The following is a 144179-nucleotide window of genomic DNA, read 5'->3' as shown; positions in this document are numbered from 1 at the left end:
CAATTTGGTAGGATGCTGGCAGTGACAGCCTCCCAGAAGAGCTCTATGTAGCGGGGGGACCTCACATGCCATGAGCTAAAGGATCTGTGCAAGGAAGGCTTTAACATGATCTTGTACAAATGGAAGGGAAAGGAATGCGGCCTGAAGAATTGACGTTCTATCCCTCTTCTGAAATTGGACTATAAGATCCTCGCAAAGGTGCTGGAAAACATGCTGAAAGTTATCATCAACAGAATCCTCCATCTGGACCAGATATGCAACATTCCTGGCAGCAGGGTGGATCACATCCACTGTATACACTTGGTCCTGGTCAGTCTTGAGCAGAAGAAGGCCTTCAACTGTGTCTTCCACAACTTCAAGGCTAAAGGGCTGCCAAACTAGGTTTGGTTAAGATGTTCCGCTCATATGTTAACCTGATGTACTCTGACATTTTCAGCATTATTTTGGTGAACAGCTGGGAGACTTAACCCTTTCTGGGACTCTCTGGTATCAGGCAAAGCTGTTGTCAGGATTCGGGGACGCCATGGCTTTCCTGCTTTGCGGCGCATGCCCTGGAGGCGTGTCAGTGACTCCTCTGGCTGTGTTTAGTACACTAAGGGGTTAAGTTGCCTCCTTGGTGTCGGTTTGACTGGCAGGCTGTCTGGCCAGCCATTCCCATCTGTGATGGGTGGGGTTGTATCTCTATTCCTATTTAACTCCACTCACCCATCTTCATTCGCCTGCTATAGGTTCTATAAAGTTTGTTACTTCCAGGTTCTGTATACTTGTTCACTTGCTACAGAACTTAATCTTTGTTTTCCCTTCATTTTCCCTGCCTGTTTAGTCTCATTGTTTATTTCAGTATTCTACTGCTTTCCTATATCTACCACCGGTCTAGCTTGAACTCTGTACAGCTATTGTTTTCTGTTACCTGCCGCTACTAGTAATTCTCTTTTTTTTTTTTTTTTTTTTTAAATGTAGATTGTGAGCCCCACATAGGGCTCACAATGCACATTTTTCCCTATCAGTATGTCTTTGGAATATGGGATGAAAATCCATGCAAACACGGGGAGTACATACAAACTCCTTGCAGATGGTTTTATGCCCTTGGCGGGATTTGAACACCAGGACTCCAGCGCTACAAGGCTGCAGTGCTAACCACTGAGCCACCGTGTGGCCCCACTACTAGTAATTCTCTGTTTCGTTTTACATCTCAGCCCACTGGTAGGGTAATTATAGGGAATCTATTTAGGTTACTGTGAGGGGTGTCCTTGTAAGGACGTTACTCTGACATTAGGCAGGTTCAGTCAGGGGTTCTTATAGGGAAAGTTTCCCAACCTGTTTCCGCCCACGTTCCAGGACTTGCACCCAGCTGTCACCAATCCAGGTCAGTGTCTTACAGCTGTCCTCTTTCAACTCTCCTTTTAGTTTGTGTTACAGAGCTCTTCACGGGGTCTATCAAGCAGGATCGAGAAATAAGAGTAATCGCCATACCAGGACCGGGACAGAGCTGCGTAAAAAGGGAATAACTTTTCCCGAAACGCGTCGCCTTTGTGTTAACGAAGTACCCTTTATAGTTACTATGTAACTTTTTTAAGAGAAGATGCAATAAAAGTTAAATTTTATACCTACCGTGGAAATCTATCCATTTACTGTACCTCTCGGATGCAGCTGGTATTATTTAACCATCGGATGTCTTCAGGACTGGGACACTTTGAGGTTAAGTGCTCACTGTATATGGCCGATGTTACCATCTTCTACATTGATCAGCATTCAGGAACTGCACTCATCCATAGCTCCAAGGAGTTTGGACAAGTTTCAGTGGCTAGTTCAGGGGCCAGTTCAAGTCAGAAGCCATGCTCTTCAGGAAATGGCAACTTCCTTTTCCTGTCCCTTTCCCATTTTCCCTCAAATTGGACTTGATCAAGATTTTGGTAGTCTGGTTTGGGAACCAAGGCACAGCTCTCAAGTCTTGGCAAGTATGCTTGCCCAAAGTGAACCAACAGATCGGACTATGGAGCTTTAGACAGCTCACCATTGAGAGTAAAACACCCTGAGGAACGAAGTTCTGCCTGTTCAGTACACTACACAGGCCTAGCTCCCTCTTGCCACTTTTTCTAGGGCTATCGTCAAAAGAGTGTTTCACTTAGTTTGGGTTTCACAAATGGAAAGAGCGGTGCAGACCATCATGTACAAGGGATATCACAATATCACAACGTTTCTTCAGCTCATCTTTGTATGAAACTGAGTTTGCAAGACTCTGAGAACTGCCAATGGCTTTGTGGGCAAGGCCATATCCTGTTTTTTCCCCTTTGATGGTGACTTGGCTGGGACAAATGGGACAGTTAATTCCCTTACAATTGGCATGCTCCCTGGTTCTATGGAGGTGTGGCATGGTTTGTGAGAGAGCACCTAGTAATGGTTCTCAAGCCCAACTTGTGTAAGCCCAAGACTAACCACAAGCTAATCAGAGCAAAGGACTTGGCGGAAGTTGTTGCATGGCTTTATGCAGACACTTTGGAGACTATCTGTGCCAATGTGTCTTCAAGTAGCTGATGGGCATAAGGACATTTCATGGATGGCTATTGAAGGAGGACTGTAATGCAGTAATTCATGTATGCCCACCACTTGTGCAAATACCCAGTGCTGCCCCAGGTGCTCCTTTGTGGAGGAAACATCTCCGCACCTCTTCTGGGAGTGCCCCTTTGCGCAGGGCCTGTGGGATGCCCTAGAACATGAACTCAAGTGGATTTCCACTTTCCTATCCCCTTCCCTATCCCCTCCTTCCCTCTCCCCTTCCCCTACCACTTGTCTGCATGCTTTATTGACTCTATGTATTGTGACAGGAAAAGGGGAAAAGTGGTAAAATGAGTATATATTTCTCGGAGTTTCCAGTCATATACATTCAAAAAGCACCTGAGTAAACTTGTAACAAGAAAGCTGTGTTCCCTGTGGATGGTTTTACCAACACCCTGGTAAAAGGTCTGTCTCCTGGAACAGGGAGAATTGGAAGTGTCTCTACTCCATTCAACCACTTCAGGTTTTGGGATAATTGGGGTTTATTCCTTGTTTTCTGGGGTGTGTGTGTGTATAAGGGTAAACAGTACACAGGTATATGGCTCTCTCTGCTCCTGCTATTGACTTCTGCAATAGCTAGACTAACAACACTTAGCTACAGCATTGCTAGGGAACTTTATAACCTGTTTCTGTTAAAATAAGGTACAATAATAGGTTAATAAAGTGTATTACAAAATTGTATAACGCCAGCTACACTTTCACCATTTAATGTCTCATAAAGGTAAAAGAAAATTATTTGTCGGATGGCATAGGCAAACCACAATTCTACCATTGTTACGTTGTTTTAGGGTTTTCGTTGTTACATTATTAGAGTATTAATTATTATTTGTGCAATAGAAATGGCTGGAACCTAGATATTCGAAACTTATTTTGAGCAGTGAGCTATATAGTTTAGCATGTTCCAGCAACTACTACAGGACATTTCAGGACATAAAAGCCATGACACATAATGTTCCCCACGTCTGTTCTGAGACCACCAGGAGAACAGTGTGTTGACCAATTTTAAGATGTAATAGTTTGCATTGTAAACTTCACTAGTTGCCTCTTCTGGTCAATCTGTATATAAACTAAATAAAATAAAAATAAATTGTACAAATATTTGTATATTCTGTTATAAAGTATGTAGATTTATTTTATGGCAGATTAGATTATATTTTATAAGTATTCTTTTTGACATCTTATAATATTTCAGAACCTCAGTAAAAGTGGTTGAACTATATGTGATGTAATGTGACATGTAGCAAATGATTAGATTTTTCTGCACCTACTGGTTTGTGAAGGGAACATTTTATCTTCATGTCATTCCAATTCACTGCTCTACCTCTAGGTATACTTCTAAAGTATCTTCTGAATAATTATGTTTCTGCATTGATGACCTTTATTGATTCTGTCTGCCTCTGTTAATCCCCTTAAGCATCAATGGAGACCTTACAACAAGGTTCTTGATAAGTTGTCTTAAATGCCACCGCCGTACACAGCTGCATGTTTTAAAAAGAACTGAGATCATTCATTGTGTATTTTCTGCCCTTTGCAACCATTGAAAATCTACTCCAGATGTGAATAACATTGTCAGGGTGTTCTGTGGCCATATATGGTTTTTTGTAGGCATGGATACATTTGTTAATGAGTTTGGATCTGTCAGGAAGAATGCATGTCTTTCAGATTTAAATACAGCCTGGCTGACAATGTTCTGACGGGGAATAAGAATGCAAAATAAATACAATAAAACTGTAAGCTGGAAACATACAATTATTTAGTTCTTTATTTTGTTTTCCTTTTTTAGGAAGCAATAAAAGGCCAAACAGCAGGCAATTACAGGGTGGTGTCTCCGACCTAGTGTGCAGATCTGGCAGCCGATTATTGCATTGTTTGCCAAGTAGTGTTTCTTGTCATCATGAAGTCTAATACATTGATGGTGTTAAAGCAATTTACACATGTAACATGTTTACTTGTTTTGTTTCCTATTCTCTTTCTGTCTTCCTCGAAATGCCTCCCGTTTCTGGCATACAATAATCTTTCTATTTGATAACTTAGGAAAAGCAGCTAATGGATGACCAATACCTATGTACTAAAAGAGATGTAAATATTAAAATAATGCATGCAAGTAGCAGCAATAGCTTGATATTAAACACAGAGTACTCTTATGACCTTATCAATTCTACTGCAAAGAAAAATATATCTAATATTAAAGGAGTTTTCCCATGAATATAACCATATTTAACTTTGTAGTCAATTAAAAGTTAAACATTTTTGCAAATTTAAATGGTCAAAAATTTTGCAGAGTTTTAAAGATTTTCTCTAACCATCTTATTGGTGATAGTCTATTGCTTTGGGCAATACTTCCCGTAAACGCATTGCGCGCCGTGTTTACTCCATGTGAATGCACCCTTAAGGTCACTTTAATATGAACATATTTAAAAGGATTCTATCATGAAAAAAAGTTTTTAAAATAAAAGCACATAGGAATAGCCTTTAGAAAGGCTATTCATCTCTTACCTTTATTTTGCAGGTCTGTGCCAATGTTTTTGAATTTTTCTTATTTACTTCTTTATGCTAATTGTGCTCAGAAAGCACAGGGAGCATTCCCCTTGTGCTCAGAGCACAGCGTTGTCATCCATTCCAGCGCCACCTCTGCTGCTGACATGTCTCTTCCTCTTCATTCCACTTCTTACACAAGGCCACCAAAAAAATATTTGACGGAACCGCCAACTATGCATGTTCCATCAGCCATTTTGCAGTGATATTGTGTAGAAAGAGGAGGGAAGTTGAGAAGATGCATCAGAGGCAGTACTGGAATGGATGACAATCCAGGGCTCTGAGCACAAGGGGAATGGCTCCCAGTTTCAGCAGCTGCACGATATTGTGCAGCTGCTTTGTTCTGCTTGGACGTACCGGTACATCCTGTCAGAATAAGGCAACCACCTTCCGGACGTTTATAGTATATGGGCGTTCTGGAAGTGGTTAAAGGGTGTAATTTCCAAAATGGGTGACTTTGAGGGTTTAACATTGTACTGGCATTTTAGGGGCTCTGCAATTAAGACATGCACCCAAAAAATACTACAGTAAAATCTTCCTCCAAAAGCCAAATATGTTATAATACATAATAAATATTACATAATATAGTATTTTATCACAAAAGTCATCATGTTTATGTTAAATAGTATTCAATGGCAGTTTACTCAATTGCAGTACAACATACACCTATGCAGGCAGCACGGTGACCTTTCAGTGCTGGAGTCCTGGGTTCAAATCCTGCAAAGGACAACATCTGCAAGGAGTTTGTATGTTCTCCTTGTGTTTGTGTGGATTTCCTCCCACACTCCAAAGACATACCAATAGGGAAAAATGTACATTGTGAGCCCTATATGAATTTGCAATCTACATTAAAATATATACACACACCTACGCAAGTTGTCTTTTTCACACAATTCAAGGAATTAAAAGATAATGAGAAAGGTAAGATATTTTCTTTGTTACATTGAAGAAATAGGAATATGCAATTCTTTATTCACGAGTTCATGACAAATAATAATTTTCAGATATTTTCTGGTGCCACGTTCTTTTTTTCCTACCACAAGCTGGGAAACAACTGTACTATCACACGTTCAATATATTAAGTCTTTCGGAAAGAATTTATTTGAAGAAAGAATAAGTAAATGACTTAAGAATGTAAGCTAACCACCACCAATGGTGAGACAGACAACCTGAATTCATATGGCCATGAAAAGAAAATAACGGCAAGAGATGATAAATCAGGGGGAAATGGTGTGCATCACAGAGGGAGCTCATCATGATATCAGTGATTCAATTCTTCTGCCAGCATTGCACGATGTAAAAGCTCTGTTTGGAAACGCTGCTTGATAAATCCCAATGTGAGTGTTTAACAGATGTAGCACATGTTGATGTAGCACATAGATGATGCCAGCAGGGATTAAAATGCTTTTCAGTCACCTCGGAAGACTGTTCTGAAATTGATGGCTTACATGAAGCTAGTACTCTGACGCCTGGGAGAAACACACAATCTAAAAAATGCAGAAAAATAGTCAAATGATCCAAAATGCTGACATGCTGATAAGATTCTAAGTATGCATGCATTCAGATCAAGTTTTAATCATCTATAATTTACAAAGAATAATTGAAATGGACTTGCCAGATTGCAAAAAAAATTACTATAAATAGCCAACGCTTTTTATTTTTTTTTTAGTTATTTTTAAACATGATTTAAAGCAAATAATGCCAAGCCATGTTCAAATTTCATTTGCAATTACTTTGACATACAGAAAGTAAAGAAAAAAAGAATATTAAAGCGATCCAATCATTAGAATCCTTTTTTCTACAAAGACCACGTTGGAATAGTCTTTAGAAAGGCTTTTCTTCTCCTATCTTTATTATTCTGATCCTTGCGGCCGTTTCTGTGAATTTTCTTTTTATTTCCGCCTATGCAAATGAGTCCTCAGAAAGCACAAGGGGCATCCCCTATGCTCTCCGAAAACTCTCCAGTAACACCTCTGTCTTCTTCTCCCAACACCTCTTGGCCATGTCATCAGCCGGCAGAGCCAACTGCGCTCGTCAATTTGGCCATTTTCCTGTGGCCAAATGGTCATTCGTGTAAGAGGCCACAGGAAAATAGCCGAACGGACATGCACAGTTGGCTCTGCTGGCTGATGACACAGTCAATGTCATAAGGAAGAATAAGACAGAGGCATTGCTGGAGAATCTTCGGAAAGCACAGGGGACACTCCATGTGCTTTCTATGCTAAGGGGGAATACCACCGTGCTTTCTGAACACTCATTTTCATACGGAAGAAAAAAGAAAATTCACAGAAACGGCGGTGCAGATCATAATAATAAAGGTAAGAGAAGACATGGTCTTGTAGAAATGGGAAATCTAATGATAGAATCTCCTTAAATGCAAGAGAAATGTAAAAATGATCATGAAAAGTCAGTAAGTTGAAGCTCTGGGTGGATTACTGAGGACATTGTACCACATATTAGTAATGCTAACAGAACAATAAATTATTTTTATGTACAATATATAATCATAATATGAATAAATCTAGTCATATATGGTCATGAACTTCATGAAAACAAATGTGAAACTTGACTCACTTCCCGTCATGCTCCCAACTCTTTATCTATTGTATAAATGTAGTTTCAAAGGTCTAGTTTTTTTTCTTCTAAGGTTGTATAGAATCTTAAAGGGATTTGGTCAACATGTGAGGCTTTTCTCGAGATTTTTTTTTTTTTATAGTGATAACAGAATAAGCGAAGGGAGGCGGAAGGAAAGTAGCATGATAAATGGAGAAAGAAGCATTTTTCTTTATGAAGATATATTAGAATGTTTCTTATGTTGGCTGGTATTATTTATCTATTAATTTGGGCAAAGCTGTTTTAATAGGAGCTACTCTTAAAGGCAAAGGATTTTTAAAGGGATTGTTCAGTTTCTAATATTGATGGTAATCTATATTAGGGTAAATTCAGGCGGAGATTTTTGGTCAGGATTTTGAGACCATATTCGCCTCAAAATCCTGACCAAAAAGAGAGATCCCATTAAAATCAATGGGAGCCACACTCAGGAGTTTTTTTTTACTGGGAGCCGTGGCTACCTGTTTTTTGGTCCGGAACCTGAGACGGCCTCCACCTCAGGTTCCGGTCCAAAAAAAACCATATGTGAACTTACCCTTAGAGCTGAAGATCCTGCAGATCTGGGATAGTGTGGCTCTTGCCAATTTTTAGAATTAAGTCTCTTTCATGTTTTTCTTTGATTCACTTAAGGTTTTTGCTCATATAACTGCTTTCACAACTGAAGCATAAATGTGCGATTCAAGCCTAAAAGTATTTTCAAGAATGCAAATAGGAACTGAAGTTTCAGGTATAGAAAATGAGTTTTGGAAATGAATGTGTATGCCATGGAATGCTGGAGTAAGACAAAGTAACTATGCATATGTAGTGAATTACATGATTAAGGATGATACTATGTCCCTGTACAGTAAAGTACATGACTCTATATGACTCTTGTATATCTTTGTGGAATTGTCATGAAAGTGTCATATAGTTTCTCATATTGATGAATTATTCTTACGGTAGCTCTTTAATATTAGTTCTGCAAAGGTCCGACAGGGAAAACTCTCCCAGATGTGCTGTTCAAAGACATTGTGGCTTCTGGTAATGTTAACATGCTGACACAGTGAATCCTTTCCTGGCTCCAACATGGTATAATGCGCTAATTACACAAAGTATAATGTTCCATAGTGTCTCCTTTAAGCAGTATAATGCCCAATAATGGCCCCTTCACACAATATGATTTCCCAAAACGGTTTCCACACACAATATAATGTTTCATATTGGCCCCTCCATACAGTATAATGTCCCACAGCAGCCTTTCCATACAATATAATATTTCATAGTGGCCCCTCTATACAGTACAATGTCCCATAGTGCCCTCTCCACACAATATAATGTTCCATAGTGACCCCTCCACAAAGTATAATGTCCCATAGCAGCCTCTCGACACAATGTAATGTTCCATAGGGGCACCTCCACGCATTATAATAAAGCCCCTATGGTGTTTGTTGCAAATATTGCAAAAAATTTGGGTTTGGTAGAACCTGAAATTTTGGGGGTTCACCACTCTCAAACTATTGTTATACTTTAGGGTCTCTTCAGACCAAGGAGTATAATGATTAGATGCCCAAGAGAGGCAAGCAAACAAAAAAACTGTGGTATGAACCTCTCCTAGGCTCAAAAGTGACTCTAGCTCTGCTTCTTCAATGACATCGCAAATGGGAGTTATGCCAGCATCATTATGCATCGACACCAGTCTGACCAACATGACCTGCAGACCTGCTCTGCACAGGTGAGTAACACTTTTTAAAAAAATTTTGATCACCTTCCCTGGTCTTCCAATCATTATGCTCCATTAGACTTCTGTCTGGCGAGACCCCAGAGTATAACAATAGCAGTTTTGAACGGAATCGCCAAGTAAACATGAGATGAATTGCCCAGCAATTACTGTTGCTGTTGTCCTATTTACTTATCAATTTCCACTCCTGTCCTTGGCAGCCTCTGCTTTCCCTTCAGCCCTCCAAGGGAACCATGCGCCCATATCACCTTAATGTCAGTGACGTAATATGGGAAGCCCCTTAGAGGGCTGAAGGGAAAGTGTAGACAGCCATAGTCAGGAGCAGAGATCAGTAAGTAAATAGAGTCCATTACCTTTTGGAGTAACTCTAGCAGGTAATGGCCTATTTAAATAAAAAAGCATCAGTGGCCCACTGGACCCTCCAAGGTCACTGGCCCATTGCAGTAGTTCCACGAATGCATCCTGTAAGCCATGCTTCTCACTCATCATACGATTTATATCAGTGGGTTATAGTACTGCAAAACTGTCCCATTGAAGTGTAGGGGACAGTACTACAGAGGCAGGGATGAACCTAGCTTTTATGCCGCCTGAGGCGGACGACAGAAAGCCCCCCCCCCCCCAGGAGGAGGGGGTGGAGCGGAGGGATGGGGCGGAGCAAGGGGTGGGTCAGAGAGAAGGGGGCGGGGTGGAGCGGACGGGGCGGCGTTAGCAGGCAGGGAGCAGGAAGGGAAAGGACCTGCTCTCTGCCTGAGCGTGAGGGGAGGCCGGTGGAGCAGTACTGCGTCCACAGGGCCTCCCCAATCCACCGCTCGCTTCCTGTGCCGGGCTGCCGAGACGGTGACGCTAAGCCAGTCCAGGACAGCTTGTCCTGGACTGGCTTAGGTCAGCAAAAATGCCCCCCCCCCGGTGGCCCAACATAGCACCGCCTGAAGCGGTCGCTTCAGGTCGGCTCATGGGAGGTGTGGCGCTGTACAGAGGGGAACCTCAGATAGGGTAGCAGATCCCATAATCAAGTACAGAAAATACAAAAAATATGTCGAACTTGCATTTTTTGTGTATACTATAGAGTCTTGTATTATTTAATATAAATACAATGATGTTTAGGTTTTTAGAATGGAAGCCAATTTCCATGCATATATTTTTTAATGCCTCTTACTGTTAATGCAGGAGTAGTATGTGCTTGTAGTCATCCGGATGCCAGGGACATCATGTCCGGCACAGACACAATAGAAGCAGCAAATTGAAGTAGTCTCAGCATGCCGGATGATACGTTTTTTTAAAAAAAAAAATCCAAATTTTATTGTGGAGGCATGCTCCAAGTTAAATATATATATATATATATATATATATATATATATATATATATATATATATATATATTGTTCTTGGAAAAGCAACCGATGGATATGTCCTTGTGCAGACGGGACAGAAGGGCGAGTAAGCCTACGCGTTTCGGGGATATGACCCCTTAGTCATGGCTTAGTCTGTTTAAGTTTGGAAAGGAAAAAATATAGAGTGATGCTATCCTAAGAAGAGCAGCAGACTACACTACATTACTTAAGCTCCAGCATCTGTTAAAGAGTGTCATTTCAAAGATCTTATAGTTCAGGTGAATATAACAAACATTTTAAGGATAAGTTCACATGGTGGAAAGTGAAGAGAAAATTCCTCTTCATTTTCACCGCCGGCTTTTTTTCATGCGATGCAATGCAATTAGGGTTGAGCCGATCTTGAGATTTCAGGATCATTTTTAAAATCTGATTTCCGATCATTTTCTATTCGAACCCGATCCTGATCCCAATTCCGATCCCAATGCAAGTCAATGTGATTTTTTTTTTTAATAATCGAAGATCGGATTGTAAAAACGATCCTGTTCACTACACAGCGTGGAGTCCAGAAATTGAAGCCTCCACGCTGTGTAGTGATTAAAAAAAATCCTCTGGCTACTTAGTCCCCCCTGGTGTCCACTTACCTGCGCAGAAGCGCTGCCACTGGACCGGTCCCCACTATTCTAGCTCCTGTTCTCGCTCCTGTTCTTGCCCCACTGCCCCCGCCTCCCAGGTTAGTGTTACAGACGTAGGAAGAAGGCGGGGCTTGTGGTTTAGGAGAGTGTGGGCAGGTACAGGGCGGGGAGACGTGAGTGCTCCCCTTGCACTACCCGCCCACACTCTCCTAAGCCACAAGCCCCGCCTTCTTCCTAGGTCTGTAACACTAACCTGAGAGGTGGGAGCAGTGAGGCGAGAAGAGGAGCGAGAAAAGGGGGACCGGACCAGCGGCAGTGCTTTTGTGCAGGTGTTATGTCTGATTCACATATGCTGATGGGAGGCGTTTTTCTCAGGCGGATTTTGAGGCGGATTCTGCGTAAAAATCCGGCTGCAAAAAACTCTGTGTGAACTTACTCTAAAAGTGCTTCCTTTCATCAGCTCCTCCCCTGCCTGCTACACTGCTTACTTCACAGAGCTCTAGTGAGAGAAATATCTTAATGTAATTGGTGCCCAGATAGCTGTTTCTCTCTACTTCTTATTCACTCCTCTTTCTTCTCCCCCTCCCCTTTCCAAAGCTTCATATAAATTATACCCTGTCCTTAAGAGAAAATGATTCTCCCACAGTGAATTGAGCATTTTAGCAGACAGGGGAGGATTTGTTGACATTAGGTAGAAACACTTTTCTTTGATATATTGCAATTTTATTAGTTTTTTTCTAATCACCTTTAATCACTTTTAATTTGCACAATTCAAGGTAATGCAAACCACAGGTTAATGGGAATGTTGTATTGGTTCTCCTTTGGACTTCATAGTGGATCTATAGACTGTGTGCTTATGATATGTACAGTACTATATACCTTTGGTAATAACTATAATAGGACTTAATAATTAAATCATATGAAACTCACAGGTGCATAGGAAAAACATTTATCTTTAACATATGGTCATTCCAGTAGTCACAAGTCATGTACAGTATAATTTTATTTCCCTATGGGGAGTAACAGAAATTGCAGTTTTAGGGTTCATTCACACTGAGTAAACGCTAGCTTATTCTGAACGTAAAACACGTTCAGAATAAGCGGCGTCTAAAGCAGCTCCATTCATTTCTATGGGAGCGGGGATACGAGCGCTCCCCATAGAAATGAACGGGCTGCTTCTTTCACTCCGTGCAGTCCCATTGAAGTGAATGGGGAGTGCCGGCGTGTACGCTCCGGCATGAGCAGAGCTTGCCGTATACGCCGGCACTCCCCATTCACTTCAATGGGACTGCACGGAGTGAAAGAAGCAGCCCATTCATTTCTATGGGGAGCGCTCGTATCCCCGCTCCCATAGAAATGAATGGAGCTGCTTTAGACGCCGCTTATTCTGAACGTGTTTTACGTTCAGAATAAGCTAGCGTTTACTCAGTGTGAATTCACCCTTACACAATCATGCTTCATGTTCAAGTCACTATGGAGACCTAGCACCGGAGCACGATACAATGTCTTTAGAGATAATATTGTATTCTATAGCAGTAGATATAGCTCAATGTTGAGAGATTCCTATTAACTTCCCAAATTTCATTCTGCAATCCTCATGATTTACATTTACACTTTATTGTGGTGGTTGTTGGAGGTGAAAACATTCCATAATAATCTGTGCGAAAAGGACGACGATTATGGTCAGAAAACAAAGCAGCAGCCATTAACCCCATAAAAAGCTTTACTGTCAGTGTCAATAAAAAGTTTTTGTGTCATGAAACCACAACATCATGAACACCAACATTCATCATAAGCTTGGCTGGACTGAAAATCTTAAGAGCAGCAGGGTCCATTTTCAGATGTGACCTTGTCAATAAAATAAACTAAAGACAAAGCTGTAATTTCAATAGTAAGTATCTTTACATTGATAGCTAATAGACAGTGACATTATGTTAAGTGATCGCGCTAGCTCTGAACCGCTCATGAATATGGACTGAATTCTGTTTTAGAATATGAAAATCCATATTTTATACTGGTAAAATATAACGCCTGCCTTATGTATAACATTAAAATATATATTTTTATGCGGCTGAACTTTAATCATAAGCATTCATGTTTACTTTTTGTCTTTTATATTTCTAGGAATAACAGTATGTTGTCCGTCATCCAAGTACGGTATAGTAATCCAGGACCATGCTGCCAATATAACACGTCCAGCATTGCCAATAAGGTAACTGCATGCATTGTAACATGTACAGGTTAGCTTAGCAGATAAGAAAAATATCACTCAGATGGATACACTTAACAGTTGGAACAATTGCACTATTTTTAGACCTCCTATACATCTATATGCTATTGGCTGCATTTCCCTTGATGCTTTATCCACTGTAAGATCCAAAAATGTTCTCATGGTAATAAAGTTAGGTTGCTTTTTGTAGAATATTTTTTGGTTAACAGCCAACTGTACATTGCAAGTGAGCTGTTCTTACTAGTCTGTTATTGTGAGCGTCTCATTTACTATTTGACATTGGGCACCTGACCCCTGCTACCATAATAGCTGTTAATGGAAACTTCACCTCATGCAAAGATAAGATGGATTTTTGGCAGATGTGAAAGATTAGAAAGAGTAGGAACAAAATGGGCTCAAATGGTGGAAAAAAAAAGACGGCATCACTACCTAGAAAGACTCTCAGCTGGTTTCTATTAAGGACCAAGCCTTCATTTATTACTAAAAGGGTAGCCAAGAGACAGAAAATAAGAGCTCTCTAGACTGCACACAACATGGCCAAATTCAGCTGGTAAATCCAAGTCTTTACCTAAGTTTTGAGAAATGAAGAAGAATTGAATTCAGATATTGAGTAATAGTGATGGGATCTCAGCAATATATATTGACTCTTGTCCTTCCCGAGCTTCAGTCAGTGCTACTCTCTTTATTCAAATTATGCAAACAACTACTGTATTTCATCTCAGCACCTTAAAACCAAGTGTGTTTTCTTTTCCTTACAAGATAAATAAAGTTTGATATGATCTTTCTGAATAAACAGATTTTTATTAAAGTGACCTTTCTTCCAGAGAATAAGTCGCATAAAAATAGGGCCAGACTTATTTGCTTCTTAGGGAGTAAATGTTTCAAGTAAATCTATGGATTAAAAGGATAACTTTTATAGGGTGACTTTGTACTACCACCTGCAATCTGGAGATCAGAGACACCAAAATGTCTCCTCAGATTTCACTGACAAATTTAGATGGATAGAAAAAAAGAGAAGAAATGGAGAGTAAAGACATTTGACCATATAAAGATTGTATCAAGAATGATATCTTTTATACACGTGTTAGATATATTGTATATCATTTGTCATATAATTATAAATTCACTACAGAAAGCAATATATTACAATGGGTGCAATAAAACAACATTCTATGGCTACTATAGCTAACACCTAAACAACGACAAGATAAAAAATGAACAAAAACTTTCTTTTTTATCGGAAATGTTTTTCTAATATGCAAATACATTTTCATTCTGATGTCAAACAGTCTTTTTGGCAGCTTTTCTTGCATATTTTGCACAATGCCAGATATAAATCCCAAAAGAAGATGTAGAATTCTTTCCCACTTTTTTCATTCCGCTCTAGGCTTTGTCTGAAAATACCAAATTGCTATAATAAGACTAGGTGTGCCATCAGGCTAAACATATAAAGGAGTATGTATTTTTTGCTCTTGGTAAAGGGCAATGCTATACAGTGGGCCAATCAACGCTGGTTCTTCTCCTACCTTTAGAAATCTTCTCAGTGCAGCTTCCTCGCGGCATATATCGGCTCTGAATTCACTCTGCCAGGCATCGGGCCTGGGCAGAGCCGACTGCGCATGCCCACGCTACAAGAAAATGGCCGCTTTGACTGTAAGCAGCCATTTTCTTGTAGTGCGGGCATGTGCAGTCGGCTCTGCCCAGCCCCGATGCCTGGCAGAGTGAATGAAGAGCCGGAAGCCGCCGCCGGGACACTGAATGGAGAAGACTTCTCGGAGAAACCAGCCCGACCCTCACTCGTGGACTTGGTAAGTTCAATTTGATCAAATGTTGCCTACCCCTGAAACGAGCATTTTCCCCCCATAGACTATAAAAGGATTCGATATTCGATTCGAGTAGTCGAATATTGAGGGGCTACTCGAAATGAATATCGAACCTCGAATATTTCACTGTTCACTCATCTCTAGTAATTATATATGTAATAATTAGAGATGAGCGAACAGTGTTCTATCGAACACATGTTCGATCGGATATCAGGGTGTTCGCCATGTTCGAATCGAATCGAACACCGCGTGGTAAAGTGCGCCAAAATTTGATTCCCCTCCCACCTTCCCTGGCGCCTTTTTTGCACCAATAACAGCGCAGGGGAGGTGGGACAGGAACTACGACACCGGGGGCATTGAAAAAAATTGGAAAAAGTCATTGGCTGCCAAAATCAGGTGACCTCCATTTTAGACGAATAGTGGATTTCAAATCCGGGTCATATGAGAATGTGAACTTTGTGACTATGAGACAGGGATAGCTGTACAGGCAGGGATAGCTAGGGATAACCTTTATTTAGGGGGGAATGTTATTAAAAATAACTTTTTGGGCGTCTATCGGGTGTGTAATTGTGATTTTTGTGAGATAAACTTTTTCCCATAGGGATGCATTGGCCAGCGCTGATTGGCCGAATTCCGTACTCTGGCCAATCAGTGCTGGCCAATGCATTCTATTAGCTTGATGAAGCAGAGTGTGCACAAGGGTTCAAGCGCACCCTCGGCTCTGATGTAGCAGAGCCGAGGCTGCACAAGGGTTCAAGCGCACCCTCGGCTCTGATGTAGGAGAGCCGAGGGTGCACTTGAACCCTTGTGCACACTCTGCTTCATCAAGCTAATAGAATGCATTGGCCAGCGCTGATTGGCCAATGCATTCTATTAGCCCGATGAAGTAGAGCTGAATGTGTGTGCTAAGCACACACATTCAGCTCTACTTCATCGGGCTAATAGAATGCATTGGCCAGCGCTGATTGGCCAGAGTACGGAATTCGGCCAATCAGCGCTGGCTCTGCTGGAGGAGGCGGAGTCTAAGATCGCTCCACACCAGTCTCCATTCAGGTCCGACCTTAGACTCCGCCTCCTCCAGCAGAGCCAGTGCTGATTGGCCGAATTCCGTACTCTGGCCAATCAGCACTGGCTAATGCATTGTATTGGCGTGATGAAGCAGTGCTGAATGTGTGTGCTTAGCACACACATTCAGCTCTACTTCATCGGGCTAATAGAATGCATTGGCCAGCGCTGATTGGCCAGAGTACGGAATTCGGCCAATCAGCGCTGGCTCTGCTGGAGGAGGCGGAGTCTAAGATCGCTCCACACCAGTCTCCATTCAGGTCCGACCTTAGACTCCGCCTCCTCCAGCAGAGCCAGCGCTGATTGGCCGAATTCCGTACTCTGGCCAATCAGCACTGGCTAATGCATTGTATTGGTGTGATGAAGCAGTGCTGAATGTGTGTGCTTAGCACACACATTCAGCTCTACTTCATCGGGCTAATAGAATGCATTGGCCAATCAGCGCTGGCCAATGCATTCTATTAGCGTGAACTGAGTTTGCACAGGGGTTCTAGTGCACCCTCGGCTCTGCTACATCAGATTGCTACATCTGATGTAGCAGTGCCGAGTGTGCATCAGATGTGTAGTTGAGCAAAACTGACTCAGCCTGCTAAGTCTCTGCATTCGCATAGGAATGCATTGGCCAGCCTTCGGCCAATCAGCTCTGGCTCTGCCGGAGGAGGCGGAGTCTAAGGTCGGACCTGAATGGAGACTGGTGTGGAGCGATCTTAGACTCCGCCTCCTCCAGCAGAGCCTGCGCTGATTGGTCGAGTTCCGTACTCTGGCCAATCAGCACTGGCCAATGCATTTCTATGGGGAAAAGTTAGCTTGCGAAAATCGCAAACTGACAGGGATTTCCATGAAATAAAGTGACTTTTATGCCCCCAGACATGCTTCCCCTGCTGTCCCAGTGTCATTCCAGGGTGTTGGTATCATTTCCTGGGGTGTCATAGTGGACTTGGTGACCCTCCAGACACGAATTTGGGTTTCCCCCTTAATGAGTTTATGTTCCCCATAGACTATAATGGGGTTCGAAACCCATTCGAACACTCGAACAGTGAGCGGCTGTTCGAATCGAATTTCGAACCTCGAACATTTTAGTGTTCGCTCATCTCTAGTAATAATACTTGTAAGTACTGTATTATTTGTATCTATATAGTTGACTGATTTCCATGAAAATGGGATGATTGCCATCCCAATGATTTACATTTTTCACAGTGACCCTTAATCTTTGGGAAAAAAGTACGGCCTGTCCAATTCTTATCTGTTTTCCTGGGTCATTTGACTGTGCAGTCCAAGATTTCCTGACCGCTCACTGAGACCACCCATACCGACAATAGTTTTATCATCAGTAGTTCAGGAGGCACTACACAAGTTACATGATGAATCTCAGTCATTGCTGTATATTTTATTAAAAAAAATTTAAATTCCTGGCCTAAATTGTAAAACATTTGCAAAGAAAATTTGGGATAACTAAATTATTAAAATATTCTAGCTTTATTATGTATACAGTTAGGGGTGGGTACCTGAGTCATTCTGTAAATCAATGGCAAAAGTTATGCAATCCCCATGTGGCAGTTTGCAGATTTTGTGCAAGGCCATTTTTGTGGGATTATTTATAATTTTTTGATGATTTGCACCATTCGGCACTTTTCTGAAAGTTACAACATCTTATTTACAAAAATTTACACTAGAAACTCACGACTGCGGTTTTGGAATATGGACTTACAGAATACAAGGCAAATGTATTAAGAGGTAAATGCCTTTTTAATTTGGCACATCTCACTCCAGTGCTCCTATTTTTAAGACCAATGTATAAACTCCCAGTCTTTACAAGTTCTCCCAAATGACTTTTAATGTTTAAAGAAAAATAGACAGATACCTAAACGCTTGTGCTCATGCTTGAGAAAGACTCACTACAGAGCTGAAGCGTTGCATGAAACCTTGTATAAAACAATGGATTTTGACTTGGAGCGCTGCCTGACTTCTCTTTATTGGACATTGGTTGGAAACTTGAATAGGGTTAGTTTTTGTGATTTCACCGTTTTACTACTCCTGTGCTGCTGGAGGTGTATATTTTTAAATGTTCCTATAGGTTAAGCAAAGAGCATTATATATAATTGTAAAGAGCTATAAAAGTAGAAATATAGTATATTGTAATGAATGTCCAGCACCTTCTTTGGTCTTCTTCTGGCCCCTGGCTGATGTCATGCACACTGGGATCACTGGTGGGGCCTGTGATTGGGTGTCAGTGGTCATGTGAGGTACACTGGACACCCAGAAGAGGCGAGGCAAAGCATAATAGTATTTCATGGGTGACAAACCAAAAGTTTCGGGCTGTAAATTTCCAAATCAGTTTGCTCATCCATAACAACAATTGGGCCTGAGGACTGGGTACCCAGACTGCTCTCAGTGATGTCACATAATGTTTGAGGTTTGTCTGCTGTGATGGTGCTACTATGTGCATGCAGTAATTAGCTAGCTTACCATTAGTCTACATGCTATAGTGTATATGTCTTGTTAGACATCATGCGGGTAAGACTAACAGGTCCTTGTTTCTCATAATAGTAACTACAGTTATCATTCACCATGGATGAAATAGTTTGCTAATTCCAGATTAAAAATTATGTAAATCACATCAAAATGCAAAATGTACATACTACTTAGAACTGATATACATGGCCATATCGTGGCTCCATATAACCTCCACTAGGCCATTTTGTGACATTCCTACAGTCTTCCGTGCAGAGGCATGTGAAGGTCATTTTCAATAGAAAATATGGTGGCATGGTCCATTGGGTGTCTTGCTGGTAGTGAATAGTTCCAATACATGGTGCCAAAAGGAGGCACCATTCATCAGCAAATGGAATACCTACAGCTATCTAATATGAATTCATAGGAACTCCTGATACTCCTGTACTGGAAGGATAACAAGATATTTGCATTTTGTTCTACAAAATGAAGATTTGCATTTCCTCTCTTCTTCTGAATTGCTACCTGTCTAAATGGGGGAAAAAATAATTTCTGCCCATTTCTAGCAACCAGTCACAGTGCAGCTTTAGTTTACAGGTACACCATAAGAATTGGAAGCTGCATTATGATTGTTTGCTATGAGCAACAAACTCAGTTTTTCTATTTGACAGTTTCAATATTCCCCCCAAATCTAAAATCCTTCACTTAGATAGAGCTGTTTGGCAAGTGTTAATTTTTTTTTTTTGGATCATCTCTACGATAGTATCTGCAGCAACAAAAATATCTGTATGATACTCATAAAATATTTCACCCGGCAGATGTGAATATACCTGACCTCATGATTATAGATTTCTTTATAGGTTTGGATCATGTGGTGTGATGTTACCCAAGCTTTTCCATGTTTCTGCGTTGAAATGAGAAAGCAATTTATAACAAAGATTGTATGACATCAGGTGTCAAAGATTTCCATAAACGCTGGACTGTCTGACGACATCATCTTCACACAAAAAATATTGCAGGAAATGAAAACATGATGTTCAGCATCTTTCTATGTAATTTCATTAAATGTCCAAAGCAGTAACTACACACATCGCCCAACTAAGTGCTGTGTACACCCGTAAAGGGGCTGGCAACACCATAAAAATACTTCTTAAATTCCCCCAAATTATTTGCTCATTACTTTCACACCATACTATCACCTCTGTTCATCTTTTATCTACCATACAGTAACTGTGACCTTTCAGAGCCCACTTCACTGTAATATTTCCCCCTCCCTTATTGCCCTTACACATTGAAAGACACCCCATACAGATAATCTATTGCAAGGGGCATCACGACGATGACTCAGTGGTTAGCACTGCAGCCTTGCAGCGTTGGAGTCTTGGGTTTGAATCGCCAGGAACATCTGCAAGGAGTTTGTATGTTCTGCCTGTTTGTGTGGATTTCCTCTCATTCTACAAAGACATACTGATAGGGAAAAAAATGTACATTGTGATCCCTATATGGGGCCCACAATCTACATAAAAAAAAAAAAATATATATATATATATATATATATATATATATATATATATATATGTTCCACAAACATTTAAACTGCCCACACACAGTAAAAGTGCTGAATGAACAATATAAAATGTATACTCATTTAACTCCAATCCAATAATGAACAGAGAAAACTCAGCCTACAGGCCTTGTCCAGCTTGTGACATTGAGACAATGTGAAAAAATGAAAAAAAAAAAAAAAAAAATTAGAAATTAGAGGAGAGGCCCTAGAGATCTATTTGTGTTTTATATTTAGCCATTACATTTATTCACACTGAAGTAACACCACACTTAAAATTGAATAAACATTCATTTTTTGATGACAAATTATACATTAGAACAACATTAAATATTAACTTCAAAGAATGTATATTCCATACTGCTTAGGGTGTCTGTGTGTCTTCTTGCAGTTTTTAGTTTTGTTCAAGATGCCCGAACTCCGATAGGGGATTCCATCCCCCCATTCTGCTTGAATAATGCAAGCATGACTTTTCTCTATGCATTTTTATGGCAGAAACCTGTCGGAAATCCAGCAGACCCCATTATAGTATATAGGGTCCACGGTTTCCCACGGGTAACTGTTTTTTAAGCGGATTAGGTTTCCTTTTTTTCTGTCCCCAAGTGGACACAGAGAATGGAAACCCGTTGCAGGTGTGATTCTAGAGTACACAGTTGTATATTTGTTCTATGATATGACTGTAGTGTGTATATTAAGCACTAGGTTATGGTAATATATACCCAAGTACAGTAAATTCCAGACCCTTGCCATCTCCAAACACAGTTTTTTGTTTAGGCTTTTATTTAGGCCAATCTATTCATTATTGTACTATCCATTTAACATATAACAAATGCATATGTGTAATAAGAGTCTATGTGAGATGTGAAGAGTAGATAATAAAATATTTTTATGACTCCTAACATTTTACTTTCTTTTGACATCTGCCAGCTTGCAGTTAAACAGATGGTGATGATCTCAAGTTTGTCTCCTGCGTTGTCTAGTAAATGCTGGTTGCCTAGGTTCTGGGTATGGAGAGCATTTCCACCTCTCTCTTGCTACATTGTAACATTTATTTGCTTTAATGAGTGTCTGAATATTTAAAAATCAAGTATGTGCAAGGGAAAAAGTAAATGCACAAAGAAACATAGTAACTTCTTATCTTGAACTTTTATGTGAGAACAAGGAAATACTAGCATGGTGGTCGTCTCTCAGCTAAAATCATTGCCAAGTCTACTGTAACATCCAGCTTTCAACAGATAAGTACTCTAAACAAGAAGAAAATACATACAAGGTGTCTTCAGAGATGTCTTCTGTTTCTAGTTTATATTAGACAAGTGTTTTGCATTTCCTTCTAGAACTCTATTGGGGCCTATATTTTTTTCAGACTCACAATCCAGCCTGCAATACAGAGATATAAACAAAACACATATTGCTAATAAACTAACTCCACAGGAAAAAAGTTTTGAGTATAGTTGGTTAAAAACAGGTCAACAGTTACGAAAACATTGCACAAGAAATGACTTTTTATTTCTACATATAGTTAACAGCCAGTGCTTAAACTGGGAAAAAAATTTGGGGAAACTCTGGAATAGTTAACACGCTCCCTCCCCAACTGACCAACCCCTCTCCCGTCCGAAGACCCCGACAGACCAACTTCCCCTGCACACACTATTATGCCCCATAGTAGCCCATGCACATAGTAGTATGCTGCATAGTGGTCCCTGCACACAGTATTATGCCTCATAGTAGCCCCTGCACACAGTATTATGCCTCATAGTGACCCCTGCACACAGTATTATGCCTCATAGTAGCCCCTGCACACAGTATTATGCCTCATAGTGACCCCTGCACACAGTATTATGCCCCATAGTGGCTCCTGCACACAGTATTATGCCTCATAGTAGCCCCTGCACACAGTATTATGCCCATAGTGGCCACTGCACACAGTAGTATGCCCCATAGTGGCCCCTGCACACAGTATTATCCCCCATAGTGGCCCCTGCACACAGTATTATGCCTCATAGTAGCCCCTGCACACAGTATTATGCCCCATAGTGGTCCCTGCACACAGTATTACGCCCCATAGTGGCCTCTGCACACAGTATTATGCCTCATAGTAGCCCCTGCACACAGTATTATGCCCCATAGTGGTCCCTGCACACAGTATTACGCCCCATAGTGGCCTCTGCACACAGTATTATGCCTCATAGTAGCCCCTGCACACAGTATTATGCCCCATAGTGGCCCTTGCACACAGTATTATGCCCCATTGTAGACCAAGCAAGTCCCCAGGAGCCCCAGGCAAATCAATCTATCATATGAGGTGAGGAAGGAATGAGTGCTACATTAACTGGAATATTCTTTTCAATACTCTCAGATTCAGAGGTCTACCAAAACTTTGCTATTTTGTTTGAATATGTTTTCCATAGCTCACTCACTTACTGTTTCTCTTGTTACTAAACTGTTGCTTGTCTTAGATGTAGGTGTTGTGTCCTATAGTAAATTGTAAGAAGAGTTCTATATTGTCTTCCATGCCCTTCCTATTGTGTTTTCCCATACCCTCTTATATAATGTAGATTTAGAGAAAGTCACATAGTTAATGATAATACTACAGGAACTTTTCTTTTCTACAAGGAAAATCTTGTATTTTGAATATAAACACCAACACCTTTGAAATTATCCTTTTGATGTGGAATCCTTTATTTTCTTGAAAAATGGTTCCTCTAATGTACAGCGCCTTCTCAATATTGCCATAACTTCTCAATGTGATTCTACCATTTCATAAGAATATTCTGTTGGAATTATCTATTATAGTTAATACACCGGAGGATGAGGAAGGTTAAACATACAGTACTGTACAGTACATACAGTTAGGGCCAGAAATATTTGGACAGTGACACAATTTTCGCGAGTTGGGCTCTGCATGCCACCACATTGGTTTTGAAATGAAACCTCTACAATAGAATTCAAGTGCAGATTGTAACGTTTAATTTGAAGGGTTGAACAAAAATATCTGATAGAAAATGTAGGAATTATACACATTTCTTTACAAACACTCCACATTTTAGGAGCTCAAAAGTAATTGGACAAATAAACATAACCCAAACAAAATATTTTTATTTTCAATATTTTGTTGCGAATCCTTTGGAGGCAATCACTGCCTTAAGTCTGGAACCCATGGACATCACCAAACGCTGGGTTTCCTCCTTCTTAATGCTTTGCCAGGCCTTTACAGCCGCAGCCTTCAGGTCTTGCTTGTTTGTGGGTCTTTCCGCCTTAAGTCTGGATTTGAGCAAGTGAAATGCATGCTCAATTGGGTTAAGATCTGGTGATTGACTTGACCATTGCAGAATGTTCCACTTTTTTGCACTCATGAACTCCTGGGTAGCTTTGGCTGTATGCTTGGGGTCATTGTCCATCTGTACTATGAAGCACCGTCCGATCAACTTGGTAGCATTTGGCTGAATCTGAAAGTATATCCCGATACACTTCAGAATTCATCCGGCTACTCTTGTCTGCTGTTATGTCATCAATAAACACAAGTGACCCAGTGCCATTGAAAGCCATGCATGCCCATGCCATCACGTTGCCTCCACCATGTTTTACAGAGGATGTGGTGTGCCTTGGATCATGTGCCGTTCCCTTTCTTCTCCAAACTTTTTTCTTCCCATCATTCTGGTACAGGTTGATCTTTGTCTCATCTGTCCGTAGAATACTTTCCCAGAACTGAGCTGGCTTCTTGAGGTGTTTTTCAGCAAATTTAACTCTGGCCTGTCTATTTTTGGAATTGATGAATGGTTTGCATCTAGATGTGAACCCTTTGTATTTACTTTCATGGAGTCTTCTCTTTACTGTTGACTTAGAGACAGATACACCTACTTCACTGAGAGTGTTCTGGACTTCAGTTGATGTTGTGAACGGGATCTTCTTGACCAAAGATCATCCACCACTGTTGTCATCCGTGGACGCCCAGGCCTTTTTGAGTTCCCAAGCTCACCAGTCAATTCCTTTTTTCTTAGAATGTACCCGACTGTTGATTTTGCTACTCCAAGCATGTCTGCTATCTCTCTGATGGATTTTTTCTTTTTTTTCAGCCTCAGGATGTTCTGCTTCGCCTCAATTGAGAGTTCCTTTGACCGCATGTTGTCTGGTCACAGCAACAGCTTCCAAATGCAAAACCACACACCTGGAATCAACCCCAGACCTTTTAACTACTTCATTGATTACAGGTTTACGAGGGAGACGCCTTCAGAGTTAATTGCAGCCCTTAGAGTCCATTGTCCAATTACTTTTGGTCCCTTGAAAAAGAGGAGGCTATGCATTACAGAGCTATGATTCCTAAACCCTTTCTCCGATTTGGATGTGGAAACTCTCATATTGCAGCTGGGAGTGTGCACTTTCAGCCCATATTATATATATAATTGTATTTCTGAACATGTTTTAGTAAACAGCTAAAATAACAAAACTTGTGTCACTGTCCAAATATTTCTGGCCCTAACTGTAGTTGGGCAGATAAACTGATGACAAAGTATTAGAAATCTGGTGTAACTTGCGTTAAAAAAAAAATGGTGTCCATGCTTTATACAACATTTTCTAAACGTTTCAGATTCTTTATAACAGCATTTGATACTTTGGAAAATCTGGAGCATCTCAAAACTGACTAGACTAAGTCTGACCTGAATAAGGGGGCATTCACATGGGGCAAAATGGCGCTGTTTATGGTGCCAAATTTACCGTAAGTGTCTCGCTTTTTTTTAACACACGGTAAATTCAGCGCCATAAATAGCACCATTTTTTCCTGTGTGAATGCCCCCTAAAGCTTAGACAGTATTAGTTAAAGGGGGTTGGCCACTTTCAGACCAATACTGAGAGACAAAGCCTATCTTTTGTATAATAAAAAGTTGTACAACACTGTCACGGCATAGTAATCAGACATCTGCCTGGTAATCACATGACCATGACCATGGACTGATTTTTATCCACAAAGTAAGCAGAATGAATGACAACAAGCAGAGATCTAGAAAGCCATGGGAAATTGATACAGAAAGTATATTGTAAAATTGTACAACTTTTTATCATAGAAACAGTAATATTGGTTTCTCAGTATTGGTCTTAAAATGGACAACCCCTTTAATTTGCTCCATTATATTCCTTTTGAGCATACACAGGAAGAACTTGATGGCGTTTCTTCTGGACATACCATAGAGCCAGTGAGACATTATAGTAACTGTGCTATCAAACTTTAATGACAAATTTTGGTATATGGTGTATAAATCCATTGAACTATAGTGTGTGATATGTAAGATCAGGTCACCTTTATTTTCTCCATGTATTGTTATATGATCAATTGTGCAGCTTATTAAGCTTTGCAATAAACAAGAAACATGAGTCAAAATATCATTTTTATGTATTGAGTTTTGTCTAAAAAAAAATAAATTATTTGCTGCTAACCTCTTACGTTTTCTAATACAGTCATTTACTGTTATATTATCTGTGCATGGTGTTCTATTGATGAAAACCTGACTCATAATCAGACTATCAAATGTATAATCAAATTGCTGTATAAATAAAATATTTTAGAAGAAACTAAATCATAATATTTTGCGCAATTTTACTTCTTAGCAATATATGTGTTATCAAATAGAGATGAGCGAGTAGTACTCGATCAAGTAGGTATTCGATCGAATACTACCGTATTCAAAATACTCGTACTCGATCGAGTACCACTCGCTGTTCAAATGTAAAAGTTCGATGCAGAACCAGCATTGATTGGCCGAATGCTATACAGTCAGCCAGTCAATGCTGGTTCTTCTCCTACCTTTAGAAGTCTTCTCCGTGCAGCTTCCCCGCTTGTCTTCCTTGTAGTGTGGGCATGCGCAGTCGGCTCTGCCCAGGCCTGATGCCTGGCAGAGTGAATGAAGAGCCGGAAGACGCCGCGGGGACGCTGCACAGAGAAGAATTCTTGGAGGATCCAGCCCAACCCTCGCTCGTGGACTTGGTAAGTGTAATTTGATCGAACGTTGCCTACCCTTGAAACGAGCATTTTCCCCCCATAGACTATAATAGGGTTCAATATTCGATTCGAGTAGTCGAATATTGAGGGGCTACTCGAAACGAATATCGAACCTCAGACATTTTACTGTTCGCTCATCTCTATTATCAAAGAACAATGTAACCCAAAATGTTTTTGTAACTCCTTTTAATTTTTGGTCTTCAGGTAACCTCATGTTCTATTACTTTGTGCCCATAATCTTCAGGTTTCCTTGCATGAGCGATGCTATCTTTTGTTAATTTTGAGAACACCTATAAATATGCCAAAATGTAAATTAATTTAATTTTAGTTCCCATCATACATAATTATGATATACTCTCCGATACCATGAACATGTTTTGCTAAATTATATTAACAGCTAACATTTTTTTGTGAGTCATAAATCTGAATAAAAATATCTCAAACAATAAGTCCATAAATATAAAACATGCAGTGTGCAACAAATACTGGATATTATAAATGAAATTGGCTGCCAACATAAATATCACAGGATTGTAAAGGCGCTGACAATAATAAAAGTTGTTGACATATTATTAGGGCTTTTCCAGTACAACGCTAGTACTGTAAACTGAGGTTTAATTCACAGAGGAGATGAGAAAAAAATAATAAAAATTTACTTTTTTTAAATGTTTATATAAAAGCAAAAAATGGGCCTAAGGCTAATAGGTCATCAATCATAAGGGATCATCAGTGAAAAGATTATAAGCACAGATCAGGATTCTCTGATATATTGTGTATTTAGAGAAACCTGTGTTGCTAAATATAGGTATCCCCCACTGATATCTTTATGGGAGAACCACTAAGCAGTGAAAATGGAGGTCCAATGTACTACCCTTCAATATTTACCAATTACCACTTTGTTTGTAGGGCAAAAAGAAAAAGGAAACAGAGAGGGCAAAAAGCGTTGGATGTATGTATTAGTGCGATTCTCTCAGGACAACAACAACTGATTAGTGACTCTGCTCATCAGCAAGGGGATATCGAGCTGACAATGAATCAAAATAGCCTATGTCTATCCACTATCAGATAACCCCTTCAAGATAGTACGGAGGCAATCAATAGTATATAGTAGATGGATAAACCCAAATCCACTGGTAATAAAATTTGTTCAAATAAAAAGACCAATGTATTCTTATCTGTTTCCTACTTTGAAACAAATATAAGATCAATTACTCATCAACATGTTTCCCCCAAATAAATGGGTTCTTCAGGAGAGATAGATAAGCCTAAATAGAGGTCTAATAGAAGGTCTAAATAGCTCCGATATTGCAGTAACAACTTCTGTTCCCGGAGTCTGATTCTGGGCTCCGCAACTTGCAAAGCGCTGACAGCATTTGATGCAGGAATACCTATGACTATTCCCTTTATCTGAATAAATCTTGCAGAATTGCATGAACATACGAGTAAAATATTCTCATTACAGTGTTTCCATGAAAGCACCGACTACACTGTCCCTCATACAACTAAATGTAATGTGAGAAGAGATAGTGATATTACATTTATTAAATCCAATATGGATGATAACAGTACCAAACACTAAATTGAAGGTATCTCAAAAACTGACGGAGCCCTGTTGGTTGAGCTTATTCTCATTTTAGCTAATCATGACTAAGGCAGGAATTGCTGACAGCAAGTCACAAATACCAGGGTGAATCATATGGAAACTTGTGGCAGGCTTTACGTTGTTTCATTAATTTCTATAAAATTAGACACAAACTAAGGAACCATTGTAGCACAGCTTATCTATGTTGTTTACAGAAAGAGCGTAGCCATATTAGCTATGCTCCTTCCATAACTCCCATTCACCTCTAAGGGTATTATGGGAAAAACATAGCACAACGCTACTCTACTGTTTCAGTAAATCCCGTTCTAATAATCAGCTATTCCCCTTATGGACATGACTAGCCCAAAATGGTAATAACTAGAGATGAGCGAACACCAAAATGTTCGAGGTTCGAAATTCGAATCGAACAGCCGCTCACTGTTCGAGTGTTCGAACGGGTTTCGAACCCCATTATAGTCTATGGGGAACAGATACTCGTTAAGGGGGAAACCCAAATCCGTGTCTGGAGGGTCACCAAGTCCACTATGACACCACAGGAAATGATGCCAACACCTCTGGAATGACACTGGGACAGCAGGGGAAGCATGTCTGGGGGCATCTAACACACCAAAGACCCTCTATTACCCCAACATCACAGCCTAACAACTACACACTTTACACACTCAATACCACCTCTCTGACAGTAGGAAAAGACCTTGAAACATGTGTATTTGGCACTTGCAGTGAGGAGAGCTTGTCACCAGCAGTGAATTTGGCCCTTGTAGTAAGTTGAGGTTGGCACCAACATTTGTTTTGAAAATCAGGGTGGATTGAGCCTCTAACCAGCAGAGTTGGGGCAAATTCATGGTGGAGGGAGCCTCTAAAAACCCCAGTTTGGACCAATTCCTGGTGGAGGGAGCCTCTAAAAACCCCAGTTTGGACCAATTCCTGGTGGAGGGAGCCTCTAAAAACCCCAGTTTGGACCAATTCATGGTGGAGGGAACCTCTAACCAGCCCAGTTTGGGCAAATTCATGGTGGAGGGAGCCTCTAAAAACCCCAGTTTGGACCAATTCATGGTGGAGGGAGCCTCTAAAAACCCCAGTTTGGACAAATTCATCGTGGAGGGAGCCTCTAACCAGCCCAGTTTGGGCAAATTCATGGTGGAGGGAGCCTCTAAAAACCCCAGTTTGGACCAATTCATGGTGGCGGGAGCCTCTAAAAACCCCAGTTTGGACCAATTCCTGGTGGAGGGAGCCTCTAAAAACCCCAGTTTGGACCAATTCATGGTGGAGGGAGCCTCTAAAAACCCCAGTTTGGACCAATTCATCGTGGAGGGAGCCTCTAACCAGCCCAGTTTGGGCAAATTCATGGTGGAGGGAGCCTCTAAAAACCCCAGTTTGGACCAATTCATGGTGGAGGGAGCCTCTAAAAACCCCAGTTTGGACCAATTCATGGTGGAGGGAGCCTCTAAAACCCCCAGTTTGGACCAATTCATGGTGGAGGGAGCCTCTAACCAGCAGAGTTGGGGGAAATCAGGGTGGAGGGAGCCTCTAACCAGCAGAGTTGGGGGAAATCAGGGTGGAGGGAGCCTATAACCAGCAGAGTTGGGGGAAATCAGGGTGGAGGGAGACTCTAACCAGCAGAGTTGTGGGAAAGCAGGGTGGAGGGAGCCTCTAACCAGCAGAGTTGGGGGAAATCAGGGTGGAGGGAGCCTCTAACCAGCAGAGTTGGGGGAAATCATGGTGGAGGGAGCCTAGTATTAGCAGAATTGTGCAACGCTTATGGTGGATGAGTATGAGGATGCGGAGGAATTTGAGAGGTTGAGCACAGACATGGAGTTTCATGTTGGGGTGCTTTACACAGGTGGGCACAAAAATGAAGGCTCTATCCAGTGGTGGTTCATTTTTATCAAAGTGAGCCGGTCGGCACTCTCAGCTGACAGACGGGTGCGCTTGTCAGTGATGATGCCACCGGCTGCACTGAACACCCTCTCAGATAGGACGCTGGCGGCAGGACAGGACAGCACCTCCAAGGCATATAGGGCAAGTTCAAGCCACAGGTCCAACTTCAACACCCAATACGTGTAGGGCGCAGAGGGGTCGGAGAGGACAGGGCTGTGGTCGGAAAGGTATTCCCGCAACATGCGCCTATACTTCTCACGCCTGGTGACACTAGGACCCTCCGTGGCGGCACTTTGGCGAGGGGGTGCCATCAAGGTGTCCCAGACCTTAGACAGTGTGCCCCTCGTTTGTGTGGACCGGTGAGCACTTGGTCGCCTACTGGAGGAACTGCCCTCCCTGCCGCCAACGTCACATGCTGGAAACATCTCCATCATATTCTGCACCAATTGCTTGTGGCAAGCATTGATGCGATTGGCCCTCCCCTCTACCGGAATAAAAGACGAGATGTTGTTTTTATACCGGGGGTCAAGGATAGCAAAGATCCAGTACTGGTTGTCCTCCATGATTTTGACAATATGCTTGTCGGTTGTAAAGCACCCCAACATGAACTCAGCCATGTCTGCCACAGTGTTAGTTGGCATGACTCCTCTGGCCCCACCGGAAAGTTCAATCTCCATTTCCTCCTCATCCTCCATGTCTACCCATCCGCGCTGCAACAATGGGACGATTCGAAGTTGCCCGGAAGCCTCCTGTATCACCATCACATCATCAGACAACTCTTCTTCCTCCTCCTCCTCCTCCTCCTCCTCCATTAAACGCGATGAAGCGGACAGATGTGTGGACCTACTCTCCAGCTGTGACGGATCGGATGCTATCCCTGACTCCACTGTGTGATCTGAGTTATCCCTGATGTCAATCAGGGATTCTCTCAGAACACACAAGAGTGGGATTGTAAGGCTCACCATCGCATCCTCAGAGCTCACCCTCCTTGTGGACTCCTCAAACACCCGTAGGATGTCACAAAGGTCTCTCATCCATGGCCACTCATGGATGAGAAACTGAGGCAGCTGACTTTGTGGCACCCTAGGGTTTTGTAGCTGGTATTCCATCAAAGGTCTCTGCTGCTCAACCACTCTATTCAACATCTAAAACGTTCAGTTCCAGCGTGTGGGGACGTCGCACAAAAGCCGGTGTTGTGGCACATGCAGGCGTTGCTGGAAAGATTTTAAGCTAGCAGTGGCTACTGTCGACTTGCGAAAGTGGGCGCACATGCGCCGCACTTTCACCAGTAGCTCTGGAACATTGGGGTAGCTCTTTAGGAAACGTTACACCACTAGGTTGAAGACGTGGGCCAGGCATGGAACATGTTGGAGTCCGGCAAGCTCCAGAGCTGCTACCAGGTTCCGGCCGTTATCACAAACGACCATGCCTGGGCCCAGGTGCAGCGGCTCAAACCATATTGCCGTCTCATCGAGGAGGACATCCCTCACCTCGGAGGCAGTGTGCTGTCTGTCCCCCAAGCTGATCAGCTTCAGCACGGCCTGCTGACGTCTACCAACGCCAGTGCTGCAACTTTTCCAACTCGTAGCTGGGGTCAATCTAACAGCAGAGGAGGAGGCGGTGGCGGAGGAGGAGGCGGTGGAGGAGGAGGAGGCGGTGGAGGAGGAGGAGGAGGGGGGTGTTCTTCTCGTGTCCCTGCCAGGAATGTTAGGCGGGGAGACGAGGTACACCGGGCCAGTTTGGGAAGCAGTCCCAGCCTCAACTACATTCACCCAGTGTGCCGTCAGTGAAATGTAGCGTCCCTGTCCGCATGCACTTGTCCACGCGTCGGTGGTCTAGTGGACCTTTGTGAAAAGCGCAGAACTAAGGGCCCGCCTGATGTTGAGTGACACGTGCTGGTGCAAGGCGGGGACAGCACACCGGGAGAAGTAGTGACGGCTAGGGACGGCATAGCGAGGTGCCGCAGTTGCCAATAGGTCCAGGAAGGCGGGAGTTTCAACAGAATAGACAGAAACAGGGGAGGATGAGGGAGAAGTCAACAAAGTGGCGGAGGCAGATGAAGTGGTGTCCTGGCTCGTCCTCTGGAGTGCATCGCCAGCACAGTCAGCAGTGGCAGAGGCAGAGGCAGTGGCAGTGGCGTGAACGGCAGGCGGCCTTTGTCCTGCCGTTGCTGCCTGCCACTGATTCCAGTGCTTGGATTCCAAATGACGGCGCATTGAAGTGGTGGACAGGTTGCTCTTCTCAGAGCCCCTAATTAATTTCGAGAGGCAAATTGTGCAGACAACACTATATCTGTCCTCGGCGCATTCCTTGAAAAAACTCCACACCTTTGAGAAATGTGCCCTCGAGGTGGGAGTTTTTCGGGGCTGGGTACGAACTGGAACATCTTGGGAGATTCCGGGTGTGGCCTGGCTTCGCCTAAGCTGCTGACCTCTGCCTCTGCCTCTAGCTACCCTTTTTGGTGCTGCACCTGCCTCAACATCCACACTACTTTCCCCGCTTGACATCCCCCCTGTCCAGGTCGGGTCAGTGACCTCATCATCCACCACTTCCTCTTCCAACTCCTGTCTCATCTCCTCCTCCCGCACAATGCGCAGGTCAACTGGATGCCCTGACGGCAACTGCGTCACATCATCGTCGATGAGGGTGGGTTGCTGGTCATCCACCACCAAATCGAACGGAGATGGAGGAGACTCTAGTGTTTGAGCATCTGGACACAGATGCTCCTCTGTTAGGTTTGTGGAATCGCGACGTGGAGGGGCAGGTTGAGGGACAATGAAAGGAGCGGAGAACAGCTCTGGGGAGCAGGGACAGTTGGGGTTATTGTTCTGTGAAGCTTGGGAATTTTGGGAGGAAGGAGGACAAGACTGTTGGGTAATAGGAGGAGAGGAGGCAGAGTCTGACTGGCTGCTGGACAATGTGCTGTAAGCGTTCTCCGACAGCCATTGCAAGACCTGTGCCTGCTTCTCGGGCCTACTAAGGTTTGTACCCTGCAGTTTAGTTAATGTGGCAAGCAACCCTGGCACTGTGGAGTGGCGCAATGCTTGCTGCCCCACAGGAGTAGGCACGGGACGCCCTGTGGCTTCACTGCTACCTTGCTCCCCAGAACCATTCCCCCGACCTCGCCCACGGCCTCGTCCACGTCCCTTTCCGGGAGCCTTGCGCATTTTGAATTCCCAGTCAGAAACTGGCACTATATAGCAGTAGCAAGAAATGAGGGTATTTGTAAACCCAATATATTCTTTGAATTCCCAGTCAGAAACTGGCACTATATAGCAGTAGCAAGAAATGAGGGTATTTGTAACCCCAATATATTCTTTGAATTCCCAGTCAGACAATGGCACTATATAGCAGTAGCAAGAAATGAGGGTATTTGTAACCCCAATATATTCTTTGAATTCCCAGTCAGACAATGGCACTATATGGCAGTAGCAAAAATTGTGGGTGCACGTAACCCCAATATATTCTTTGAATTCCCAGTCAGAAACTGGCACTATATGGCAGTAGCAAGAAATGAGGGTATTTGTAACCCCAATATATTCTTTGAATTCCCAGTCAGACAATGGCACTATATAGCAGTAGCAAGAAATGAGGGTATTTGTAACCCCAATATATTCTCTGAATTCCCAGTCAGACAATGGCACTATATGGCAGTAGCAAAAATTGTGGGTGCACGTAACCCCAATATATTCTTTGAATTCCCAGTCAGAAACTGGCACTATATGGCAGTAGCAAGAAATGAGGGTATTTGTAAACCCAATATATTCTTTGAATTCCCAGTCAGACAATGGCACTATATGGCAGTAGCAAAAATTGTGGGTGCACGTAACCCCAATATATTCTTTGAATTCCCAGTCAGAAACTGGCACTATATGGCAGTAGCAAGAAATGAGGGTATTTGTAACCCCAATATATTCTTTGAATTCCCAGTCAGACAATGGCACTATATGGCAGTAGCAAAAATTGTGGGTGCACGTAACCCCAATATATTCTTTGAATTCCCAGTCAGAAACTGGCACTATATGGCAGTAGCAAGAAATGAGGGTATTTGTAAACCCAATATATTCTTTGAATTCCCAGTCAGACAATTGCACTATATACCAGTAGCAAAAATTGTGGGTGCACGTAACCCCAATATATTCTTTGAATTCCCAGTCAGAAACTGGCACTATATGGCAGTAGCAAGAAATGAGGGTATTTGTAACCCCAATATATTCTTTGAATTCCCAGTCAGACAATGGCACTATATAGCAGTAGCAAGAAATGAGAGTATTTGTAACCCCAATATATTCTTTGAATTCCCAGTCAGACAATGGCACTATATGGCAGTAGCAAAAATTGTGGGTGCACGTAACCCCAATATATTCTTTGAATTCCCAGTCACAAACTGGCACTATATGGCAGTAGCAAGAAATGAGGGTATTTGTAACCCCAATATATTCTTTGAATTCCCAGTCAGACAATGGCACTATATAGCAGTAGCAAGAAATGAGGGTATTTGTAACCCCAATATATTCTTTGAATTCCCAGTCAGACAATGGCACTATATGGCAGTAGCAAGAAATGAGGGTATTTGTAAACCCAATATATTCTTTGAATTCCCAGTCAGACAATGGCACTATATGGCAGTAGCAAAAATTGTGGGTGCACGTAACCCCAATATATTCTTTGAATTCCCAGTCAGAAACTGGCACTATATGGCAGTAGCAAGAAATGAGGGTATTTGTAACCCCAATATATTCTTTGAATTCCCAGTCAGACAATGGCACTATATGGCAGTAGCAAAAATTGTGGGTGCACGTAACCCCAATATATTCTTTGAATTCCCAGTCAGAAACTGGCACTATGTGGCAGTAGCAAGAAATGAGGGTATTTGTAAACCCAATATATTCTTTGAATTCCCAGTCAGACAATGGCACTATATGGCAGTAGCAAAAATTGTGGGTGCACGTAACCCCAATATATTCTTTGAATTCCCAGTCAGAAACTGGCACTATATGGCAGTAGCAAGAAATGAGGGTATTTGTAACCCCAATATATTCTTTGAATTCCCAGTCAGACAATGGCACTATATGGCAGTAGCAAAAATTGTGGGTGCACGTAACCCCAATATATTCTTTGAATTCCCAGTCAGAAACTGGCACTATATGGCAGTAGCAAGAAATGAGGGTATTTGTAAACCCAATATATTCTTTGAATTCCCAGTCAGACAATGGCACTATATACCAGTAGCAAAAATTGTGGGTGCACGTAACCCCAATATATTCTTTGAATTCCCAGTTTGAAACTGGCACTATATGGCAGTAGCAAGAAGTGAGGGTATTTGCAACCCCAGTATATTCTTTGAATTCCCAGTCAGACAATGGCACTATATAGCAGTAGCAAGAAATGAAGGTATTTGTAACCCCAATATATTCTTTGAATTCCCAGTCAGACAATGGCACTATATAGCAGTAGCAAGAAATGAGGGTATTTGTAAACCCAATATATTCTTTGAATTCCCAGTCAGACAATGGCACTATATAGCAGTAGCAAAAATTGTGGGTGCACGTAACCCCAATATATTCTTTGAATTCCCAGTCAGACAATGGCACTATATACCAGTAGCAAAAATTGTGGGTGCACGTAACCCCAATATATTCTTTGAATTCCCAGTCAGACAATGGCACTATATAGCAGTAGCAAAAATTGTGGGTGCACGTAACCCCAATATATTCTTTGAATTCCCAGTCAGACAATGGCACTATATAGCAGTAGCAAAAATTGTGGGTGCACGTAACCCCAATATATTCTTTGAATTCCCAGTCAGACAATGGCACTATATAGCAGTAGCAAAAATTGTGGGTGCACGTAACCCCAATATATTCTTTGAATTCCCAGTCAGACAATGGCACTATATAGCAGTAGCAAGAAATGAGGGTATTTGTAACCCCAATATATTCTTTGAATTCCCAGTCAGACAATGGCACTATATAGCAGTAGCAAAAATTGTGGGTGCACGTAACCCCAATATATTCTTTGAATCCCCAGTCAGAAACTGGCACTATATGGCAGTAGCAAGAAATGAGGGTATTTGTAAACCCAATATATTCTTTGAATTCCCAGTCAGACAATGGCACTATATAGCAGTAGCAAAAATTGTGGGTGCACGTAACCCCAATATATTCTTTGAATTCCCAGTCAGAAACTGGAACTATATGGCAGTAGCAAGAAATGAGGGTATTTGTAACCCCAATATATTCTTTGAATTCCCAGTCAGACAATGGCACTATATAGCAGTAGCAAAAATTGTGGGTGCACGTAACCCCAATATATTCTTTGAATTCCCAGTCAGACAATGGCACTATATAGCAGTAGCAAAAATTGTGGGTGCACGTAACCCCAATATATTCTTTGAATTCCCAGTCAGACAATGGCACTATATAGCAGTAGCAAAAATTGTGGGTGCACGTAACCCCAATATATTCTTTGAATTCCCAGTCAGACAATGGCACTATATAGCAGTAGCAAGAAATGAGGGTATTTGTAACCCCAATATATTCTTTGAATTCCCAGTCAGACAATGGCACTATATAGCAGTAGCAAAAATTGTGGGTGCACGTAACCCCAATATATTCTTTGAATCCCCAGTCAGAAACTGGCACTATATGGCAGTAGCAAGAAATGAGGGTATTTGTAAACCCAATATATTCTTTGAATTCCCAGTCAGACAATGGCACTATATAGCAGTAGCAAAAATTGTGGGTGCACGTAACCCCAATATATTCTTTGAATTCCCAGTCAGAAACTGGAACTATATGGCAGTAGCAAGAAATGAGGGTATTTGTAAACCCAATATATTCTTTGAATTCCCAGTCAGACAATGGCACTATATGGCAGTAGCAAAAATAGTGGGTGTATATAGCCCCAATTCTATTGCTAGGGGACTTGCAGGGTATTTCTGGGGTGAAGGTGGGGGGGCACACCGTTGGAACGGGGATTTGGGTGTATATATGGGGTATACGGGAATACACTGTCAGTGTATTCCATTCAGGATCCGGGGAAAGCTGGGTTGCGGCGATTGAGCCCGTCAGTGCCACGTTACACTGACAAGCTTCTCCCTGGAATTTAGCTCTTACAAGAGCTGTTGGTTGTCTTCTCCTTCCTATCCTAGCCTGTCCCTGCCTACCCAGAATCTAAGCCCTAGCTAACTGGAAGGAAACCTCCATCCCCGGTGAATTGCAAGCTCAGAATGACGCGAACTTGGGCGTCGCTGTTCTTTTAAATTAGTGGTCACATGTTTTCGGCAGCCAATGGGTTTTGCCTACTTTTTTCAACGTCACCGGTGTCGTAGTTCCTGTCCCACCTACCCTGCGCTGTTATTGGAGCAAAAAAGGCGCCAGGGAAGGTGGGAGGGGAATCGAGTAATGGCGCACTTTACCACGCGGTGTTCGATTCGATTCGAACATGCCGAACAGCCTAATATCCGATCAAACATGAGTTCGATAGAACACTGTTCGCTCATCTCTAGTAATAACCCTTTGAGGCCAGTTTCAGTCTTGTGCAGTACTGGCGCATTTTTATCCAAAAGTTGGTTCACTGACTGGATGGAAAGCATCATACATCCCTATGATGCTGTGACTGTGGAACAATAGAGCCACAATTGGGCTGAGACACTTTTTCTTAACACAGGTGCAATAATCTGCCCATAATACGTATCTGTAACTGGCCTAAGAGAGGACTGCACACAGTTCCGGCATATCGAGCTTGGAGCATAACATGTTTTTGGTATGATAAGTGTATCTTATTATAAAATGAAACTTAAAATATTGTTATGTTTGCTATAATATAATAAGAAGTCTTTCAAAAAAATATTGCCTGAGGGTGCATTCAGACTACGTAACGCCGGGCGTGTATGAGAGCCGTACACGCCGGCATTACGGCAGACTGCCGAACACTTCCCATTCACTTCAATGGGAGCGCTCGTAACAGCGGCGTTTACGAGCGCTCCCATTGAAGTGAATGGGAAGTGTTCGGCAGTCTGCCGTAATGCCGGCGTGTACGGCTCTCATACACGCCCGGCGTTACGTAGTCTGAATGCACCCTAAAAGTAGAAGAAAGTACATAAAATGTGTTTCAGAGAACAATTCACAGTGGAACAAAAAAAGAACATGTGAACTGTGGGATACGATGGAATTTTCCTAAGCACGCTTATCACTGGTATTTGAAATGACCTGCGATAAACAAATCCAGTTCTTTTATGTGGTTGATGTCATTAAAACAAGGTCTCAAGTTGGCAGACTGTCCTCCGAGTTTCAAAGGACTGAAGGGAGGAGACTTCATCCAACAATCACTCTGTTATTTGTACACTGTCAGCCATGGTGACTGGCATTTTCTAAATTAAACTCTGATATATGATTCAGTGATACACTTTCCAATGGCAGACAGAACACATTGCAATCTTTGAACTTAAATATAAAGCATACAACAGCATCCCATTGACTGATTATAGAGCTAATGCATCTGTCTTGGAGAATGTACTGGGGAGAAGTTTTCACTTGGAACATTTCCATCACATGTGGCAAAAAGGAAAAACAGCATCTCGAAACAGAATGATACCAGCAAATAAATGTGGTATTGTTCTGGCTTAATGTTGTACAGGACGTTTTCAACATTAGTTTGCTTTCATGAGGTGATCTAACCTTGGTAATGAGCTTCTGTGTGACTATAATATCACAACCATGCAAGTTTATAAAGTTCAACCTATATCCGTATGGTGTTGCTCTAGAGCAGGGATAGGCAACCTTCCAGCTGTGGTAAAACTACAACTCCCAGCATGCATATTTACTCTGCTGTTCTTGGAATTCCCATGGAAGTGAATGGAGCACATTGGGAGTTGTAGTTTCACAGCAGCTGGAGAGCCAAAGGTTGCTGACCCCTGAACTAGAAGAAGGCTAAACCCTTCATATAGATGCCAATTACATATTTGGGAAAATGTTCCTTCTCAACTCTAAATTTGTATATTTGTATTTTTTTCAGGAGTCTTCAGTAGTTGATACCTTTTTTAATGACTAACTAAAAATGATGACATATTGCAAGCTTTCGGGACTACTAAAAAGGTCCCTTCATCACGCTGGTATAACTAAATATCTGAAGGCAAACTCGCAACATGTCATCATTTTTAGTTAGCCATTAAAAAGGTATCAACTACTGAAAACTCCTAAAAAAAAAAAAAAAAATTATATTTCAACTCTAAATTTGGCAATCTATTTCCTATAACATGTTGTCAGATATTCTGATTTAAAGGGGACAGAAAGGTCTCTAGATATAAAACAGATCCCTGCCAGATAAAGAATATATCGCCGATATACCTTGACCATGAGAGAACAGGTCCAAATCCAGGAGTATTGTATACAACCTCCCCCTCCCACAGCCCAAAAAAAACATTGGCATGTGAAAGCGCACAAGTCGGCCCCATTGCCACGCCCCACAGATGTAGGAAGAGGCGGTCCTTGAAGATGAAGGCATTGTGGATAAAAGGTATGGTCATGTGCCTCATATTAATAGCAGTTAACACCATCATGTCCCTCACATTAACCCGTGTGCTTTACATAAAGGTTACTGATATGTGATAGAGTTGGAGGTAATAATTAAGCATCTTCAACACTGAGGCCCTCAATTATTACATCCATATATCTCACATATTAGTAACCTCACAGGGGTTAATGTGAGAGACATGATGGGGTTAATTTCTATTAATGTGAGACACGTGGAGTTACTAAAAATAAATTAATAACCCTAAATACCTGGAGTATTATTGGAGTACTGTCTTCTTTTTTTTTCGTATAACTATACTCTTGCCTCTCACAATAGATATGGGGCTATGAATGAGTAAGTCAGGGGGATTCCTGTCTACCTAAAGGGTTTGCAGTGTTCAGGCTGTGAGGCAACAGCAAACATCAACTTTGCCTCCAAACTGGCACTTTCTCGCTTTTCTCTGTAGGCTGACAGTGGGTTCAGGGTTGCAGCAATGGTGTCTCTGGGCTAAAGCTCTACCAAGAACTACAATGCCACTGCCCTCATCTGAGGTTGCAATGGATTCTCCCTCTTTATGCTCTGCCCTGCTCGGCTGCTCACAGAAGACTCACCTTGACTCAACCGAAGACTTAGAGTCTCCTCACCTTACCCAGCCAACCACTGGGCTATTGCTCAAGAAAAAGAGGAGTGTACCTACTCCCCATTGGAGCACTCCTTCACAGGTTGGAGAATATTCCAGGAAGCTGCATAAATATATTCAGAGGATACACAGTGGCACAATACACAATAAAAATAATGCAAAACAGTACAGAATACATAGTAGTGTCCACTGGGATGCTGCATGACGCTCCATTAGCCCAATAAATCTGAATAGAGTGATAGCCATGAATGTGTAGTAACACTTCATTCACACGTATGTTAATAGGGAGCATGTAATCATGATCTTGGGGATCCCAGGAGACAGATCTATAGATAAGGGTTAATTGCTAGTAGAAAAACTGCTTTAACAATTTATTGCTGTCAAATTTGAAACTGTTCATCACATATTTGGTTGAGATTAATTTTGATCTATTTTATGTAATAAATCTGCAATTTATTGCTGTCAAATTTGAAACTATTCATCAAATATCTGGTTGAGATTAATTTTGATCTATTTTATGTAATAAATCTGCAATAGAGATAATTATCTGTATGTTAATTAAGACACATTGACTAATCATATGCTGTTTTATAGCACTCAGTTTGATTTACATTTTTGTCACTTAGTACTTGCTATTGTTTTATCATTGTAGATTTAGTATAAAATTTGTTTAGAAGTTTTGTACATGTGTATATACAGAGCTAAATTTAGGATTGAATGGGGTACACCACCGCACTAGGTCCATCACCACACCCCAATAAAGGGGTGCTTTTGCTGGCAGTGAAAAGGTTGCCTAGCACATACACATAAAATCATTGTTCCCTGCTTAAAGGCAACTGTCTCACCTGGTTGCTGACACCATCTCCTCTCTACGCACTTGCAGTATAGTATAGCTGCTCTTACCGATAGCTCTCGGAGCTCTTGTGCTTTGCACCACATGAGATTGTCACTTAAGTGTGAATTACTATATCCTGGGATGGGAGATAATTGGGACCTATGAGTATATAAGACCTGGAGGAAAGAAACTACTGGAGATGATACCTGAGGAAAGGAGGGAGAGATCTGAGATGGAGGGGAACAGATGATCCTGGGTGATAGATAGAGAAAGAGACAGGGAGGGAAACCATTATTAGATAATGCTGGGGGGTATTCTAGTAAGATGTATGGAACAGAGGGAAGAAAGAATAAATGACGGACTAGACTACTGGGTTTCAAATTTGTTAGTGTAGAGAGGTATAGAGGTTTGTATAAGAGTTGTACGAAAGAACTCAGTAAGAAGATTATTTGCAAAGTTGCTTATTTTTATGTTAAATGCATGGGGGAACATTTGGTTGCAAATGTTAATGTGCTGTGGATTTTGTCTACTGTATCTAACTATTTCAATCTAGTTCATAGAGCTATCATCTAGTTTTTGAATAAGATCAGTATGGCAATATAAGGAAAGCTATTATCCATATTACTTACCTTAAATGACTTGGTGAAGTCTATGCTGATGACTTATTGTATACATAGGTTTAAAGGATTTTATTCTAACTCAGTGGATAAAGTAATACTTTACAAAATACCCATGCTCTAAATAATATAGAATTATGGTAAGGTGTATTTGTAGCAAACTATAAACCGCTTGGATTTAATGTATTTGTATTGCCTTGCGTTTATTTTCCAATAATTGACTAGTTAATACATTTTGGCAATATTGCACATTCTTTGGAATGTTACACAGCTGCAACATTAGTCAGACTTTCCCTTTTCAGGATGCTCTAATCCTTTCAGCATTTCATTAAATATGTTTTCAATATTAATCTGGAGAGCAATGTGCTGAATGTTGCAAGCATGTTAATGTCTGCCATACAAATAATCTGTGGAAGGCAGATTGCACGAGTGTCTTCAAAAACCTGCAGAGTCTGATATTTTATGTCTATGTGATATTTATGGCATTGAGAAATGTCTTGGGCTCATTTAAAACTCTAGTCATCATAAAAGAAAAAAGCCAAATGTGAGACCTCAATTTTTGGCTGAACTTTAAGCACTGACCCATTTCCACATACAACACAGTGAATGAAATCCCCCGTGTAAACCTTTGAGGTATGGTGTGATGGAGCATTGCTGATAACTTTGGAGGTTGTAATATACAGCAGTTCTACTCAAAATAAAAAAACATAAGTCATCTGGTCTCTCTATTATCAGTGTTTATCAGTTTTCAGAACCTTGGGCAATGTACTGTTGGCCGATGTGTATTTACTTGTAAAGCCTTATCAGGACACACCAAATATTACCAAAATAATATTAGTAATAGTCATTGTATATGTGCAAATGGAAACAAAGTACCTTCATTATTGTTAACTTTTTGTTTTATTATTCTAAATATACATATTTCAGTGTATTCAGAATGGATTTACAGAATGCTAATGATTCTTCTGTTATAAATATTGTGATATTTTTGGCACTATTCCCGGTATTAGCCCCTCAATTGTTTTTACAAAAATATGTGTTTTCTCTTTCCTAATGCGAGGGACCCATCATCGTGTTTGTTTTATCAGTATAATATTAGTATTGTTTATTATTCCATGTCTTTGTAGATATCACTCTACCAATATTTGCCTGTTTTAGAGGACAAATTCTTCATGTTTAATAAATGATAGTGGACTGTGAATAATATTAAATCTTTGGGATAATAAATCTTGGGGATAATAAATCTTGATCTGTGTTAATTTCAAGTGCCGACCAACATGCCACAAAACCACAAAATCTGAATTGACTAACCTCTATGCCTTTCACACATTTCACACTTGTATATCGTGGTCAACAGTCTGCATAAGTGTTTGTAAGTTATCATACTGCTGACCAAAATATTGCTGTGCAAAAGTACTTTAGACCATGTGAAAAAGTGAAAGCTCCTATACACAATTTAAAGGGAATCTGTCAGGTACAAATGCCTTCCAATCCAATAACTATGCCATGATGGAGCCTTAATAGGAGCAGAAATATACCTTCGAGGCCACAAACTGATGAAGAAATGGAAAGTTAATAGAGGAGATATATCAAGACCAGCATTTAGTACACCATTCTTGATAATCTATGTGCTGTCAGAGGATTCCTCATCATAAATCAGGGGCATCCTCCTACATGGCAATGTGTCGGCACCAAAATCTACACCAGCTGATAATTGACATAGACTTCAGGCATTATTTATGATAGTAAACTTGCATACCTAAATGATCATAAATCTGACAGGGCTAGTGGCCTCAATGGAAATTACTACAAAATCCAAGGATAACTTTACATGAAATTTTCTTCATCAATTCTTTGATTTATTGTACAGAATTATTCTGATGATTTCTAGGAGACTCAGTACTACAAGTCTTTCCAAATTGTTGGAAGTGGATTGATTCAGTTTGGTCTACAACCATGTTTCTCTAAAAACAATATATTTTGCTTTTATTGTCCTTACTGACTTTAGTATTAGAAAACTGAAATTTATTAAATCAGATAATCATTTTTATGCACATAAAAATATATTTAAATAGTCTGAAATGGCATCTCTTCTACAGCTGACTTGTAGGCTTTACTATGCAGCCTGGGTAAAAGATGAGGAACTCAATTGTAAGCTTTGCTGTGTAGACTGGAACAGCTTCAATAGGAAACAAGAATTTAATGATGCTTTATTGCAATGTTAGAGGCCTAGATAAGGCAGGATAGCAACACTATACATTATATGTAGTGTTCTATGTGCAAATCCCTTTTCTGCCCCTGGTCTCTGAGGGAGTAGAGAGGGCTTTACTCTATCATTATCTAATTCCTGAAGACTGTAATATTCTAAGGGATTTCTGTAATGTCTCTGCCTGTTAGGGTCTCTGCACCACCCTCCACTCGCATGCTGCGGCACAGGAGGCACGTGCAGTTTGATTCCTTGCTTAGAGTTTTTCATTGCACTGTTTGACAACTGCTCTATTATCTATCTCTGTAATTGAATTTCCAAAACATCCATCTCCTGCACCTTGCTCGCTATGTCTATCAAATAGTTAATTCTAGCCTTCCCTGTTTCATTGACAGCCTGTCTTCCTATCAAGTCCAGGGCAGGTTCTTCCTCCCTATTTATTCTTACCTCACATTCACATTAGTGTTTGCTATTCTTATTATTGACCTCTGGCTTACAATTTGACAACTCTATTGGATTTTGATTCTGCACTGCCCTGCTATATAGGAAGGGCCCGTCGACCAGTTGCCACCTATTGCTTAGGATAGGACCAGCAAGCAGGAAGGGACAATGGTGTGAATTCAGCTTAGGGTTCACTGTCTATTGTGTCCTGCTGCCAGGGTTCCACCAGCAGCTACTGGGGAATTGCTCCTATTGCAACTCCCTTACAATTTCTTTGTAAGTATCATTCACATATCAGTAATAAAGTCACAAACACACTGCTACATTGTTCATACAGACAATATACTACTGAAGGTCTACTTTAAATATGTCTGCTTTCAGCAAAGCTCTAAAAATAAGAAAATGAAAAGTTACAACATTAAAACAGAAAAGAGGAAACAGATTCCTTCTCTATAGAATTATATCCCTTAATAAAATTAAAGTTATTCACATGAGACATTCCTTTCGAGTGTGTCCAATTTAAAAACAAATCTGGTTACAAACAATGATGGACGTTTTTGCACAACAGCTTTTACCACATCCATTTTCCACTCTCTGCTGTTTGCACATCATAGTGTATATCTTTAATAAACCATGCGAACCACCTGAAGATATCCTTTTGAAACTCATCAAAGTTTAATAAATGTCTTTGTTGTTGGTCAAGCAAATTGTTGAAAAATAGTCCAGACTTCTACATAGTGACAATGTAAAATATATTTTGTTGTGATGAATTGCCACATAAAGTATAAAGTAGTTGCACAGCATGTCTTTGATCTGCAAGGAGACAGATATTGAGCAATTATTAAAATAAGAACTTTGAAACAATAGCCAATGATAACATTTTACAGAAATTGTGCCAAGCATTTAAAGTAAACACAAAAATGTTCATCCTGATATATGTGGCCAGAGGAAGCTTTACTCCAAATACTAAGATCCTCATGTGAATTGTATTTAAAGACACTATGTGATGGTTTTATCATCACAGTATAACACTGAATACGTTTTTGGATTCAGATACCTAAAATTAAAAGGACGAATAACTTGTTGAAATTTGGTTTCCCATCATTGTCTATTTGTTGCCTTACAGTGTAATTCACAACCTGTTTTGCATCCTAACAACCAAGCATTTTTTGTTTTATCATACTAAGTGTTATAACTTTTTTCCCCCCAGGGCTTATATTTTGCATGGCAAGTTGTAGTTTTTAATGGCACCATTTTGGGGTACATGCTGCAATCATTATTCCACATTTCCCAAACAGTCTGAGGGGGTTTATAAAAAAATAGTTTTTGTAGAATGTTGGACTAGTGCATTTCTGGGAGAGAATATTGTGATGAACAATGCTTTTGCAACATTATGGAGCACCAGGCCACAAGGAAAAAGTAATATCAAAGTTGCTCTGTAAACAAAATGTGGAAATTTTTGGTCCATGGCCAGGAAACCCCTCAGGTCTCAATCCAATTGTAATCCAATCCAAAAAGTAGTTGGACAAATACAAATACTGAAATTGTCATAAACTCCAATCCATGGTTAGGCAAGAAAAAATGTCATCTGTGCTATCATAGTAGATGCAGACAGCCATGTAAAACTTAGCCTTGCAGCACTGGGGTCCTGGGTTTGAATCTAGCCAAAGGCAACATCTGCATAGAGTTTATAAGTTTTCTCCATGTTTGCTTGGGTCTCCTCCAGGTACTCAGATTTCCTCCATCATGCTTATAAAATACTGATAGGTAAATTGGATTCCTATAAAACAACTGACCCATTATGGGTGTTGAGGATGAGTGCCTGTATGGCATCCACTAACCTCTATATTCCGCAACACTGCCTTGTTGGAGAAAAGCACATTACAAATGTATGTCAGTGTCACTTCGTTATAAAAGGATCTTTTTGGTCAATAAGGATGTAAAACATGTTTGTTGTTAAAACCTTTTTGTACTTGTCCATTCTAATTATTTTTGCTGCAATGTTGCTGTCTTACAAAGTTTCAGCATACATTGTTATTTGCAGGCCTCTTCTATAGTACTATAAAATATTCACAGCACTACCTTGAGGCTAAGGCCCATGGGACATCCCATAGCCATAAAGTGCTGCAGGAAAAACCACGTCAGAAACGCATCGCAATTATTCCCGCAGCGCTTTAAACAGAAAGTTTGCGTAGTTTTCCTCAGCGGACTTTCTGTTACAATTATACCTATGGGAAAACCACTGTCATTTTCATAGGTATAATTGTCATTCAGCGATTTCCAAAAACACGCCGGTTTTGGAAATTGCAGCAAGTCAGCACGGCGTTTTCTAATGCAAAGTTGGCATGGAATTCACCAGAATCCCATCCACTTTGCCTGCACTGTAAAACACCACAATTTTTCCTGCGGTGTTTCTGCCGTGGGCAAATCACGGTGTTTCCATCCCGTTGGGACGGTCTTTCTCTTCTAACTGTCAGTAAGTCACAGCATCTATCTTCTATCTCTCTTTTTATCTGGTTTACAACAGGGATCCACCATGTTCCATCCACATTTAAAGTTGTGTTGACCACCTTCCTCCATAAGTCACAGCAGAACCTTTACTCTCTTCATATACTCACATCAAGGTCTAGATGCCTAAGATTGTTACCACAGGTGATATCTCCAGCTGAATGCCAGACCTACCTGCCATTGATTCCACTTAACAAGGTAAAATATTTATTTATTATGGCCTGCTACTTTACCTCGCCTGTGTGGTTGTGAGCTTTTCAAGGTATGCAATGGGAATCTGGCTAGATTTGAAAAAAAGATATGGCTTTCCAAACTATGTGCCCTCAGTTTCTCCACCTTGTCCGTTCCCATGGAGTTCAACACTTAACTAAAAACATTTGCCCACTTAAGTGTAGTTTCCACCTGCAGAGGGCTTAACGGACAAACTCAAAATTATTGCTTTTGGTGAGAAAAGTGTCTTGTCATATAAGGGCTTAGTTCCTTGTAAAACACTCACAGTTTCTTTCCATGATGCTGATATAAAATGTGTAAAATCTGGAAAATATGTAATCACATTAGGTACTCTAAGTACAAAGTAGTGTACAGTATAAAAGACACAACAAACTCACAAATTAGGCTCAATGGATTCTTCTATCTTGTATGATCGGTGTTTTCCTTGCAGTTGTATGTGGCATTATTAGAATTAAACATTTTTAGAAATTTAGATGTCTATTTAGCTGCTGAATTTCATCTGACTTCAGTATGTTCAGCCTTCCTGGAATCATGTTATTATAGTCCCAATAAGTCACAGGTTTAACACACTAGCTGGAGAATTAACAGTGACACATATTGTGAAAGCATACATCTCTAAATGTGCAGGGCATGTGCTGAACAGCATGAAAACTAGGAGACCGAAAACATATGGGGAAAAGCTACTGTTGTCACATATGGGAGTCTTAGGAACACTCATTACTGAATATTTGTGGATTTAATAGCTACTGGTTTCAAATATAGTACAACTATAAAATAAGAAAAATAATTGTATGGCGGGTAATGAACAAAGAATATACCTTACAGTAGATATATGGAGACATTAGTTGGGTGTTCACGGTTATGACCTTTCCCTTTTAAAGCCAAGAAAACATTGTAAATATACATTTGTAAGCCTTAATTTTCAACAAATTTTATAAAAAATGTACTATCATTAATATATTTTTTAAATACTTAAATACAGGTAATGAGATATTTTACTAATTTCCAATCTGTTTTTATTTTTTGTTATGATATTTTTTTTTTCTATTTTTTTGTACATAATAAGGACTGCCATCTTGTCAGAGGCGTGGAATAAAGGAAATGGACAATTACAGCTTGCTTGAGGGGGATTGACCAAAAAAACGCCTCCCATTGAAGTCAATGCCCTTTCTTGAGGCGGATTCTGTCGTGGACATCCGCCTTGTGACACTCCCTCCCAACTAGGCCCATTCATTTGGGCCTAATCTGGAGCAGAATTCCCCGACTGAATGCCGGTACACTTCACCCTGTGTTTACTTACCCTTAAATTAATGAGAATCAGCTGCAATACCAAGCACAGCCACTATACAATGCATGGCACACAAGTCTCATTGTGTTTATGCATACTGTTAAGATGTTATTTTTGTTCCTTCCAGAATACATGCATATTGTTTGAGTATTTCACATTGCATCCTGTTGCCATTGTCTAATATTAGAAAAAAAAATAAAACTGCCTATCCACACGCTGCATTTTTCTATCCTGTCAAAAAATTCTGTATGACACTTTTGTATGATACTTTTCTAGTATTTTTATATTGTGTTAGAAAAAATGGTGTAGAATTCATTGTTTTGTCATTGACGTCTACTTCCGGGGATGATGTATAGGGTGATATTATGCAAGAGGTGACTTTAATGAGTGAGAAGTATAAGGTTCTTTACATGTTCTCTTGCAAGCATTTATCAAATGCTCCCCTGGGATAAGCTTAACTTAGAAACTTTTGTGAGAATAGAGAAGATTGAGTGGTAAAATCACAAACAGATGTATAGCCTGCTCTGGTACACTTATACAGTAGTGGCAGGGTATATGTGAAGATTACAAGATCTTGCAAAAAAGATCTGCCTTAAACCCAAAATATATTATATAAAATCTACCCCACTTGGTCTTAGTCTAAGCATTGTTATACTTTTCACCTGTTTCCCTTACAATAGCTGTTATAGGTGTCTTAGATAATCAGCTCTATTCTTATAACACATCATAAGCCGTACCAGTCAATAATAAGAACACTACAGTATATTGTCCGCACAGTAGATATTTGTGTCATTAGAAAACGAATATAACCACTTTCTAATATCTCTTTGGCTTACGCCTCATATAGTTATTTGTATTGCTTTTTAATGCTATAAAAAAGCCATAAAAATGGCCCCCCTCCCCTTTTGTGTCTTGGACCCATTGTTGTGTATGTGTATGTTTGGTTTTTTTTGTTTGTTTGTTTTTTTTTGGGGGGGAGGTTTTTGTGCTTTTCATGTGTTTTTTCTGCTGTTTTGTTTCTAATGATGAAATCTATGTCTAGAAAATCGCCTGAAAAAATGCCGGACTCAGAGCATGCTGTGTTTTGTAAAAATTATCAAAGAACCATGTGTAACACTCAGGAGGGCCAGGGCTGGTATCACGGGTAATATATCAGATGTGGCCGGATTTCAGGGGGTCCCTGGGTCCCAAATGTGCACAAAATCTCCTTTTTGATGTCCCCGACTACCCACCCCCACGTGATATCTGACAATGACAACAGACAACCAGGTCTTGGGGGTAGTCGTTGCTCTTTTACTAGCAGGACAAAGTAATACAAATGTACATATGGAGTAATTCTTTACATACAATACAGCGATCTTTGTAGGTAGTGTCCAATTAAGCAGGTGATAGAGCTTGGAGCAGGAATGCTTTGGATAGTTTAGTTAAACTATAGTTTAGTTTAGTTAATAGTTGCTTGGGTAGTTAAACTTGTATATACTTGTACAGATGGCCTGTATCCAGGGGGTTAGTCCTCAACAAACTGGGTACACGTATGTAGGAGAGCAACTAGAAGTGCCAGCAGCGGGAGACCCTCGAATTCTGCCAGACTAGCTATGGGCTTCTTAAATATAGATTTGTCCCAAAGACTTACTTGAATAGAGAGATATGTGTAGAAGTCCCAGATGTTTGGATAAAACAGGTCCATAAACTTTAGTGCTTGTAGGCTTGGAGTTTCAGAGGAAAACACTCTCTGAGGAGAATCTTGAGTACAGAGGAAAAGACATCTCTGTTTGGAGTGCTCTGAGACTTGGCTGCCATTATCAAGTTCCTATGTGTTCGATGGCTCCACACAAAAAGACCCAGACAAAAGGTCCCCAACCCCCCTAGAGGGGGCTGTAACTCCTCCTCCTCCAGTCCAGTCAAGGGAACTTGATTGGTCCTGAAGGTCACCTGATCATAATGGACACACCTTCACATTGGCAACTCAAATTACAATGGCAAGTATAGGCAGGTGTAGTTCACAAAAACATCCACAAGATAACGCATTAATAGACCCCCTGTGTGCTGGCTCTGGTAAAATAGAAACACTGGTAAATATAAAGAAGGAATAAAGGGGGAGGAAACTCTTTACCTTATATGCAAATGTCCATACCATCTCGGTCTGCAAGGATTATTAAAGGGAATGGGATGAGCAGTACCGGGACATTACATATGCATACCATGAAAATATCAAAACATTAAAAAACACAAAAAAATTTAAAAAATGCAATGTATATATGGCTGTTCATAAATTATTGAATAGCCTGCAACGTTTTTTGTGTTTTGAAAGTCCATTTTACTATCTATCTACTGCAGCATTCACAAGTACTTACCATAATCTTTTGCTGAATGCTCTAGGTCTTGTGCTAGTGCATTACTACAATTAATGGATGATGATGATGATGATGATGGAGTTGAATAGTAAGGCATGACATGGAAAAAATGTGGCATTTTACAGTCACAGTGTAGTGAATGGGATTCAAGCAAATCCCATCCCCATGGTGTGGAAAAATACACGCTGCGGATGGTTTTGGAAATTGCAATATGTCAATTATACTTACGGAAACACCAGCGGTTTCCCTATGGGTATAACTAAAGCCTCTGCGGAGTTTCTGTTAAAAGCGCTGTGGGAAAAACAGAGATGTGTTGCCACCTTGCTTTTTCCCACACTGCTTTTTTGCTGCAGGACACTATGGGAGGCCTTAGCCTAAGACTCCGTTCCCACGGAGTAACGCGGCGCGCTCAAAACATATCCCATTCACTTCAATGTGTGCTGGCTTACGGGCGCTACACCTTGAAATCAATGGGAGGCTTTTTAACCCATCGATTTCAATGTGTAGCGCGCGTAAGCCAGCACACATTGAAGTGAGTGGGATCTGATTTGAGCGCTCACACTCTGACACGTGTATACGTGTCTGAATGCGCGTCCCGTTACTCCATGGGAACGGAGCCTAATACTGCTTTTGGCCAAGCATTTGATCACCCAATTATATTCTTCTGGAAGGAGTAGTTTTTTGAGGGACCAGACAGCACAGGAACATGCACTGTGTCACCATTATTGAATAAGTGCGTAGAAACAAGCAATTTTTTTTTATTTTTTTTTAAAGGGGCCACACAGTGGCTCAGTAGTTAGCACTGCAGCCTTGCAGCATGGGAGTCCTGGTGTTCAAATCCCGCCAAGGGCAAAAAAAACATCTGCAAGGAGTTTGTATGTTCTCCCCGTGTTTGCATGGAATTCCATCCCATATTCCAAAAAAAAAAAAAAAAAAGACATACTGATAGGGGGAAAAAAATGTACAAATAAATAAATAAAATTTTAACAAATTTACTAATAGCAAGGAAGATAGTAAAGAAAAAAACCTCATGCTAAATTGCTGCCCAGTCCTGTTTCTACTAATGATTGTTCTAGGCAATTACATCAGCACATGATATACTATACATACATGCATTACACAGACCAGTGGTAAGTTATAGCAGGCACATGCAAATTAATGGCACATTATGACATCATTATATGTCAAGTCAACAAAACTGGGAGGGGGCAGTGGATTAGTTGCTCTTGAGTAGTAAGGAGTTTTCCACTTGAATATAAGATGTTTATCTTTGTTTTTTTTGTTTTTATAAAGTTCACCATTATCTGCATTACATATTTTTTTCATCCAGTACAACCCCTTTCAAGGACAACAGGAAAAATATAAGGTTATAAGAGATATGAAACAGATACCCTACTTTCAAATAATGCACTTTGCAATAATGCAATTTGCCCAAATTTACTTTAGTTTGGATGTGGACTGGCAGACACACTGAGGCCTGAGAAGGAAAGTTCTATCTTTGTTCATGGCATTTGTTTTCTATTTAAACTGCTTGCACTACCTTATGTATTTCGACTGCAAAGAATTATTTAGATTACAGCCATTACACTTTAGTGCCATTGTAATGCAATGATGTGATTAAGTAATTTACAGTACTGGTTACATCTTTAGTGAGTTAGCAAAGGTCTTATTTTTTTGTATATGTATAGGCTGATGGCCATTATACACTTCAGTATTGGATTGTACAAAACTGAACCAGCAATCATGAGACTGTGCCCCCCATTAGGACAAAAAAAAAATAGAAAATTACCAAAACCCTTCCAATAATATGCCCCTTTCCCTATAGAACATATTTAAAACATTAAAACAATAAAAACTAACATAAAACAATACATCACCACATATATAACAAACTGTTCAATAAACCTAAACCATCAGTTAACCTGCACAGTGAATGTCGTAAAGAAAAAACAGAAATGTTGGCCAGAAGTGACAAAATATGGAATAAAAGGTGATCAAAAAGCCATATAGTAACAAAAATGGTACCAATATAAAGAACAGAGCTTTCCACAGAAAAATAAGCCCTTAAAAATAAGCCATCGAACAGCTCTGTCAATAGAGAAATAAAAATATTAGGCCTGGTTCACATCTGTGTTTGGTATTCCGTTTCAGGGAGTCCACTTGGGGACCCCCTGAACAGAATACCGAATGCATCAAAAAGTGGTGAGCAATGAAACCACACAGACCCATAGACTTCAAGCAGCACTTTTCTCTCCGCATGATTTGTGCGGAAACCACACGGGCACCATTATCGTCTATCCGTGTGGTTTCACTGCTCACCGCTTTTTAGTGCGTTCAGTATTCTGTTCGGGGGGTCCTCAAGCGGACTGCCCAAACGGAATACTGAATGCAGATGTGAACCAGGCCTCACTCCTTCCAGAAGATGGGGATAAAAAAGCAATTGATTATTTTACCCAAATCTATTTTTAATCTGCAAAATTAGTAACACATAAAAAAAGACTATATAAATTAGGTATTGCCATAATGGTACCAACACATGGAATAAATGAACCCCAAAACAGTTAATAAAATGTTGTCAATAAGTTATAGACACCCCACCGCGTTTTTCCTAAATCACTTTTTCACTGAAGCCCACAACGTGTGGCCTTAGCCTAAAAGAGTTATCTAACTTCTTTAAAATTGATTGGTTATCCATAAGGTAGGCCATATATTTTAGATTGCTGTGAGGTTCTACTCTCAGCACCTCACTCAATAAGCAGTTTGAAGGGGCTACAATGCACGTTACAAGCATTGCTTCTCTTCATTGTTCACAATAGGTGCTGCAGTGATCAGAATGCTGCACTTTATATAGGTACTGGTCTGGGTATTGCAGAATTGTACCGTTCACTTAAACAGAAAAATCCTGTAAAATCCCAAACAGACCCTACATAAGGCACTACAACTCCTAGCACCTGCTGTATACATTGCAGCTTTCTCATAAGTATCCCTATTAGGGTTGAGCAGATCTTGAGATTTCAGGATCAATTTTAAAATCTGATTTCCGATCATTTTCCAGCCGATCCTGATTGCGGTCGTGAAATTTGCTCGATCACCGATCGGTATCCAATCTTTCCCGATCCCAATTGCTCAACCCTATTAATGATATATAAATGAATAGGGTTGAGTGGATCTTGACATAACCTCCGACCTCGATCCCGCCGGAAAAGATCAGGATCAGAATTCGAGATTGAGATCGGTATTCAAAATCGAGATCGTGAAATTTACTTGATCGCCGATCGTAATCCGATATTTTCCGATCCCAATCACTTAACCCTAATCCCTGTCACATGCCTATGCCTATACAATTTTAATTTTCTTTACATATTTCTTCAACCTGTTATTTACTGTATAATTTATGCAAATTTCTATACTTTAATTTAACTCTGTAGCAGAGGCATGTAAACTAGTCCACCTGGCATTACAATCCATCTGGAAATCAATTGCCAAAAAAATATCCAAAGCAAATGTTTTAGAGAATAAATAAATAGCGAGATTTAAATGTCCTGGACACATAAGAAATGAATAGATGATGCCAGCTCTCCAGGCCTGGGAACAAAGAGTAGCTTTGAAGCATGCCGTGGGGGAGTGTTCCAAAGAGGCTCGTACCAACCATCTTGCTATAGAATGCTTGAGTTATCAAATATTGCAATATGTGCCAGATGTGCAGGATCCACATGGAACACGTTGCCTTGAACTTTTTTGGGGGGTGGCACAGCAAAACATTCTACCTAAATGAACTCTTTGATGTTACAAATTGTTTTATAAACCATTATGTTCCACGCAAGGCTTTAAAGTCTTTGAATTGTTACTTTGATATTAAACTATTATACATAGAATCTGCTTACAAAGTGAGGGAGTAAAACAGTTTAATAAAATTGAGTCATAGCATGAAATGCTTAGAATATGATAAATTCGCCTTTAATGTAGTCAGTAAACCATTGCTGTAAAAGCTGGCTGGATAGTTTGTTAATTGTATGTGACTTCTCATGTTATGTATGTTAAGTTGCTTACTTATTATACATTATATTATGTATGTAACATGGCATGGTTTACATAAAGTAGAAATTCATATACAGTAAGCATGTAATCGATCAATTCACTAGTAGGATCATTTTAGGTTCAATAGGTTTTTATTGATTGGCATCAAGATACGCCAAGAATTACAGATAAAACACAGCAATGGTATAAAAAGTCCATAAGCCAATCTAAAATATAACAAAGTGGAAAGGAAAAAGGATAAAGGGGATAAATGAGGACAGAAAGGGGGTAGCTACAAAAGGAAAGGAAGTAAAAATCAAAGGATCAATGACAATAACCATGTGGCCTGACATGAAAAAAAGGGCTGTCATGAAGAAAATGTGTGAAAGAAATAAACGGGGACAGAAAAGGGAAAGAGAGAAAAGAAGAAGGAAAGAGAAAATAAAAGACAAGAGACAGAAAGAACGCTGCAACCTAGTGTAGTCCTGGGCATCAGATAGGTGGGAGGCCACAGCCGAGACCCAAGTCTCAAAATGTCATGAAAAACAATTCATTCCAAGGTATCCAGATAGAATTAGCCATATCTGACTAGCAGAAGTGACTGCACCCAGCTCCTCCATACATCTTATATGGTATAAGGCCACTTCCTACATAGCACAAGAAGGGACCTCTGTCATCCTCTAGACCTGAGATATAAATTGCCAGGTTGCCAACCAAAATTTTCTTAATATATCCTTTCTTTTAAATTGTCGACAGTGGGCCTGTTGTGATCAGGGCTTATTCAGGCACAGGGTCTAGAGCAGGCTACTACAGATTTTGAGTTATATATATATATATATACTAGCTGGTACCCACGACTTCGTCTGCGGTGATTGTAGCAGTGGGTATATACAGGCGCGGGTAAGGTTTTCGTACTGTGTATAAGGGATGGGATATGAAATGTAACTTTGTATCTTGTTTTTGCTATAATTCAGAGAATACGTGAGACTTTTGTGTTGCAGTTACTTTGTATTTGAGCTGCTATACGGTGTTGGTATAAACTTTACATAGTGCCTTTGGGACAGAAGTATTTGAAGTTAACCCTTTCCCGCCGATGGCATTTTTTGATTTTCGTTTTTGACTCTCCTCCTTCTAAACCCCATAACTTTTTTATTTCTCTGCTCCCAGAGCCATATGAGGTCTTAATTTTTCTGGGACAAATTTTTCTTCTTGATGCCGCCATTATTTATTCTATATAATGTACTGGGAAGCAGGGAAAAAATTCAGAATGGGGTGGATTTGAAGAAAAAATGCATTTCTGCGACTTTCTTACGGGCTTTGGTTTTACGGCGTTCACTGTGCAACCAAAATGACATGTCTCCTGTATTCTATGTTTCGGTACGATTCCGGGGATACCAAATTTATATGGTTTTATTTACATTTTGACCCCTTACAAAAAATCCAAAACTGTGTTAAAAAATTTTTTTTTGAAAAGTCGCCATATTCCGACAGCCGTAACTTTTTTATACGTGCGTGCACGGGGATGTATAGGGCGTCTTTTTTTGCGGGACCGGGTGTACTTTGTAGTTCTACCATTTTCGGGAAATGTTATTGCTTTGATCACTTTTTATTAAAATTTTTATCAGAATCAAAACAGTGAAAAAACGGCAGTTTGGCACTTTTGACCATTTTTCCCGCTACAGCGTTTACCGAACAGGAAAAATATTTGTATAGCTTTGTAGAGCGGGCGATTTCGGATGCGGGGATACCTAACATGTATGTGTTTCACAGTTTTTAACTACTTTTATATGTGTTCTAGAGGAAGGGGGGTGATTTGAATTTTTAATCCTTTTTATTTGTTTTTATATTTTTTTTTACTTTTTTTTAAACTTTTTTTTTGCATTGATTAGACCGCCTAGGGGTATTGACATGGGTGGGCGGTGTCGCGGATTGTCAGAGCGGTGGGGGTCGGCAAACATGGCTGCTCCAGAGCGTTATAGAGAGCCTCCTGGAGTATCGTTAAGGGGAGGGGCAAAGTGGTAAAGTATATGTATATGTGATTGTGTGGGGTTAGGGGCGAGGCTGCAGAGGGCAATATGAATTTTGGGGCTTGCTATGGTCCAAAGTGTGTGAGATTGCAGAGATGGTGGTGTGAGTTTGGGGTTTGTGGGGGTCCTGGCACAAACGTATGTGCGCTATTGTGACGAAAAGTAGCCTATTGCACAATCGGGTGTATTAACTATGTTTGTGGAAAATTTCAGCCAAATCAGTCGAGCGGGTTTTGCGTGATTGAGGAACAAACATCCGAACATCCAAACTCACAAACCCACAAACATCCAAACTCACAAACTCACAAACTTTCACATTTATAATATTAATAGGATATACAGCCTGTGTACAGGAGTATATATGTATCAGCACTGTATATAGCAGTGATAGGTAATACATGTAATTATATAGTATATACAGCCTGTGTACAGGGGTATATATGTATCAGCACTGTATATAGCAGTGATAGGTAATACATGTAATTATATAGTATATACAGCCTGTGTACAGGGGTATATATGTATCAGGTACTGTATATAGCAGTGATAGGAGATACATGTAATTATATAGTATATACAGCCTGTGTACAGGAGTATATATGTATCAGGTACTGTATATAGTAGTGATAGGAGATACATGTAATTACAATGTGATGTGTTGTATTGTGTATGTAGTGATACAGACAATGTGATGTGTTATATAGTGGAAAGCTATATGTAAATGTGAGTGTGTAGAGTGAGGGCTACTCCTGAGGTGACAGTAAGGAGTGTGCAGGCAGGTTGAGGCAGGAAATGCCAGGCAGTGTGTGTGAGTCTATAGCTGGGGCTAGGAGTCCTGCTTTTGTGAGTCTCCTGCTAGGAAGCCATGTTGTTTAGTGGCACCAAAAGTAGCCTGTGACTCAATCCTGAGGGAAAACTATGTTTGTGGAAAATTGCACGCAAATCCGTCCAGGCGTTTTAGCGTGATTGAGGAACAAACATCCAAACTCACAAACATCCAAACATCCAAACACACAAACTTTCACATTTATAATATTAGTAGAATATATATATATATATATATATATATATATATATATATATATATATATATATATATATACAGTCCTATGAAAAAGTTTGGGCACCCCTATTAATCTTAATCATTTTTTGTTCTAAATATTTTGGTGTTTGCAACAGCCATTTCAGTTTGATATATCTAATAACTGATGGACACAGTAATATTTCAGGATTGAAATGAGGTTTATTGTACTAATAGAAAATGTGCAATATGCATTAAACCAAAATTTGACCGGTGCAAAAGTATGGGCACTCTTATCATTTTATTGATTTGAATTCCCCTAACTACTTTTTACTGACTTACTAAAGCACAAAATTGGTTTTGTAACCTCAGTGAGCTTAGAACTTCATAGCCAGATGTATCCAATCATAAGAAAAGGTATTTAAGGTGGCCAATTGCAAGTTGATCTCCTATTTGAATCTCCTCTGAAGAGTGGCATCATGGGCTACTCAAAACAACTCTCAAATGATCTGAAAACAAAGATTGTTCAACATAGTTGTTCAGGGGAAGGATACAAAAAGTTGTCTCAGAGATTTAACCTGTCAGTTTCCACTTTGAGGAACATAGTAAGGAAATGCAAGACCACAGGGACAGTTCTTGTTAAGCCCAGAAGTGGCAGGCCAAGAAAAATATCAGAAAGGCAGAGAAGAAGAATGGTGAGAACAGTCAAGGACAATCCACAGACCACCTCCAAAGAGCTGCAGCATCATCTTGCTGCAGATGGTGTCACTGTGCATCGGTCAACTATACAGCGCACTTTGCACAAGGAGAAGCTGTATGGGAGAGTGATGAGAAGGAAGCCGTTTCTGCACGTACGCCACAAATAGAGTTGCCTGAGGTATGAAAAAGCACATTTGGACAAGGCAGCTTGATTTTGGAAACAAAAATTGAGTTGTTTGGTTATAAAAAAAGGCGTTATGCATGGCGTCCAAAAAGAAACAGCATTCCAAGAAAAACACATGCTACCCACTGTAAAATTTGGTGGAGGTTCCATCATGCTTTGGGGCTGTGTGGCCAATGTCGGCATCGGGAATCTTGTTAAAGTTGAGAGTCGCATGGATTCCACTCAGTATCAGCAGATTCTTGAGAATAATGTTCAAGAATCAGTGACGAAGTTGAAGTTACGCCGGGGATGGATATTTCAGCAAGACAATGATCCAAAACACCGCTCCAAATCCTCAGGCATTCATGCAGAGGAACAATTACAATGTTCTGGAATGGCCATCCCAGTCCCCAGACCTGAATATCATTGAACATCTGTGGGATGATTGGAAGCGGGCTGTCCATGCTCGGCGACCATCTAACTTAACTGAACTTGAATTGTTTGTCCAAAATACCTTTATCCAGGATCCAGGAACTGATTAAAAGCTACAGGAAGCAACTAGAGGCTGTTATCTTTGCAAAAGGAGGATCTACTAAATATTAATGTCACTTTTCTGTTGAGGTGCCCATACTTTTGCACCGGTCAAATTTTGGTTTAATACATATTGCGCATTTTCTGTTAGTACAATAAACCTCATTTCAATCCTGAAATATTACTGTGTCCATCAGTTATTAGATATATCAAACTGAAATGGCTGTTATAAACACCAAAATATTTAGAACTAAAAATGATTAAGATTAATAGGGGTGCCCAAACTTTTTCATAGGACTGTATATATATATATATATTATTGGACTACGTATCAGAAGAAATGTAATGTTTTGTTTGCTTTTGTAGGGCTCTGGCACCCAAAGTAATATTTGTTGTTGATGTTATATGCAAAACTTAATGAACCATATTAAAATAAGAGTCTGGGATCTGATTAATTTAGGGATGAGATGTGTATATGTGGCATATGTGTCCACTAAGTGAGCACTGTGTACAGCACGCGTCCCCTTTGTAGGCTGTGTTTGTGGTATATATTCAAGATGTTTTTGTGTTTTCAATGTGTCTACTGTGTGAGCTGCATGTGTGCGACTTGTGTCCACTTTGTGATCTGTATGTGAAATCCATGTCTACTGAATTATACTGTGGGAGTGCAGCATGTGTCCACTATGAGAAAACATAAACCAAAAAAATGGATCCTATGTGGAAGTAGTGTTCACTAGTTTGGTATTATTACATCCGGAATATATGCAGTATGGGTTTTTAGAACTTAATGTTAATACTTTGTAGCTTAATATACACAGCCATTTTGTATGCATGTCCACATATTTTCCATGTAGACATAACACAACAGAGCTGCATTCTTAAGATGTATTGTATGAGTTAGTTACATAAATGCTTTTATCTGAAGGTGCTGAATGAATGTGTCCATGTGCATGGCTGTTCAGTATTTTTAGTCCAAGTACCTCCTACATAATTAAGTCTTTGATCCTGTTCTCCCCTTGTCCAAATCCTGTCTATGTCCTTGACTATATATTGGATTTATGTTGCTATTATGGTGCTACTTTTTGGACCAGTAACATTTCTGAAGATTAAATATATCCTGCAGTACCTAGTAAGAAAAGATCATGCAAAACTCCATTACACTGTCTGAAGGATTCCCTATGAACTAATAATAAAAGAAAACTTGTGTTTTTAACAGATGTTCCTTTAGGTTTTACATTACTATGGAAACAAAAAAATGTAGCATACGGCATGTGTGTTATTGCGATAGAAAAATGCAAAATTGTATTAAAAAATAGTGTAAAGTAAATGCTATAGTTCTGATTTTCTAGATCATGGGTAAGTTTAGTGAAATTCTTAATGTATTGCCTGAGATATATTATAAAAGCCAAGGTTTTTTTCACCCAACATTTGATCAGAAGTTAAGACTCAAAGCCAACCTGGCATTCAAGTGTTTTTGGCTTTCATACAAAATAAAAAGAAATCATTTTGGTTCAAGTTTGGTAAGGATATCACGGTATACGTTTCAGTATAAGACCAAACTGCAGAGCAATGTTTATTCTATTCAGCTATGAAATGCCTACAAGGTTTCATCAGATCATATTGCATTCTTAACATATAACTTCTATTAGCAAGAGAAAGGTATGAAGGGATTTAAGTAATCTTGGACTACTGAGAATTTCTTTTGCCCGGTGCTAAGATTTCAGTGGCCACCTACTGAGCTCCAAAGCTTATGCAGTCATTCATTGTCTTTCCAAATAACCCGAGCTTTCTGCTAAAATGATTTATCTGTGTAAATTCTCTGGAGCTGCCAGATACAACAAGGAATGTATAACTACAACCCAGTATTAAAGGCATTGGAGTTGTATCAGTTAATTGTGAATTTCCTTAATAAAGAAACAGTTCTACCTTCAGTCATCTATATCCTTCTGTCTAGCTACATGATGCAGGTGCAGATAGATGGAGGTGTAGCAGTTGGATCAAGGCCTTGATGCCTTACAGGGTTGGCCTTTACTGTTTTGCACATGGTAGATGGGAGACCTGTCATAGAATTTGTCATGAGATTGAGGAGAATCAAGTTATATCTCTGCTACTGTGAAGGCCATAAAACTGTTGAATAAAGATTGTCACTGTGCAAGGTCCCACATTAAAACAATTGCATTCACTATATGGCACTGAAGCACCAGTCAGAAGAAGTAAGGCTTACAGGAGTCCTTAGAATAGGCTATCAACATTTTATTGTTTGGGTTTCACCTCCTGACACACCACCAATAAACTACTTAAAGAGGACCTTTCATGGTTTGTGGCACAGGCAGTTCTATATACTGCTGGAAAGCTGACAGTGCGCTGAATTCAGCACACTTTTAGCTTTCCCGATCTGTGCCCCGGGTAAAGCGCTATCGGTCCCGGTACCGTAGCGCTTATAGTCAGAAGGGCGTTTCTGACAGTTAGCCAGGGACGCCCTTCTGTCCAGCAGCGCCTATCGTGCTGTACTGTGGAGCGGAGAGGAACGCCCCCCCCCCCCCTCCTGATAATACTCGTCTATGGACGAGCTGTGTGAGCAGAGGGAGGAGGCGTTCCTCCCCGCTCACACTGTGCAGCGCGATAGGCAGTGGATACATTTAAAATGCTCCAAAATGACCCTTTTTTGGGAAAAGTTGTTTGCCTGTGTTTTTTTTATATACACATGGCAGAAATATTGAAAAAAAACCCAATGGTTTTATACAGAAATTAGTCAGTTTAAATGACTTTTAAGTACTACAGGCTTGTTATTTTGGAGAAATGTATGTGGATGTGTACCTAGTGATATAGAAGAAATAGCTTTTTAAAACAAAAATTAATGTTAAATTATTCCTTTATGAGAGCAGATGTGAAATCAAAATGCCATTGGCATTGAAACACGTAATGGCATAGATTTTCTTGACATGGGGACCTTTTTTATTATAACTTTTAAAAAAAAAATTATGTCAATGTTGTGGCATCAATAGTGTGGTATAGTAGAATGGGATGGCCCAGGTCGCAGGACATGTCTGACTAAGTGGTGATGGTGGCAGCTGTTACAAGGCAACATGAGTTGCAGTACAGTATGGAATAATATGATGGACCTGGCCGCAGGTCCATATACAGTATGTACATCATGACAGGTAGTGAGTAAAGATGAGTTAGTAGTATTCGATCGAGTAGGTATTCGATAGAATACTACGGTATTCGAAATACCCGTACTCATTCGAATACTACTCCTATTCACAGAAAAGATTCCATTCAGAACCAGCATTGATTGGCCAAATGCTATACAGTGTACCGCATTCGACCATTCAACGCTGGTTCTGCCGGAGGCTCGTCTGTGACGAGGCGGAGTCTAAGATCGGACCACAGCAGTCTTCATTGTGGTCCGATCTTAGACTCCGCCTCATCACAGACGAGCCTCCGGCAGAACCAGCGTTGAATGGCCGAATGCTGTACACTGTATAGCATTCAGCCAATCAATTCTGGTCATTGCATTCCTCTGAGAAAAAGTCAGCTCCCACATAACCACAAGCTGCCAGCTCTCCCGACTAGCAAAGAAGAGCCTGATGCAGAACCTGCGTTGATTGGCCGAATGCTATACACTGTATAGCATTTGGCCAATCAATGTTGGTTCTGCAGGACAAGTAAGTTCACATTAGCGCTTGCCTCCCGTCCGGAAGGAGTCCGCAGGAGGACCCCCCGAACAGAATATCAGCCCAAGTGCAAGTGCTGTGCAGTTAAAGCGCACGGACCCATTATAGTCTATAGGGTCCGTACACTTTAACTGCACAGCGCTCCTCCTAAACACTCTCCTCCTGCTACTCATGGACTTGGTGACTCTCCTTTAGTCGAATAGTGGTTTCCCCTGAAACAAGCATTTTTTCCCATAGACTGTAATGGGATTCGATATTTGATTGAGTAGTCGAATATTGAGGCTCTACTCGAAACAAATATCGAATCTCGAATATTTCGCTACTCACTCATCTCTATTAGTGAGGTATTACACACAATGATCACTTTTTATGAGAAATACATTGAGTGGCTACACTTGCTATAACATCTAACAATTTACTAAGATAAGTCCAACTGCATTTCTACAACTAATGAAGTAAAGAGAAGGCAGAATTTACAAGAAAACACCATATAAACTACAGTATAGCACACATTATTATTGAAAGCTGCGTTTTACTCTATACAGATTTACTCTATATTCTTTACAGTGCCATCTAGTGAGCAGAATGAGGTACTGATGATATAGATTGGAATATAAAAAATACTGTTTAGGTTTAGCACTACGCGCAGTAACGCTGCTTATACATTTCACACTATCATGCAGAATTCAGCAAGCAAGAAAAACTTTAACCTGTATATACATGAAGATGTTAAATGAAAGATTTGAAAGTGAAGTTACACTATAAGTTACAGTATGAGAACAGCGTGAAGTCCCTCAGTCTCTCTCTATACGTCAACATGAAATTGTACAGATGAAATTGTATGTGCTGAGATTATCCACGTCTGCTTTCCTTTCTGCTTCCACATCGCTATCATTAACAGACTTATTGTCTCCACTAGTTGTATCTCTAATATTGCTGATTACTTCATCAGTCTTTTGCTACTGATACATTATATGAGAACCAGAAAACCACAACTATTGAAGCATTATTAACCCATTCCCAATCCATCAAATCCATGTGTATCATTTGGTTGTCAGGTGATACATACAAGCTTAAAGGCATCAAATTACGAAATTAATCGTCTTTCTAATATATTGTTATTATAAGACCTGCATTCTCCTATTCCCAAAAATTCTATGGTTTTCTTGTAGTTGTGATGTGTCAACACAGACTCAGGTAGCAACTGTGATGTAGCAATAGGGGTTGCAATGGTCAAAGCTGAGACCAGGACTGTAAGCCAGAGGGTCTACATAGAAGTGTATTGTTGAAACACAATTGTCTAGAGAATTTGGGGCGTCCCACAGCAGTGGGTTGCATTATGGTCTTTTTTTGTTTTTGTTTTTTGTGTTAGCTTGTTTTTTAAATCAGCTGCTTCTTATTGGTTTATTGCGACAATAAACCAATTATTTTATTTATTTTATCTCCACTCCTGTTCAGGCCCACTCCATTTAAGCCTCCGGGGGGCTCCACACAGTATGAGCAGACACTAAACTGGAGCAAAAAAATTGGGATTTTTTTTTTAAATGTAGATTATGAGCCCCATATAGGGCTCACAAGTTACATTTTTCCCTATCAGTATGTCTTTGGAGTATGGGAGGAAATCCACACAAACACGGGAGAACATACAAATTTCTTGGAGATGTTTTGTCCTTAGCAGGATTCCAACCCAGGACTCCAGCGCTGCAAGGCTGAAGTGCTAGCCACTGGGCCACCATGTTGCCCCTATAATGGAGGATTTTTGACTTGAAAATGGGTGCCAGTTTTGGTAAACAGGGGGCATGGCTTAAAAAGTTTGATTAACGAAGGCCCAGACATAATTTTGCATGGGTTCCCCAAAATGACATTCCCAACCCTGTAGGGTAAAGCAGTAATCCTTTAGCTGCAATGACATATTGAATTTCACAGGAAGACAGGTGTTGTAATTAGATAAATTAATGTCAGGACTGGGGGAAACTTCTGTGAGAAGTAACTCTTCACTAACTTACTTGTCACCCAGAGGTCAATAAGTAACTCTGTCCTCTGGGTGGAGATGTAGAGTGAGTTCCCCATTACCCCCATTACCTCTCATCTGTTTGTTTCCCCCATTTCTGCTGTCAATTATTACTCAGTTACAGCCCCAAAGTATAGACAGTAATGAGTTTGTATAGGTAATAAGTTGATTCAGCCCTTTAACTATCTTCCTATTCCTAAGCCATGGAGACTGGAGTGCACAGCGGAGCTCCCATGTTTAATAATGCTGCTCCACTGCATGCAAACAGAACAGTCTCTAACCCCTCCACTCACAATTTGCAGAGGTTTTTCAGGCATAAATCAATAATATTTAAAATGCATTACATTTTGGTCTAGATTCACATTCTCTATTAAATGAGACTAAATTTTCTGAAAAGTTAAACAATAAATTCTTCATGATACAACATAAATCAGTGGCCACTAACTTGGCTGTGTGGTTTTCAGCAACATCCTTGCCACATCAAAGCCATGCCTAGCCTTTCTTAATGAAGGATGGGAAAAAACAATAATCAGCTAGAATATTATTGTAAATAGCATTAAGACATTATCTGATGTGTTCTGGTTCCGCCTCATACCATGTGAACCCCACGCTGACTGTTTTCCTATTCACCAGGGCAAGGAAGGTGGGTGTTAGGGAAGTTAGCAGTTGAGATGCGGTAAAAAGGAAGAGGGTCCAAGATGAATTTTTGCATCAGGGTCCATGAGCCTTTAGCTACAGCCATGGGTAACCGGGGGATCTTTCTTCATTCCTGCATGTCGCCATGCCACAAGTAATGTTCTTGGGCTTCCCCACTCTTTTGCTAAACCAACCATTTTTAATCCTTTTATAGCAACAAGTATGAAAAGGAGACTGACTTAGCTAATGAACTGAGCGAGCCATCACATCACAGATCACAGGCACACACACAGACACACACACACACGAAAGAAGATCCCTGCTATCTGAGACAGTGTCAAGGTATCACAACTTAAAAGAAAACCTCAGACCTTCTGATACATATATAGCACAGCTGCAATGGATGGTGTGTGCACATTTGCAAACTTGTTTATTGACTCCAATATGTTTTCTGCTGCTGGTTCTATTCTGTAGGGAAGGCTGTTCACACGATTTTAGATGGTGTTTGTGGGAGTTTGAGCCCATTCAGACAAAATAGAAAGTGATGTTGAACGAGAAGGTCTAATATTCACATTTGTCATTCCAGCTCATCCCTAGGATGTTGATGGGGTTCAGGTTAGGTGTCTATGTGGGACGCTCAAATTCCAAGGACCATACATTGTCCACAGACGTACAGTCATGTGAGAATAGTAAAGGAGCCACTCCAAACTGATGGCACAAAGTTGAAAGCATGCTCTCAGATCTTTGCTATATTACTATTATCCTTCAATGGAAATAAGGACCCTAGCACAAAGACTGAAAAACAGCCTCTCTCCTCTTCCAAATTTGTCAATTTGCTAATGTCACTTCCAGGGGCAGCTTGAAGTTCCTTTTTACTATAGTAAAATTGTTATATGACTACACAACAACAATGACAAACATTTGCAATTTTCCCCCAATAGACTCATAGCGCCGTTCATGTGGACTACTAGACAGTTGAAAGATTCTTAAAAAAAACACTTGCAGTTGACCAAAATATAAGATTAAAAATAAGAAATTTAAAAAAACTGGTAAATTAAATAGTATTTTTGGGACATGTATCCCTATTAAATTGAATAAACACTTTTCTCACAAATGTTCAAGATGAACACTTTCTTGAAACCATTGCTTTCCATCTCACACAATTCAGCCATGGTTTACAATACAGTTTCAATTTACCACTTTCAAGTGGCATGTCCTTTTTTAGAAAAACATTTCTTTAAAAAAATCACCATCACGTTTTTCCTAGTGGACTTCCTTTTGTATTCCCAAGTCTGGATGATAATGAATCTTTACAGGAACTACAGAACAGCAATGATGTTCTAATGTGTATGCAGCTCTATCTGTAGATTGTATTATTTCTGAGTGGGTCGGTAGAAGCTGGCTGTCCTTCAATGAGAATCTTCTCCATAACTATCTCTCTACCATTTAGTAACAGCCCCAGGACCATGCAGGACATGTATAGTCAAGTACTGATCTGTACTGATGTGAATAAATTACTTTGCGATAGAAAGCTCCTATTTAGCTACAGCATCAGACTAAGCCTCTGTTTTTGCTTCTGTCTCTGCTTCTTCTTTCCTCTTCTGTTTCATAGGCTTGTATAACCTGAAACATATGAGCTGCAGTTGTCTTGAAGCAGATATAACAGAGATTTTTGGAGTGAAAGTATAACAGAGGGCAGGGGGAGGCAGAGGGGAAACCTCTTGATAAGCAAGAAAGACATCTTTTTACAGCATAATGTATATTACATATTTTCATATAACCACCTGTACATGGACTTATCTAGGGGGAACAAGTGTCCTGGGTGTTGGTTGTCAGATGGGGAGTCAACAAGCCAGTGTTTAGTGATGATTTAGTAATAATTTAGTGAAATAAACCTGAGATAATATTGCCTATTAAAGCTTACAGTTTCATGAACATAACATCAATAAAAAGCTATGAACGCAGGAATGCAGAAAGGGATAAAATGTTCCTAGTGTAAGGTTGTGTTAGATTGCTAAAGGGTTAAAAGGTATATAAGGCACCAGGGCTATGTGCCAGGTATATTTATTTGAGCCATAAATTTAAAAAAATGGCAATGAAGTGACATTTCTAGGAGGGCGTTTGCAATTTTAATGTGACTAAAGCAGATAAATGACCACTAGTGTAGGTACAACAGTACTGAATGAGTAAATGTATGTGTAAATGTACGGTGAAATGTACTCCATTTTTGCTTCATATTGGCATTCTGTTCTGTAGTGAAACTGCAGTAAAATAGTTAAATAAATATATATATATATATATATATATATATATATGTATATATATATATATATATATATATATACACTCACCGGCCACTTTATTAGGTACACCTGTCCAACTGCTCGTTAACACTTAATTTCTAATCAGCCAATCACATGGCGGCAATTCAGTGCATTTAGGCATGTAGACATGGTCAAGACAATCTCCTGCAGTTCAAACCGAGCATCAGTATGAGGAAGAAAGGTGATTTGAGTGCCTTTGAACGTGGCATGGTTGTTGGTGCCAGAAGGGCTGGTCTGAGTATTTCAGAAACTGCTGATCTACTGGGATTTTCACGCACAACCATCTCTAGGGTTTACAGAGAATGGTCCGAAAAAGAAAAAACATCCAGTGAGCGGCAGTTCTGTGGGCGGAAATGCGTTGTTGATGCCAGAGGTCAGAGGAGAATGGCCAGACTGGTTCGAGCTGATAGAAAGGCAACAGTGACTCAAATAGCCACCCGTTACAACCAAGGTAGCCAGAAGAGCATCTCTGAACGCACAGTACGTCGAACTTTGAGGCAGATGGGCTACAGCAGCAGAAGACCACACCGGGTGCCACTCCTTTCAGCTAAGAACAGGAAACTGAGGCTACAATTTGCACAAGCTCATCGAAATTGGACAATTGAAGATTGGAAAAACGTTGCCTGGTCTGATGAGTCTCGATTTCTGCTGCGGCATTCGGATGGTAGGGTCAGAATTTGGCGTCAACAACATGAAAGCATGGATCCAGCCTGCCTTGTATCAACGGTTCAGGCTGGTGGTGGTGGTGTCATGGTGTGGGGAATATTTTCTTGGCACTCTTTGGGCCCCTTGGTACCAATTGAGCATCGTTGCAACGCCAAAGCCTACCTGAGTATTGTTGCTGACCATGTCCATCCCTTTATGACCACAATGTACCCAACATCTGATGGCTACTTTCAGCAGGATAATGCGCCATGTCATAAAGCTGGAATCATCTCAGACTGGTTTCTTGAACATGACAATGAGTTCACTGTACTCCAATGGCCTCCACAGTCACCAGATCTCAATCCAATAGAGCATCTTTGGGATGTGGTGGAACGGGAGATTCGCATCATGGATGTGCAGCCGACAAATCTGCGGCAACTGTGTGATGCCATCATGTCAATATGGACCAAAATCTCTGAGGAATGCTTCCAGCACCTTGTTGAATCTATGCCACGAAGAATTGAGGCAGTTCTGAAGGCAAAAGGGGGTCCAACCCGTTACTAGCATGGTGTACCTAATAAAGTGGCCGGTGAGTGTATATATATCTAAGATGGCGCTGCATGAGTGGCAACTTCAATACAGAGCTGCAAGCTGAGAGTGACCTTTATCTTTCCTCTTTCACTCTTTTTGTCTATATCTTCAAGAATCCTCTACTCAAGTAACCTAGCACTAAGAATAGCTAACTATCTCAAATGGAACAGCCTGCAGACTATTTTCTTTGTGTCTATTGTTTATGCTTGAAAGATGCCTGCAGTTGGCTGAATGGAATTTCATGTGTACATGTGCCTTGTTACCACTCACGAGCCAAGGGAAGCATGAACAAGATGAGGCAGACAAACCATGGAGGAGAAATCTGCATGAAATTGCAGACTTCTTCTTTCAAGGAAATGTTTTTGGCATTTATTTTTTAGGCTTGGAAGATGCGTAGGGTCGACTGACAGTTTTTTTTGTTTTTTACTGTGGACACGTGAGACTCTGTTACAGCCTCTGTTACCATCACCCCCCTCCCCACAAGTTAAGGAAGCATGGCAAGGAGAGGCAGATATGGAGGAATAATCAGCACCATCTCGCTGGATGGCTTCAGACTTCTTCGGGCGGATACAACAAGTGACAGCAGTAAGAAGAGGGCTTGCAATGAAGGATGGCGTACTTTTTGGGACATTTTTGTGGTTAAAGAACAATAGTGCTGACACAAAATATCAAACTATCAGGTGTAAGCATGAGATCTTACTACCTACCAAATGAACTACCACATGTTATCATGATAGCTGCATATGTCCCCCACCTATGCAAAAAGCTGTTTCTGCCTGTTATGTCTACATGCTGTGTCCCCCTTCCTCATGTCCTCCAACCACATTCGGCTGTATTATCAACATCACTTCGCACAGAGAACTAAATGATCCTGCAGTTTGTTTCTTTTTCTTTCTTTTTAGTTGCTATGACTCCTAGTATCTCTCTATCTGGGATGAGCTTGCATGTGTTCTCTCTTGCTATATACTACTGTACTATCCATGATGCTGTAGAACACTGAATTTCCCCATTGTGGGGACTATTAAAGGATTATTTTATTTTATCTTATCTTAAATATATAGTATGAATATGATCTACAGTAAACTAATGATGGCAAAGCGTGTAAGGAACTAAAGATTTCTAATATTTTATCTATATTTTCCTTTATTAATATGAATCATTCAATAATTCTTTTTGGCATGAAGCTATTTCTCTCCTATTCGGACTGGTGGGTCTTCTTCATGACAGATAAATTGCATGCAATAGTAATGTTCTGAATAATATTTTTCAGTATAGCAAAATTTACTAAATAAATATGCAATACTATTGCAAAATTATCATGAAAATCATGTTCAGAATAGTTTACTTAATCATATGTTTAGAAGAAAAGAAAAATATTGAGGTAAAATTGTTGAAAATGACATGACATAAAGTAACAAAATCTTTAAATCTTTCATAAGAGGCCAGGACATAATGCTTTACAGGATATAAGAGAGACTTGGAAGACTTGAATATGCCCCCTGTAATAATATAGTAATTAACTGCAATTATATGCTTGGCTGGCCAGGGATCATTAGACCAATTGTGGGCGCAGTTAAAGCTCCTATACATCTCCCAGCAATGTCAAGATGCATTATGTAGTATAAGATGTAAGAGTCCTCTGTTTATTTCTAATGAGTACTACACTGACTCTTATTGCCAGAAGATATTCTACACTAGCGCTATGAAACCAAATACAAAAACATTCATAAAAGCTAGAAAATTATAGCCTGAACTAGTAGCTCGGATCCCTCTTCCATGGGTGGTTACCATTAAATATTTTCTAGAAGTGTAGGGCATGTTTTGCTGTCTATGACAAATGAGATAACAATAACTTTACTCTACTTGCTCAACTGATTCTTTTTTCTCAGGTTTATTTTTGCCAGCAGTCAATTACGAAAGGAAAATATCAGCAAACAGGCTTTGCAAAGCATACATTCTTCCATACAACGAGACCTCAGGATCATAATTTATATTGAACTGAGAAATATTTATCTTGTACTGAAACTCCCATGGAGCCTAAATAATGTATGTAGATAATATAGCTGATGTAAGCACTGTACGGAGCTTGGAGTTTGTCGAAAATTTCCACTGAACGTCGTCTACCGACATGTTATTCTAAAAGCATTTGGCTAATAATTTTAGATTAGCTTCATATCTGACTTCAGACAATTAGTTCTTGCATGTCTGGATAGAAGAAATGATATGTTGTGGCTAACATTATAATGTGTTGAACATGCATGAAGGCTATGGTTTATGAAGAGGATGGATTCCATCACTTGTCCCTGGCTGGAAGCAATAAATTCAGAGCAGACGGCAATGTAGACATAGCTAATTGGTAAATTATTTGCCAGAGGGACTGTAGAAGTACAGCACACATGTACTGTTCACCAGCTTACTGTCCTGGGATTTTATGAACTTGTCTAGAGTTTTTAAGTAAATATTGTTGGGGTCCTGTACCAGAAACAGAGGGGTATAACAGACAAGTTTTCATAATTTAGGAGTGAGGAAATTATATTATCCACACATGGTCCAATACTGAACAATATAGTTAATAAAGGTCCAAAAACGTTAAAGGGGTCCCTCAAACTTCTTAATAAATTATATTTGCCAAACCAGGGGTTATAATAGTCAGCTGCCTTAAAACAACTGGTGACAAGTGTGAATAGTGTGAACAGGATTTGTTTAGTTTCGGGTTTGGACGGTTCAGGTTATTGATTTGTTTACAAGAAACCTATCTATCTATCTATCTATCTATCTATCTATCTATCTATCTATCTATCATCTATCTATCTTATTTCTAGCTTTCTAAAGCAAACACATCCAAAGTTGTGACAAATTGAAAGTGACATTATTATATTCTGGAGTCTTTTAAAGCCCCACAGAATAATAAGTGAAGTACGAGGGGAGGTAAGTAGAAAATCAGTTATGACTCATGTCACCACTGAGACCCAATCACAGGCCCATTATATCACAGAACGTTACATTATAGAAGAGCAGTTGATGTCACCAAGAGAGCGCTGCATGCTGCAGGGAGACCCAAAAGAGGTAAGGAAAGGTAAGTATGGATGTTTTTTTTTTATTTTTTTTTACCTCCCCTGGGCCTCCACCTATTACACTTTGGGTTCTGAGAAGAATCCAAAGTTTAACGCAGCGGCCATTTTAGTTCTCCTGAGATAAATCTTTGAGAATAAGATTGATTTAATCATTGCAATTTGATCGCCAAGAGGAAGAGAAATGATTTTCTCCCTAAAATCATTAAATAATGAAAGAAAATTACATTTTTCATAATCCAACAAATTTCTAGAAACTCTAATGCCCAAGTATTAAAAATCTGCATTGCAGACTATCAATCCATATTTATTGTCCATTATACAAACAGAAACCAATGATCTATTGGATAAATGATAGACTTCTCTGCATTGATACCTACCCCTAAAAACGTGGTAAAATAGCCTAGATCTCATGTTTCAGAAAAATGTTTGTATCTCTTATGTAAATCAATATATTTTCAGCATAAAGAGTAGCTTTTTTCCTACAAGTTATTGCACACCTTGAAGGCCTTGATATCATCTCTACAAAGCATAATCAAATCCAAAGGCTTAATTACTATTGCGAATAATACCCTGCCTGGCACCGCTCTAAAACAATTCCTCAGACAATTCCCCATTAATCAAAATACATGCCCAGAATTGCATTTGTTTCCACCCATAAAGAAAACAAGCATAATATTTTTCATACATATAGTACTGTCTCAGTGCCTCAGTCATAGACTGTATATCTTAGAAAATTAGAAATTCATTTCCTACAAATGGCTTTGATATGAAGGTTCCATTTTGGAACATCATAGTATTTCGTGACAATGTTAATACTGTCTCTAAAAAACATGCTTCTCGAGTCACAAAAAGGAGTCTGACACAAGCCCTGAATTAGAAAAACAACAGGAATTAAGTTATACACTTGCACCGCAAATGATCTAGCCCAAAGTCAATGTAAACAGGCGTTTGCTGACTTGTTGGTTCCTGAGAAGCTATTTCTTTTACATTGCGGTTTGAGAAGAAGTGAATTTGGAGAAGCTAGTTAGGAAAAAAAATATTTTTTTTGAATGAAATTTACTTTGTGTTCAGTTGCTAAAGTTCTAAGTGAATGATAGAAATGAAAGCCTCTGTTTGTAAATAAAGGAAATAAATGAGAACATGCTGAAATTAAATACACCATAACTACATGGCGTCTACATTTTGGAAATGTTTTTAAATTACAATGTAAGGGAAACAATTTAGCAATTTCTATCCTCAAACATTAGGATTTATGCTGTAAACACGACTAATAGGCTATGAGGCAATAGTCCAAGCAATGAACAACTATAGCCTATAACAAAACAACAAAAAAATTACTTTAGGAAATAAGTAAGGGCAAAGAAAAGAATATCTGTTTACAAAAATTATGTATAATATTAACAGACCATGATCTAACAAAAAAAAGTGAAACTCAAACTATGACTGTAATATTGCTGCAAGACTTTATATGTAAAGAACCTAGTTTATAGTGTGACTCACTTTTATTTTTCGCTATAGTGTAGGGGATGTGTGGTGACCATTTTTATAAGATTTTTTTAGCCTAACTTTTTATTATAAAACAGGCTGCAACATTCTCCCTAGCAACCCCCTAATTCAGCCATTACTAGGGAAAGTCCCTACACATTTGTATTGTAAATATGCAGAGCTGAAGCATTTAGCAAAGGGCGGATGTTCATCTCAAATTATTGTATGTTCGGTTTTGCACCACCTAGAAAAATGGTTCTTGTATCATAAGAAAGCTGAGATTAATGCTGCATATAAAATCACATTCCCAACTGTTTTTTGACTAGTTATATTTTACAGGTAATACTTGCTAATACTAGTGACGTAACTAAAGTCCTGGGGGCACCGGTGAAAACTTTTGTCTGAGGCTCCCTACCCCCTCCTTACAGTGAATTTTTGATATTGATGGTTACGTGTGAGGCAGTGGTATCTAAGATACTTGAAAGAGATATAGCTTTACTACTCACAACTGCAATTATCAAGAATACAAGGCCCGTAAACAACACCGGGAGCTGTTTGCTGTAGGAAACAGCTGATCTGCAGGGCCTTGGGACACTTGCAATATTATTACAGTGAGCAATAATAGTACATAACTGATATAAAAAAGATTGTCTGTCAGGTGAATAATGAAGGGGACCCACACAGTATAATATGCTCCACAGTGGCCCTCGCAAAATTAAATCTGCTCCATAGTGACTCCCATACATAATAATATGTTCCACAGTGCTCCACCACAACATAATATTCTCCAAAGTGACCTTACACAGTATAATATGCTCCACAATGGCTCCCACACAGTACATTAATTTCTGTGTAGACAGAACGGTATCAACTAGAAAGGTGAGGTGTTTCTCCAATAACAAACCATGGATCAACTCTGAGATTGAAGCTCTTCTCAAGCAGAAAAAGAGAATATTTAGATCTGGTGACAAAAATGGCCTGGGGGAGGTGCAAAAACAGTTGATACAACTGAACAGAGAGAGGAAAGCCAACTACAGGCAGAAGATGGAATTACAGATGGGGGAAGGTAGAGTCTCGAAGGTGTGGGATAGCCTTAAGGTAATATCCAGACATAAGCAAAAGGCTGGTCACCAGATAGAAGGTGACAGGAAGTGGCTTAATGAGCTTAATCTATTCTTCAATAGCTTTGACTCCAAGCCAACTCTCCCTTCACCAGCATGTCAGGCAACCCCCCTCCCCTCATACACCAAGACCAAACCCCCACCGACCTGCAGTCAACTGCAATCTGACTATCTGATCCTCAAGGAGTCTCAAGTGTGTAGGGAAATCAAGAGGATTAAAGCAGACAAGGCCGGAGGACCTGATGGGATAAGTGCAAGAATTCTTAAAATGTGCGGAGACCATTTGTGTGGTATTATTACGCACATGTACAATATGAATCTACAGCTGGGAGTGGTACCTCAACAGTGGAAAACATCTTGTGTGGTACCAGTACCAAAGAAACAAAGAAACCCAACCCGATGGACTACAATGACTACCGACCTGTAGCACTGACATCCCACCTGATGAAGGTCCTAGAGAGACTGGTCCTGACACACCTACCGCCTTAAGTATGTGAGAGCCCAGGACTGTGTGTCTAACACTGTGATCTGTAGTACAGGGGCACCACAAGGTACTGTTCTTGCCCCATTTCTCTTCACACTGTACACTGCTGACTTTAGGCACAACTCATCAAGCTGTTACTTACAGAAGTACTCCGATGACTCTGCTATAGTAGGCCTTATCACTAATGGTGATGATAGGGAATACAGAGACTTAAACCGGGACTTTGTTGAATGGTACCAGCAGAACCACCTCAGGATTAATGCTGGGAAGACTAAGGAGATGGTGGTGGACTTTAGTAAATGGAGAAGTTCTCTGACCCCTGTGGAGATCCAAGGGACATGCATTGAGATAGTCAGGACCTATAAGTATCTGGGTGTGCTCCTCAATCATAAACTAGACTGGGCTGATCACCTGGACGCGCTGCACAGAAAGGGTCACAACAGGCTCTACCTGCTCAGGAGGCTGAGGGCCTTCAGAGTCCAGAGTTCTTAGGGCCTTTTTCAACTCTGTGGTTGCTTCAGCCATCTTTTTCGGTGTGGCCTGCTGGGGGAGCAGTATATCAACCAGGGACAGAAATGGACTTGACAGGCTGATCAGAAGGGCCAGCTCTGTCCTGGGGAGCCCCCTGGACTCACTACAGGTTGTGGGTGACAAAAGGACACTGTCGGTGGTGAGCTCCATGTGGGAGAACAAATCCCACCCCATGTATGAGACCTTGTTGGCACTTAGCAGTATTGTAAGTGACCCTCTGCTTCACCCCAAGTGTGAGAAGGAGCGCTATCTCAAGTCCTTCATTCCAACCCTGATCAGGCTGTATAATCTACATCAGGCCAAATGAAGATCACTCCGTACAGAAAACTAATGATTATGATTATGAAGTCTTCCTTTTCTCTCTTCTGCTCCTTAGCTGCTATGGACTCCTAGTATATCTTCTCTTCTCAGCTTATGTGTGTCTACTTCCGTAATATATTACTGTGTATTATCCTGTATCTGTATTACTATGCTGCTGTAACATACTGAAATTTCTCCACTGTGGGACTATTAAAGGATTATCTTATCTTATCTTATAATATGCTCCAACCGATTCTCTCCAGTGTATTCTTCGGTCCTCTTCTGTCTGCGACTTAGGTAAATGCATACACAGACGTAATTGCAGGGGCCTGTGATTAGGCTTCAGCTGTTACAACTAGTCCCTGGACCCTGAAGGGGCTTCAATGTTCCCTTTAACACATGTCAGTAATGACTTAATATAATTTTCTTTCCAATTTTGCCCCGTTACATTAATCTAGATTCTCTACCTTTTTTTAATATACAAAAAAATATTAACCAGCTTAATTTTGCATATTGCTATTTTTCTTATAATACTCTAGACCTCATGTAATTTAAATGGAGTCTGCCAGCAGTAAATTGGCTATAAATTTAATGACAGCACATTGTAGAGGTGATTCAACATGCCTGTATTATTCAGCTTTAAAGCCCAATTTTCATGTAAATCACTGATTAATTAATATGCAACAGAGGGGAAAAAGTGCTTTGCCTACAAATTTAGAGCTAACACCAAGCCCATCTAAATCATGTCCAGAAACAAATTTACATAAAATGGAGATTTACATGAAAATGGGTCTTCAAAGCTGAATAGCGGAGCCATATTTGGAAACTGTAGAATCGCTTCAACAAGTTTATAACCAATTTACTGCTAATAGACTCCCTTTAAGAATAGCATACAACACAAATGTATATGTAGGCAGTGTCGTAAGATATTTTTTTCCCTTCCCCATCCCAGATGCCATTACTACATAGATACTATAATTTTGCCACTTTGGAGATTTTTTACTCATATGAAATGAGACTTAAAGGAGTTGGCCACTTTCAGACCAATATTGACAAACAAATGTACAATAAAAAGATATACAATTTCCCAATATACTTTCTGTATCAATTCCTCACGGTTTTCTAGATTTCGGCTTGCTGTCATTCATTCTGTTACTTCTAGAGGATAAAAGTCTGACCATGGTCATGTGATTTACGGTCCATGGTCATGTGATGAGGACACAGGTGCACAGCTGATTACCAGGCAGATGTCTGATTACTGGGCTGTGACTGTAACGAGCGGCACCTGTGTGCTCATCACATGACCATGGACCATAAATCACATGACCATGGTCAGAGTTTTATCCTCTAGAAGTAACAGAATGAGTGACAGCAAGCCGAAATCTAGAAAACCGTGAGGAATTGATACAGAAAGTATATTGGAAAATTGTATATCTTTTTATTGTACATTTATTTGTCAATATTGGTCTGAAAGTGGCCGACCCCTTTAAGTGCAGTGAATTGTTCAAGTCACCAAAGGCTCTTTATTCAATTTTGAAAATTCAAAGGTTCTGGCAGTTCCCATTGCACTGGAGCCTCCTTGTCACATTTGTAAAAAAAAAACTTTTTTAAAAAAATGCATCTGTTAGACTATCTATAGTTATGATGGCACTGAACAAGGCTGAACACGAATTGAAGCTTGCAAAAGAGGCAAAGAGTAAGGTAAAAGGATTTTGGGGATATGTTAAAAGCAAAAGAAAAGTGAAGGAGACCATTGGAGTCCTGAAGAATGACAAAGGAGAAACAGTTAACATGGTGGAACAGCAGGTGGAGCTACTAAATTCTTATTTTGTATCCGTCTTCTCCCAAGAAACTAATGGAAATATCGACATTAATGGTGATGGAGATGAGGGGAAGGAGGACTCCAAGCTGACTATAAGCGAAGGTCTGGTAAGAGAGCACTTAGCCAAGTTACAGGAAACCAAGTCCCCAGGACCAGATGATTTACACCCTAGAGTCCTGAAAGAGATAGCAGAGGAAATAACAGAACCCCTTGCTATAATCTTCGGTAAGTCATGGGAAACAGGAGTGGTCCCTTTAGATTGGAAAAGGGCAAATGTTGTCCCCATCTACAAAAAGGAGAAAAGGGACGATCCAGGAAATTACAGGCCGGTAAGTCTGACCTCGATAGCAGGAAAAATCTTTGAGCAAATTGTCAAGGAACATTTACTTCGGTACCTGGATGGGAAGGCATTAATTAACCAGAGCCAGCACGGCTTTAGGACCAATAAATCTTGTCAGACTAACCTGATTTCCTTCTACAACAAAATCACTGAATGGTTGGACCAAGGGAATGCCGTGGACATAGTATATCTTGACTTCAGTAAGGCATTTTATAAAGTATCACATAACCTTCTTATTGAAAAAATGATTAAGTATGGCTTTGACAAAAAATCAGTTAGGTGGATTCACAACTGGCTTAATGATCGGGCACAACGAGTAATACTAAATGGCTACACATCGAACTGGAAGAAAGTCAAAAGCGGGGTGCCGCAGGGCTCTGTTCTGGGCCCAGTACTTTTTAATGTCTTTATAAATGATCTGGACGATGGAATTATTGGGGAACTCATAAAATTTGCAGATGATACGAAGATAGGAGGAATAGCCAACACTAGAGAGGAGAGAGAGTGTATTCAAAAGGACTTAGACACACTGGAACAATGGGCTGAGGTGAACAAAATGGTATTTAACAGGGACAAATGCAAAGTTCTACATCTGGGTAACAGAAATGTAAAAAACATATATAGTATGGGAGGAATAGAACTAAGTGATAGCATAGGGGAAAAGGACTTGGGCATAACAGTAGATCACAAATTCAACATGAGCCAACAGTGCGGTGCTGCTGCAAAAAAGACTAATAAAATTCTGGGATGTATTAAGACAAGCATTGAATCTAGATCAAGAGAGGTCATTATTCCGCTGTACTCTTCCCTGGTCAGACCACACCTGGAATACTGTGTACAGTTCTGGGCGCCTCAATTCAAGAAAGACATCGATATATTGGAGCAAGTCCAGAGAAGAGCAACCAAAATGGTGGAAGGTCTGCAAACCATGTCCTATGAGGAGCGGCTAAAAGAACTGGGATTGTTTAGTTTGCAGAAGAGAAGGCTGAGGGGAGATTTAATAGCAGTCTACAAATATCTGAAAGGTAGTCACAGTGCAGAGGGATCTACCCTATTCTCATTAGCACAAGGAAGTACAAGAAGCAATGGGATGAAACTAAAGGAAAAGAGATACAGATTAGACATTAGGAAAAACTTTCTGACAGTGAAGGTAGTGAGAGAGTGGAATAGGCTGCCACGGGAGGTGGTGGGCGCTCCATCAATGGAAATCTTCAAGCGGAATCTGGATAAACATATAGCTGGGAGGATTTAGGAAAACCTGCACTCGCAGGGGGTTGGACCCGATGGCCCTTGAGATCCCTTCCAACTCTACCATAAGAAAAAAATAAAAATAAAAAAATAAAAAAAATCTATAGCTGCTAAGAAGAAAAAAACATAATTCCACCTGCAATACCCTGTGGCTTGTTTGATATTTAGTTTGATATATGTGACAGGCTCCCTTTAATGAAAAAAGTCCATTATTACAACCCCATCACAACCTTGTAGTCATATTTTAATAACAATGGTTTATAAATTACTCATGTTGGAACAAATCTTATATTAGCAACATGATTCTATTACTAATAATGTCTCAATTATGGCCAGTTTTATATTGTCTTTATTATTCTTTGAGAATTCAAGCTCAACAGTGAAATGAATGAACATTAAATTCTATCCAGGTCAGAAGTTCTTCTAAGGGGACAAAAGGTTTAATAAAAGTGTATGAATGTAGTTTTTCAGTGGTTCTGAAGCATCCTGTAATCTGTTTACGTGCAGGTCCCACAAACAAAGGATGATTTCATGTTTACTAATTATAACATTCATCTTGTCGTGCGTCATTTATTGTAAACAGGGCACGCACTTACTCTTCCACACAAACATGGGCAGAGATCCTGAGTCATGTGTTTATTTTGGTCTCTGTACAATAAATGACCTGGAAACCATTAACATTTTATTGGAACTTTTTGGGAAATCCAGTTCTGATCAATAAAGTTCTTTTGGTATCCACAAACTTTGTAGAGTTGAAGAAGAAAGTTCTACAACTTAACTTGCTCTACAGTAAATATTTTTACCATATATACAACTCATATGAAGCAAAGAATAACTTAACACTTACTGTAAAGCATTAACTACATTGGGGCACAGAACTATAACTTGATGCACTCAATGGTTTTTCAATGGCTTTTTGTGTTCTGTGATAAGATATTGCACTGTGGGAGGTGGCGAATAAATCAATGTCAAGTTAAACTTTGTTATAATTGTATATATAATTAAGTGCATTCATACTGTACATTGTGACAGGGCCTGCAAACACAATAAAACTGCACTTCACACAGTACAATAGACAGAGGTCAGAAATCTCCCCAAAGATTTAGCTTGCAGTAATCTCCTGCAAAATCCACACAGATCTGATCCTAATGACAGATCATCACTAATATGCTCCTTGACAATGCCTTTAATAATTTTGTATAAAATGTATTACCTAACTATTACAAAGTCTCTGGAGCAAATATCAGAAAATGCAGGATGTGTCTGACAACAGAGAGAAGTAGAACTAGATATTTAAATCTTATACAATACTGAGAGACAGATCCCAGACACTCATATGCCTTAAACAGTACCAGTTGTGAAGGCAGATGGACTTGTGCTGACCTCGAGATCCAAGTTGTCACCACAGAAACTGGTACAACAAATAAACACTTCACAATCAGAAGTCAAACCAGAATCCACAGTGTACTTACAAGGCACAGAGGAATCAGGAAACATCCACACCAATAGTCAGTACTGGGGATAACATCAAAGTCAATATCGGGAGAGAAATGGTTGTCCAGAATCAAGCCAATGGTCAGTTCCTAGAGGTATTGTCAAAGCCAAAATCAGGAAACAAGCATTTTTTTTCCAGAATCAAGACAAGGGTCAGCTCCTAGAGATAATATCAGAGCCAAAATCAGAAGACTCGTTTTTTTTTATCAGTATCAAGCCTTTAATGAGGGGCCATGAACATTTAGTTCTTAAAGCAGGATTTTCCCATAACAGGTTTTGCTCCTAAGAACAAACTGGGATTTTCTACAGGTACGGTTGGTTTTGATGCCTGATCACGCACAGTTTGTAAGACACCAACTCCATCTCAGAATTTTTTGTTGTGAAAGTGGAAAAAGATTGAAAATGAGAAGTATTAGTGCAAATAACATCAATGGAGCAATTGATCTTATTATAAGAACCAAGCGGTAAACAGTTTCTACACATCTCAAAACTACGAACACTTAGGGAAAGGGTATATAATCGTCCACCTGTATATGCAATTTCACTACTCAAAACCAGCACTATAGCATACACAGCTTTTATTCTCCCATAAAACCCCTGACAACTCTGATATCACAATAAACCAAACTAACAAAAATGCAATACAGTAAGAATGCAAAAAAGAAATATATTGACAAACATCCAAGAGCTGCTATTTTCATTCACCTGGAAAAACTATCACTTCTAGCTAGAAAAAATAGGAATGACCTTACCGCACTACTGACTACTCAGGAACTAGTATATTCACATTCATTGGAGTTGTGTGCTATGGTTCACAGCAACAGGACTGTTCTTCCAATACAGCCCCATCTGTTGCCAATAGAAAGAGTCCAGATGATGCCAGTCTGCAACTGTTGCTGACCCTAACCCCACTAATGAACTCCTGCCAGTACAATGTCAGTACCCAAAATTGCCTTATATCAAGCCCTATAAGTATCCCTATATGCATATTTCATCCACAGTGACTTAACAGATATCCAGTAATTCTAAATATCCAAGCCTCAAAAGAGACACTTCTGTCCCAAAATTACAGCTTATGAGAGGCACACTTACAAGTAAACATCTACCCAAGCTGCTTGTAAATACTGAGATGTTTTCTTACCAGCCGTAGGCTAACATTGAGCATTGTGGTCCCAAGAAAATGTAATATATTTAAAAAATTCACCTAGTTTGCATCAAACATTGATTCTGCCTTTAAAACATTCACCATGATGGGCTTTGCTGTTACCCTATATTCACCTGATATTGGATATTGGAGGCGTATTGGCCATTTTTCTTAACAGCTGTCATATTAATCTCACTATCTTTGAATGGGGTCTATCCACATGACAGATATTTTAACAGTCCATTGTAAGGACAGGTTCACATCTGTGTTTGGTATTCCATTCAGGGAGTCTGCATGGGGACTCCCCGAAAGGAATACCGAATGCGTTGACAAGTGGTGAGCAATGAAAGACTATAGACTATAATGGGGTCCGTGTGTTTTCCGCATGTGGTCCGCAAGAGTCATGCGGAGAGGAAAGTAGTTCATGAAGTACTTACTTACATGTTCCGCGCAGACGCCCTGCGGAAAACAAACGGACCCGATTACAGTCTATAGGGTCTGTGTGCTTTCATTAGTTCCCCTCTGTGGACACCCCGAATGGAATACCAAACGCAGATGTGAACCAGGCATAACAGACCATCAAAATATAAGTGATGTTTTATTTTTGTCCATTTTCACAGATCTATACACTGCATTGTGTGAAGGAACCTTAAAAATGGGCATCCCTTGTTCATCTGAATGTAGGTTTACTGCTTGCTTTTCTCTTTTTATTCAGTTTGTGCCATTATGTTAAATAAAACTACATAAAATTCATATACTATTTTGCTTCTGCCAGTGCCACAACCAGTTTTGTATTTTGTGAATGAGCATGGTCTATTAGTACAATAACGTGACACTTTTCAATATAGATAGAAATGTAACAATAGGCGATTCTCTAGGGAGTCTCCCTGGTCTTGGCTACTCAATTGGTTTTTGTTTTGTTTTTCTAAAAATAAAGTTAGTTTGTTAAATAACTGTAAAATATCCACATGTGCTTTTAGTCACAAATCAACTATGGTTTCTAAAGCTCCAACAACATTGCAGATCATACTGTAAACACACTGTATTTTCTTCCATGGCTACATCCATGGACAAGAACAGATGTCAGTAGACTGTATATTGTACCCTGGATATTATAAAGGTTAAGTGTGTTTTTCTATCCATATGCCGATAGACATTGCCAGATACTACGAAAGAGTTGGAACTTGGTAACTACATATATTGAGCACTTTGTGTTGTATACAATAAATTTGGCTGCTGGAAAGAAACTAGAACATGCAAAAAACTTTAAAAAGGATAAAGTATTTTTTATTAATAATGTGCGGCCAATAGAGACACCTCGTATCTCCGGATATGATCGGATAATGTAAGTTATGTATTGAAGGCAGGATAAGTCTGATCCAGATAATTAAATACTGTAATAGTAAGTTTGCAGAGCTAGGGTGGGGAGAGGCCAACCAAATCCTCTATCCCTGCATTCACTAGTAGATGTGTAGATACAGTGTTTAGGATGTACAACAAAATCTTGCATACCACCAAAATAATTCATGCATCCTAGATACTCAGTGGGGTCTAAAAAATGCAAAAAGTGTTTGCTTGAATGAGCTAAAAAAAACCTGACAAATTTCTTTATTTCAACTTTTTAAACCAGAGTTCGGGAGTGCAGCCTTTGATAAATTTCCCCAATGTGTTGACTTTTATCATAATGCATTAAGAATCTGTTAGCTAACCCCTCATTCTGATTTCCAGCAGTTAACAGGTTAAACGCACTATAAACGGCTGTGAATTCTTTTTGAGTGTACCAGAAGCAAACCTTAAAGTTATAAACCCCAATGCAGTGCAATGCTTGCAAAATAGAAAATTACAGAAAAGCCTAACACCTACTGATATGTCTTTTCTACTTTCCACTGGAATAGGAACTAGGGAACACCAAATCTGAACAAGTTTTTTTATTGTACAATCTTGCCATCTAGATTCCTTCCTTGGTTCAGGCTTCAGGACTGCCCATAAATGTAGTAAACAAATGTGTAGCTCAGGACAGTGCAGTGTGGCAATGAGGGAAAAAGCAGGAATATCAAATTGTTAAATTATATTCAATTATCCTCAAAATGTTTTCCAAGTCCAAGTGGGGTTGTCCATTTACTCCTCTTTTAAACATGTAAAATATTAAGAGATGCACTTTCTGTTCGACTTCAAGCTTTTGGTTCACCCGTAAACCATATATATTAGCGGTTCCTAGGCACTCTAAAGAGTCTTTACAAAATTACCCATGACAAATGTATACACTTGTGTTCATTTTCATTGCAACTTAAGAAGTGAGAATAATTGTCCATCATGCGCTACCCTGCAGGCGCCCCAAACCATTACTCAACTCCTAATCTCTTGGCACTATACAGTATGCTCTGCTAGTTCCTACACTCTCAATATGAATGTATAAGACTAACAAACTGGTCAGATGGCACAACATTGCACCATTTTGGCAATTGGGATTGTGAACCTGTTATTGTTTTATGCCTCCCATATATATATATATATATATATATATATATATATATATATATATATATTAGCATATGCCCGCGACTTCATCTGCAGGTTGGTGTTGGCGCTGAGCTGCTTATATTTCGCCAATTGCTGTTGTGGATGATCCGCCTGCTCCCGCGTCTCGGTTCTGCTACATCGCAACATATGAGAAGCATGTTCAGTTGTATGTACATCTCTGCATATGGAGAGCGTACTGATACAGCACTGCTTAAGCTCTGCTATATCTGACCATTTGGATTATAGGGAGGTACTTATGTCAGTGTGTTAGCAGCTTCTGTGTTACAAAGGGCTGAATGGATGTTTCTGAAATGTGCCAAAGTTCGATCAGCCTGCTCCCGCGTCTTGGCTCTGCTACATCACTGCATATGCATAGGATACCCAGCTGCATGTACATGTTTGCATATGGAGAGCCTACAGAGGTGTGCTACAGCGCAGTGTAAGCTTTGCTACATCGGGCAATTGTGATTATAGGGGTTTTGTTATGTGACTGTCTGAGCAGCTTCTGTGTTACAAAGGGCTAAACAGATGTTGCTGAAATATGTCAAAGTTCTCCCCCTTCCCCATCAGAGGCAGGACAACACATTCCCCATTGTACTCACTGAAACTCTACACTCTATATACTCCTCTTTCCCACACACAACCTGCATGTTCTGTAATCAGCTGATCTTCCATGAGACTCCATTTTCATCAGCTTTCACACTGTCCAGCTTTATCCTATATAGCTCCGCCCACAAAATAGTGTGTAGCTCCGCCCACTGCCTAGCATGATCCTATCCTAGAATGGCTCAAGGACCTGTGATGATTTCATCACAGTTCCTTTAATGTTGTGTGAACCTAAATTTCTTCACTGCGGTCGTTTAGTGACGTCATTTACCAGGATAAAAAGTAGCCTATGTTTTAATCGGGTTTCCTATCTATGTATGTGGCAAATTTTATGCAAATCCGTTCAGCCGTTTTTGCGTGATTGAGGAACAAACATCCAAACATATATTAGTAGTATATAGTAGTCTAGAACTGCCTTTACAATTCTAGAGGTTCCAGAGGGAATATATCTCGGTATTCCCTCCTGACTCAATATATTTGCAAAATGTATTGTTATCAAATGTAGGATAACAATAACCCTTCCGTCATACTATAGAAGTTTTGTTAATTTGTTGGCATACTCTAAATTCAATTGGAAAAAATAAAGCACTACAGGCTGTAACTCAAAGTAAGTGCAAGTAGTGCAACGGGCTTCATCAGGAAATCTAAAGTGTGCATAGATCACAGATACGCTGCTTACATTATTCAGGATATATAAAGAGCAGGGAATGTGATATGATAAAACATTTTTATGTATCTCTTCAACTCCTTGTGTCTCACTGTTGGACCCTACAGGTCTCTGTGTGCTGGCTTGCAGTGATGACATGCTGGACTTGCTTAAGTTACCACTGCAGTCAGTCACTGGCATCAGCACTGGTGCCAGCAAGTACAATCATATAGTATAGCGTAGTTCTAAGACCAGTGGTTGGCTATGGAGGTCTAAAGCACATGCATGGCTAGTTATTGTAACAGGTATGTAGGCAGAAACTAATGGAGGTAACTGGAGCCTGCCATGTTAGAGAACTGCTGGGGGATTGAAGAGGGGAGCATATAGTTTACTGAGCATATCTAATATATAGGGAAATTTTTATTTTATCTCTTTCCCAATTTAAGGCCAATTCCTTCTCAGATGAATCCTTTAAACTTTTTATCCATATATTGCTTTTTCTCCATATCTTACCACAATATTTAATTTCTTTAACTATATAATATTCTCTTTAGAATACACAGCAGAAAATGCGTACCTGAAAATAAATCATTTTGAAGCAATGTGTATGATTATACTGAAATTTAATAACTTCCAGAGTGATTTATCACACACTTTCTCTAAACTGTACATGATTTGCTTCACCAGACTGTAAATGCCAGCGTTTGGTAACATTTGAGAAAAAGTCAGATAAAATACAATTTCACACTCAGTAGGGCACTATATAAGGCAGAATCTTCTCCAGTTTCTTCTAGCAAACCTTCTCTATAAAATATTAGGTTACAAGCTATGCAAAAGAAAGTCAATAATCTTTCTTGAGTTATGGTCTTTGAACAGAGATTGTACTGCTGTATAGATAATATATAACCTGGATATTGATACATTCGTAGAATTCTCTCATACATGTGCAAACATTTAGTAGAAAGATATATTTAAATGACCATTGTCAAAATAATCAAATCCAAAACTTATTGAATAAAAAATGGAAAACACAGATATTAATTTCTCAAAGATAGTATTCCCTCAAGTTACAATAGCCTTAGTCTATAATGTGTTCATGTCACAATGGCTTGCCCTAGGGCAACTTGTAACCACAGTAGATGTCACTTCTAATCCAAGAGACAGCGCTGATCTGTTTCTCACATTGGTGCAACTGATATAAAGATCCATCCAAATCCAATGCATTTCACGTGTATATGACACTGTGTCACTGTATCAGCATTGTATTTAGAGATGAGCGAATCGAAGCTGACGAAGTGGAATTCAGTTTGAATTTCAGGAAATAATCGATTCACATTGAATCCGGATTTCCTCACGCTTCGTGGTAACTAATCTCATTTTTTCGTAAAATAGTTGCTGACCTGGGACAAGGAACTCTGGGAACGCAGGATCACCCACAATGCCATGCGTGCAGTCAATCAGCAGCCAGCCACCCCGGTGATGTCACAGTCCAATAAATACCCTCCGCCATCTTGGATTCAGGCATTTTCCAGTGTACTTAGTGCAGGGAGAGATGTCAGCAGGCGCTAGGGGAAGACTTAAAAATTGATATTTTGCTCAATTGAAGTTCATGGAAAGAGCATTAGAAGTGTAGGGAATGGATAGGGAGGAATTTATACAGAGTATTGCAGCAGAACAGGGTTCATTTATGAATTTATGAAAAATTCACTCATCTCTAATTGTATTACAATTAATTGTATCTACTTTTTTATGTTGTTATTAGAGATGAGCGAACACTAAAATGTTCGAGGTTCGAAATTCGATTCAGCCGCTCAATGTTCGTGTGTTCGAACGGGTTTCGAACCCCATTATAGTCTATGGGGAACAGATACTCGTTAAGGGGGAAACCCAAATCCGTGTCTGGAGGGTCACCAAGTCCACTAAGACAACCCAGGAAATGATGCCAACACCTCTGGAATGACACTGGGACAGCAGGGGAAGCATGTCTGGGGGCATCTAACACACCAAAGACCCTCTATTACCCCAACATCACAGCCTAACAACTACACACTTTACACACTCAATACCACCTCTCTGACAGTAGGAAAACACCTTGAAACATGTGTATTTGGCACTTGCAGTGAGGAGAGCTTGTCACCAGCAGTGAATTTGGCCCTTGTAGTAAGTTGAGGTTGGCACCAACATTTGTTTTGAAAATCAGGGTGGATTGAGCCTCTAACCAGCAGAGTTTGGGCAAATTCATGGTGGAGGGAGCCTCTAAAAACCCCAGTTTGGACCAATTCATGGTGGAGGGAGCCTCTAAAAACCCCAGTTTGGACCAATTCATGGTGGAGGGAGCCTCTAAAAAACCCAGTTTGGACCAATTCATGGTGGAAGGAGCCTCTAAACAGCCCAGTTTGGACCAATTCATGGTGGAGGGAGCCTCTAAAAACCCCAGTTTGGACCAATTCATGGTGGAGGGAGCCTCTAAACAGCCCAGTTTGGACCAATTCATGGTGGAGGGAGCCTCTAAAAACCCCAGTTTGGACCAATTCATGGTGGAGGGAGCCTCTAAAAACCCCAGTTTGGACCAATTCAAGATGGAGGGAGCCTCTAAACAGCCCAGTTTGGGCAAATTCATGGTGGAGGGAGCCTCTAAAAACCCCCAGTTTGGACCAATTCATGGTGGAGGGAGCCTCTAAAAACCCCAGTTTGGACCAATTCATGGTGGAGGGAGCCTCTAAACAGCCCAGTTTGGGCAAATTCATGGTGGAGGGAGCCTCTAAAAACCCCCAGTTTGGACCAATTCATGGTGGAGGGAGCCTCTAAAAACCCCAGTTTGGACCAATTCATGGTGGAGGGAGCCTCTAAAAAACCCAGTTTGGACCAATTCATGGTGGAAGGAGCCTCTAAAAACCCCAGTTTGGACCAATTCATGGTGGAGGGAGCCTCTAAAAAACCCAGTTTGGACCAATTCATGGTGGAGGGAGCCTCTAAAAACCCCCAGTTTGGACCAATTCATGGTGGAGGGAGCCTCTAAAAACCCCAGTTTGGACCAATTCATGGTGGAGGGAGCCTCTAAACAGCCCAGTTTGGGCAAATTCATGGTGGAGGGAGCTTCTAAACAGCCCAGTTTGGGCAAATTCATGGTGGAGGGAGCCTCTAAACAGCCCAGTTTGGGCAAATTCATGGTGGAGGGAGCCTCTAAAAACCCCAGTTTGGACCAATTCATGGTGGAGGGAGCCTCTAAAAACCCCAGTTTGGACCAATTCATGGTGGAGGGAGCCTCTAAACAGCCCAGTTTGGACCAATTCATGGTGGAGGGAGCCTCTAAAAACCCCAGTTTGGACCAATTCATGGTGGAGGGAGCCTCTAAACAGCCCAGTTTGGACCAATTCATGGTGGAGGGAGCCTCTAAAAACCCCAGTTTGGACCAATTCATGATGGAGGGAGCCTCTAAAAAACCCCAGTTTGGACCAATTCATGGTGGAGGGAGCCTCTAAAAACCCCAGTTTGGACCAATTCATGGTGGAGGGAGCCTCTAAACAGCTCAGTTTGGGCAAATTCATGGTGGAGGGAGCCTCTAAAAACCCCAGTTTGGACCAATTCATGGTGGAGGGAGCCTCTAAAAACCCCAGTTTGGACCAATTCATGGTGGAGGGAGCCTCTAAACAGCCCAGTTTGGACCAATTCATGGTGGAGGGAGCCTCTAAAAACCCCAGTTTGGACCAATTCATGGTGGAGGGAGCCTCTAAAAAACCCCAGTTTGGACCAATTCATGGTGGAGGGAGCCTCTAAAAACCCCAGTTTGGACCAATTCATGGTGGAGGGAGCCTCTAAAAACCCCAGTATGGACCAATTCATGGTGGAGGGAGCCTCTAAAAAACCCAGTTTGGACCAATTCATGGTGGAGGGAGCCTCTAAAAACCCCCAGTTTGGACCAATTCATGGTGGAGGGAGCCTCTAAAAACCCCAGTTTGGACCAATTCATGGTGGAGGGAGCCTCTAAAAACCCCAGTTTGGACCAATTCATGGTGGAGGGAGCCTCTAAACAGCCCAGTTTGGGCAAATTCATGGTGGAGGGAGCCTCTAAACAGCCCAGTTTGGGCAAATTCATGGTGGAGGGAGCCTCTAAAAACCCCAGTTTGGACCAATTCATGGTGGAGGGAGCCTCTAAAAACCCCAGTTTGGACCAATTCATGGTGGAGGAAGCCTCTAAAAAACCCAGTTTGGACCAATTCATGGTGGAGGGAGCCTCTAAAAACCCCCAGTTTGGACCAATTCATGGTGGAGGGAGCCTCTAAAAACCCCAGTTTGGACCAATTCATGGTGGAGCGAGCCTCTAAACAGCCCAGTTTGGGCAAATTCATGGTGGAGGGAGCTTCTAAACAGCCCAGTTTGGGCAAATTCATGGTGGAGGGAGCCTCTAAACAGCCCAGTTTGGGCAAATTCATGGTGGAGGGAGCCTCTAAAAACCCCAGTTTGGACCAATTCATGGTGGAGGGAGCCTCTAAAAACCCCAGTTTGGACCAATTCATGGTGGAGGGAGCCTCTAAACAGCCCAGTTTGGACCAATTCATGGTGGAGGGAGCCTCTAAAAACCCCAGTTTGGACCAATTCATGGTGGAGGGAGCCTCTAAACAGCCCAGTTTGGACCAATTCATGGTGGAGGGAGCCTCTAAAAACCCCAGTTTGGACCAATTCATGGTGGAGGGAGCCTCTAAAAAACCCCAGTTTGGACCAATTCATGGTGGAGGGAGCCTCTAAAAACCCCAGTTTGGACCAATTCATGGTGGAGGGAGCCTCTAAAAAACCCCAGTTTGGACCAATTCATGGTGGAGGGAGCCTCTAAAAACCCCAGTTTGGACCAATTCATGGTGAAGGGAGCCTCTAAAAACCCCAGTTTGGACCAATTCATGGTGGAGGGAGCCTCTAAAAACCCCAGTTTGGACCAATTCATGGTGGAGGGAACCTCTAAAAACCCCAGTTTGGACCAATTCATGGTGGAGGGAGCCTCTAAACAGCCCAGTTTGGGCAAATTCATGGTGGAGGGAGCCTCTAAACAGCCCAGTTTGGGCAAATTCATGGTGGAGGGAGCCTCTAAAAACCCCAGTTTGGACCAATTCATGGTGGAGGGAGCCTCTAAACAGCCCAGTTTGGGCAAATTCATGGTGGAGGGAGCCTCTAAACAGCCCAGTTTGGGCAAATTCATGGTGGAGGGAGCCTCTAAAAACCCCAGTTTGGACCAATTCATGGTGGAGGGAGCCTCTAAAAACCCCAGTTTGGACCAATTCATGGTGGAGGAAGCCTCTAAAAAACCCAGTTTGGACCAATTCATGGTGGAGGGAGCCTCTAAAAACCCCCAGTTTGGACCAATTCATGGTGGAGGGAGCCTCTAAAAACCCCAGTTTGGACCAATTCATGGTGGAGCGAGCCTCTAAACAGCCCAGTTTGGGCAAATTCATGGTGGAGGGAGCTTCTAAACAGCCCAGTTTGGGCAAATTCATGGTGGAGGGAGCCTCTAAACAGCCCAGTTTGGGCAAATTCATGGTGGAGGGAGCCTCTAAAAACCCCAGTTTGGACCAATTCATGGTGGAGGGAGCCTCTAAAAACCCCAGTTTGGACCAATTCATGGTGGAGGGAGCCTCTAAACAGCCCAGTTTGGACCAATTCATGGTGGAGGGAGCCTCTAAAAACCCCAGTTTGGACCAATTCATGGTGGAGGGAGCCTCTAAACAGCCCAGTTTGGACCAATTCATGGTGGAGGGAGCCTCTAAAAACCCCAGTTTGGACCAATTCATGGTGGAGGGAGCCTCTAAAAAACCCCAGTTTGGACCAATTCATGGTGGAGGGAGCCTCTAAAAACCCCAGTTTGGACCAATTCATGGTGGAGGGAGCCTCTAAAAAACCCCAGTTTGGACCAATTCATGGTGGAGGGAGCCTCTAAAAACCCCAGTTTGGACCAATTCATGGTGAAGGGAGCCTCTAAAAACCCCAGTTTGGACCAATTCATGGTGGAGGGAGCCTCTAAAAACCCCAGTTTGGACCAATTCATGGTGGAGGGAACCTCTAAAAACCCCAGTTTGGACCAATTCATGGTGGAGGGAGCCTCTAAACAGCCCAGTTTGGGCAAATTCATGGTGGAGGGAGCCTCTAAACAGCCCAGTTTGGGCAAATTCATGGTGGAGGGAGCCTCTAAAAACCCCAGTTTGGACCAATTCATGGTGGAGGGAGCCTCTAAAAACCCCAGTTTGGACCAATTCATGGTGGAGGGAGCCTCTAAAAACCCCAGTTTTGGACCAATTCATGATGGAGGGAGCCTCTAAACAGCCCAGTTTGGACCAATTCATGGTGGAGAGAACCTCTAAAAACCCCAGTTTGGACCAATTCATGGTGGAGGGAGCCTCTAAACAGGCCAGTTTGGGCAAATTCATGGTGGAGGGAGCCTCTAAACAGGCCAGTTTGGGCAAATTCATGGTGGAGGGAGCCTCTAACCAGCCCAGTTTGGACCAATTCATGGTGGAGGGAGCCTCTAAAAACCCCAGTTTGGACCAATTCATGGTGGAGGGAGCCTCTAAACAGCCCAGTTTGGACCAATTCATGGTGGAGGGAGCCTCTAAAAACCCCAGTTTGGACCAATTCATGGTGGAGGGAGCCGCTAAACAGCCCAGTTTGGACCAATTCATGGTGGAGGGAGCCTCTAAACAGCCCAGTTTGGGCAAATTCATGGTGGAGGGAGCCTCTAACCAGCAGAGTTGGTGGAAATCAGGGTGGAGGGAGCCTCTAACCAGCAGAGTTGGGGGAAATCAGGGTGGAGGGAGCCTAGTATTAGCAGAATTGTGCAACGCTTATGGTGGATGAGTATGAGGATGCGGAGGAATTGGAGAGGTTGAGTACAGACATGGAGTTTCATGTTGGGGTGCTTTACACAGGTGGGCCCAAAAATGAAGGCTCTATCCAGTGGTGGTTCATTTTTATCAAAGTGAGCCGGTCGGCACTCTCAGCTGACAGACGGGTGCGCTTGTCAGTGATGATGCCACCGGCTGCACTGAACACCCTCTCAGATAGGACGCTGGCGGCAGGACAGGACAGCACCTCCAAGGCATATAGGGCAAGTTCAAGCCACAGGTCCAACTTCGACACCCAATACGTGTAGGGCGCAGAGGGGTCGGAGAGGACAGGGCTGTGGTCGGAAAGGTATTCCCGCAACATGCGCCTATACTTCTCACGCCTGGTGACACTAGGACCCTCCGTGGCGGCACTTTGGCGAGGGGGTGCCATCAAGGTGTCCCAGACCTTAGACAGTGTGCCCCTCGTTTGTGTGGACCGGTGAGAACTTGGTTGCCTACTGGAGGAACTGCCCTCCCTGCCGCCAACGTCACATGCTGGAAACATCTCCATCATATTCTGCACCAATTGCCTGTGGCAAGCATTGATGCGATTGGCCCTCCCCTCTACCGGAATAAAAGATGAGATGTTGTTTTTATACCGGGGGTCAAGGATAGCAAAGATCCAGTACTGGTTGTCCTCCATGATTTTGACAATACGCTTGTCGGTTGTAAAGCACCCCAACATGAACTCAGCCATGTCTGCCACAGTGTTAGTTGGCATGACTCCTCTGGCCCCACCGGAAAGTTCAATCTCCATTTCCTCCTCATCCTCCATGTCTACCCATCCGCGCTGCAACAATGGGATGATTCGAAGTTGCCCGGAAGCCTCCTGTATCACCATCACATCATCGGACAACTCTTCTTCCTCCTCCTCCTCCTCCTCCTCCTCCTCCATTAAACGCAGTGAAGCGGACAGATGTGTGGACCTACTCTCCAGCTGTGACGGATCGGATGCTATCCCTAACTCCTCTGTGTGATCTGAGTTATCCCTGATGTCAATCAGGGATTCTCTCAGAACACACAAGAGCGGGATTGTAAGGCTCACCATCGCATCCTCAGAGCTCACCCTCCTTGTGGGCTCCTCAAACACCCGTAGGATGTCACAAAGGTCTCTCATCCATGGCCACTCATGGATGAGAAACTGAGGCAGCTGACTTTGTGGCACCCTAGGGTTTTGTAGCTGGTATTCCATCAAAGGTCTCTGCTGCTCAACCACTCTATTCAACATCTGAAACGTTGAGTTCCAGCGTGTGGGGACGTCGCACAAAAGCCGGTGTTGTGGCACATGCAGGCGTTGCTGGAGAGATTTTAAGCTAGCAGCGGCTACTGTCGACTTGCGAAAGTGGGCGCACATGCGCCGCACTTTCACCAGTAGCTCTGGAACATTGGGGTAGCTCTTTAGGAAACGTTGCACCACTAGGTTGAAGACGTGGGCCAGGCATGGAACATGTTGGAGTCCGGCAAGCTCCAGAGCTGCTACCAGGTTCCGGCCGTTATCACAAACGACCATGCCTGGGCCCAGGTGCAGCGGCTCAAACCATATTGCCGTCTCATTGAGGAGGGCATCCCTCACCTCGGAGGCAGTGTGCTGTCTGTCCCCCAAGCTGATCAGCTTCAGCACAGCCTGCTGACGTCTACCAACGCCAGTGCTGCAACGTTTCCAACTCGTAGCTGGGGTCAATCTAACAGCGGAGGAGGAGGCGGTGGCGGAGGAGGAGGCGTGGCGGAGGAGGAGGCGGTAGAGGAGGAGGAGGAGGGGGGTGTTCTTCTCGTGTCCCTGCCAGGAATGTTAGGCGGGGAGACGAGGTACACCGGGCCAGTTTGGGAAGCAGTCCCAGCCTCAACTACATTCACCCAGTGTGCCGTCAGTGAAATGTAGCGTCCCTGTCCGCATGCACTTGTCCACGCGTCAGTGGTCAAGTGGACCTTTGTGCAAAGCGCGGAACTAAGGGCCCGCCTGATGTTGAGTGACACGTGCTGGTGCAAGGCGGGGATGGCACACCGGGAGAAGTAGTGACGGCTAGGGACGGCATAGCGAGGTGCCGCAGTTGCCATCAGGTCCAGGAAGGCGGGAGTTTCAACAAGCCGGAACGCCAACATCTCCTGGGCCAGCAGTTTAGCGATGTTGGCGTTCAAGGCTTGCGCGTGTGGGTGGTTAGCAGTGTATTTCTGCCGCCGCTCCAATGTCTGAGAGATGGTGGGTTGTTGTAAAGAAGCGTCTGATGGTGCCTTTGATGGTGCAGGAGAAGGAGATAAGACAGGAACAGGGGAGGATGAGGGAGAAGTCAACAAAGTGGCGGAGGCAGATGAAGTGGTGTCCTGGCTCGTCCTCTGGAGTGCATCGCCAGCACAGTCAGCAGTGGCAGTGGCAGAGGCAGAGGCAGTGGCAGAGGCAGTGGCAGTGGCGTGAACGGCAGGCGGCCTTCGTCCTGCCGTTGCTGCCTGCCACTGATTCCAGTGCTTGGATTCCAAATGACGGCGCATTGAAGTGGTGGACAGGTTGCTCTTCTCAGAGCCCCTAATCAATTTCGAGAGGCAAATTGTGCAGACAACACTATATCTGTCCTCGGCGCATTCCTTGAAAAAACTCCACACCTTCGAGAAACGTGCCCTCGAGGTGGGAGTTTTTCGGGGCTGGGTACGAACTGGAACATCTTGGGAGATTCCGGGTGTGGCCTGGCTTCGCCTAAGCTGCTGACCTCTGCCTCTGCCTCTAGCTACCCTTTTTGGTGCTGCACTTGCCTCAACATCCACACTACTTTCCCCGCTTGACATCCCCCCTGTCCAGGTCGGGTCAGTGTCCTCATCATCCACCACTTCCTCTTCCAACTCCTGTCTCATCTCCTCCTCCCGCACAATGCGCCGGTCAACTGGATGCCCTGACGGCAACTGCGTCACATCATCGTCGATGAGGGTGGGTTGCTGGTCATCCACCACCAAATCGAACGGAGATGGAGGAGACTCTAGTGTTTGAGCATCTGGACACAGATGCTCCTCTGTTAGGTTCGTGGAATCGTGACGTGGAGAGGCAGGTTGAGGGACAATGAAAGGAGCGGAGAACAGCTCTGGGGAGCAGGGACAGTTGGGGTTATTGTTCTGTGAAGCTTGGGAATTTTGGGAGGAAGGAGGACAAGACTGTTGGGTAATAGGAGGAGAGGAGGCAGAGTCTGACTGGCTGCTGGACAATGTGCTGTAAGCGTTCTCTGACAGCCATTGCAAGACCTGTTCCTGGTTCTCGGGCCTACTAAGGTTTGTACCCTGCAGTTTAGTTAATGTGGCAAGCAACCCTGGCACTGTGGAGTGGCGCAATGCTTGCTGCCCCACAGGAGTAGGCACGGGACGCCCTGTGGCTTCACTGCTACCTTGCTCCCCAGAACCATTCCCCCGACCTCTCCCACGGCCTCGTCCACGTCCCTTTCCGGGAGCCTTGCGCATTTTGAATTCCCAGTTAGAAATTGGCACTATATACCAGTAGCAAAAATTGTGGGTGCACGTAACCCCAATATATTCTTTGAATTCCCAGTCAGACAATGGCACTATATACCAGTAGTAAAAATTGTGGGTGCACGTAACCCCAATATATTCTTTGAATTCCCAGTCAGACAATGGCACTGTATACCAGTAGTAAAAATTGTGGGTGCACGTAACCCCAATATATTCTTTGAATTCCCAGTCAGACAATGGCACTATATACCAGTAGCAAGAAATGAGGGTATTTATAACCCCAATATATTCTTTGAATTCCCAGTCAGAAACTGGCACTGTATACCAGTAGTAAAAATTGTGGGTGCACGTAACCCCAATATATTCTTTGAATTACCAGTCAGAAACTGGCACTATATGGCAGTAGCAAGAAATGAGGGTATTTGTAACCCCAATATATTCTTTGAATTCCCAGTCAGACAATGGCACTGTATACCAGTAGTAAAAATTGTGGGTGCACGTAACCCCAATATATTCTTTGAATTCCCAGTCAGACAATGGCACTATATACCAGTAGCAAGAAATGAGGGTATTTATAACCCCAATATATTCTTTGAATTCCCAGTCAGACAATGGCACTGTATACCAGTAGTAAAAATTGTGGGTGCACGTAACCCCAATATATTCTTTGAATTCCCAGTCAGACAATGGCACTATATACCAGTAGCAAGAAATGAGGGTATTTATAACCCCAATATATTCTTTGAATTCCCAGTCAGACAATGGCACTGTATACCAGTAGTAAAAATTGTGGGTGCACGTAACCCCAATATATTCTTTGAATTACCAGTCAGAAACTGGCACTATATGGCAGTAGCAAGAAATGAGGGTATTTGTAACCCCAATATATTCTTTGAATTCCCAGTCAGAAACTGGCACTGTATACCAGTAGTAAAAATTGTGGGTGCACGTAACCCCAATATATTCTTTGAATTACCAGTCAGAAACTGGCACTATATGGCAGTAGCAAGAAATGAGGGTATTTGTAACCCCAATATATTCTTTGAATTCCCAGTCAGAAACTGGCACTGTATACCAGTAGTAAAAATTGTGGGTGCACGTAACCCCAATATATTCTTTGAATTACCAGTCAGAAACTGGCACTATATGGCAGTAGCAAGAAATGAGGGTATTTGTAACCCCGATATATTCTTTGAATTCCCAGTCAGAAACTGGCACTGTATACCAGTAGTAAAAATTGTGGGTGCAGGTAACCCCAATATATTCTTTGAATTCCCAGTCAGACAATGGCACTATATACCAGTAGCAAGAAATGAGGGTATTTATAACCCCAATATATTCTTTGAATTCCCAGTCAGACAATGGCACTGTATACCAGTAGTAAAAATTGTGGGTGCACGTAACCCCAATATATTCTTTGAATTCCCAGTCAGAAACTGGCACTATATGGCAGTAGCAAGAAATGAGGGTATTTATAACCCCAATATATTCTTTGAATTCCCAGTCAGACAATGGCACTGTATACCAGTAGTAAAAATTGTGGGTGCACGTAACCCCAATATATTCTTTGAATTACCAGTCAGAAACTGGCACTATATGGCAGTAGCAAGAAATGAGGGTATTTGTAACCCCAATATATTCTTTGAATTCCCAGTCAGAAACTGGCACTGTATACCAGTAGTAAAAATTGTGGGTGCACGTAACCCCAATATATTCTTTGAATTCCCAGTCAGACAATGGCACTATATACCATTAGTAAAAATTGTGGGTGCACGTAACCCCAATATATTCTTTGAATTCCCAGTCAGACAATGGCACTGTATACCAGTAGTAAAAATTGTGGGTGCACGTAACCCCAATATATTCTTTGAATTCCCAGTCAGACAATGGCACTGTATACCAGTAGCAAGAAATGAGGGTATTTATAACCCCAATATATTCTTTGAATTCCCAGTCAGACAATGGCACTGTATACCAGTAGTAAAAATTGTGGGTGCACGTAACCCCAATATATTCTTTGAATTACCAGTCAGAAACTGGCACTATATGGCAGTAGCAAGAAATGAGGGTATTTGTAACCCCAATATATTCTTTGAATTCCCAGTCAGAAACTGGCACTGTATACCAGTAGTAAAAATTGTGGGTGCACGTAACCCCAATATATTCTTTGAATTACCAGTCAGAAACTGGCACTATATGGCAGTAGCAAGAAATGAGGGTATTTGTAACCCCAATATATTCTTTGAATTCCCAGTCAGAAACTGGCACTGTATACCAGTAGTAAAAATTGTGGGTGCACGTAACCCCAATATATTCTTTGAATTCCCAGTCAGACAATGGCACTATATACCAGTAGCATGAAATGAGGGTATTTATAACCCCAATATATTCTTTGAATTCCCAGTCAGACAATGGCACTGTATACCAGTAGTAAAAATTGTGGGTGCACGTAACCCCAATATATTCTTTGAATTCCCAGTCAGACACTGGCACTATATGGCAGTAGCAAGAAATGAGGGTATTTATAACCCCAATATATTCTTTGAATTCCCAGTCAGAAACTGGCACTATATGGCAGTAGCAAGAAATGAGGGTATTTATAACCCCAATATATTCTTTGAATTCCCAGTCAGACAATGGCACTGTATACCAGTAGTAAAAATTGTGGGTGCACGTAACCCCAATATATTCTTTGAATTACCAGTCAGAAACTGGCACTATATGGCAGTAGCAAGAAATGAGGGTATTTGTAACCCCAATATATTCTTTGAATTCCCAGTCAGAAACTGGCACTGTATACCAGTAGTAAAAATTGTGGGTGCACGTAACCCCAATATATTCTTTGAATTACCAGTCAGAAACTGGCACTATATGGCAGTAGCAAGAAATGAGGGTATTTGTAACCCCAATATATTCTTTGAATTCCCAGTCAGAAACTGGCACTGTATACCAGTAGTAAAAATTGTGGGTGCACGTAACCCCAATATATTCTTTGAATTCCCAGTCAGACAATGGCACTATATACCAGTAGCAAAAATTGTGGGTGTATATAGCCCCAATTCTATTGCTAGGGGACTTGCAGGGTATTTCTGAGGTGAAGGTGGGGGGGCACACCGTTGGAACGGTGATTTGGGGTGTATATATGGGGTATACGGGAATACACTGTCAGTGTGTTCCATTCAGGATCCTGGGAAAGCTGGGTTGCGGCGATTGAGCCCGTCAGTGCCACGTTACACTGACAAGCTTCTCCCTGGAATTGAAGTTATATGTAAGCCCAATATATTCTTTGAATTCCCAGTGAGACAATGGCACTATATGGCAGTAGCAAAAATAGTGGGTGTATATAGCCCCAATTCTATTGCTAGGGGACTTGCAGGGTATTTCTGGGGTGAAGGTGGGGGGGCACACCGTTGGAACGGGTATCGGGGGTATATATCGGGTATACGGGAATACACTGACAGTGTATTCCATTCAGGATCCTGGGAAAGCTGGGTTGCGGCGATTGAGCCCGTCAGTGCCACGTTACACTGACAAGCTTCTCCCTGGAATTTAGCTCTTACAAGAGCTGTTGTGGTTGTCTTCTCCTTCCTATCCTAGCCTGTCCCTGCCTACCCAGAATCTAAGCCCTAGCTAGCTGGACGGAAACCTCCGTCCTCGGTGAATTGCAAGCTCAGAATGACACGAACCTGGGCGGCGCTGTTCTTTTAAATTAGAGGTCACATGTTTTCGGCAGCCAATGGGTTTTGCCTACTTTTCTCAACGTCACCGGTGTCGTAGTTCCTGTCCCACCTACCCTGCGCTGTTATTGGAGCAAAAAAGGCGCCAGGGAAGGTGGGAGGGGAATCGAGTAATGGCGCACTTTACCACGCGGTGTTCGATTCGATTCGAACATGCCGAACAGCCTAATATCCGATCGAACATGAGTTCGATAGAACACTGTTCGCTCATCTCTAGTTGTTATATTTACTATTAGGCGGTTCAATGTATGTAGGTACTAGTTTTCCATACAATTACTGTCTCAAGTTGCAATAGGTCATAAAAGAACATATTCGATTAATAAAATGCTTCTGCCAAAAGATCATATAGGGGGGCATGTATCAATAGTTGGAGAGCTGTACTATTGGTCATATACCATAGTAGAGGCCATATATCTACTAGAGATTGCTAGCACCATGAAGTTACTTGTCATAAAGTACATCATAGCATACATCAAGTTAAATGCCACTTTAAAACAGTGCAAAAAGTCTTCTGACATTTTACGCACCTAATAAGGGCCAAATAGCCTGGCTCCTAGCAGCTTTACAGACTTTAAGCCTCTTTGCTGAAGGGACAGTTATATTGGGAGGTGACCTCAACATCTCATTCGATTATACCCTGGACTCCTCTTCTTCATACCATCCTTTTTCTCAGAGGGCGATAAAGAAGATTCTGCTCGCCTTGGGGGACCTTAACTTAGTGGATGTTTGGAGACTGCAACATCCCACTGTCAAGGACTACACTTTTTACTCTGTCCCCACTGGTTCTTATCACAGATTAGACTACCTGTTCATTTCTAAATCTGCCCTGCCTAGTGTACTCTCCTCCACGATTAGCTCTATTACTGTGTCGGATCATGCACCTGTTAGGTTTACTTTCAAGCTGGCGCATATTCCCAGACCCGACTGGACTTGGAGGCTGAACGAAACTCTTCTGGACTCCGTTGACATCACCAAGTCCCTCTCTGAACAATTGCAGGAGTATTTTACCCTCAACACTTCTCCTGAGATCGCCTTCACGACAGTTTGGGAGGCTCACAAGGCTTTTATCAGGGGTAGGCTCCTTTCTGTTGCTACTAAAGTCAAGAAAGAGCGTCAAAAGGAAGTGGATGATTTACTTTGCCAGATCTCTCGTATTGAGCGATCACACAAAAAATCCCGATTCTGGCTTCACAGGCGGAACTGATTGCTTTGAGGGAAAGACTACTGACGGTCCTCAACTATAAGGCTGCAAAACGCCACCTACATTTCCAGAAACTCCTATATGCCCATGGAGATAAGGGTGGGAAGCTCATGGCTAATATGATACGAAAAGAGAGGATGAAATCCTTCATCTCTAAGGTGAAAACCCCTAGTGGCAAGATTTGTACAACTACCGACGACATCGCTGATGCCTTTGTCTCCTTTTATTCCGGTCTCTATAATCTGGCCGATACTTCGCCCCCCGGTTTCGACAGACAGTCCGAAATTCGACGCTTCCTGGAGGATCTTTCCTTACCCCGTTTAACCACAGACTCGGCTGCATCACTGATCTCCCCTGTCTCTCTTGAAGAAGTGTCGGATGTACTTAAGACATTCACTAAGGGAAAAAGCCCTGGCCCTGATGGCCTACCTCTCCAATATTATAAGAAATTTTCGCAGATCCTGTCCCCCCAACTTTCCCTTCTTTGCAACTCTCTCCTTAATGGCTCCAGTTTTACCCGACAAACCCAAGAGGCTCATATTGTGCTTATTCCCAAAGAAGGTAAGAACCTATCTGAGTGTGGCAGCTACCGGCCCATTTCGTTACTCAATGTAGATGTCAAGATATGGGCCAAAGTTCTGGCCAATCGCCTTCAGCCCTTCGTACCCTCGTTAGTCAGAGACGAACAGGCTGGTTTTGTTTTGGGGAGAGAAGGCCGCCACAATACAGCAAAACTGCTGCCGCTCATATACATGGCCCATGAACGTAACCTTCCTCTTGTATTGTTGGGAGTTGACTCCGAAAAGGCATTTGATCGAGTTGCCTGGGATTTTATGTCTGCTGCACTGCACAGGTTTGGCCTTCCCGCACAGTTCATTGCTGCCATACTTACCCTATATGCTGCCCCGTCGGCCCGCCTGAAAGTCAATGGCATTCTTTCACAGAGCTTCTCTATAGCAAATGGAACCAGGCAAGGATGCCCACTCTCACCAACTTTGTTTGTCCTAGTCCTGGAATCTCTTCTACAAGCAGTTCGCCAAGATGAGAGAGTTTCTGGAGTGACGATTGGTGACGCCTCAATTCATGCAACGGCTTATGCAGATGATGTCATGTTCGTTGTGTCCAACCCAGAATCGGGCCTCCCTGCCTTAATGGATATTCTGACTCACTATGGTCACTTATCGGGCTATAAGGCCAACTTTTCTAAGTCTGAAGTCTTGAATGTTACGCTAACTCCATCGTCTGTTGCTGTTCTGAAACAAGCCACTCCTTTCTTATGGTCACATTCGTCTCTTAAATACTTGGGCATACGTCTGACATCTTCCATTGAGTCCTTGTATTCAGCCAACTTCCTCCCATTATTGGACGACTTGAAACTCTCTTTGCGCAATTATGAGGATCTTCCATTGTCGTGGTTTGGCAGGAAAAACCTTATAAAGACTTTTCTATTTCCAAAGATCCTGTACAAACTGGCCATGTTACCAATCTCCATTCCCTCCTCCTTTTTCAAGTCCTTAAGAAGCATGTTCTCAAGATTCATTTGGAGGGGCAAGCCGCCTCGCGTGTCCTGGACTCAAATCACTAAACCAAAACGACAAGGGGGCATGGGTCTGCCCGATGTTTCCAAATATCACGCAGCTATCTGCCTCAACTGGTGGGCAGACCTAGCGCTCCCTCTCACTTCTAATTTACCTGCAATCCTGCTTCAGCATGGCTTGTCTGTGTCCCTGGGTGCTACCTTGTGGTTCCCGCATAAACGGTCAGGATTGCAGAACGCTGTATCTTCCTTGCTTCCGGATACCTCCGTTGCCTGGTCTGCCCTAATCGATGATCTTATGCCTCAGCCCTCGCCTTTGCTACCCCTCTCCCTAATCCCGCGTCTACTAGGTCTGGAGGAGTCTGCTTATGCACCTCTATGGAACAAATTTGGTTCTCATACTTTATTGGATATTTGCTCCCAGACAGGATTGCTGCCACTACCTGAAATTCGTCAACTGTTAACGGGCTTTCCCCTAAACTTCCTACATGAACGACATCTTAACACGATTTTTACTGCTCTCCAGCACCGTTTCTCCCTCCGCACCTGTCTAACTGAATTTGAGAAACTGTTGGTGTCCAAGACATCAATGCTACGCAAAGTCTCCCACTTTATGCACAGTTTTGTTGACCCGCCCAAATCCTGCAAGCCTTCCTTTATCTCCGCTTGGGAACGTGAACTTAATATCTCTCTGACCATGGAAGAAATCGATACAGCTCTGTGTACCTCTCATGGCTTCTCCCCATGCGTCCGTCTCCAGGAAAATAGTTACAAGTTACTAACGAGATGGTACCACACACCGGAATGGTTACACAAACGGAAGCTCTCGTCAACTGACAGATGTTGGAGATGTTTGTCAGGCCCTGGCTCCTACTTGCATTTGTGGTGGTCTTGCCCTATTGTATCTCCTTTCTGGAATGCCGTTCAAACGCAGATCAGAGCCATGAGCTACCCCTTCTTCACCTTGACTCCTGAAATGATTTTCCTACATAAACCCTCGCAGTCCTACAATCCCTCTAAAGACAAATTGATAACTCACCTTATTGCTGCTGCTAAGTCTCTCATCCCTCTTTTATGGATGCAAACTGTTTCTCCGTCTTTGTCACTCTGGAAGGAGAAAGTTCACCAAATCAACCGCTTTGAAGAACTGCTTAGCTGGTCCTCCCGCACTCATGATACATACCTGAAAGTTTGGACCCCTTGGTTAGTTCACAAATTCTGACTCGGTCATCTTCCCCCACTTCTCTCTTTCTTTCTCTCTTTTCTGCTTGCCTAATCTACTCCTTTCTTAGCTCTTTTTCTTGTTTTCTTTCTCCCCGCTGTTTCTCCCCTCTACCTCTCCCTCCTTCTTGTCTCCTGTCCTACCCTAGATACCATACATATTTTGTGACTGTTATATCTTGCATTAGCCGACCCTGTTTATGCATTGTTATGGGTCGATATGTTGGATGTATGCTCTGTTTGACTTGCTATTCCCAGTTTTCCTTTCTGTACCCCTTGTTCCCCTATATTTTGAAAATAAAATTTTGATTAAAAAAAAAAAAAAAAAGTCTTCTGACAAAAACCATAGTGCTAGTAAGGTCCCTTTATAAATAATTCCAGCAGAGTGCCTTCTATAATACATGTTACTAGCAATATTCCACCTATGTGCCAGTTGAATGTTGCCAAATAAATAAATTAATAAAATAATAATAAATCCTGCCAACAGAGTTCCGCTCATAACTCGTTTTACATGCTGATTTACACTGTCGTGGAATTAAATCCTAAGAATCTGGCAGCTTGCACTTGTTACTAGGTGGAGTTTATTGTAAATACTGTAATTACTGTATTCAGATTCTTGAAGATGTCCACATCGCACTTATTTCACACAACTTGAATAATGAGAATGCCACAGACAATTGTATCCATACCGTTTGTTATCTTTGCTGGCTGCTTAAATGCTGCTACTCTCAATGTGTTTGCCTATAGGAATGTATAGGAACTTTACTGTGATAATCTCAAGGCTGACTGTACCTTCAACTACTATATTATAGTTTCTGCTCAATCCATATCTGAGACTTGTTTTATGTGCGTTCTCTGTAGGTTACCATTTTGCTAAAAAATGTGTAAAAACTTGTAAGGGCTCGTTCACATCTGCGCCCGGTCTCCGTTTATACAGGTTTCCGTTTCCTGCACAAAACAGAGCAGGAGACGGAAACCTGCAGGACTCTTTCAAACTCATTCATTTGAATACGTTTGAAAGGTGTCCGGCCGTGAGCGCCGGTGAGCGTTTTATGCTTTCCGTGGCGAAACCGTTTTTTTTTAAACCGGACACAGAGTCGGACATGCAGTACTCTGTGTCCGGTTTAAAAAAACCGGTTTCGCGGCGGAGAGCATAAAACACTCACCACCGCTCACGGTCGGACCCGGTCTGACAGGTTTCCGTCTTCTGCATTCAGAAGACAGAAACCTGAAAACGGAGTCCGGGCGCTAGTGTGAATCCAGCATATATGACACTATGATATCATATTGTTGTTTATGCAAGAAAATCCATTAAAGTAGAATTAGAGCCACCAATCAGATTTTTCCTTTTATCTGAAAGACTTAGAAAAAAGTACCATAAAAATATGGATACACATAGTTTTTATGGACACTTTAAAAAAATGTCCTATTTTTATAGATGATCTAGAAATGTACAGGTGGTTTTCAATAGTAAGTGGAACCTACAAAGTTTTCACCCAATAACCATAGGAGTAAAGCCTGGTTCACATCTGCATTCAGTATTCCGTTTGGGGAGTCCACTTGGGGAACTGCGAGGGGAAAACCGAATGCATTAAAAAGCGGTGAGCAATTAAAACACATGGACCCCATAGACTATAATGGGGTCCGTGTTTTCCACGTGGTGTCCGCATGAATCATATGGAGAGAAAACTACTTCAAGCACTACTTTTGTCTCTGCGTGACTCATGCGAACACCGTGCAAAAAACACACGGACCCCATTAAAGTCTATGGGGTCCGTGTATTTTCATTGCGCACGGCTTTTTAATGTGTTCAGTATTCCATTTGGTGTTCCCCAAAGGAACACAGATGTGAACCGGGCCTAAGATGGTTTCTCTCATTAAATCTGCAATGCTGTGATCTTTATCTCCTGCCTTTTTTTTCTCCTTCACTGCCTTCTTTCACCAGTCTTCAGATACCTATCATCTTACTAGACTTTTATGTTGGCATTTTAGTTAAATTCCTCTTTTGGATCATAACTACAGTAAAAAGTTTGAAAGGTCCCAAATCTGCTTTTCTGGTTTAACTTCTCTTAGCGTAATATTTATAGGAATAGATATGTCATAAATCCTAGCAGCTGAGAAAGTGTAAAATAACTATTTCAGCATTTCTCTAGCTTCTAATAAACTAAGCAATTACAAAGAATCACAACTTTATCCATTACAGATTTAGTATATAATAAAGAGTCTAACAGAAAAAGCCAATTTTATGCCCAGCTAAATTATATATTAACTGCAGTCTAAGAATGATAAACTGGAATGTATTCTCACTGAAGCCATGTACATAGTAGATGCACTTTCTGATTGGGATTTACTCATAAAATTATATTGCATTTCCAAACATAAATATTTTAGATAGCATTTGGGTCTTTGCACAGTTTCGCATCTCAACCACTTGCTTTTACAGGCTAGGCCAGATGTAATGCATAATGTACAGCTTGAATTTGTTGACTTCAGATATGGATCTAAATTTTCATTTCAAAGGCATAATATAAGTATATTTGTTTTAATGCTTTTGCTATATCCTAGATATTGATGTACAGTATATGCAATACCATGGTTTATATGTCAGCTCCACTATAAAATGTCATTCAATGGCAGCTAGTCATAAACAGTAAAGATAACAATTTCCTGTTGTGTTTTATCTCCCTTTACAAAGCATAACTCCCAGCATGTTGTGATCCCTAAAAACCTCATTAACAAGTTTTATCACAAATCTCTACTACATAGTTTCAAAAATATTATGATGTTTCAATGTGTCTAATTCATCCAAGTGATGTATGGTTTATCCAAAGGCAATACTGAAGAGTTATAACTTCCTGCCAAATAAGTATTCCAAGTCAGTAAATCCTACAAAACGGAGCCTAGCAATACTAGTCATAAATACAGTAAAAATATAAATACGCCAGTTAATATTTTTTACTAAAACAGATCATTATTTGAAATTTCAGGTGATATGTACGACTGAAGGTGAAATCTGAAATCTGAAGCCGATGGAGATTTCAGCCATTATTTAGAGATTTTTCTGGTGCAAGTAATGTTACATTTGTTGGCCCATGACACCCTGCTGCCTTTCCATACACACCAAAGACACAATTTTGAGTGCAAATATGTCCACACAACAAAGGTTGTGACTTTATGCCAGAAACTGACATAACATGTAAAGTATGCTCCCTCCGTAGTCTGTATTAACAGTCTCACCCATCTTCTGCCTGCCTTAACACAATAATAAAGTTGAGCTGATCTTGAGATTTAAGGATTGATTTTAAAATTCAATTTCATTTTCCATCCGATCCCAATTACAATTGTGAAATTTGCTCAACCCTAGTCAATACTTCTCTATGGGAAAAATCACTTTTAGGGTTGAGCCGATCTTGAGATTTCAAAATCCGATTTCTGATCACTTTCCAGCCGATCCCGATCGTGAAATTTGCTCGATCGCCGATCGGGATCTGATCTTTTCCAAACCTGACCACTCAATCCTACACATAAATTAATTTTTTAACTTAGATGCCAATTGTTTTTACAGTTGTCGAACAAAGGGAAGGCTAGTTAACTATGAAATGACAACATCGGCCTATGCGTATGTACAAACGTTAAACTTAGCTAACATCTGAAGTAATATAGAGACATGTAATTGTAATTTCTGAGGGTATGTGTGCTTGAGGTTGCTATAGATCTTGGATACAGATGAGGTTAGGCCAGTTTCACATCTGCATTCGGTATTCCTTTCAGGGAGTCTGCATGGGGACCTCCCTGAACAGAATACTGAACGCATTGACAAGCGGTGAGCTTATGAAAGCACACGGAACCCATAGACTATAAAACACTTGGACCCTATTATAGTCTATGGGGTCTGTGTGATTTCATTGCTCACCGCTTATCAGTGCGTTCAGTATTCCGCTCAGGGGGTTCCCAAGTGGACTCCCCGAACGGAATACTGAATGCAGATGTGAACCAGGCCTTAAAGGAGCTACAGTGGGGCAATACATATTACAGAATAGCATAATAAATAAATTTAGCATGTTAAGTTGACTTTGATAACACATTTCCTGTGTACAGTATCTTTATATGTTGTTCATTTTTAATTTCAGATCACGCAGATCAATAATCTTGCCTATGCCTGTGCCTGGCTTCCTGACATGCCCTTTCACTTACACAGAATGAGGCTGTAATAACAATAAAGGCAGTGTATCTTCCACCATTACCATGTCCATTTTAAATGCTATGTAAAGATGTATTCTCATCTCAAAGATTATATTCAGACTTGTAGGTTAAGTTAACTGAAGTGTTTTACAAAATTGTTAGGAAACTCAGAGGACAAAAATCAGAAGAGCTGGTCAGCAGGGAGAGCAGAAGTCTGAGATCTGCCAGGCAGTAGCAACAGCACCGTAGGGAAGTCGTACATGCCAAGTCGGTAATTCAGAGATTAATGCAGGTTCCAGGCATAGCCAAAATGTAGTTAAACAAGCCAAGTCGGTACACAGGAGGTCACGTGGTAGCAGGAAGGAGAGGCAGAAGCGTAGCACCGGATGATAAACAGGAGGTTTGCGGAGTAGCCAAAACAAGAGTCAAATGGGAGTGTTCAGGAAAAGCCAAAGGTCATGCACAGGAGGTCAGGTAGATGCCAAGTCAGGAGTTCAAGAAGGAGTCGTCTGTAAAGCAAGCCAGGGTCATACACATACAAGGAGGCAATCAGAAGATCAAGGGACAGGAAGCTTGAGAAACACAGAGGAGCTGATATTGTTGGGAAAACGAATAACCAGCGGTGGGCCAGAGCCAGAATGAGGCCTAAGTTGCCTCTGGCCCACCGCTGACCCCCCTGACCCCGGAAATACAAACCCTGTCACTAGATGGAAACCTGAACCCCCCCCGCAGACTCAAGCAGAGGTTCCAGTCCTCCTCCATCAGGGACCAGGAAGAACCATTCCGGCGATAGATGTGTAGTGGGCCGGCAGCTACCACACGGTACAACGGAGGCCCCGGCCCACCCTAATATCAATACATTGCTTTATCTATCTTGCTACTTTTGTTGCATACCGATAACTCTGTCTTCCCAGTGTTTACAGCTGGTTGCTTAGGTTACAGACCTGCTCTCAGGTTGCAATGGTGACTCAGTCTGTGTTCCCAGCCTCTTTTCTCCTTCTTTGCATACTGCTTTCAGTTCTTGAACCCTATTAAGGGTTAATAAATCTTCTTGAGCAGTGCTTCTGTTACCTGTGTGTATAAACACAAAGATAACTGTGCCAATTACAACAACTGCAAGCTCTGTGCTGGAATGAGCTGGAAACCAGAAATGGTTGGGGAGAGGAAACAAGAGGTCAGCTGAAATCCTAAAAGTATTAAAAAATTACTCTTTATAAAGATCATCCCGATTACTCCATTACATGAACAGGGCACACTCTACACATGCAACTATCCTATGTGATTCTTGTGGAGGAGAGCTGCTGTCTTTGCTAAACAGCATCAGTTATGTTAAGGGGCCGTTCACACTACCGTCGGTGTCCGACAGCTAGTGTCTGCTGCTGGTATCCGTTCAAAATATTGTGCGGACATTAGCAGCGGACACTAGCTGTGTCCGTGACATTTTGCATTGATTTAAATGGACATCGAGTGCGTTCTTTTACTGTCCGTGGGTGTCCTTAATTGTCCGTTCCCAAAGATGTCCGACTTTTCAAGCGGACAGCAAAACCCGACATGTTGGTTTTTGCTGTCCGCTTGAAAAGTCGGACAAGATTTTGAATGGACATTAGCAGTAGACACTAGCTGTCGGACACTGACGGTAGTGTGAACGGCCCCTAACTCTACAAGAACCACAAACGCTACATTTATGAACAACATCCATCAAACTTTTTCATTTTTATATTGGCATTTGTGGAGTGATGGTCATGGTTACTACTATGGTACATTAGTTTTAAATGACAAGTACGAATTAAAGAACATTGCCATGGTCTTGACATCCTTAACAGATATACATAGTTGGAAAGTAAAAATAATCCATAAACTGAATGTATTTTAATCCCCTACTCTATGGACATCTGTAGTTCATAACAAAACTATGCCCTAGAAATAATCTTTTACGTAAATTATGTTCAAGTTGTCGCTTCTTTGCGGCACATTAGATGGAGATGTACTGCAGTTAAAAACATAAAAGGTACCAAGTCATGTCCAACTTTGTTTAGTTTGGTTTGTTGATTGGAATTCATGATGGCAGTTTCTTTTTTACAAATGGTTCATTGAACTAACATAGCAGGTATTAGATATCACAAGTATGATGTGTCATACAAGACCACCACTAAAGGCTCAAGGTTTTAATACAGATATAGCATATTGGAAGAATGGTATGTTCTTGGTATGGTATGTGTAAAGCTTGAAATAATGCTTTAAAAATAGAAGCGTTCGTAGTTTATTTTTGTCAATTAACAAAATTAAGGCCTCCTGTATACGACCGTGTGCAGTCTCTGGATCAGATAAAAACACACATGGATTGGTATCCTGGTGTCACTGACCCATACATTAAAATGAATTGACAGACAGGTATAGGACTTACTCCATAATTTGCTGCTCTCCAATTCAGCCCTGACACAAAGCTGCAAAAAAATGGCTGTGTCCCTGGGCCTATTGAAATGTGAGTGCCCATACTTGATGATGATGATTGATGATCTGCAATTGTAGATCACCAATTGTGGATAAAAAGTACATTCATGCGCGGGGGGCCACACGGTGGCTCAGTGGTTAGCACTGCAGCCTTGCAGCGCTGGAGTCCTGGTGTTCAAATCCCGCCAAGGGCAAAAAACTATCTGCAAGGAGTTTGTATGTTCTCCCCGTGCTTGCATGGATTTCCATCCCATATTCCAAAAAAAGACATACTGATAGGGAAAAATGTACATTGTGAGCTCCATGTGGGGCTCACAATCTACATAAAAAAAAAAAAAAAAAAGTACATTCATGCGCATGAGGCTTTAACAAATGAACGAAAGAGAAACCTAAATCAAATTAAAATTTGGTGTGACTGTGTCATCTAGTCTGTCTGGGATTACATGGAGAGTCCTGAAGTATTTGAGCAAGCCTACACCCACAGAACCAACTATACGATTCGATCCAAATTAATTTACGGTGCATTACGTTTAAAGACAGCTATTTCCTGGCTGTAGAGAACCTGTATAGAGGGGTAGAACACTGCGCCTTGCAGTGGCAGTGGTTTTTAGTGATGTCCCACTAGGGGACCTGAACCAGCAATGCACTGATCATTGGTTCAGCACTATAGACTGCAGTACACGTGTATTGCAGTCTATAGAGGAAGTCAGCCTATGCAGATGCATAGGCTGACTTCCTCACTTCTGGGCAGGATCAACCAGGTACTAGGTGCTACTAATAGCCGAGGGTCACTGGCTAGACCCCGGGATGCAGCAGATGCATATCATTCCCCCCCATTCTCGCCATGAGGGGTGCTGAGGGGGACATGTAACATGGCAGTCATGTTTGTCTGCAGCAACCAAGGGGTTAAAATCCTCGTTTGGAGCAGTTCTTCATCCGAGGATTATGGAGCAGAGTGTTAGCTGTCACCAGTGTTAGCTAACACTGCCCCAATGTCTTTGGCAGTCGCGTAGGGTTTAAAGGGCTGTGGCATCACAGGGCTGGCTGCTTATAGTCTGCATGCATAGCATTGTGGGTGATCCTGCAGGATCCAGGCAGGTCAAGGTGATAGCAGACGCACTTTTCATACAAGGAGTGTTACTGAGTCCTCTGACTTATCTCTTATATCTGCCTCCCAGACACCTAGGCAGAAAGACCTTCAGACTCTTGCTCTATTTGTACACGGTGGAGAAAACCTTGATTGCCAAGTATTGGAGAGGTGTTAACCCCCCCCTACCCCATGGGCACAGAACTATTATTTTGTATGAAAGATATTCATGGTCTAGAATTCCTGACTGCATCCCTGACAGTGGCGTAAGTAGGAATGGCTGGGCCCCGTGGCGAACTTTTGACATGCCTGTTGAGAACTTCCATGCTATCTGGGACCAGTGGGACACATATTGTATTCTGTAAGATCTTTGATGATGACTCCCACCTCTTTCCTCTCCCCCTCTCTTACCTGCTTGTTTTCTCCTTTGTATTTGGTTATCCCCATGTATGTGATATTGTTCATTGCATTGCCAACTCTGTTTTACTTTTTAGTGAGCACTATTTCACAAGGTCACAGTGGTCCCATATACTTGAGCTGATAATTGCTGTATGTGATTTCTATACTCTGTACATGTCTATCTTGTACCCACCTTTAGCTTGGTATTTTTAGGACACATTATCATTGGCATTTTATTATCTACATTGTGTCCATATTGGGAGTGGAGTGGAACCTTCACCCTGTGTATTGGTTTTAATTGGTTCTATCATTTAGTGCTGTTGAATTCCAATTAAAATGAATTGATTACTTATTTATCCAAAATTTGTGTATTTTGCTATACATTCGAGCTATATCCGTATAGGTTAATAATCAGTTTTTACTTTTTAGTCTCCATTGTACTTTACAAAAAAATAATTTCAGGCAAACGTCTCCTCTTGGCATCTACGCTATACAAAGAGGTTTTCTGAGGAATAAAATATTCTAAATTCATAATCATTTTCTTTAATCTGAGATCCATAAGGTTGTCTTCGAGCAAGGTAAATCAACTATAGCCATTTATTCTTGCTTCATTTACCCCTTAAAGACTCTCTTCTTGGTTTAGATTGAGGCCATATGTTTTCAGATACCAAAGGAATAATATTCTGGCATTGATATAGTGTAGCTGTAAAATGATGAAGCCGGTTACAAGACACGCGTAAGAATGAGCCAATTAAGTTATCTCTTCTACTGTATTATTGAGGAATAGTCGCTGACTAACAAACATCACAGCTCAATAGTCACAGACACTGGCATATAGACGTGCTTATGTATCAGTAACAGAATGGGCTATAATGAGATGCTTTGGGATTTTAGAAGCAGAACAATGTATTACATTGTTTATTACTGTCACACTAAAGTATTTAAGACTGTGGCAGAAATAGTTCAATATATACTCTCTGTAACTCTGTGTAACATAATTCATTACATCTTCAAGAATGGATTCACTATTATTAACCTTCAGCTAGTTAGACTCATAAAATATTCTTTATTGGATATTACTTTAGTTCAATTAACCTTAAGTTGTGCCTGTCTTAAATTATTTCATAACAATCTATGCCATAGTCGATAAAAGCCACATAGTAATATTTGAAGGAAATTGTAAATTTCAGATTTTTCCTAATACTTCATATTACAGAGAAATTATACTGTATGTAGATTTATTCTTAGAAAATAAAATTTTTAGGAGTGTCCCTGCTGTTGTTTTCGGTAGATATTCCAGGATATTCCTGGCGCCCTTAGTGGCTGCCTCGATACAGGGCTCCAAGCTGGGAGCGACCTTTATCTTTCCTTTCTCACTCTTTTTCTCTGTATCTTCAAAAATCCTGTAACCAAGAAAACTAGTACTATGATTTAGCAACTATAAATTGAATGGAAGACCCTGTGGAGTTTTTTGTTCCTTTTGTTTCTATTGTAAAGCATGGACTCAAGACCTGGTTCAGCTGGTTTCCTGTTTGCACATGTGCCTATTACCATCCCCCCAGGACACCATACGGCATGGAGGAAAACCTACATGGAAGTGTGGACTTCCTCGTTCAAGGAGATGATTTTTGGCGTCTATTGCTGATGTGTGAAGATGCCTACAGCTGACTGGTATTTCTTTCTATTACTGTGGACACGTGGGACTCTGTTACAGCCTGGAAACCTACCATCACCCACCTACCCCAGGAGTTATGGAAGCTTGGCAAGAGAGCAGCACCATGTATACCTGGTTGGCTTCAGACTTCTTTGTGGAAGTAGAACACAGTGGTGAGGAGGAGGGCTTGTGATGAAGGACATTTGGGGCATTTTTTTTGTGGTTAATGGACAATAGCGCTGATGCAAGATACCAAACTATCAGCTGTGAGCAGGAGATCTCACCACCTACCAAGAACTACCACATGTTATCATAATAGCTGACTATGTCCCCCACCTCTGCAAAAATGTTTTTTTGCCTGTTATATCTACATGTTGTGACCCCTCCTCGTGTCCTCCAACCACATTCGGCTGTATTATTAATATCACTCCACACAGAGAACTAAATGATCCTGCAGTGTGTCTGTTTCTTTCGTTTTAGTTGCTATGATTCCTAGGATTTCTCTGCCATGAGCTTCTATGTGTTTCTCTCTTGTTATATACTACTGTACCATCTATGAAACTGTATCACTGAAATTTCCCCATTGTGGAACTATTAACCACATGAGGACCGCCGTACGTAAATTTACGGCCTCATGTGCTGGTACCTAAAGACCGGACTATTGCCGAAATACGTCCGGCCTTTAGGTACCTTTCTGGCGGGGGGAGGGGTGCGGGGGGGACAGGGGTTAGGTGTTACTAACACCTAACCCCTTCCTCCATAACGTCCAGTCGGAACTGAGTCCGACTGGACGTGTTAACCCTTTCGATCGCGCCGTCAAACATCACGGCGCGATCGAAAGGGATCCGCCGACAATTGAAAGTGATCGGCACCCCCCGCGGCGAGATCGAGGGGTGCCGATGTCAGTAACAGGTAGTCTGGGGTCTGGCCAGTGACCCCAGACTACCGGAGCCCCCACATACCTGGTGATCCTGCCAGGCGGTGGAGGAAGTGAGCGATGTGTCTCACTTCCTCTGCAGCTTGCAGGACACGAGCAGGCTCATGTCCTGCTCGTGTCCTGCAAGCTACTATACAGAATCAGTTGGTGCTTTCATCAAAGCATCAACTGATTCAAGTGTCCTAAAGGGACACATGAAAAAGTTAAAAAAAAAGTTTTAAAAAAAAAAAAAGTGTATGAAAAAAGTAATAAAGTTCTAAAGTCCAAAAATCCCTTTTTTCTATACAAAATGAATTATGTAAAAAAAAGCACTAAAAATTAAAAAAAGCAATACATATTTGGTATCGCCGCGTCCGTAACAACCTGTACAATAAAACTGAAATAATATTTAATGTACATGGTGAACGTCGGGGAAAAAAAACGGAAAAAACTCGCCGGAAGTAATGATTTTTTGCCATCTCATCCTACAAAATATGCTATAAAAAGTGATCAAAAAGTCATATTCACCCCACAACAATGCCAATAAAAAGCGCACATTTTCCCGCAAAAAATAAGCCCTCAACCAACACTGTCAACCGAAAAATAAAAATGTTACGCCTCTCAGAAGATGGCGATGCAAAAAACATTGATTTATGTCCCCATATGTGTTTTTGTTCTGCAGACTTAGTATCGCATAAAAAAATAGCATAAATGAGGTATCGCCGTAACCGTACCGACCCGCAGAATAAAGGACACATGTTACTTATACTGTACGCTGCATGGCGAAAAATTTAAAATGTAAAACTCAATGCAGGATTGATTTTTTTTTTTTTTAATCCAGCAAGAAAGAGTTAATAAAATGTAATCAGTAAGTTGTAGGCACCCAAAAATGGTGTCATTACAAAATGCATCTCATCCCGCAAACAACAAACCCTTATATGGCCATGTCACCAGAAAAATAAAGAAAATATAGCATCTAGCAATGTGAAGGCAAAACCCCCCCAAAATCGCCAAATTATTAGAACACAACTGGCTGCGGCAGGTAGGGAATATATAAGCTGTGCGAGCGAATATCAGGGGACACCCCAGATTTACAGCTTATGAGCAAAAAAACACCAGAAGTGACCCCCAGAGTGACTCGACCAATCATAGGAGCTCCTGGGACATAGTAGGGAATTTGGTGTCTGCAATGTTCTCCGCACTGCTTATATGTTCCCTCTTCGCCATCCGCTGTGCAGTCACGTCCAGGATACTAATACTCACTACACCCCCTGATAAATTCTTTGAGGGGTGCAGTTTTCAAAATGGGGTCACTCCTTTGGGGAATCCGCTTTTCTGGTACCTTACAAGCTCTACAAACATGACATGGCGTTCAAATACCAAACATCCAAATCTGTGCTCCAAAAGCCGCATAGCGCTCCTTCGCTTCTGCGCCCTGCTGTGCGCCCAAACTGCAGTTTATGCCACATGTATGACACATGTATGACACTGGTGTACCCGTTATATCGGACGTAATGTCATATGTGGTATAAACTGATATTAGGGCACAGCCAGACACAGAAGGGAAGAAGGGTTATTGGGTTTTTGGAGCACAGACGGTTTGGTTTTTGGATGCCATGACGCTTTTGCAGAGCTGAAACGCCAGTAACGTCCCTGATATGAGTCGTTATTTTGGAAACTACACCCCTGAAGGATTTATCCAGGGGTACAGAGAGCATTTTTAACCCCCAAGTGTTGCTATAACTTATTATCCATAAATAAATACGAAGCTGATTGTGAAAGGTGAAAATGACCATTTTTCCAGGAATCCGTCATTTCAGTGCGTAATATATTGTGCCCGACTTGTATCAGAGATGAACGCTCTAAAAGCTGTTGTGCCCGGGATACCCGCTTACCAGTTTTTGGAGTGTCTCTGCTGACATAAGTTGGGCACAACATATCAGATACTGAAATGGCGAATCTCTGGAAAATTTTCATTTTTAACTTCTCATTATCAGCTGTGATTTCATTTCTGGAAACTAAATAAATGCAACACTCAGGGGTTAAAAATGCTCGCTACACCACTTGATAAATCCCATGAGTGGGGTAGTGTCCAAAATGGGGTGACATGTCTGCAGATTCCACTTTATTGGCAATTCAGGGGCTTTGCAAAAGTGGCATGACTTCCAAAAACCAAACTGTGCTCCAAAAACCAAAATAGCGCTCCTTCCCTTCTGTGCCCGGCTGTGCCCAAACAGCCATTTATACCCACATATGGCATTAAGTACGTTATCCGGGGTACACCAGTGTCATACATGTGGGCATACACTGCTATTTGGGTACCCAGCAGGACGCAGATGTGAAGGAGCGATATGTGCTTTTGGAGTGCAGATTTAGATTCTTTGTTTTTGGACACCACGTCACATTTGCAGAGGCCCTAAAATTGTCCCTACAAAATGGGGTCACTTCTTGGTGAATTCCAGTTTACGGTCACCTGTGTAGTTTCTAAAATGGGGTCACAATGGGGGGTTTCCATTGTATTGATACTTTAGGGGCTCAGCTAATGCGACATGGCACCTGAGAACTATTCCAGCAACATCTGCTTTCTAAAAGCCAAATAGCTCTCTTTCCATTCTGAGCCCCACTATGTACCCATACAGCAGATTATGGCCACATATTGGGTATTTCCGTGTTAAGAAGAAATTGTGTAACAAACTCTGGGGGGCTTTTAATTCTTCAGCTACTTGCAAAATTAAAAATATGGCGCTAAATGGATAATTAATTGGAAAAAAAAGTAATTTTTCATTTTTACGTCCCATTGTTAATAAAATCTGTGAATCAGCTGTGAGGCCAAAATGCTCACCAAACCCCTAGATAAATTCTATGAGGGGTGTAGTTTCCAAAATGGGGTCACTTTTAGGGGGTTTCCACTGTATTGGTACTTTAGGGGCTCTGCAAATGCGACATGGCACCTGAAAAATATTCCAGCAAAATCTGCCCTTCAAAAGCCGAACAGCGCTCTTTCCATTCTGAGCCCCGCCATGTTCCCATACAGTAGATTATGGCCACATATGGGGCATTTCTGTGTTCAGGAGAAATTGTATAACGAACTTTAGGGAACTTTTTCTCCTTTATCCTCTTGTGAAAATGAAAAATTTGGGGCTAAATTGACAGTTTGTTGGAAAAAAAGTAAATTTTCATTTCCATGTCCCAATGTTAATAAAATCTGTGAAACAGCTGTAGGGTCAAAATGCTCACTCTACCCTTTCATATGTTCTGTGGGGGGTGTAGTTTCCAAAATGGGGTCACTTTTAGGGGGTTTCCACTGTATTGGTTCTCTAGGGGCTCTGCTAATGCAACATGGCACCTAAAATTATTCCAGCAAAATCTGCCATCCAAAAGCAAAATAGCGCTCCTTCCATTCCAAGCCCCTCCATGTTCCCAAACAGCAGAATATGGCCACATATGGGGTATTGCCGTGTTCAGGATAAATTGTTTAACAAACTTTGGGGGGCTTTTACTCCTTTAACCCCTTGTGAAAATGAAAACTTTGGGGATAAAGTGACATTTTAGTAATTTTTCTTGTACACATTCCAATGTTAGTAAAATCTGTGAAACAACTGTAGGGTCTAAATACTCACTATACCCCTTGATGAATTCTGTGAGGGGTGTAGATTCTAAAATGGGGTCACTTTTGGGGGGTTTCCATTGTTTTGGTACGCTAAGGGCTCTTCAAATGCGACATGGTGCCTGAAAATTATTCCAGCAAAATATGCTGTTCAAACACCCAGTGTCGCTCCTTCCCTTTCGTGCACTGCCGTGTGCCCAAAAATCAGTTTACACCCACATGTGGGGTATTTCTGTGCACGGGAGAAATTGCATAACAAAATGTGAGATGCATTTTCTCCTTTAACCCTTTGTGAATGTGTTAATTTTAGGTCTAAATGAATGTATTAGTGAAAAAAAATGAAATGTCTAAATTTGACCTCCATATTATTTTTATTCTTATGAAATGCTTAAAGGGTTAACAAACATCCCAAATGCTGTTTTGAATAATTTGAGGGGTGTAGTTTTGAAAATGGGGTGATTTATGAGGGTTTCTATTATATAGGCCTTTATAATTCCTTTCAGAACTGAAGTGTTCCCTAAAAAATTAGTTTGAGGAATTTTCTTGTAAATCTGGAAAATCGCTGTTACACTTGTAAGCCTTGTAACGTCCAAAATAAATTAAAAGACAATCAAAAGATGATGCAGATATAAAGCAGAGATATGGTAGATAATATTTATTCATGTATTTGGATGGTATGACTATCTGCCTGAAAAGCAGAGAATTTCACATTTTGAAAATTGCAATTTTTTCCAAATTTCCATCAAATTTGCTAGTTTTTTTATAAATAAATACAAAAATATTGATTAGTGTTTACCACTAACATGAAGTATAATGTGTTACGAAAAAACAATCTCAAAATCACTTGTGTAAGTTAAAGCGTCTCAAAGTTATTGCCATTTAAAGTGACACATGTCAGTTTTGAAAAAAGAGGCCCGGTCCTTAATGTACTTCTGGGCCTGGTCCTTAACCGGTTAAAGGAATATCTTATCTTATCTTATATTATTAATAAAGTAAAATTAATGCTAAAATAATCAAAGATATTTTCATACTAATGAAAAGTACAAATAGAAATAAATATAGACCTCAATATAAAATATTCATTTAATACGCATATATTTTCTGAAAATAGGAAAATGGCAAAATGTCAAGATGTCACTGAACACTTTAGATGCTTTAATATAATTTTACAGCTGTTGGCTCTACCTTTCTATAACCTGTATGCCACAGGCCTGTAGTGGCTTACTACCTCCTGGTACCCTGGCAACAACATCAGTGTGCATGCGCAGATGGGTGCAATGATGTCACTACGTAATGCCTCCTGTGCTCAGAGACAGACCTCCGTGGTGACAGCACGTTGTAGGCCCCCTTTACCTGTGCTGGGTAAACTGTTACTTTTGTTTTTATACATTGTGGCTGCAACAGGAATTAACAGCTGCGGGACCCCGATAGCCAAATACTGTATACTGCTATACCGACTACCTAAGGGAGGCTTCAAGACAGTAGCTGAAGCTGGCTTCCAAGTCAATGGCCCTAACCACCGCTGCCAGGAGACCACTATGGCTGAAACCATGGAGAGCAGAAATTTCCTCAAAGTTTGCACTATGCTCCCTTCCCTTCAAACCCGGGAAGGTTTTCGGCCATAGGCTGGATGATCTTATGGAGGGGCTAGCCGAGAGTAGAGGGAAGTTCCAAAGGCAGCTTGTCTAGAGATCGAGGCACTACCACTTACTATAGATCCCAGAAGAGTCAGAGGCATTCCAGGTATTGTCCGAGGGGAGCTAGTCATGGGGGCCCTAAGGAGGAGCCCAAAAAGAAGACCAACTTTTGACGGGTTGCGGCTCTCTGTGGCTTACACTCCAGTAGGAGGTCGGCTGTCTCGTTTTTCTCTGAATTGGCACCAAAACATCACAGATCCATGGGTCCTCCAGATTATCGACCAGGGCTACGCGATTGAATTCCTCCAGCCTCCATGCGACCAGTTTATCACCACCAGGTCCCTACCGGCTTCACAACAGGCCTGCCTAGAAAGATCTGTGGTGGAATATATCTCAAAGGGAGCACTAGAAAGAGTTTTCCCCTCAGAAGTGGGTCAGGGGGTTTATTCGCCAGTTTTCCTAGTCCCAAAATCTACAGGAGGCTGGCACATGATAATCGATCTGAGATATCTCAATCGTTACATCAAGCGGAAGCCCTTCAGGATGGAATCCATAGATTCAGTAACAAATTTCCTTCTACAGGACGAAGTTATGGTCACCTTGGATCTCAAGGACGCCTACCTGCATATTCCAATATATCAACCCCACAGAAAATACTTGTGGATAGCCATACTCATAGCCGGCCACAGAGAGCATCTTCAGTTTACAGCCCTCCCCTTTGTATCTTCAGCCCCATACGTCTTCACCAAGAATGTGGCACCGGTTGCTGCCACCCTCAGACTGCAAGGCCTATTCGTTGCTCCCTACCTCGACGACTGGCTCATAAAAGCTCAGTCTATTTCAGCTCTTCATCATCACTTCGAAATAGCCATCTCCTTCCTTCAGAAGTTAGGCTGGCTAATCAACTGGGAGAAATCAGAGATTGTGCCATCCATCCACCCGGAAGAAGTTCCTGGGTTTCATCATAGATTCACAAAGGATGCAGATCTTTCTCACCAGCCCCAGGAAAGCCAGGAAAGAGGCTGCTGTCCTGTTTCTTCTTCGGTCCACAATTCGCACCACCATGCGAGTTCTCGGCCTGATGGCATCCTCGGCCAAGGCGGTCCCATGGGCTTTATGGCATTTGTGTCCCCTTCAGATGGAGGTGTTGAGAGCCTGGAACAGGTCTCCATGGGGACTGCACAAGAAAATCTGCCTTTCTCTCAATACCCATCTTTCCCTCAGATGGTGGAGACACCTGAAAGACGGAAGGTCCTCGTTCAACCTCGTTGGACCCTGTTGACAACAGATGCATCCCATATGGGGTAGGGAGCCCACCTGGAGAACAAAACCGTTCAGGGTCAGTGGAGGAACTTGGAGGATGGAACATCCTATTGGAGAGAGCTAAGAGCAGTCTATTTGGTACTTCTTCACTTCGCCCCCTTCATCAAAGGGAAGGCACTCAAGGTGCGGTCAGACAACATGACCACAGTGATCTATATAAACAAGCAAGGAGGCACCAGATCTCCAGCCATACTGAGAGAGGCGAATTTGATTTTCTCGTGGGCAGAGGAAAATTTGTCCCACTTATCTGCTGTTCACATACAGGGATACCCCGACTCAACTGAACATAGTAGCAGATCAGTTGAGTCATGGTATCCCTGTATCAGGAGAATGGTCTCTCAATCAAGACGTATTTCAACAGATAGTCCAGAGATGGGGGTCTCCCGGAGGTCGATCTTATGTCAACCCAACTCAACGCCAAGATAAGGACCTTCTGCTCTCTCTATCAGGAGGACAACCCCTTGTGGATGCCCTGTCCATCCCATGGACGTCCAGGCTGATATACATCTTCCCTCCAATTCCCATCATACCGAGGGTATTGATGAAAATAAGACAGGACCAATTCTTGGAAATCGCCATAATCCCGTTCTGGCCAAAAAGGACTTGGTTTGCCCAGCTCATGTGGATGAGTCAAGGCGTGTATTGGAGGCTTCCCCCCTTCCAGATCTGGTGACCCAAAGAGAGCTGAGATGCCAGGATCTGAGAAGACTCAACCTGACAGCCTGGAGGTTGACCAGTCCTTATTAAGGAATAGAGAACTGTCTCGTGGCATCCTGAAGACTCTTGCAAGCACCAGAGTGGACTCAACAAACAGGAACTATTGTAGAATCTGTAAAATATTCCAGGCCTGGTGTTTTGGCCATGAGGTGAACTCCTCCGATAACCCTGTGGGGGTGATCCTGGATTTTTTTCGGGACGGCCTAGACAAGGGGCTTGCCGCTTCTACCCTGAAGGTGCACGTAGCCGCCTTGTCCACCTATCTGGGGAGGCGGTGGTTGTCTCAGGATCCTGAGACCGGTAGTTTCAACTGCTGTCCACCAATGGGACCTTATTACGGTCCTTTCGGCACTCTCCGCTGCTCCTTTCGAACCTCTGGAGAAGGTAAGTCTAAAGAATCTGACTCACAAGGTGACCTTTCTTCTTGCAATAACTTCTACAAAAACAGTAAATGAGCTTCAAGCTCTTTCCTCTGAACCCCCGTATATCTCCTTTTTTGAAGATCGGGTGAAGCTTATGTTATTCCCAGGCTTCAGACCCAAGGTCCCATCTTGCACCAACATGAATCAGTTGATTTGTTTACCCACCTTTTTTCCCTCTCCTACCTCCCCGGAGGAAGAAAAATTCCACACTCTGGATTTAGTAAGGTGCCTCCACATTTATTTGCAGCAAACCCGACCCTTCAAAAGATCTGAAAATCTTCTGGTCAATTATATGGGCATGCGTAAAGGTCTTAAGGCCTCTAAAGGGTCTATAGCCCGCTGGGTGAAAGAAACCATAAAAACTTCCTTTTCTGTTCAAGGACTGTCCCCTCCGGCTCTTCTCAGGGCTCATGCGACTAGAGCGGTGTCTACCACCTGGGCGGAAAATGGAGCTCTTTCTGTGGAGCAAATTTGTGCGGCGGCCTCCTGGTCATCGGAGTCCACCTTTGTGAATCACTACCGCTTGGGCCTCCGTGCTACCGAAGCGACTGCTTTCGGTAGAACAGTGTTAAGTTCAGTCTGCACCAATGTCCCGCCCTAGAAAAATTACTTATCTCCCCTATTGTGCCGCTGGTACAGACGTCAGGGAACAAAAGATTATGACGTTAATCTTGTTTCCCTTAGTCCTAACAGCGCTCACAAGACTTCCCACCCTAGGACATATTATTGGCTGTTTTCATTACTTTTGTATTTACATGCACGGGGGAGGAGATTGTGTCCTCTTAAAGGGTCAGCCACGTGAATTTGATGCTGGCTAATTAAAATCCGCCTGTCCTACCAGCACACAGGGGCAGAAAACCCCAATTGTGCCACTGTTAGGACTAAGGGAAACAAGATTATCTTCATAATCTCTTGTTAATAACACACATCAATAAACATATATGCTACCCCTAAAAAGTTCTCATAGGTATGGGATGTATGGTCCAATACTACACTGACTCATCCCTCCCCAAGGTAATTAAGGGTTAAATTATAATCTATAATTGACAGCCCTCAATGATACCTCTCCACAATGCTGAGTAAATGCCCTGACAGTATATCTTGAGAATGTTTTTTAGAACATGCTAATTGTTCAATTGTTGCACATAATAACTGTGTGATGTTAGAGGTCATTGTATTGTGCACTGATTGTAACTTACTGTAATATATAAAATTTTACTATTCTACACTTTGAGTCCTTCGCTTAATGCTGTTTACTGAATTTTCATAGATTATTACAGTGAAATACTTTGTTCTACTAATTGATATGTACATTGTATTACATTGTGAGTTCAATAAAACAAGTTTTAAAAAATATCTTACAAGAAAATGTATCCACATTCATCACTCTGCCTCCAAATACCAAAGATGGTATTGGATAAGTTTCAAAAGATTACAACACTTAAAATAATGACAATTTAAAGGACGTACAAAGGACAGCTGGAGAGGTATGGTTTTCAAAATGGGTGGCAAAAGGAGGCAACATAATAATATAGTCAATAAAATAAATGAAAAAGAATCTATAAGACGATTGTATAATAAAATAAATACATGGTGAGTAATCTACTGAATAGACTAGTAATGTGTAGGCTGCACCAGTATATGTCAAAGATTGCTCTTTTGGAATACACTGGGTATATGGAGGTCTATAAACAAATAATCCCTCTCATACTGCCAAGTGTGAAACGACTCTTATTCTGCTTTTTATTGTGATGTAGCTTCATTTGTAGATGAGTGCTATACTGGTTGAGGTTTTAGTTTGATATAGGTTTTTAATGGGACACAGACTCCAGAGATACAAGCGTAGTTAGAATCCCATTTTTATTTTATATAGTGTTGTTTTATGGTTCAGGCATGTTGTTGAACCCAGCTTCCTAAGCAGATGAAAGAAACAATGGGGCATATAAACTAATAAATATACACCAGAATTCTTTAATTTGGGCCAAAAAACTGGCGTACACATGTGTACCTAGTACTACATATGGGCAGGACTTGAAAAAGAGGCTTAATATGCTAGCAGTAAACCAAAAGTTGCACCAAAATTTGGTAACTTGTGTCTATGTGTCAAATTTTTGTTCCACAATTCTGTCGTAGACTAAGCCAACTAGTAAATAGTGGGAAGATAGACTAGATTTTCACTGCCATGTCAATATAGGGTTAGAGTAGGCAGCCTAAAATTGCACCAAATTTTCAAACAGCATTACACACTTTGGAAAATCTGATGCCGTTTAAGACTGTCTAGTACATCTTTGCACTGTCTAATAGTTAGACAGCTTCGCTTTATCTGCCCTGGTGTTTCTTTGTCTAAACCCACACTAATGGAAAATGACTTTGCTCCAGTTCTACTGCACGTCACCTTCCTTAGGGACTCTACTATTGTACTGTATAGTAGCATGTTGAGCACAACTCTACTGTCAGTGTTTCTTGTCTTGCATACACATACCTGAATTTCATCTGGTAATAATCTTTTGTTCAAGTTTAAACTCCGGCAAATTACAGGTCACTTTTGGGTCATATTCCAACAAGCAGAGTGAAGTAAGTACAAATTTACTGTGTCACTTCCAACAACCCATGCAACACTTTCATCATTTTATGTAGAATTACTAAGAACTTGTCATTTTTCCAGCGTCTTGGGATCGATTTGCAGCAATAATCTAATTGCATAATGTCTATACGTAACTATAGACATGAACTATTATAATGGGTTAAATTTTTTAAAAATTTTAAACTGCCATTATTGTTGCATTCTCCATAAATGTTACTACTCTTCAGTTTCATATTCAAAGAAGGTCTGTTGCGAATATTCACGTGACCAGAAATTGTCCTCATTATAATCTGGAATGGTTGCTTTATCTGGGTGCTAGGTCTGAAGTTTAATCATCCTCCCATTGTATTAACCGTCTGCCCACTTTCAATAAACTTTAAGTATAGTGCTTCAAATGGTACATAATAGCACCTACTAAGGGCTAGTTCACACGTGAATTACACGTGGCTTATTTTGGTCCTGAAAAAAAAAACGCTTCCTAATTAATTTTTGGAAGTTGGAGTGTTTTTTTTTTTTTGATTTGGCTATCTTAGGAGGATATCTGTTTGCGCAGGTAACTATTACTGTGCAGACTTATTAGGCAACTTAATTAAAACCAAATCTCTCCCCATCTCACTTGTCTATTTTCACCAGGTAAACCAATATAACAACACAAAATTTAGAAATAAACATTTCTGACATTCAAAAACAAAACAAAAAAAAATCATTGACCAATATAGCCACCTTTCTTTACGATGACACTCAAAAGCCTTCCATCCATAGATTCTGTCAGTTGCTTGATCTGTTTGCGATCCACGTTGCGTGCAGAAGCCACCACAGCCTCGCAGACACTGTTCCGAGAGGTGGACTGTTTTCCCTCCCTGTAGATCTCACTTTTTATGAGGGACCACAGGTTCCCAATGGGGTTCAGATTATTTTGTCTTCTTTTAGACCTTTACTGGCCAGCCTCGCTGTGAAGTATTCGGATGCATGTGATGGAGCATTGCCCTGCATGAAAATCATGTTTTTCTTGAATGATACTGGCTTCTTCCTGTACCACTGCTTGAAGAAGGTGTCTTCCAGAAACTGGCAATAGGTCTGGGAGTTGAGCTTCACTCCATTCTCAACCTGAAAAGGTCTCACAAGTTCATCTTTGATGATACCAGCCCATACCAGTACCCCACCTCCACCTTGCTGGCGTCCGAGTCGGAGTGGAGCTCTCTGCCCTTTACTGATCCAACCTTGGGCCCATCCATCTGGCCCATCAAGAGTCACTCTCATTTCATCAGTCCATAAAACCTAACAAAAATCAGTCTTAAGATATTTCTTGGCCCAGTCTTGATGTTTTATCTTATGTTTCTTGTTCAAAGGGGGTCGTTTTTCAGCCTTCCTTACCTTGGCCATGTCCCTGAGTATAGCAAACCTTGTGCTTTTTGATACTCCAGTAACGTTGCAGCTCTGAAATATGGCAAAACTGGTGGCAAATGGCATCTTGGCAGCTTCACGCTTGATTTTCCTCAATTCATGGGCAGTTATTTTGCGCCTTTTTTTTATCAGCATGCTTCTTGTGACCCTGTTGGCTATTTGCCATGAAATACTTGATTGTTCGGTGATCACACTTCAAAAGTTTAGCAATTTCAAGACTGTTGCATCCCTCTGCAAGACATCTCACAATTTTTGACTTTTTAGAGTCCGTCAAATCTCTCCTCTGACGCATTTTGCCAAAGGAAAGGAAGTTGCCTAATAATTAAGCACACCTTATATAGGGTGTTGATATCATTAGACCACACCCCTCCTCATTACAGATATGCAAATCACCTGATTTAAATAATTGGTAGTTGGCTTTCAAGCCTATACAGCTTGGAGTAGGACAACATGTATAAAAAGGATGATTTGATCAAAATACTCATTTTCCTAATAATTCTGCACACAGTGTACTATCGAGGGGGATTTCTGAAATTTACATATTGATGACCTATACGTCAATAAGTGATCAATGGGGTTCCGACACACAGGACCCCCATTGATCATCTGTTTGAAGCTCTTTGTCCTTTTTCCTGTGCTGGCCCTGCTATGTTCATCGGTCATCCCATTTAAGTGAATTGAGCTGAGCTGCAATACTGGACATGTTGATCCAGGGTTTTTATACTGACTACCAGATTGGAGTCGGGAAGGAATTTTTCTCCCTGAAATGGGGCAATTGGCATAAGCCTCATGGGGTTTTTTGCCTTCTGCTGGATCAACACTGTAGGGGAGTGTAGGGTTATAGGTTGGACTTGATGGACTGATGTCTTCATCCAACCTCATTTACTATGTAACTATGTATCTGAGAACAGCATCTATGACTTGATCAGTGCTGTATTTGTATTCAGTGAAGAGGTCACAGCAACTGAACTTTGTGGCCACTTTGGGGCCCGGTTGTCTGATAAGTTTGTCAATATATAAGTCCAAGAAAATCCCTGTAATGGAAATGCCACTATGTTGTGTACAATGGCCATAAGGTTTTAATATAGATCTCCATGACTTCTGAGAGTCTAATACTGTCAATGAGGATGTGGAAGAAAGTGTTAGGCAGGTTGACCAAATGAAACATGAAGCACTAATTAGTAATAGAACCAAACTCAGAGCACATTGCACTTAATTTGCATAATCGATAAAAGGGGTTTTGTCATTGCACACATATATCCCATATTCACAAGATGAAGGATAAGTATCAGATCGTTGGAGATCCAACTGCTGAGACACCCAGCAATTGATACAACAGATTCCAAAAGTCCACCTGCATCCTCTATGTATATGAAGTCCTAGTCCTAGAAGCACTAGTGCCCTTAAAGGGGCTCTATCAGCAAAATCATGCTGATAGAGCCCCTCATATGAGTGAATAGCCTTTAAAAAGGCTATTCAGGCACCGTAAATGTTATATTAAACTACCCCCCCGTTTTAAAATAATAGTCTAAAAAGAATGTGCTCTACTTATGCATCGTGCACGCTGGGAGGGCATTCAGGGTGTGTCTTCATCTTCATCCATGCCTCCTCTTCCTCTGATGTCCTGGGGTCCCGTCCTCCTCCGGCGCTCGCGAACGGACATTGATAAAAATAAAAAAAAGCCTGGGCGCATGTGCAGTAGCCGTAGTAGAAGCCGCATGCTACTGCGCATGCACCCAGGCCATTTTTTTTTTATCAATGTCCGTTCGCGAGCGCCAGAGGAGGACGGGACCCGAGGACATCGGAGGAAGTAGAGGCGGGGACGAAGATGAAGACACACCCTGAATGCCCACCCAGCGTGCACGATGCGTAAGTAGAGCACATTCTTTTTTAGGTTCAGCATGATTTTGCTGATAGAGCCCCTTTAACTGACCTGGGTTCCATTCACTTCTATGAGCTTCAGAAGGAGCATGCAGGGGGACTTTTGGATCTCTGTTCTCCTGATTGCTAGGACCCCTTGTTATGTTACACTTGTTTCCTATTCTGTGGATAGGGGATGTGTATGTAATGACAAACCCCCTTAAAACTCTAAAGATACAGATTTCCCTTTCACCATACTCTTAGGCTGGTCTTACAGCCACCAATTACATTAATTAATTAATTAATTAATTAATTAATTAATTTTGTCTTCATTTAGGGGAATTTTTTAAGCAAAATCTAACAAATACATGTCCCTCTCAGGCTGTACTCTAGGAATAACTCATGGGTCTTGACTGGAGCTCTCCTTTAAAATGCATAAAGGAGAAGATAGGTTTTAATGAATAAGTAAGTATGGACTATTGAAAATGAAGATCATATTTGAAGGATTATTGCTGTACAGGAATATGCACAAGACATTAGCTACAGTGTACTTAATAAAGACCTATCTGAAAGCCCAATGACATACATTATCAGATAGATGCTGCTACCTTCAGTAATTTAGTGTTTTCTTATCTTAATCCATTCAGTTATTCCATAGATATAAGCCCTTTTAATATTGACCCATTTAGGGTTATACTAGCCAAGTAACTTGTAACACTGCATGACATACAGCACTCAGAGACTCCACCCCCAGAAAAACATAATGTTACTGCCCACTTGGCTAGTATACTGAAATATGCATCAATATGAAAAGGGTCTAAATCTTTGGAAAGGCTGCACTGATCTGGATGTTTTTGGGCTTTTCAGATCTGGTGACAGGTCCTCCTTAAAGGGATTGCTGATTCTGTTCATTTTCATGGTCTCATCTTAAATTTATATTTCTTCTTTGAGATCACAGATGTGTACAAAAAGCAATGTATTGGGCCTCTTGATCAAAGTCACTACCAAATTCTGTGAGAATTCTTCATTGCCCTTTGTCATTTGTATCACAAAACTGCAACTCTTGGCTGGACAAAGTGATATCTCTAGTCAACAATAATACATCAGCCTTCACTGAAATGTCCTACTCAGCTACAGCTCTCATTCATTTTACAGGAACAACCAATGATCATGACTTCATGAAAATGTGTCACAAACCGCAGCATTACGTTTTTTCCACACACATTTCCAATAATAACAATAATGTGAGGAATTCATCCCACAAATATAACTTTGCACATTGCGGCTTTTCTCTGGCCGCTGCCATGTGATTTTCTGCTGTGAAGCAGCTGTTTATGATTAAACCTGAATGGACATGTATGCCCGAGCTAGGTGCAAAGATGATTGATAGAAATAATCCTACTGTGCGAGAAAAATGCACCTGATAAATGAGCTCCCACTACTTTCCAGCATAGCGCTATGTAATTCTGGATTTTGACAGTAAATTATACAGACACTGTGGAAAAGTGGGATTGAGGAGATGAAAGAATAGATGTTATCAGTGTAAACTGTATAAATAATGTCTATTTCAATATGAAAAAGGATTTTTAAAGCTGAAGCTGTTAAATAGCCGAGAGAAAAATATTTAAGAAATAATGTTGCAGAATTATATTAAAAAATAAATATTAAATAATTAAATCTAAATACAGGGTTAGGCAAGGAGGTATGGATGATTTGAACCGGGCGCAACGCAAGGTAGGAATAACCTTGGTGGATAAAGAGTGAGGGTATCTGCTCGTCAGGAGCCGCCATTTTAGTAGCAATGGAAATGTGGTTGATAGAGCATTGTGTGTTTGTGTACAACACCTTTATTGAAACAGGCCGTTCTGTCACTCAAACGGAGACATTTACGGAATAATTTCAACGTTGGCCGTCATGGTCGTGTTCAGAAGTTTGACACGATAATGAAGTGGGTGAATTACTTTCAACAAACAGGTTCTTTGAGACCCAGAACTGCATGAGGAGGTGTACCGAATGGTACGGACCCCGGAAAACATCGAAAGGGTGCATCAAGCAGTTGAAGCCAGCCCTTGACGTTGGGCCGTACGGCATGCTCGTGCTCTTTGCATGTCGGACCAATCAACTTGCCGGATTTTACACCTGGACCTGCATTTTCATCCCTATAAGCTGATGTTGTCCTACAGTTGCAGCAAAGCGACTACAGAGGACGAGTCAGATTTTCAGAAACAATGTTGGAAAACATGACTGACGATATTGTTTTGATTATGAGTGACGAAGCTCACTTTCATTCATCGTCAGGAGAGGTAAACAAGCAGAACTTTAGGTATTGGCAGCGCCGCACCTCCCATGAAGGACCTGAAGCGACCGCTTCAGGAGGCGCTATGCCAGGGCCCCGGGGAGGGCTGCATTTTTGCTTATCTAACCCAGCGGCCTCCCCTCATGCTCAGGCAGAGAGCAGGTCCTCTCCGTGCCTGCTCTCTGCCTGCTAATGCTGCTCCGCCACGCCCCCTTCGCTCTGCCTCGCTTCGGCGGCTTTCTGTCGTCCGCCTCGGGCGGCGAAAAAGGCAGGTTCACCCCTGGGTATTGGGCTTCTGAAAATCCACAACAACTCCATGAAAAACCTCTACACACCGACAGAGTAATTGTTTGGTGGGGCATTAGTCGAAACTTCATTATTGGTCCTTACTTTTTTCGTGAAAACGGTCAGACCATCATTGTTAACACAGACCGTTACCTAGCGATGCTGTGTGAGTTTTTTCTGCCACAAGTGTGAGTGTAGAATTATAATGCACACATCAATAAGTTGAAAATCCTTTCTTTGCTGGCATTATTCAAAAAAAATATTTCTTATGACTCCTTGTGTTTTGAGCAAAGCTGGCGTACATATCAGTTATATGCTGGGTGACTCCCACTGATTTTGGTGGGTGTAGGTAACCATATAACGTGTCCAACAAATATCAGCTTAAGGGCAGTGGGTGGATTTCAACTCATGAACCTTTTGTCAACAGGGAGTGGCTTTCTCTCTACTCCTAGTTGAGCAACAGCTATCTAATAGGTATGGCCAGCTTTATGGAAGAGAAATTAATACAGGTTGGAACAGGAAAACCCTAAAAACGTGCTCCTTATTGGTAGAACATGTAATTACACTATTATTCCCACAGTTACTGTCATTCACTATTTCTTCCATTTATTTTATTTTTTTAAGTCCTCTGAATCCATTAGGCCCCATGCATATAATGTCCGTAATGTCTGCTTTATAACTGAAAGTGAATGATGTCAATTAATAGTGCAAGTCCTATATTTGTTTGAGAAAGCCAATACAAGTTGAAGGGGTCACATTTTGCATGCATCAGTTTCACTGATGTTAAAAAAACAGTTGGTTGGGTGAAAAAAAAACCCAGACCACTGAATTTCATCCATGTTTTTTTCATGGTTGCAAAATGGATATTAAAAACTGACACTTGGGCAGAAACCAATGAAAAATATATGACATGCTGATGAAAAACGGACATTAAAAGCTGACGGTTTCATCCGTTTTTCTTTTTAATGGCTGTCTTTTTTCACTGTTGTGTACGTGTAGCCTTACAAGCAAGGTTATTTTCAATAACTGTGAATGTAAAGTTGTAATATGCTGTACAAATTGATAGTGCCCTTGAAAAATGAAGTGTAAAATATTAGTATGGTGTGACTATTGAACTGAAATGAGACCTGCTGCTTCAGCGATACAATAATTAACAAGTAGCCATCCATTATTAACCAGATAAAACAGGTCATGCTGTGCTCTGTGCGCTCTCAAAGAGGCTTCCGCTTACAATGGAAATAATTAGTGATTCATCTTGTTCTTGGTAATAACCATTGAAGAAAGAAAGAAAGCCCGCTTTTATAATATTACAAGTTAAATGTGGAGATTATATAGTGAAACACTTGTCCAAAGCTCTTGTAAGGTTTATATATATATATATATATATATATATATATATATATATATATATATACATGAACAACACTGTCATAAGCCACATACATCCTAAAAGTAATAAACAGTTCTGATGAATAGTTAGTAGGAAATGTGGCCATATAGAAATGGGTTGTGGAAAGAAATAAATAAAAAGAGTTTAAAAAACAGATATATATATATATATATATATATATATATATATATATATATATATATCATTGTTTGATCATTGCTTTCTGCACCTTAAGCTTCTAAGATTCAAGAATTGAGAAGAAAAATGATAATGTTTACAGGAAAACTCCACTTTTGCATATAAAAGTCCAGTTTAAAGATAAAACGTGGAACATATTTATTAAATCTTTGCTTTACTTCTCTTGCAGTGGGTTCCGTTATATCATATAATGTTCGAAGTCTATTTAGAAAGAGCGCAAAGCTACAGAATCTTATGGCCTCCTATTGCCAGTGAGCAGTGCATTGCTAAATCATAGGAATATGTTTGGAGTGCAGATAAACCACATATACAGATTCCAGGAACCAGCAGTATTTTTATCCTTAAATGAAGATTAAAAGAATATATGACTATGAGTCAGTACAAGATAAGGAAAGGAATTTTTGCATGTGCCCTTATAGAGACACCCATAGTCATAGCTTCCTGTGCCTAATTTTAATGTAATCCTAGTATATGTTTTGAAATCAAATAAGGACATTGATAATTTTGTCTACAAGGTCAATGCTACCAAGGCCTTAAATGGTCACTTATTTTTAACAAACTTTGCATAGATGAATAATACAGGTTATTATAAGAAAATACTTTAATTTTTATATGTTTCTCAACACCCACTGCTAAAATAATTTTATAAAAATCTCTGTTATATTCATCTTGAGATGGACATTAGGTCCCATGACTCAGATTACGCATGTATAGAGATATCTATGTAAAGGGGGGTGAGTAGGGAGAGCAAGAGATTAGAGAAGAAAGACAGGCTTAAGATGATGCTGAAGCTAAACTGGGGCTTTCCCTCACAACCAATTAACTTTAGTTATATCAGTTTATCAGTACATGTTAGTACATATATATCCTACATGATTGTGGATCTGAGAGAGAGACAGTTGTAGAGACAATTCTAGTTAATTCTGGTACCCACTTAAAAAAAAAAAAAAACATTCATGTATAATACATGTGTTTAGATTTCAATGTATGTTTTAATAGTGATGTTTTTGATGTGCAAAATGTGTTTTGGAACTCTTCAACTATGTTTCTAGTAGTAGTTCTGAAAGTGTCCATGCGAAAAAATAATTCCTTCAGGACTCTTGTTTATGTCAGTTCCCTTTCAGTATTAGTGCTAATAACTAGCAAACATTAAATAAAATGGAGAATTAGATATGGATACTTGATTGTGGTTACATAATGCAGGGTAACATATAACCCAGGTAATTGGTACCAGTTGTACTTGATATTCTCAAGTTACATATGTTACTTGTCACTTTGTGTTATGTGAACATATACACAATGATTTTGAAGAATAAAACTCCTGGACTCTATAGTAGCTAGAAATATTCTGCAAGCTCCATTGGGACCTTTCATAGTGCTAGGCTATGTTCCAGGTTCAGCTGAAGACTTGTCAAGAAGAGCATAGATTTCGTAGTTGGATGTTACCCTGGAAGGTTGCAGCTACTGAATAAGATGGGAGAACAGTAAATTCCTAGTTGTGCAACCAAACAAATTCTAGTGTAACTGAAGTACCACTTTGCAACTGTCTAGGTATTCTAGGTATTGGGTGCTTTAAGTCAAATATAGTAATGTCAGTTTTGTTTTGAGACATAAAAACAGATAAAACTGTAAAATCTGAAAGTACTTAAATTAATTTCGTGAAAAGATGATGACACAATAAAAAAATGCGTTTGACATCAGCCAGAAGTCAAAAGAGGGATAAGTAGAATGCCATGGAGCTGTGAGACACTCAGGAGAAGTGAGGCAAGGTGTATAACAATTACAACTATTTGTTAATTTTACTTACCTCCCCTGGGCCTCCACTTATTATACTATGTGGTCAGAGGAGGTCCCAGAATATAATAGTAGTATGGCAGTATACCAAATTCTTAAATGGGACACATGCCGGCATCCATTGTCCTGTGAAAATATCTGATCATCAAGATCCCAACAGTCAGGCCTCCACTTTTTTTTTTTTAAGTGGATATATCCTTTAAAACTTATCTTTCTAGATGAGATTTATTTCATTTGGGAAAAGTGCACTTTGGTCACAAGATTTGTTTCTGTCCAAATTTATTACAAACCACCACTTAAATTGGCTTAAAGCATTACACTGTCAGGAACCTATGTATGTAATGTCTAGATCTTTAAAGGGATTCTACCACTAAAGTAACATTTTTTCCAATTACCACATCGGAATAGCCTTAAGAAAGGCTATTCGTCTCTTACCTTTAGACGTGGTCTCCGCCGCGCCGTTCCTTAAAAATATCGGTTTTTACTGGTATGCAGTACGCTCCTGTATTGAATTACAAGAGCCATTTTTGGGAGGCCACGCTTGCTCTTGTAATTCAATACAGGAGCGTACTGCGCAGGCGTTGGAAGTTGGAACAACAGAAGAAGACAGAAGAGGCAGGGTTGCAGCTGAAGATGGAGGCAGTGCTGGAGCGAGCTCTCGGGCAGCAGTGGGGACGCTCCCATCGCCATTTGAGCGCTGGGGCACATCCTCATTGCTGTGGAGAACTCATTAGCATACCGGTAAAAACCGGTATTTCTAAAGAACGGCTTGGTGGAGACCACGTCTAAAGGTAAGAGATGAATAGCCTTTCTACAGGTTATTCTGACATCTACAGCAGAAAAAACTGCGTTTTAGTGGTAGAATCCCTTTAAGGCTATGCAGCCAAAGTTATGCCAAAGTGAGTCACAAGTATATCTATGGAAAAAAATAGATAGCAAGCAGCATAGACCTAGTGTAACTATACACTGTGCTGTCACATAATTTTATGCATTTTATCATTTAAATACTCCAAAAAGTACCCTTATTGGGAAAAAGGTGCTTGCCTGTTTCTTAGACATGCATGGAAGTTATATTGCAAAAACCAATGGTTGTATGGAAACCATGCTACATTCTTGTTATTTGGCCAGTGTGCCTAGCTGGAAAGTGATAAAGATATAGCATTAAAAAAGAAAAAAAAAACAGAATGCTCCTCCAACATTGCATTGGTATTGGAAGAAACAATGGTAGAGTTTACTTTCTTTTTATTATGCCAAAACATGATGACAAGTGGCACTGGCATTACAGAATTTGAAGAAATATGTGTGAGACACTTTCAGTGTGGCTGCCACTTGAAAGTGAAGCAATAAAGAACTGACTTAAAAAAAGGTACTAAAAATTATCCATTTATGGGAGCAGATGCAGCAACAATGTGTGACATTTGCAAAATTTGAAGAAAATTTGTGACACACTATCAGTGTACCTGGATTGCCTGCTGAAAAAGCTAAAATATACTCTGAATTGTAAAGCTCTCTGTGACCATAAGAAAAGCAATTTTGAGCCAGAAAAGAACTTGGATTATCCTGATGGTTATGTTTAAATGGGAGCAATTGCCACATGACTGTGTTGGTGGAGTAACAATTTACAGAATTTCAAGAAAAATTTGTGGCACATGATCAGTTGCAAAATACTTAAGAAATAATTATAGAAAAAAAAAACATGAAAAATTAACCCTTTATGGATGCACATGCAATACCAAATTGTGGCAATTTACAGAATTTCAAAACTCTGTACCTTGCCTGCAAGCTGAAAAAGATGGACTATCATTCAGAAGTGATATGAGGTAGAAGTTATATTTCTTCCTTTCCCAATTATATATTCCATTGTGTCTGTGGTTTATTGCTTACATAATATTTCATCATATGCTGCTGTTCAAACTGATGCACACCACCTGCCACTAGTATCTCCACCATCACATATGTCTTCTACCTCTACCTCCTCTACATCCAAAATATGCTATCTGTTCTCATCCAAATCATCAAAAAGAGGAAGCCTTTGACTATGAGGAATAGCTCCCTCAGCAGATGCAACTTGACAACTAGAGAATGGAATTTGTATAATTGAAGATAAAGAAGAAGACATAACTGACCGTACAGAAACACAGTGTAGTGAATTATGTATTACAACATAAGAAGGAACTTACAGAACCTTGGCTCAACATTTTTGTTTCACTGCTTTCATCTTTATTTTCAGGAAGTGCAACATCACTGTGGCTACTAGCGTAGCTGTCAAGGCCAGAAATAGCGTTGCTGTTGCCACCCACATTCTTATTGATAGTATACTTGCATGAGTGTTTCCTTCTTCCCTTCCTTTTTCCTGCTTCCCTTTCTTTGTACAGTCTTTTTACTCCACACTGCTTAGTTATAATAGTGATTGCCGACAATTCTGTCCCTGCGTGTTTTTTGTTTTTTTTTACAAAAACTATTTCAAGAAAAATAGCAAAGCACTAAATGATGATCTGGTCAGTGTGTGTTAGACTAGAACTTCATCAGTCAATTTGTTTTATTTTTAGAGAGCCAGCAGTTTTTATGTATATTAGGTAACCCCAAACAAACCCTTAATAAACAGATATTTTTCAGATTTGCAACACTGTTTATTAGATGAGCAAAAATAAAAAATAAAAAACCCTTAACAAATGAAGATTCTTCAGATTAGCATAAGCTGCAAGACTGTTTATTGGTTGAGCAAAAAAAATACCATATTAACAAATGGATATTTTTCAGATTAGCACAGGCGGAATCAATGTACCGGTAATTCCATCAGAATAACAGTTTATATGTATTTAACAAATTGAATTGATCTCGCTCCTCAAAAAAAAAAAAAACCTTAAGAAAACATTTTTTTATAACAGATCTGACTTTGGCAGTATAAACAATGTTAAACACTCTATGGACACTCACAGGTCAAACTGCTGTATTGCAAAACAGACTTAGACAAAATGAAATTAGCAATGAAAGTGTTAGCCCATTGTCTGTATTAATGCAGCAATCTGGTTTACAGCAGAGACAGTGCAGATATTCTCCCTCACTCCTATCTATGATTTCTATCACTATCTGCCTGTAATTGATTAAATCTTACTAAACTTTGTTCTAATTCTCCTACTTCTATGATTTTCTAGCTCTATTGCAAGTTTTGCTGCTGCCTGTGCTTGTATTGCAGAAGAAAATGAAGTAGTAAAACATCCATCCATTAGTTTCAGCATCAGTGCTGCTTTCCAAAGCATCTTACATCTGACATCAACACTATAAGGTGTTCACCTACCACCGACTATTGGCTGAGAGGCTGTCAGGCAATGTCAGCATATCTTTTCTGGATTTTCACTGCACAATTCATGTCACGTTGGCCATTTTAGTTTGTCTGGAATATTCAAGTTGAACCTGTCTCATAATGAATTGGTTTGACCATCTCTATTCTTGACAGAGGATAAAATGTGCACTTGATCCACCACATTATACACTGGGGTCTTTTCAGATCCCAGAGTATAAAGGTAGAAGCCCAGGGAAGGTTAGAAGAATGAAAAAAACATATGCACCTTCCCTTACCTATTTTGGGCCTCCTTGTGACATCCTTTGCTCTCCTGGTGATGTCCAGCATTCTTCTGTGATGTCATTAGCTTGGGGTCACCTCTGAGGCCTGTGATTGGTCCTCAGCAGTGGCATCATTTTTTTTAGTTTTAGGACCTAGTATAAGGTTTTATTTTAGTAACATGACTAATTCAGATCTATAGTTTCCTGGTAAAAATATTAATTTTAAATACATGGAATGGCAGGTTCATATTCTGATCATTCAGATTCTCTTGGAGTAGGATAACCCAACCATTCTACACGTTTGAGCCATGTATTGTTTGCGTGCCAATACTTTGACTTATGCTAAGATAAGTATACAATGCATATAATAGTAAACTTTGTCTCAATATTATGCTATGTAGTGGTATGGGAGGGGGAATAAAAACTACATGTGTATTGCCTGTGCAGTTGGGTTCAATGTGTGAATAATATTGTGTTTCCTTGGGTTAAAAGGATTGGAAACCCCTGCCTTAAATAATATAAATAAAAAGAGCTAACTAAAAGCTAACGCACATGCCCAGATAGAGATCTGTCTACAATAATAATAATAATAATCTAATTAATAATTAATAGAGATGAGTGAGTAGTGTTCGATTGAGTAGGTGTTCGATCGAATACTACGGTATTTGAAATACTCGTACTCGATCGAACACTACTAGCTGTTCGAAGTTTAAGGTTCGATGCAGAACCAGCATTGATTGGCAGAATGCTATACATTCTGCCAATCAATGCTGGTTCTTCTCTTACCTTTCTGAAGTCTTCTCCGTGCAGCGTCCCCGCGTCTTCTTCCGGGTGGAATTCACTCTGCCTTGGCATCCGGCCTAGGCAGAGCCGACTGTGCATGCGCGGGCATGCACACGCATACACAGTCGGCTCTGCTCAGGCGTCGGGCCTGGGCAGAGCCGACTGCGCATGCGCGTGCATGCCTGCGCATGCGCAGTCGGCTCTGCCTAGGCCGCATGCCTAGGCAGAGTGAATTCCACCCGGAAGAAGACGCAGGGACCCTGCGCCGGGAGAAGACTTCAAGCAGAATCCAGCCCGACCGTCACTCGTGGACTTGGTAAGTATGATTTTATCGAATTTTGCGTACCCCTGAAACGAGCATTTCCCCCCATAGACTATAATGGGGTTAGAAATCCATTCGAACAGTCGAACAGTGTGCAGCTGTTCGAATCGGATTTCGAACCTCGGACATTTTAGTCTTCGCTCATCTCTAATAATTAATAATAATTCTATCATAAGTGCCATATTTGCTTCTGCCACACCATTTTTCCAACATTTAGGTTACAAAAATTGTGTAAAAGCTGTAAGAATCTATGACATCTATGATTTGATGAATCCATGTTTAATCGGTGTGAACTAAGAACGGAATAAGAGGGCTGACACATTATGGATTTGTTTAGCTCTGGATCAGATGGCTGTTATCCTCTTTGATAAACGCTGATATGGTTTGTTACATTATCTATGGTAAGAGGAAACTACCGCCCTCTATAGACTACTGCCGATGGTACCACAGGCACATTATGCAGTATTGCTCAATAAAGCATTCAGATCTCCTTGCTGGCATAAGAAGCCATTTCCTAGATTTTACTGGGGCAATAAGCCATTTCTTGTAGTTTATGATCTGTCATATTGAAACATACTTGATATCACCAAATATAATGTAATTAATTATGAAAAAAGATTTCAAGCCACGTTGCTGTAAGTATGCACATAAATTACTACAGGAACATTTTACAACATTATACCTCGGAATATAAAAAGTCAACTTAAGTTCTTATAAATTTTCATTTTAAGGTGCCCATATAACGATAGCAATGTACATTATGGTAATTGGAAGTGTATGTTATGCCAGTACTTTGCATACTTTCCACATATACCATTTAATGGACTTGCTTTGGCTCAGTGCTAGAACGGAATATAGGCAAATACTGCTTTACACTATTAAATCACAAAGCAAGTAAGAATATATGACCATTCAGATTGTTAAAAAAAATGTTTTCTTATTTCTGATCTATTTTAGTAATCTTTTATCCCTACAAGCAGCAAAATAAAGTAGACTATAGTTTTGAGGCCAACGTCTAAGACCATGGAGTTTATTGCCCAAAGTCATATTTACAATGATGTGCTGCCAAAATATATGTATTATTTTAAGTGCTGAATATCAATAACATTGAACAGAATTTTTTAAGTAGATTTTGCCCCATAGGCAGTGCTTATATTGAGAAATGCTTCTTCTGTTTTCTCCCTCTCCTGTTTTTCTTCACTCTCATTTCATTTCTCTTTGTTTTACTGTAATTTCCTCTTTCTTTTGCAGTAACTATAAATAATTCCTCACATTTTATATTATTCATTGCATATAATCATGGCAAATCCAATTATTAAAATTCTGCTTTGTCATTTGAACCCATAACATTGATCTAAATCTGATATCTAAAGTTGTACAGCAGGCGTTTATTATGCAAGCAAATTCATTATATAGGCAAATTTGCTCATAAATTGCTTTCTGTCCCATAGCATATACTGTACATATCCATCATAGTGGCTGAGTATTTCTGCAGTTATGCTTGGAATTGGACAAAATTGATCTCCTATTCAGTCACACAGTTAGACACTAAAGATGAGCAAGTAGTGTTCGATCGAGTAGGTGTTCGATCGAATACTACAGTACTTGTACTCGATCGAACACTACTAGCTGTTCGAAGTTTAAGGTTCGATGCAGAACCAGCGTTGATTGGCAGAATGCTATACAATCTGCCAATCAACGCTGGTTCTCCTCTTACCTTTAGAAGTCTTCTCCATGCAGCGTCCCCGCGGCGTCTTCTGGGTGGAATTCACTCTGCCTAGGCATCCGGCCTAGGCAGAGCCGACTGCGCATGCGCGGGCATGCCCTCGCATGCTCAGTCGGCTCTGCTCAGGCGTCGGGCCGGGCAGAGCCGACGGCACATGCGCAGTCAGCCCTGCCTAGGCCCCGATGCTTAGGCAGAGTAAATTGCAGCCGGAAGAGGCCGCGGGGACGCTGCGCCGGGAGAAGACTTCAAGGAGAATCCAGCCCGACTGTCACTCGTGGACTTGGTAAGTATAAATTTATTGAATTTTGCATACCCCTGAAACGAGCATTTCCCCCCCATAGACTATAATGGGGTTCGAAATCTGTTCGAACAGTCGAACAGTGTGCAGCTGTTAGAATCGGATTTCGAACCTCGGACATTTTAGTGTTCGCTCATCTCTATTAGACACTTTTAGAGTACAAATAGAAGCAGAGGGGTTTCTTTGCAAATCAACCCCAACATGATGTACAGTATGGTAGGTAGACCTCATTTTCAATCATGATAATTTTTTTCCCCCAATAAGGTTAATAGCCTCTAAACCAGTGGTTCTCAACCGTACTAATGTCGTGACCCTTTAATACAGTCCCTCATATTGTGGTGACCCCCAACCAAGACAATGTTTTACCTCCAATAAGGCTGCTTTCAACATAGTAGTAGGTGCTTTTAAAGGAGAAGCTTCTTTAAACACAATAGCTGCTCTCTACACATGTGTGACTGGTTCGCATAAGTACATTATGGTGCCAACCCTGTCACATACACCTGTATTTGTAAGGGGTGTATGTGATGAAGTTGGCATGATGATGTCATCACGCCGAATACTCATATGTGGGCATATCTGCATGTGTGAGGAAATATGTGTTTTCCGATGGTCTTAGGCGACCCCTGTGAAAGGGTCATTTGACCCCCATAGGGGTCGCAACTCACAGGTTGAGAACTGCTTCTCTAAACAGTTTTCCCATTAGATATAAAAAATACAAGTGTGAACCTAGTCTTATGTACACTTGGCCTTGCGTGTACACTACATACCAGTTAAGGCTCTATTGACAGTAATATTATGATTTCTGTTATAACTGAGCCATGGCAACTATACTCCATTTTCAAATGGCTACTAACAAATTTTATGGATTCCACAGACTTATATTGAAGTATATATCTTGACAGCAATAATTGTGCTGAATATTTAGATTTAAATAATTTTTTTCGTCAATTCTTCATTTAATGAATCAAGTACAATTAAAACATTCGCCAAAGAGAGTGGTAAAGTGATAAGTTCAAACAAAGGAGGGCATGGGGAGAAAAGAAATGGGTGTTGAAGGGAGGAAAGAAGGAGGTGTAAGGAGGTCGGTAGAGGAAGTTTAACCTTCACTTTGTTTAGAATATTTTCCTGATCGTTTGAGTCACATAGTTGCATATGTCTGTCATTGACTTCCAGTCAAAAGCTTTTCAACAAACTTTAGACAAAAGTATGCTTAACGATATGGGCTGGCATCAGAACCTGGGAAAGTGCTGGGGCCCCAAGCTCTTATGGCGTAGGGTACAAGGCCCGCAGCCAGCCGGAAATGGCTAGGGCCCCGGACCACCATAATAGTGGTTGGGGTAAGCCTGGTTCCCTGACCGCTATACATACAGCTATAGCTGTCCAGGTGATTAAAAAAAAAAAAACTTATACTCACCTGTCCTGGGCTCAGCATTCACTCCCGAGCACTTTTGGCCCATGACTGAGGTCCTGCTTCTCAGGCCTCACAGCTTTGGCTCTGATTGGGCCCCAGCAGTCACATTGAGTGTGTCTGCGTAATGACATCATCGCGCCCCACGTGACCACTGAAGCCCAATCACAGGCCCCAGCAGTGACATCTGGGGAGCAGGACCTCAGTCACAAGGAAGAAAAGGAGCTTGGAAGGAGCGATTAGTCGCAGGAGAGGTGAGGCAAGGTGAGTATCAGTGTTTGTTATTTTTAATCACTTACCCTGGGTCTCTGATTATTATACACTTGGGTCTGGGGAGGGTCTTGGAAGCATATAATACTGTGTGGGGACCACTGTGGAATGGCACTATTAACAGTATCAGGCCCTGTTCACACAGTGGAATCACTGATTTTGCAGTGGATTTCACACTTAAATCAGCAGCAGATTCCTCCTTCATTCTGCTTCCTATTGAAACTAATTGGAGCTGGATTTTACCACAGATTCTGCAGGCCCTGGCTTGAAACTCACCACTGGTTACATTCATCCATTTGGGCCTAATCAATGGTGGAAAACGGCAACAGAATGCTCATGTTGTGTACTGTTGTGTGCCGGGGGCAGAAAATGAAGAAGAATCCAAGGCAGATGTCTGCCTCAAATTCCACTTTACTTTCCAAAATCCAAACAGGTTGTATCTACTTCTACTGGAGTGGACTGTAATACAGTCCATTCCATATGTCTCCCTCAGCAAAAAATTCCCAATTTTGAGTTTTTTTCCAGCAGTGTGCATTAGTTACCCCAAAAGGGGCCCATTGTGGCTCTGCCACTAACGGGCCCAAACAAACCTGGAGCCAGCCCTATGAACTATAACAGCCAAATGTATTACAAAAGGGCATTTTTTTTTGCATATGTTTGCCTAGATAAAAAGTATAGGCTCATTAAACACACGTGTCTGCGGTATGCCTTCACATGTAACGTAAGAGTCCAAACATGACGTAAACCTAGGCTAAGAACTTAGTCTAATCGTTTTTAGATCTTCTTGCAGATGTATCCTTCCAATTGCAATGTACTATAAAGAATATAACATTTTCTAAAATCTTACAGAGAAACGTGGCCTGAAAGAAGCCTGAGTCTAATAATACAGTTAAATATGTCTAAAAAATGTAAATTTCCACAGACAGGATAGCCCTATTTTGCCAAGATATGGATGATATTGAAAAAACACACATTCATGCTCTTACGTATAGTTAAAATAAGTCAAGGGTGATTTATAATGGCTTTTCACTGTTCCAGTAGCAAAAAAATACAAGAAATGTCAAATGCATTCATTTACCACATTGGGGTTCCTTATTTCATGTAAGAGAATGTTTTTGATTTGTCCCAAGACACTTTCAACTACACTAAAAAATAATATTTAATCATTCAATGCAATCTCAGAGCTGACACATTTGGCATCGTAGGCCTCTTACTAGTGAACAATTTATTACATTTATGTGAGTTTTGCTGCAGGGGAAAATATCACTGGTAAGTGGTTAAACAAAGAACTGGTCTCCTTCTGCTCCTGTCTTTCCCATGATCTTCTGTGCTAGACTATACGCAATTACCATCTTTATTCAGCGTCCAACAAGCTGTTGCATACATTACACAAGCTTATTTTGCCGAAAGGTGCGATCTTATAAACCAAAGGAATGATTATTGATGCAAAGTGGCTACTCCTTTTTCCATGGCGTATTCTTTTAAGGTCAGTCTTTCCTCTAATCTCCTAGTGAAAGGGAACAATAAAAGAATTGTTGGAGCTGAAATGCTGTCAGTTCCTCGCAGGTCTGAACTTTATCATTTTCCTTCACTCTAAATCATCATTTCTCCCTCAACCTATACAATTTCCCAATAGAGATGAATAAATCATGGTGCTATGTCTACATGAAATTCAACACATATACATATGGATATATATGGTATACAATGGGAGGAATTTACTAATCTGGTCACACCAGTTTTCTGATGCAAAATGATGCATTTTTTAACACTGCCCTTTGACCCAAGATATGCACCAAAATATACTATT

The sequence above is a fragment of the Leptodactylus fuscus genome, chromosome 1 (genome assembly GCF_031893055.1).
Source record: "Leptodactylus fuscus isolate aLepFus1 chromosome 1, aLepFus1.hap2, whole genome shotgun sequence".
In the NCBI taxonomy this organism is placed as follows: Eukaryota; Metazoa; Chordata; class Amphibia; order Anura; family Leptodactylidae; genus Leptodactylus; species Leptodactylus fuscus.
Note: the sequence above shows the minus strand (reverse complement) of the source record.